Consider the following 144,179-nt stretch of genomic DNA (forward strand, 5'->3'; position numbering starts at 1 on the left):
TTCAGTATTACCATAAAGGGGGTGGGATAAATCAAAATTCGCATGTAAAATTTATGGAAAAACTACATTCTCAAAACAAAAGAACGTGGGCCAAATTCCCCTGTTGCTACGTCGCTGTAATGATTATTTGTTTATAAAATCGCCTTACATTTATCGATAACTGACGCACGTGTTCTGTGATATAGTCTTATTTAAAAATACATGATAGCTAGTCATTGGTTACTATTTTCATCATTAAATCGTGGAACTGGTGTTGAAATATTAGAACGCGATTTTCACACATAAGGAGAACTTTCTTTTCCTGCATTTACACTCTAACAATCCCACTCACCGTCGGTCACTTAGCATTTAGTGGCATGTGCACAAAACACCGCTTAATGACTATATCCGAATCATGCGCGGATCTAGAGCGGAGGTCCGGACACCCCCTCTCCTCTGGAATTAAAGTTGCATGTAATTTGTGCACAAAGGAATGAGGACTAAAGCAGAGCACAATATTATCATTTGTATAAAACTGGAACGATTGTTTGATATCCTTTTCCCAATATACACTGTACATAATTACCGGTGATTAATGTAAACATTCTAACCAAGCAGTATTCTTGGCTTTTTTCAATTTGAATTTCACTAGAAATCTTTGTGGAAATAATGTAAGTTCTCAACAAAGCACAGGAATTTGAATACAGCGCGGTAATAATATATTAATTTTAGCAAAGCATGATATTTTGTAGCATTAAAGTTTGAACACTCGATATTTTCTTTGTTTAAACTTCAAATAATTCAAATAGCCGACCTTATAGAAATAAAGTAAAAGTATTGAACAATTGTTCAATGTGTTGTAATCGTACACTACCATTATTTGGAGACGGTAGTGAAATAAAGAATTCAAACATAACTCCGAAATTTCGCTGCATTTAGATAGATGAAGTACGTCAGTCGCGTGTCATTTACTACAGAAGAAAATCACATATTCCCAGATCCATGGAAATCGTGCAGCATGCAGAAAGTACCCTGAATATGTGTCTGACAAAATCAAGTGACGAAGTCCTTGTACACAACGATGGCTTCGAAAAACATGTGCCGGTCATGGTCACGGTCTGATGATATCGTGGCACTTTTGCACGATGATGAATATCTAATATGAATCTAAGATCAAATAAAACTTAATTGGCGGTTTTATAATAATTTAATTATTTACATATTGTTAAGTATAATATTTTCTATAATTTTACGTTCTGTAGTAATTTTCTTGAGATCGATTAGGTGAACAAGCATACGATATGTCTCCGAGTAAATTAACCGCCGAGTTTATCTGGGAAAAAAACCTATTTGGTAAACAATGCGCACCCCTTTTTAACACCAAAAATCTTTGAAAAAAGTGCATATCATATTCGACAAAATACGGTTCTATGTTACACATCGACGTATTCTTCATGATATTCAAGCATAAATATGATGGTTTGATGAGAGACTCAGGAAAAAGAGGCTAGATTTGGTCATAAAATGTTCATTTATTTGTCTCAAATGAACAATTTGCATCTAGATTTCCCCCCCCCCCCCCGGACTCCCACCCTCTTTAAGAGGGGACAAACCCCTCTCAAACTCTTCCCCTCGTCGCATCGCGACTCGGTCGTCTACTTTCAGCAGCCGGACTAGTCACAAATCAGCAGGACTAATAAATTATAGATTCTAGTAGTCCTTTTCACTAGTATAGTGAACAAACTTAGTGTCAAAAACTGATTAGATCTTACACCTTTCATTATTTTGACAACTGCTGGAAAATATAAATACTTTTGACTGACGGCATTATATATGCTGATGCACTGTCATAGTGATTGACTTTGGTACTGTTAATAGACAGTCTCTGCTTCATTCACCATTAGAAACTGGCCGAAAAGGAATTGTTGAATGATTTATTAGATAGGGAAACCAAAGTTGTTTTCATATCTCCGACTAAATCGGCATGTATCAAAAGGTAGAAGGGGAGGGGGGTCAAAAATATACGATCCTCTCCCATGCGGACTTCGGACGTGGTTTGAGACAATGATATGATTTATGATTCAAACTTTTTTCCTTTGCGTAAATACTAATGCATTGAAAGATTTGTTATATAAAGATAATTGTCAGGAGCCTGTATATATTTTTGTTCAAATAAAGAGTGTAATTAATAGATGCAAGTGTATATGCTAAACCATTGAATATAATACCGACAAGATTATTATTTGTTAGGTTTTTCATGGTGTCAGTGTCAACTCCTGTGTAGAACTTATTACATTGTTTGTAAATCTTATCACATCCTATAAGGTTCACATTCGGTCGCATTGTCATGTGTTGAATTTAAAAAAAAGTTCGTTTTATAATATTTCTTTTCACATATATTCTGAATGAATTTCATGTTCTTTTTACTACATATACAATCCAATGTAGCATTGGTTAGTGCGTGTTCCTTCGCTGAAAACATTTAGTGCGCTCGGAAAAAAAGAAGAACAAAGTGTACATATACACACAAGAATAACTTAACATAACCACGTGCTACGTACATATATGATATTCATTTAATTTAGAATAAAACAATGCAAATTGGATCCAAATGTAAATACAATGTTAAAATTGAATGAATATATATGGGTTGCTCTACAATTCTTAGATACAATTACACTAATCGTCCTTCAAATCACAGCATCCGCGGCATCGAATCATCTACAATTGATTAAAACTTTCGGAAAAAATCAATTAAACTTTTCAAATAAAATCCTAGTGCACATTTGTTTAATAAAACTTTGAGCATATGGCGACATAAATTGGATTATTTTCATATTGAGTTCATGACATATAGCTTTCTTGTTCAAGAAGTCGCATAAAGTAACGTCAAAATGGCACAACGTTATCGTAAACTATACTGCATTTACATATGTATTATACATAAGTAAAGCTTTTTACGAAGACATCATAACCATTTTATGGAAGTATACATCATATGAAAGAATTTTGGGGAATATCATTTAATTTGGACGCGGGGCCAAATTTGGCCCCAAACGTACCTTGTCCTTTAGGAAAATATAATTTATTGATAAGCACAATGGTTAGCCCGAGTACCTAGTTAAGTAATACCCTTACCGCATTAGGAATTCCTCGTTTCTCTTGTCCTGTGGGGATCCAGATTAGAATAGGTCCTCGGTACCCCTTGCTTGTCGTAAAAGGCGACTAAATGGGGCGGTCTTCCGGATGAGCTGGGGAAAACCAAGATCCCGTATCACAACAGGTGTGGCACGATGAAGATCCCTTCCTACTCAAAGGCCGTAAGCGCCGAGCATAAGTCTAAATTTTGCAGCCCTTCACCGGCAATGTTGACATCTCCATGTGAACGAAATATTCTTGAGAGGGACGTTAAACAATATACAATCAATCAATCGTTTCTTTTAGGGTATCAGGGTGCGTTGAAAATTGCAACGGTTCTACGGATTTTGAAAAAAAAAAATATTCTATGGAATAAAGTAACAGATTATAGGGATATAACCTTTATACAAAACATTTACATGTATTCAAATCAAATAATAACGGGTATGAAATTCCTCCACTGAAAACAAGTTATATGAAACATTGTCTCTTACTGTTCTTCATAATGACGTACTATCACATACAGTGTACAGACCATCACACTGTCCATTGAATCTTTAAAAAAGAATATGATCTTTTTAGCTATACCTCTATATGGAGTTCTCACTCACATGGACAAAGTTGGTGGGAGACAAATAGTCTTTGACAAATGTAAACAATTATCCAAGTGTCATCTAGGGCTAACCAATGAAAGATTTCTGGAATGTACAAATTAATGTGATGACCTTTATTCAAATGAATCTGGTCAATGCCATCCAAGTTCATTAGACATCGACATTCCTGTTATCGAATTTATGACTGAGGTAAGCAGACTTTTTAGGCCACCTGAGAAAACTCGGAAGGCCTTTTGCAATTGGTCCTCGTCCGTCGTGCGTTTACAATTAAACATTTTTTAACTTCGTCTTGATAACTACCACTGCAATTATTTTCAAATTTAGTATGAAGCATATTTAGGACAAGGGGGATATAAATTGTAAATTTCAGGACTCCTGCACCCTTGGAACTTTAAGGGCGGGACAAACATTGACCGATTTTCAAAAATCCTTTTCTCTAGAACCCCACATGTAGATGAAAAACTAAATACATACTGATGTAGAACAGGAGGGTCTCTACCAAAATAGTTAATTTCATGATCCCGGGTAGAGGTTCTGACTCTAGGGCGGGGTCAAACGTAGTATAAAGTTTTTATGCGTCAAACACTTAAATGACATATTCTTTAGCGTTATTGATACTAAATTGATATTAAATGGATATTAAGAAAGAATAGATAGTCCTTTACCGCAATTGTAAATTTGATGACCCCAGGGTTAGGGGTTTTGGAGTCAAGGTGGGGCCTTAATGGTCAGTTATTAAATATGTGAAAAATACAACTCTTTTAACTTCTTGATGACGTCTATTCCAATTCCTTTAAAATTTGTATGAATCATCTTTGGAACAACCCCACATGTTCAAGAAAAACTAAACACATACTGATGTAGAGCAGAAAGGCCTTTACCAAAAGTTTTAATTTCATGATCCACGGGGTAGAGGTTTTGTCTCCAGGACGAGACCAAACTTGGTATATAGTATTTATGTGTAAAACATCTAAGACATCACGCTATTGATAATAAATAGATATTTAGAAAGAATAGATAGTTCTTTGCCGCAATTGTAAATTTGATGATCCCAGGGTTAGGGGTTTTGGTAATAGGGTAGGGCAAAAATGGCCAGTGATTAAATGCGTTAACAATTGAGCATTTTTTATTTCTTCATGATAACTACCATTTCATTTCCTTTGAAAATAGGTATGAAGCATCTTTGGGGCAAGGATGTCATAATTTGTATATTTCAGGATTCCTGTACCTCAGGGGCTTTAGTGGCGGGGCAAAAACTGCTAAACATTTACGAATTTTTAAAAAAAATCTTCTCTAGAACCCCTCATGTGTAAGAAAAACTGAATGCAAGTGATGTAGAACAAGATTACCTCTACCAAAATTGTAAATTTCATGATCCCCGGGGTAGAGGTTTTAGAACGACTCCAGGGCGGAGCCAAAGTAGGTATACATAGTGTATATGTTAAATAATATCGTCTGTAATGCTATTTATACTGAATTGAAACTAAATGGATAGTTAGAAGGAGTAGGTAGTCCTTACAAAAATCGTAAATTTCACGACTCTAGGGTTACCCCAAAATTATTATAGTGATTATTGTCTTAATCATTTGAAAGACCTCTTGAGGTTTGCTGATATAAAAACTAAATGCATATTTAGGAAAATCAGAAAAGGGTGTACCAAAATTGTGAATTTTACAACTCCAGTTTTGTTTTACTCTCGAATAGGTCAAAACTAGTCATTTCGCGTTAATGTTATGTAAAGGATAAAAGGCAAAAACTGTCCATTCTGTGAGAAAAAGAACTGATCGAGGCCCGTAGGACCGAGATCAGTTCTTTCTCTGACAGAATGGACAATTTGAGGCTTTTATCCTACTTAAAACATTACATCTTTTGTTCTAAGAATGGACTGTTTCTGGTAAACCAATTAGCAATGATAATTGTGAATAAAGCTATTTTTGAATAATCTGACAATATAACCAGTCTTGCGTAGAAGTCTGTTTCTTTTGTTGACTTATTGGACAGTGTCAGGTAAATAGTTTTGTACTGTAGGTTTTATATTCACTCACTCTGTAGTACTGAGCCATTTCAACATGTCTTCCTCTAATGGGGAGAGCGTTTTCATTGCACAATCAAAATTTAAGGATTTTAATGAAAGTACTGCAAATATTATCTTCACAAGTGTTATATTCTGGATATGGAAGGTGAGAAAGTTTTGGAACCAAATTTTGATTTGAAAAGCATTATGTTTTCCAATATTTGGATGAGGAAATAATTATCGCCAGCCAAAAGAACTCAATACGCCCATCTCGCGAAATTAAATGAAATTATACATGAAAGCGAAAATAATAATTCAGAATTAGGATATGCTAATAAAGAAAACATAAAAAGTGTTTTGAAGAAGTTTCGGGATGTGTCTCTGAATCCAGCGAAATTCAAATACAGAATGGAAATATGTCTTTCAAATTTAAGTTTTGATGCGATATAATAATGACCAATGGAATTAAAAAAAAATTGTGAATCTTAAAGTTGAAGCAGAAATTTCTACTAAGAGGCAATATAGATTTAAGTGTTTCAGTGATTTTTTTCGATGTCTGTGATGATTCTTACATGTAGGAAATTTAGAATTAAATTTGTATCTCTTTGACAAATATATTGTCTTTCTCTTATTTTCAGCCTACCTGTAAATGTCTAATAAGTTATTGGGTTTGCCTGGCACTGTCCAATAAGTTTACAATTACTGTCCATTATTTTTAAGAACGGACAGCATCTGTCCATTCTTACATTCTTAAAAATAATGGACAGCAATTGTAAACTTATTGGACACCTACAGGTAAGCTTTTCACTACAAGTGGACTTTCTCCTATATAAAAGCTTAAAAAGACAAAGGATTGTGGAACAAAAATGTTATATATATATATATATATATATATATATATATATATAAGCTTTAAGAACGCATCCTGTTTTGTATATGTAGGTTTGCTGAATATGAGAATTTAGCTTAAATATTCAGAACAGGATAGTTTTAGTAGCCCTTGGGACTAGTGATACTTTTAACTGATACTTAGGTGACCGATAAGGCTTGTGGGCCTCTTGTTTCCTTGTGCTTTTTGTAAGACATTCTTTTGTAGTTTAACTTCAAATAACCAGTGCTACATATTCCCAGAGTAATCACTGATTTTTATTGATTTAAGTTTCTTTTTCTTTCTCTAATCCTTTTAAGGTTTGTAATCCTGTTACAAAAGCCATTCATCACGAGGAGACGCAGAGGTGCAACCCATGTCTTAAAGCTGGAATTGTCATGTTCTCCGTGTTTTGTCTCGTTTTTGTAGCCATCATTTTGGAAAGACCTAGCGATTTCAATTTCAAACTGTTATACAGTTTTTGGACCTGAGTAAAGTGATTACTTCATACTATCATTACTTTTTTTTTTAAGATCTCCTGAGTCAATCAGCTGTCCTAATACCGTTGGTCTTCGTCCGTCGTCATGCGTCGTCCGTTAATAATTTTACATATTTAACTTCTTAAAAACTTCAAGACCAATTTTTACCATTTTTAGTGTGAAACATCTCTAAGATAAGAGGAATATAGATTGTGAAATTTATGGCCTTACTACTCCCTGGGCCTCACGGGCGGGGTCAAATATGCTACAAAAGGGCCACATTTTCAAAACTCTTTTCTACTTCCACTACTCCCACAGATATGGGAGGACAAATAAATGCATGGTTATGATGTTTATGAAGCCCTCTATCACAGTTGTGAAATTCGTGGTCCCTTGGTAGGGATTCAGGCCCTAAGGCAAGGCCAATATGACCAAATAGTGAACATTTGTAAAATCTTAGAAAATCTTCTCTACTCCCATTTATATTTTAGAAAAACTAAATGCATTATTATGATGTCCATGAAACTCTTTACCTAAATTGTGAATTTTATGTCTCCTGGGTCAGAGGTTGAGGTCCTTGGGCAGGACCTATATGGCCACATATGAAAGTGTATAAAAACCATTTTTCTTATCTATATTCACAGAACTTTATGGGAGATAAATTAAATGCATGGTTCTGATGTGCGTGCTGTCCTCTTCTCAAATTGTAAAATTCAAGGCCCATGGGTCGGGTTTAGACTTTCGGGGTGGGATCAAAATGATTTAAATATGCTTCAAACTTCCATTTCTCCTTCTTATGTAATTGAATAGGAATTATATGCATATTTTGAAAGATAATAAACATGTGCACAAAAGACTCCATATTGAGGCTTACACATGGCTATATTTAGCTCCAAAACTTCATAGTTATTTCGGATTTCAAACATTTCAGTTGAACATCACTGAAGAGACATGTCGAAATGCGCATCTGGTGCATCGAAATTGGTACCATATAAGTTTTACATATACTCTCCCTCGTACTTGCACAGAAGCCAGAATAGTTATATTTAGGTCTTTTGCAATTGGTTTGCTTCCGTCGTCGTCATTCGTCCGTCGTGCGTTAACAATTAAATATTCAAACTTCTTTTTGATAATTACCATTGAAATTCTTTTCAAATTTGGTATGAAGCATCTTTGGGACAAGGAGGATATACATTGTAAATTTCAGGACTCCTGCACTCTTAGGCCTTAGTGGCGTGGCAAAAAACTGCCAAAATTGACCAATTCTCAAAACTCTTCTCTACAAGCACACATGTGTAAGAAAAACTAAATACATAGTGATGTAGAGCAGAAAGATCTTTACTAAAATTGTTAATTTCATCATTCCCAGGGCGAACCAAACTTGGTATATATTGATTATGTGTAGAACTCTTAAATACAATCTTCTTTAGTGCTATTGATACTAAATGGATATTTAGAAAGAAAAATTAGTCCTTTACCTCATTTGTAAAATGTGATGATTCCAGGAGTAGGGTATTTGGTATCAGGGTGGGGCCAAAGTGGTCATTTATCAAATGTGTAAACAATAGAACATTTTTAATTTCTTGATAACTTCCATTTCAATTCTTTTCAAATTTGGTATGAAGGATCTTTGGGACAAGGGGGATATAAAGTGTAAATTTCAGGACTCCTGCCCCTTGGGCTTTAGGGGTGGGGCAAAAATTGACCAATTCTCAAAAATCTTCTTCTCTACAAACACTCATATGTAGAAAAAACTAAATACATTGTGATGTAGAGCAGGAAGGCCTCTACCAAATTTTAAAGTACATGATCCCCGAGGTATAGGTTATGACTCTAGGGTGGGGCCAAACTTGGTATATAGTGTTTATGTGTAAAACACTTAAATAACATCTTTTTTTTAGTGTTATTGATACTAAATGGATATTTAGAAAAAATAGTCCCTTACCAAAATTGTAAATTTAATGATCTCAGGGGTAGGGGTTTTGGTGTCAAGGTTGGGTCTAAATGGTCAATTATTAAATGTGTGAAAAATAGAACTGTTTTAACTTCTAGATTATTCCATTCCAATTCCTTACAAATTTGTATGAAGCATCTTTGGGACAAGGATGGCATAAATTGGATATTTCATGACTCCTGCACCCCTTGGGTCTTAGGAGTGGGACAAAAACTGCCAAATCGATCAATGTTTGAAAATCTTCTCTATAACTGCATATCTTTAAGAATAACTAAATGGATAGTGGTATGGAGCGGGGAGACTTTTTACCAAAATTGTAAATTTCACGATCCCTGGGGTGGAGTTTCGGACTCCAGGGCGGAACCAAAATTAGTATATATAGTTTTTATGTGCAGAACATGTAAATGCTATCTGCTTTAATGTTAATGATACTAAATTGAAACTAAATAGATATTTAGAAGGAGTAGGCATTCCTTTACCAAAATTGTAAATTTCATGATCGTAGGGGCAAGGGTGTGGTTTCAGGATGGAGGTAGAATTATTATAATGTTTATAATCTTCATTATTTGAAGGACTTCTTTAAGTATAAAAACTAAATGCTTATGTAGGAAAAGTTGAAAAGGCTGCACAAAAAAGGGAGAATTCGTAACCCCAGGATTTCTACTTTAGGGTAGGTCAAAATTAATGATATCGTTTAATGATAATACATATATCATAATATACAAAGCCTTTCACCAGTATATTCACTTTCAAGGCATTGAAGTTTTAAGAACACATCTTGTTTTATAATGTTGCTGAATATTAGAATTTAGCTTAGATATTCAGAACAGGATTTTTTTTTCTAGATTTTAGCCCTTCAACCTTGGGACTTCCGATACTTTTGACTGGTACTCGGGTGACCTATAAGGCTATATACTAAGTATATATTATCGCTACCGTTAGCCAGTGCCTTCTGCATGTACATATATAAAGATAGTAGCACTTAGTATATACTTAGTAAATTAACACAGAACTTAATAAAGAAAAAAATATCATTGGGTGGATAATAAATCATGTTTGAAATGGAATTGTGGAAGGAAGATTTTTGTTTTTAAAAAGTCCTTACCATGGCCACATTTCTTAATTTTTTCATTAAACACTTATATATTAATTATATGAAATACTCACATTCATGTAAAAGGCCAGGTTGCATTAAATTACCACTATATTTTCAAAATTACCACCACATCTTCATTACCACGTCTACTAAGTATATATTATCGCTACCGTTAGCCAGTGCCTTATGCATGTACATATATAAAGTGCAACATCTGAAATCGAGATGAAAAATGTGATTTCTGCAATGTAGCGGTAATATATTCCTCCCATAGGCCAAAGGTTATATTCTCGCCTGAGCATCTTATGCTAAATTTGATCATGAATACCTATATTCTAGTAAATTATACAGGAGGCCCACAGGCCTTATAGGTCACCCGAGTACCAGTCAAAAGTATCGGAAGTCCCAAGGTTGAAGGGCTAAAATCTAGAAAAAAAAATCCTTTTCTGAATATCTAAGCTAAATTCTAATATACAGCAACATTATAAAACAAGATGTGTTCTTAAAACTTCAATGCCTTGAAAGTGCATATACTGATCAAAGGCTTTGTATATTATGATATATGTATTATCATTAAACGATATCATTAATTTTTACCTACCCTAAAGTAGAAATCCTGGGGTTACGAATTCTCCCTTTTTTGTGCATCCTTTTCAACTTTTCCTACATAAGCATTTAGTTTTTATACTTAAAGAAGTCCTTCAAATGATGAAGATTATAAACATTATAATAATTCTACCTCCATCCTGAAACCACACCCTTGCCCCAACGATCATGAAATTTACAATTTTGGTAAAGGAATGCCTACTCCTTCTAAATATCTATTTAGTTTCAATTTAGTATCATTAACATTAAAGCAGATAGCATTTACATGTTCTGCACATAAACACTATATATACTAATTTTGGCTCCGCCCTGGAGTCCGAAACTCCACCCCAGGGATCGTGAAATTTACAATTTTGGTAAAAAGTCTCCCCGCTCCATATCACTATCCATTTAGTTATTCTTAAAGATATGCAGTTATAGAGAAGATTTTCAAACATTGATCGATTTGGCAGTTTTTGTCCCACTCCTAAGACCCAAGGGGTGCAGGAGGCATGACATATCCAATTTATGCCATCCTTGTCCCAAAGATGCTTCATACAAATTTGTAAGGAATTGGAATGGAATAATCTAGAAGTTAAAACAGTTCTATTTTTCACACATTTAATAATTGACCATTTAGACCCAACCTTGACACCAAAACCCCTACCCCTGAGATCATTAAATTTACAATTTTGGTAAGGGACTATTTTTTCTAAATATCCATTTAGTATCAATAACACTAAAAAAAGATGTTATTTAAGTGTTTTACACATAAACACTATATACCAAGTTTGGCCCCACCCTAGAGTCATAACCTATACCTCGGGGATCATGTAATTTAAAATTTGGTAGAGGCCTTCCTGCTCTACATCACAATGTATTTAGTTTTTTCTACATATGAGTGTTTGTAGAGAAGAAGATTTTTGAGAATTGGTCAATTTTTGCCCCACCCCTAAAGCCCAAGGGGCAGGAGTCCTAAAATTTACACTTTATATCCCCCTTGTCCCAAAGATCCTTCATACCAGATTTGAAAAGAATTGAAATGGAAGTTATCAAGAAATTAAAAATGTTCTATTGTTTACACATTTGATAAATGACCACTTTGGCCCCACCCTGATACCAAATACCCTACTCCTGGAATCATCAAATTTGACAAATGAGGTAAAGGACTAATTTTTCTTTCTAAATATCCATTTAGTATCAATAGCACTAAAGAAGATTGTATTTAAGAGTTCTACACATAATCAATATATACCAAGTTTGGTTCGCCCTGGGAATGATGAAATTAACAATTTTAGTAGAGGTCTTTCTGCTCTACATCACTATGTATTTAGTTTTTCTTACACATGTGTGCTTGTAGAGAAGAGTTTTGAGAATTGGTCAATTTTGGCAGTTTTTTGCCACGCCACTAAGGCCCAAGAGTGCAGGAGTCCTGAAATTTACAATGTATATCCTCCTTGTCCCAAAGATGCTTCATACCAAATTTGAAAAGAATTTGAATGGTAATTATCAAAAAGAAGTTTAAATATTTAATTGTTAACGCACGACGGACGAATGACGACGACGGAAGCAAACCAATTGCAAAAGACCTAAATATAACTATTCTGGCTTCTGTGCAAGTACGAGGGAGAGTATATGTAAAACTTATATGGTACCAATTTCGATGCACCAGATGCGCATTTCGACATGTCTCTTCGGTGATGCTCAACTGAAATGTTTGAAATCCGAAATAACTATGAAGTTTTGGAGCTAAATATAGCCATGTGTAAGCCTCAATATGGAGTCTTTTGTGCACATGTTTATTATCTTTCAAAATATGCATATAATTCCTATTCAATTACATAAGAAGGAGAAATGGAAGTTTGAAGCATATTTAAATCATTTTGATCCCCCCCCCCGAAAGTCTAAACCCGACCCATGGGCCTTGAATTTCACAATTTGAGAAGAGGACATCACGCACATCAGAACCATGCATTTAATTTATCTCCCATAAAGTTTTGTGAATATAGATAAGAAAAATGGTTTTTATACACTTTCATATGTGGCCATATAGGTCCTGCCCAAGGTCCTCAACCTCTGGCCCAGGAGACATAAAATTCACAATTTCGGTAAAGAGTTTCATGAACATCATAATAATGCATTTAGTTTTTCTAAAATATAAATGGGAGTAGAGAAGATTTTCTAAGATTTTACACATGTTCACTATTTGGTCATATTGGCCTTGCATTAGGGCCTGAATCCCTGACCAAGGGACCACGAATTTTACAACTGTGATAGAGGGCTTCATAAACATCATAACCATGCATTTATTTGTCCTCCCATATCTGTGGGAGTAGTGGAAGTAGAAAAGAGTTTTGAAAATGTGGCCCTTTTGTAGCATATTTGACCCCGCCCGTGAGGCCCAGGGAGTAGTAAGGCCATAAATTTCACAATCTATATTCCTCTTATCTTAGAGATATTTCACACTAAAAATGGTAAAAATTGGTCTTGAAGTTTTTAAGAAGTTAAATATGTAAAATTATTAACGGACGACGCACGACGACGGACGAAGACCAACGGTATTAGGACAGCTGATTGACTCAGGAGATCTTAAAAATAAAGTAATGATAGTATGAAGTAATCACTTTACTCAGGTCCAAAAACTGTATAACAGTTTGAAATTGAAATCGCTAGGTCTTTCCAAAATGATGGCTACAAAAACGAGACAAAACACGGAGAACATGACAATTCCAGCTTTAAGACATGGGTTGCACCTCTGCGTCTCCTCGTGATGAATGGCTTTTGTAACAGGATTACAAACCTTAAAAGGATTAGAGAAAGAAAAAAAAACTTAAATCAATAAAAATCAGTGATTACTCTGGGAATATGTAGCACTGGTTATTTGAAGTTAAACTACAAAAGAATGTCTTACAAAAAGCACAAGGAAACAAGAGGCCCACAAGCCTTATCGGTCACCTAAGTATCAGTTAAAAGTATCACTAGTCCCAAGGGCTACTAAAACTATCCTGTTCTGAATATTTAAGCTAAATTCTCATATTCAGCAAAACTACATATATAAAACAAGATGCGTTCTTAAAGCTTATATATATATATATATATATATATATATATATATATATATATATATAAAACATTTTTGTTCCACAATCCTTTGTCTTTTTAAGGTAGCGACGGATAGCAACCACGTGATCAGTAAAAATTGTGTATTTTCACGTGAATTCATTTTCCGGAATTCCTTACTCCGTCATAGAATAGTCGAAAAACAAAAAGGGGTTCCGAAAGTGTTTTGTTGCTGTGACTGACTCGCCTAGAGAAAATATGCACATACCACATAATTATACGTCAATATCTGTAATAATAGTTGATCAAATATTTCATCTGTGTGAAACTTTTTGCTAATCGAAATGTTAAACCAACCACCAATCCATGTACAAAGAAGCGCTACGTAAACAAAGTTGTTGGTTGATACATCGTAATGTCCGAGTGCAGCATGCTGCGAGATTAAATACTGTTTATACAGTCATTGAGAGGCTAAAGAAAGTTTCTTGCAAGAAGAGGAAGTTGGTGGATGCATTCAACTTGGACAACGAAATCATAGTTTCCTTTGGTGAGTGAAAAAAATGCCATAATTAAATTTGTATTCAAAAGTTCAACTCACATTTCCTCTGCTATTTCACGACGCAATTAATAATAACATCTGTAAGTTTAAACACACGACATACAGTAGATGTATTATTTTGTATGTATATATGTATTCCATGTGTGCTTAAAATATAACTCCCACCTGTGCATGTGATTGTAAACGAACGGATGTCATGTAAATGTATACCACATTTGTAAACATGGGCTCTCACAACTCTTTTATTAAGAAAATATCGTTATGAAAATAACCGTTACGAAAATAACATACCTTGAACTACATGTATAAAAGTAATGAAAAAAAAATATCTGTATAGACCTACTATCTAGGGGTATGAGGGAACCGGATAGAAAGTGGAGGGGGGAGGGGGGGGGGGGGCATGTGTTGAATTATAATTCCCTAGACTATAGTATACATATACTATTACTTTGAAATTTCAGTGACCTAAGAAATATATCAAACCTGAGGTTTCGTGTTTCACACAAACATGTAGGTTGGCAAAACCTTTTTAAATATAAATGTAAATTAATCACAAATCTGCATATGCCCTCTCATAGGCAAATGTATGCACTGTATGTATAAGTAAGATATGTATACTACATGTATGCCCTTCTCTTGACCCACATTTTGTAAATGAAACAGATTTGATAAGTCTATGGCAGTTTATGAAAACATATATACATGTCATCTCATATTGCAATTTATAATTTTGAAACATCAGTATTTAAATTTTCATTGAATATGTGTTGAGACACAATTTTAAAATTCACATTGTCTGACACAGTCTAATTACTCAATGGTATAATATAGACCTAACTGCAAATATCAATTATGATGATCTTTTTTCTAGGCATCAGCCTGAAGACCAAGGGAGGTTAGATAGGACCAGTGCAGGTTGAAGTGAATTTCGAGTCAACAAGTATAACAGCAAGAGAGGTACTATATTTTCTTTTGATAAACATTTGTAAAGACAATTCTGAGTATATCAGATATTCATCTTTTTTGCTATATTTAAAAATATTTATCTATATTTTGAACAGGTACTCCATTTACAGTGATGATGACATATCCCCTGGACCCCCACAACTCCACAAATTTAAAAATGTTTGATCAAGTTCCGAAGATTAAAGAACTACTGCAAAATTTGGGACTTGGATGAAAAACATTAATTCACTTATATGAGCTCAGAGCAGTGGATGTTGTACAACATACTTTAAACTAAATTGTGAATTTAAGGGAAAACAAGTACATGTACTCATGTATTACATGTACGTGCCTTTTGAAAGACAATAATATTGCATAGATGTAAAGGAAATTTCAATGTTGATTATTCTTTCGTAGATATATTAGTAAAAAATGTGCACATGATAGAATATCAATTTTTTAACTTCAATCAATGTTTGAATTTTCCTTGTAATTCAATATTTAGTTGAAACATACATCATTAATACATTAATGTATATCAAATTTTTAGAAAAGTTTCATAATGGAACTAATTCACCCCCCCCCCCCTTATACATACAGTGAACATAGACCTTCACCTGGGGAAAACTACAGTTATTTAATGCAATATACATGTACATGCATTCTCAGTTATCCAATAGTGAGTTTTTGGTTCATTGTGAAACTACAACTAGAAATCTTAAACTTATGAAAGACACACCTATCTGTGAGGGCAAGATAACTCAGATGGACTTGCATGTAGTGATCCATGGGCCGTCCATGGGTCTCTTTCCATTGATATTAATTATCTATTGAAATATGAAATGGTTATTTAAACATATTTCGTGTATTTTACTGTATAGTGATATAAATTTCTATCAAAAAATATGTATAGGTTTGGTCCAGTTATTACAAGAAATTGTATGAAAAATAACTAAATATTTAGGCAATCATTGTGAGTGCGAAAAGGTCAACTGCAATAGCACACACTATATATCATTCTTAAATGGCTCATAGAAACTTCTAGTATTGTGCGTTTGAATGCTCAATGTGGTAATTTGGTAATGCTTAATCATTTAAGGTCAATAGTTTATCTCTGCTGACTGTATCTTTTAAAATTCATTTCTGAAAGGGAGGGGGTAGGGTTACAAAATCTGACATAGTTTCAGATTAAACCTCATTTGATATATTTTTTTCTATTCAATATTTTAGATACTACTTGACTTATTGTAAAAATGAAATAAAATCAGAAATTTTATGAGCAGAATTTTTTTGTTGTCAGAAAATGTATGCCTGATAGTATTTGAGAAACGCCATATTTAGGGTAAATTTGGCCAATTGCCAAGTCGAATCATCCCAATGTTTTCCTTAGATGCATTTTGAATTTCTAATCAATGTTGATTTTTTTATCTGTTTGTGTTTAATTTACATAACTATATATGACAAACAATATTTCTGGTGTCAATAAAATTTTTATTGGCTTCTGTGTTAATTTGCTCAATTTTGGCATTTTTTGCTTTTTGGGGCTGCAAAAGAGGGGATTTCAATCTAGCTTTCCTCGAAAATTAACCTGATTACTTTTGTTAATTTTTTGATATGTTTTAGGATAAAGTCAAAATGTTGTAATAAATAAAATTGAAAAAAATTCAATGAACGGTTTTTTGGGGGCTAGCTATCAATAGCTACCTTAAGCTTTTATATAGGAGAAAGTCCACTTGTAGTGAAAAGCTTACCTGTAGGTGTCCAATAAGTTTACAATTGCTGTCCATTATTTTTAAGAATGTAAGAATGGACAGATGCTGTCCGTTCTTAAAAATAATGGACAGTAATTGTAAACTTATTGGACAGTGCCAGGCAAACCCAATAACTTATTAGACATTTACAGGTAGGCTGAAAATAAGAGAAAGACAATATATTTGTCAAAGAGATACAAATTTAATTCTAAATTTCCTACATGTAAGAATCATCACCGACATCGAAAAAAATCACTGAAACACTTAAATCTATATTGCCTCTTAGTAGAAATTTCTGCTTCAACTTTAAGATTCACAATTTTTTGTTAATTCCATTGGTCATTATTATATCGCATCAAAACTTAAATTTGAAAGACATATTTCCATTCTGTATTTGAATTTCGCTGGATTCAGAGACACATCCCGAAACTTCTTCAAAACACTTTTTATGTTTTCTTTATTAGCATATCCTAATTCTGAATTATTATTTTCGCTTTCATGTATAATTTCATTTAATTTCGCGAGATGGGCGTATTGAGTTCTTTTGGCTGGCGATAATTATTTCCTCATCCAAATATTGGAAAACATAATGCTTTTCAAATCAAAATTTGGTTCCAAAACTTTCTCACCTTCCATATCCAGAATATAACACTCGTTAAGATAATATTTGCAGTACTTTCATTAAAATCCTTAAATTTTGATTGTGCAATGAAAACGCTCTCCCCATCAGGGGAAGACATGTTGGTATGGCTCAGTACTACAGAGTGAGTGAATATAAAACCTACAGTACAAGACTATTTACCTGACACTGTCCAATAAGTCAAAAAAAGAAACAGACTTCTACGCAAGACTGGTTATATTGTCAGATTATTCAAAAATAGCTTTATTCACAATTATCATTGCTAATTGGTTTACCAGAAACAGTCCATTCTTAGAACAAAAGATGTAATGTTTTAAGTAGGATAAAAGCCTCAAATTGTCCATTCTGTCAGAGAAAGAACTGATCTCGGTCCTACGGGCCTCGATCAGTTCTTTTTCTCACAGAATGGACAGTTTTTGCCTTTTATCCTTTACATAACATTAACGCGAAATGACTAGTTTTGACCTATTCGAGAGTAAAACAAAACTGGAGTTGTAAAATTCACAATTTTGGTACACCCTTTTCTGATTTTCCTAAATATACATTTAGTTTTTATATCAGCAAACCTCAAGAGGTCTTTCAAATGATTAAGACAATAATCACTATAATAATTTTGGGGTAACCCTAGAGTCGTGAAATTTACGATTTTTGTAAGGACTACCTACTCCTTCTAACTATCCATTTAGTTTCAATTCAGTATAAATAGCATCACAGACGATATTATTTAACATATACACTATATATACCTACTTTGGCTCTGCCTTGGAGTCGTTCTAAAACCTCTACCCCGGGGATCATAAAATTTACAATTTTGGTAGTGGTAATCTTGTTCTACATCACTTGCATTCAGTTTTTCTTACACATGAGGGGTTCTAGAGAAGATTTTTTTAAAAATTCGTGAATTTTAAGCAATTTTTGCCCCGCCACTAAAGCCCCTGAGGTACAGGAATCCTGAAATATACAAATTATGACATCCCTGCCCCAAAGATGCTTCATACCTATTTTCAAAGGAAATGAAATGGTAGTTATCATGAAGAAATAAAAAATGCTCAATTGTTAACGCATTTAATCACTGGCCATTTTTGCCCTACCCTAATACCAAAACCCCTAACCCTGGGATCATCAAATTTATAATTGCGGCAAAGAACTATCTATTCTTTCTAAATATCTATTTATTATCAATAGCGTGATGTCTTAGATGTTTTACACATAAATACTATATACCAAGTTTGGTCTCGTCCTGGAGACAAAACCTCTACCCCGTGGATCATGAAATTAAAACTTTTGGTAAAGGCCTTTCTGCTCTACATCAGTATGTGTTTAGTTTTTCTTGAACATGTGGGGTTGTCCCAAAGATGATTCATACAAATTTTAAAGGAATTGGAATAGACGTCATCAAGAAGTTAAAAGAGTTGTATTTTTCACATATTTAATAACTGACCATTAAGGCCCCACCTTGACTCCAAAACCCCTAACCCTGGGGTCATCAAATTTACAATTGCGGTAAAGGACTATCTATTCTTTCTTAATATCCATTTAATATCAATTTAGTATCAATAACGCTAAAGAATATGTCATTTAAGTGTTTTACACATAAACACTTTATACTACGTTTGGCCCCGCCCTAGAGTCAGAACCTCTACCCGGGATCATGAAATTAACTATTTTGGTAGAGACCCTCCTGTTCTACATCAGTATGTATTTAGTTTTTCATCTACATGTGGGGGTTCTAGAGAAAAAGATTTTTGAAAATCGGTCAATGTTTGTCCCGCCCTTAAGGTTCCAAGGGTGCAGGAGTCCTGAAATTTACAATTTATATCCCCCTTGTCCTAAATATGCTTCATACTAAATTTGAAAATAATTGCAGTGGTAGTTATCAAGACGAAGTTAAAAAATGTTCAATTGTAAACGCACGACGGACGAGGACCAATTGCAAAAGGCCTTCCGAGTTTTCTCAGGTGGCCTAAAAAGTCTGCTTACCTCAGTCATAAATTCGATAACAGGAATATCGATGTCTAATGAACTTGGATGGGTTTGACCAGATTCATTTGAATAAAGGTCATCACAGTAATTTGTACATTCCAGAAATCATTATTAAGAGGGCAGCAGTGGCTGCCAGATCCAGGACAGGGGGACCAAACCTTAAAGTTACAAACACGACCATTTGGTGGCAAGGTTACGGGGGTATGGATTTATATGAGTTGGTGCCGAAATTTAAAATATTAAAGCAGGTGCAAGATATTCCTGATTTTATCATTGTTCATTGTGGGACAAACAACATAGGCCGTACCAACCTGTAGTCACTGGTCAGACTTCTTCAGTCAACTGTACTAGAAATAACCAAACTTTTTCCTAGTGTGAGATTAGTGTGGTCCTCACTTCTACCTAAATTTAGTTGGCGTTATTCTACTCAGGTACAAGCAATGGAAAGCGAAAGAGCAAGAATTAACAGGGAAGGTATTAGGTTAATAGCCTCAAAGGGTGGGGCGTTCATCAAACACACGCAATTTGAATCTAAGCCCGTTCACCTGTATCATTCTGATGGTGTGCATCTGTCGCAGCTCGGGAATGACTTATTTCTGAATACTCTACAAGGTGCCCTAGAAACCTTCATTGATGGCAGGGTTAGTACATTTCCTTAGACCTATTTCGATTTGCTGCAATCTGGTTAGCGGTGACCATTTGAGTTGGCGTACTGCTGCCGTCATCACGGTTCTGGGCACTCCCTTGGTGGCGGTTGCAGTCCCACAAGAGCTCCTGTTTCACGGGCGTGTGTGGCACGTGCAAGTGGCGTTTCGGCGCACCCGAACTCAAATGGAGGAGTGCACCCAATATTCTGCAGCTTCATGCCATGAACTTGAAAATTTGCAGTATTGATTGATGATTGAATTGCTGATTGAATGATTGAATTGTTGTTGACATTGAATTGTCGGACTATTAATTAATTGATTATCTTAATCCTTGTATTATTGATTGATTTATTTATTCATTGTATTTGCATTTGGTACTTGCGTTTACCCAGTGCACAATTCGCCCATTTGGGGCCGTCACATTTGATTGATTGAATGATTGTTGAGGGGGCGGCTCAGTGGTAGCCCCCAACCATCACCGCGGCCAAGAGCGCCAAAACAAATAAATACCGTTCATTATTATAGCACTTGTACAGTGTTATTTTTGGAGAGGAATCGGTGATAATATCGCATATCCAAGCTTGTCTTGAATATGCGCATTTATCTCCGTAACTGTATCCTTGTCAGTTTTTACTAAAAGGGATTGGGTGGGGGGGGGGGCTTGTTCTTATTTATTCCGGGAAATTTAATTCTGCAATAGTCTAATATAATATATTGACACATACACATCACTTCCTTTCTGGAACATTCTTCGAAATGGCGTGACCATTGAAATTGGTGCAGCGTAAATTGTTATACATTTCACTTTAAAATCCCACCACTCCCACCCCCTTTTCCTGTGCACCATACTGCTGCTTGTTTTTGGTTCTTTTTCAGGTTGATCTACCGTTCCAAGTCCTATATTCGTCGCGGTACTTTTTTGGTATGCGTTTCGGCGCACCCGAACTCAAATGGAGGAGTGCACCCAATATTCTGCAGCTTCATGCCATGAACTTGAAAATTTGCAGTATTGATTGATGATTGAATTGCTGATTGAATGATTGAATTGTTGTTGACATTGAATTGTCGGACTATTGATTGATTGGTTATCTTAATCCTTCTATTTATCGATTGATTTATTGTATTTGCATTTGGTGACGTTGTGTACTTGCGTTTACCCAGTGCACAATTCGCCCATCTGGGGCCGTCACATTTGATTGATTGTTGAGGGGGCGGCTCTGTGGTAGCCCCCAACCATCACCGCGGCCAAGAGCCCCAAAACAAATAAATACCTTTTATTATTATAATAGCGGTTGTATAGTGTTATTTTTGGACAGGAATCGGTGATAATTATAAATAAAAATGGGTATTGTTAATAGATAAAATGCCGTCGATATATGTAAATGCCCAGTTGAAAGCCACAGCAAGAGATCTTTCCTTCTCATCTGTCTCATAAGAATATGGAAAAACAGGGTAGCTAATAATGGAGCACAATTTGTGCCTATGAGAATTCCAACAGACTGTTGGAAGACTTGATCTCCAAAGACTACGTAAATACTTGTCAATGAAAAACTCCAACAGTATCAACTTTAGAGTACTTGTTCGTGGAATGCTGTTTAATAAGTAATTTTTTATGAATGAGCGCAAGCTGTGAATATTTGCGTGTTCCTTTTATCTTTCTCGCGACATTGTATGAATTTTTATTTTTGTCCATCAGGAAGCGTTCTCAACAAAAAGTGAGATAACTTTTAATCTAGCATATAGATGTAGGCAATACAAACTTTATTCAATCATTAAATTCACGTACATTTCTTTCTTAACCGATTATGGAGTAAGTACAATGCGAAACGGCCGGGATATTCTAAATGAAAGGTAAAGGTAACGAACAGTGATAAATCTTATAAGCAATACAAAATAGATAGTTGGGCAAACACAGACTCCTGGACACACCAGAGGTGGGATCAAGTGTCTAGAAGGTGTAAGCATCCCCTGTCGATCGGGCACACCCACCGTGAGTCCAACATCTTGATCAGGTAAACAGAGCCATCCGTAGTCAAAATCAGTGTACCACGAACGGCCTAACAATCGATATGAAACACGTCAGACAGCATTTGACCCAATGATAGGTTGTATTGGCAAACTAGATCGTTATAATGACCATATAATTTGCAAAATGCTAACTTTAAACGAGACTGTTGAAATCCCTGTACCATCAACATGTTTGTCAGTAGCTTGCCTCGATTTAAAAAACTGATCATATGTAGAACAAGCTCTTGTGTATCGAATCAATTGAAAGATATAAACACCATATGCAGGTGATCATGGAATATAGCTGCATAAATATTGGAAGATGACGATGGAGAAGCTGAAATCATCCCGTTTGTCATAAAGTTGAGTTGTTAGTTTGCCATTAATATCTACTTTCAATAAAATATCTAAGTATGAAGGAGAAGTGAACGACTCTTTTATCCTTTTATTCGAGCTCGCAGGGTTAACTTTGCTTATCCTGCTTTCATCGGGCGTTTACTGATAGGTCATCGTTGACTTTGCGCTTGCGTTGTGCCCCGTTCACTAACAGTTCACCAAGTTGCATTCAGCATTCACACACCACATCGCACATTGTTCAAACAGCATTTGCTCAAATTCAAAAGTATAACGTTTCGGGGATCTTTTAAAAAATGAATGGGAAATTGAATTTTGCAAACAGGTCGTATTATTCTTATCTGCAATAGCATGTTAAAAATATTAGCCTTACCAGTTACATGCAGAAATAAAAAGAAAAGAAAAAAATAGAAGAAGAAAAAAATGAATGAAAAGGTTTACATGCAAAATAGAACATTTCTGTTCATTATTGTATTCTAGAAATGATTTTATTGGTTGCTATGAACAAAATCAAAGTGTCATTTTATTACTTGCATCCCCCCTTTTTATCGTTTTCTCTCTTTTACAAACATTGAAAACCTTGTAGGTGTTTAGTCGTGTGTAATTAGTCGTGTGTAATATAAAAAATCACCAGGTCAGTATCCCTCTAGCTTTGAACAGCCTATCAAGCCATGAAATGAAGAAAAAAGGATTTTCACAAAATCGATTTTTTTTACCAATGATATGCATTTACCCCCCCCCCCTTTTTTTCGCTTTCTCTCTTTTACAAACATTGAAAACTTTGTAGGTGTTTAGTCGTGTGTAATTAGTCGTGTGTAATATAAAAGATCACCAGGTCAGTATCCCTCTAGCGTTGAACAGCCTTTCAAGCCATGAAATGAAGAAAAAAAGATTTTCACAACGATTTTTTACCAATCAGGAAGGAGAGGAAGTGTGTAGTTCGAAGACTGTAAAACACCGCTATGATGTTTCATTAAAACTTGGAGAGGATGAAAATACGCTTAAAAGATCGCAAATTACATATATTAGAGGGAAAAGGCAATGACTCAAAATGAACAGATTACTACCTCCCCCCCCCCCAAATCCCCAAACAAACACCAAAAAGACCCCCCCTACCCCCCCCCCCCCCCAAAAAAAACCCGACAACGTTAGGTCGCTAATTTGTGGGGTGTTATTGTTAATTTTGCCGGAATTTTGTCGTCCTTTTCTTCAATTGACCCGTCATCTTTTAGTTATTTCAGAAAACAAACACCAGGATCATCGTCGTCGCTCTGTAATATTTGCATTCTGGCATCTTTTCACCCTGACTTTAAGCACGGTAAGATGACAAAGACACAAACGAGCCACCATATTTTCTTACATCTTTCAATACCCAACATGTATATGTCTGCAGAATGACATTACACGATATAAGGTAAATATCGTTTAATAAATCATCATCTAATTTTGTGAGTTTATCATGATTTTCAGGCGTAACTAGGTACGCCATGATATTGTTTTTTTAATTATTTTATCTTTAACAGTTAATACGCACTGGAATGAATAATTCTGATAAAAAATATTTGAACAGTATAGACGTAACAGGGGATCTCTGCGGGGCCTCATGTAAGTCTGTTGACATTTGATGAACTTTGATATTAAACTTTTAATTTTATTTTACTAATTGATCACGCTACTTGATTTTTACCTTGTTGTTAGATCACATTTACGACATATATTTATTTGATAATTTAAAAAGAAAATTAATATTACCTCAATACATTTACCACATTCATATACAGTATAATTACAGTGTCAATTCAATACCCGTACATACATTTCGAGGCTTTACATTATTCAGCAGAATTCTTAATGCGTTTCAAAAGGTTCAATAGTTTAGATTTTTTTCCTTTCAAAGTTAGAAATTTGATTCCAATAATAATTTTATGAAAAAGGAAATCAACTGGATGTTATATACAAAATATAAACATTTCTGCGGGCATCTTGCTTTGAAACTTGAAACTAACGTTAAAACGATATTTGACAAACTGTAACCTGTGCTTTTCTTTCCATGTATTTTCCCAACAATCAGTTTATGTTCCAAACAATGTAATCGTTGAAAATAGATATTTTGAACCAGTAACGATTCATCCACATGTAATGTTGTCATCTACTGAAATTAAAATGCGCTAATAGATTTGTGTTCGTTTACAAGTAAAAATATTCTGATTACAACATATTTTCACATCGACATTTCATGTTCATGGAATATTATAATGATAATGTGGTCGCTGAATATTGTGATAATTTATCTGAAATGTGAAATCAATATTTTTTTAAAACTTGAATTCTTGTGTAACAAAGTCATGATAACATTTACAACCAGTTTCGAGCAAAAACTCCAAATGTAATACTTGTTTTAGATTTCAAAAACACCAGGCGCATTGGATTTATTATTATACCACTGGGTATCTTTGAGATATATATCAATAGTAACAAGATATTGCATGTCCCTTAAAGCGCTTTACTTTAATGGAAAGGTACAGAAATGTTAGGCGGATGTCGATACCCATGTATAGTGAATTTCTTTGTTATCTCTCTCTATTCTTCAATCTGTCTGTCTGTAATTGATACTGTATCATATTGATTAAGCCTTATCTTTAAACCTGCTAACCTGGGAAGTGAATTATTAACATGGTCTAGACGTTTGATAACGCCCAAGTTTTGTTCAAAATATTTCGTTTCCTGATAAGCAAACTAGATTCTTGCCTCACCATAGTGATGTTTACCTTGTCACCTGTCAGTATCCAGAGATAACCCAATACCCAATTATCTATACATTACAAATTGATTAATCACTCAGTGTAAGAAGGCGCACCTGTAACACGTGTGGGGGTTTTCCAGTAATTCGCAGTATGGAATTGATCTGAAGGTCTTACAAACATTTAGCAACGAAACCGAAGCATCCCCTTGGTAATCTATAAATATTGTGCAATACATTAAAAATTTAGTCAGTAGATATTTTTGTTCCATTTTTTCATGTAAGGTGATCGGCAGGAATACCAAGCACAATGATATGACCAATAGTATGACCAATTTTCAACATAATTGTGGTGTAGCATCTCTTTGGGTAAGGGGTGGGGAAAAGTGAATTCCATTTATTGGGTTTAACCATCTTAACATTTATCACATTGCAATTCTTAATCATTTTTACTTTACTGTTGGGTAATCAAACAAAGTTCACCCTGGTCAATTTAACATGACAACTGGGTGTATAGTTAGTCATGAAGGATTCAGCACTACGACTGTGTAATTCATGGTCCCTGGGTTAGAGGATCAGCCTCTAATATGGGGTTATATGGGTCACATAGTTAAAATAAATGTTAAAAAGATTCTATACCCCTAAGTCTTTAGAAAACAAATGGTTACAACGAAGGTTTGTTTAAAACAAATAATACCCAAATACAATTAGACATGTTAAGTTTAAAACATATAACACCCAAATACAATTAGACATGCTAAGTTTAATACAGATACCACCCAAATACAATTAAACATGCTAAGTTTAAGAGCTTGTCTACGAGAAAACCATGCAAAATGTGATGGAAGCAAGGTTGTCGGACCAACAACATATTTTGAGTGTAATAAAGTACATCAATATCAAATACTTTGGCATATTTTTTCGGGGGTGTAGTCATTGGATAGGGATTTGCAGCCATGTTACTAAAAATAGCACTTTTGTTCTGACAAAAGGGTAAAATTATGTATATTTTACCTTTCTATTTAAAAATTCTAACAGGTTATTGAAAATGGATTTTTAAAAATTGACACAGTTTATAAAAGAACTGGATATGCATATTCATATTGTTTAGTGGGAATCTAAATTTTTACTTCCGTTTAAGTGCACAAAGGTCACAAATTTGGCACGATTCCAGATTTTGATAAATTGCAGAAAATGATAACTTTTTGAATCAACTAGTAGTCAAAAAGTAACGCTTTGATTTATTCAAAATTACTTTCATCTTATAGAGAAGAAATATATTTACGATATATCAAAAATCTGTCTTTGGACTCTCGATTATAGTAAATATATTAACACTTCAAGTTGGGCATTTTTTCCTGCTTGTAGAGCTTTTATTCTGGTAGCCACCTAAACCTGTTTGCCATGCATGGTCCTTGTTATCTTATTAAGTCTTATATAATTTAATTATTTCACATCAGATGACCAGAAGTATGTATCAACCATTTTTTGTTGCTATGGGTCCTGGTTGCCATGATGACAAATTGCAAAATTTGAAAAAATAACGTTTCTAAAAAAATAATATGCATCGTATGAATAGTTGTAATTTAACAAAATTGATATTTGTGTACTTTTAAAATGCAATTTCATGCCAATTTATATGCTATATATAATAAATTCTTTATTTAGACAGGATAGCACGATTAGTACAAATGACTAGTTTACATTGTGGTCCTACAGAGACTTAAATATACCACAAGCAATTGGATCATATTTCTTCATAGATTTGCTTTTCCCATGGATACAATAAGGATAAATCTATTTTTAAAAATCTGACTGGTTATTGAAAACATACTGAAATAATCAAACTCAATCGCAAATACTAAGCCAGACAGCAATGTAACTTTTGAAAAGTTGTATGAGAGTCACAATATTGATATTCTAAAACAAATAAAATTGTTGCCATAGTAACATTTAGACCAATTCAAAGACTGACGTGCTTTAAGTTCAAAGGTAAAATTTGTGTGAAGACAGAACTTAATAAATATCCACAGTATAATACCCCAAATCTTTATCTTTTCCTCGGGACAGTTAACACGTCATGTGAAGTTGTCAGGTACAATATATTAGATAAAAAGTACTTTGTGGTTAGGAATTTTTAGATGTCATCAAACTTTAACAAATGAAGTACCCAGAAAAAAATTGAGCAGCAACCCTTAAACAATAAAAATAACATTCTTAATATGTACATAAAAAGAAGAGTTGTCAGATGACTGTACCTAACCGTTTGTTCAAAAGGTTAAAAGTTTTTGAAAAATAGGTCAAAGTCCAAGGTCGACGTTGACAGTTCTGGTAACAAAAGAATTAATGACATCTATGTTTGAAACATCAAAGATCTATCACTCTTGGTTCAAAAGATATAACCAAGATAAAGTTTTTGAACAGTACGTCAAAGTTCAAGGCAGAGGTCGTTAGGTCAAACCAAAACAAAGGTCTCTTCATGAGGCATCTATATATGTAAAATATCAAAGCCTCATCCCTATTGGTTCAAAAGACATAGCCCAGGTTGAAGTTTTAAAAAAAAATAGGTCTAGGTCACAAGGTCGAAAGTCTTGGTACCACATCAAAGGTCTCTTCATGGGGAATCAATAAGGGATCTATCAAAACCCTACCCCCTTGGTTTAGAAGATATAACCCAGGTTAAAATGTTTCCTTAAAGTGGCGCCGACGCCAACACTGGGGTCATTACAATACATGTAGCTCTCCGGATAGTCGTCCCGGTGAGCTAAAAGGAATGTGTATGTTCTTTTCTTGTCTTTCTTTTGTTTTTTATTCTTACATGTAGCGTATTATTCTACATTCTAAATCCATGCGAAAGGGTTCGAAGCAGCCATTATAAACATTATATTGAGAGGAGAGGGGTGGTAATGGTAAAATGCTCTTAGATAGTGAATGATCTTGTTAAAATCATAAAATAATCAATAATGTTGAATATATCTAAACACAGAAATATTCTTTGCATTCGCACTCCACTCCAAACACCATTACACGTACAAATGAAATATAGCTTAAATACCAACTGACAGTAATCACATAAATTGCACCGAAGATGAAAGTCAGATAATAATAACGTCCGAATTCGCACAATAGTAAAGAAGTTCGCTTGTAATAATTGGAAATATAATTTGTAATGAAATGTATTGTTTATACCTGACCCGACCGGGTATAGTCTGTCCTGTCTAAACACATACAGTGTAGGTGGAGAGGCCCCGTAGTTGGCACTCATCACCAGGGCGGAGGGTGTGGGTGGGTGGCAATTTTTTTATAGAACCTCCCAACCTCCCTAAATATTACTTTTATCACAACCCAAAGCTCAAAATCCTTGATAATGATAATAAGGTGGGGGAGGGTTCCAAGGATTTAATTAATCAGTTCAAGCTTCCATTTCAATTGTTTATTGATTGCCATAAAAAAAGTAGAGGGGGGGGGGCTGATTTAGCTAAAGAGACCTGATCGAAATAATCTTCGGTTTCCCTGTCAGTTAAATGATTTTTCCAAATTTTTCCCGATCAATTTCTCATGATGAACAAAGTATAGTGACGATCCAAACTCTAACTACATCAATGACTTTAAGAAGCTAAATTAGCATATACATATACGTAATACCATCAGTTTACAATATCTATATATTTGTTGTTGGTAAAATAGAGAAAGGTGTAAATTTTCGTATGTTGAATCGTAACCTATGATTAAGCATCAAGTATGTCATATTGTTACATTGAGCACTGAAGAAGAAAGATACCGAGCAAACTGTTACAGTATACATTCTTTGAGTTCACTTTATGCATTTTTATTTCACACTTTTCTTATTTTGTCCTGTCCTCATTACTTAGTGCATACATGTAAACTAATAACAAATTTTTGTCATCAATCATGATGGTAAATACATTTTGCAAATTCGGGGGGGGGGGGGGGGCTGCACTAGATCCTCACATGCTCCATCTGGACTGACTATAGATGCATATTTTCTTGATTTCCTCCATATAACATCTAAGCATTCTCGGTTAATGCATGAATTATCAAGGAAAGAACGCTTTCAATTCTTCAATGACAAAATACCTGACCACTGGTACTAGTTTGCAGTATAACAGGACGAAGTACCGGATAATAATAATAATAATGATTGGTTTTATATAGCACCTTTTCCAGCGTATGCTGCTCAAAGCGCTTTACAATACGGATACTTTTTAAACCCTGCCAATATTTAGAAATTTCTGGATTACATTCACAGATACTGTTATGTCTTTCACTGATATCACATAAACATGATGTACAAATTCTCAAATCCCATTTCAAGTCGAAATCATAACATTCCATAATATTGCTATCATTTTGTACCTTCTACGTATGAAGAGTGCATCAAAGGGGAGGTAATTCCAGCAACAGGTCTATTTCATTAAAAGACCCCATTTTTCATATAAAATAGTAGATTACTGGGATTTATTTATTAGATAATGTTAAATCCATCAATAAAATTAAATTTCCAAACAATGTATGCATCTAATATCATAAATTTTAAATCTTTAATCTTTTAAAAGATAATTTTAAATGCTTAAAAATATTCATTTTTGTCAGTTTTTAAATTTTAATTGCAAATGAACGGCCAAAAGTCCAAAGTACAATTTTTTAATATTTTACAGACAAGGATTTATATCAAAGTATTATACACTTTTAAAGAAATTTAAGCGTTACTTTTGCAGCAACACCTATTTCAAAATTGACCATATAACACAAAATGAAAAAAGTTTGGCACAATGCCAAATTACAGGCTCCATGTAATCTCTATATGGACACTTATGATGTCAAACATGATTTCTCCATAAGTGGTTTACATGGAAATATCATTAAAAAAATCCATTCTTTTCATAAGCCTTCAGAATTGATTTGCATTTTTGAAAAAATAAAACCCTAATAATTAAGGATTTCTCTTGTGTTCAAAGACTAGTCCACGTGTAAATACAGAATGCGCTGTTACTAAAAATAGAAACGACCTATCAATAAATTGACCTCAAATTATAATTATTACAACCATATACTCCAATGATATAAATGATTAGAAATGATATTGATGACCACCATTTCCTTCATTTTTATATATTTGCATAATTTTCTCGTAGACAAGCTCTTAAAACATATAACACCCAAATACAATTAGACATGTTAACTTTAAAACAGATAACACCCAAATACAATTAGACGTGTTAAGTTTAAAACATATAACACTCAAATACAATTAGACATGTTAAGTTTAAAACATATAACACCCAAATACAATTAGACATGTTAAGTTTAAAACAGATAATACCCAAATACAATTAGACATGTTAAGTTTAAAACAGATAACACCCAAATACAATTAGACATGTTAAGTTTAAAAGATATACATTTTTTGTAACACCCAAATACAATTAGACATGTTAAGTTTAAAAGTTGATAAGAGGAAAACCAGAAAGCAATATAGTTTAAAACTCTTCTTTATATTTCTAGGACCACTGAAGTGAGAAAACAAGAAAACTTATGTATAAGCTTCTACACGTTTTGTGTGTGTGTAATATGTGCTTTGTTGTGCAAATCGGTATGAAGATGTGATTTTATCGGTTTAGATCATTCATATCACGACAATATTCGTGATGTAAGGGTAACTGAATCATTCTAACCCTTCCTTAAAAAATCCAAACTAACCTTAAAATCAGATTCCCATTCAATATTTACGTATGCGTAGACAAGCAGCATTGGGTTTGTTAGCTTACCTGAGATCACATGAGTTATTCTGATAAAAATTTGTCCGCCCGTCCGCTTGCCTGTCTGTAGATTTATGTACTTCTTTAACTTTCCACATTTTATGATTTCTTCTTCTGAACCACTGGGATAATTTCTATAAAACTTGCTATAAAGTATCCTTAATGAAGGGAAATTAAAATTATTCAAAGGAGTGAATATGTCCGATTCCAATGGGGAATAATTAAAGAATAGTGAACATAGGATTAAAAGTTTAAGAATCTTCTTCTCAACAACCAATATTACCAGAAGCAAAACATTGCAAAAAGAAAATCTTTCCAATTTCAGCATGCAAACATCGTCATGTAGTGTATATAAGATTTTCCACCATATGTATGTCGGTCTTACTCTGTCTTTGCTTGACTAAATTTGTTTTGAAAAAACATTGTCATATGTACTTCTTCTCCAGAACCACCCCCACCCTCACCCCCCCCCCCCCCAAATCAAACCAAAACAACAACAAAACAGAATTACCATCACCCCCAGTTCCGTTCCAAAAATTTTCACGTCTTCATATGAGTGAAAAATTCTCGAGCGTTAAACAATACACAACCAACCAACCCCGAAAATTGACACGAACCATTCTTTAATAAAAATGATGCAAATTTCGATTGAATAAAAGGGAAAATATCCGGGGAAAGGTGACTTGTAAGGCGGTATTTTTGAAAATCTCAGGAACTTTTAATAATGAAAACACCAAACTTGCATGAAATTTTTACATATAGTGCAACTTCATTGTTTTAATTGTTGGCCACCTTGTCAGGTCGGCTTGGGGTTACACTTGGGATTCAAAGTTTTACTTAAGAATATGAGGATGATATTGAAAAAAAACCCACAAAACCACCTCACATAGTGTATATTCAATTTCGTTTAAATGGTTGCTACCAGGGTCAACATGGGAACACAATGTTAACGTATAAAGTAGTAATATATAGGGATAAATTATGCTATATTGAATTCAAAGTATCCTCATGTAGTATATATCCCAATTTGTTCAAATGAAAAGACTTGGGATCAGAACAGGCCTACTATAGGGGTTTAAAGAGCAAGAATATTAATATTTTTTTTACAGTATGGCAAATTAATTAAAAGCATATTGTATTTGGAATAGATGACGATTTGTAGTCACCTCATGGGTCTATAGCAGTTACACAATGCTCACAAAAACCATGAACGTAAAAAATGCATAAAATAATCCTCAGAATTGAAAGCTTCCAGGAGGAATAAAATGATTATAGTCTGTTTAAATAATACAGGTATTTAAATTATCGAGTCTTATACTTCTGTATGAGCACACTGACTCAAGTGAGTGTTTCAACCAATATATTTCTTGTTTCTCATTTCTACAGAACGATGAATGCCACAAAGACCAAGATCACGAAATTGACAGTAACGTTTATTACGGGTATTGCAATCATATATTTAGCAAGTACATGGATAAAACGTGAAGGTGGTAGTTCTGTGAATTCTGGAAATAAAGATTCTGAAGAAAGCCATAACAAGTTCGGTAGTATTATTGAAAGGAGGTATATTGATCAAGGAAGTGGAGTAGTGACAACTCAGAAAAAGAAAGTAATGACAAAATGCGGAGACACCGAGGATGATTTTATGATGTCAAGTTTGGATTTGGTGAAGCCATTGTTATCAAGTGTACAAGAAAACCACAACGCAGCAAGAAATAGAACAGTTCTATGTCGTAATGCGGTCAAACCTCTATCTGAAAATGATCTCACACAAGACGAAGATAATAGAAAGGAAAAGTGCATAAAGAGTTTTAAATCCGACTATTCAAAATCAAACGAACAATTCTGGAAAGGTGATATTCAATATGTACGTCACAAACATCATAAATATTTGAATACTGAGAGTGTTGTTTTGGATATAGGAGGAAACAAGGGTAAAGATGCCGAGGCTTTACTTAAATCGTACAATCCTGGAAGCTACATCATATTAGAGCCAATCAAGACATTATTCAATGCATTGGTAAACATGTTTGAAAAAAACAAAAATGTTATTCTATATGACTTTGGCCTAGGACGGAAAACTGACAAGTTTTTTGTCAACGTTGTAGGATATGGTGGAGATGCCACTTCCATTTTCATTGAAAATAACCAAAAAGAGTCTTGTTTACTTCGAGTATTCAATACAACTGAATTTATGATTCGTCTGGGAGTTCCATGTGTCGAGGTTGATCTGATAACAATCAATTGTGAGGGGTGTGAATTTGATATTTTGGAAACTCTACTATCCACTAATATTATCAACATGTTTAGACATATACAATTTGCAACGCACCCTACTTTAAAACATCTAAATCAACCTGTTGCAAGATATTGTCAAATTCAGGAAAAACTATCGAGAACTCATGTTATATCTTACCAGTACAAGTTCTGCTGGGAGACATGGAAAAGAAAGGATCTCACATAAAAGACTCCTAATAACCGGTTATCCTGAGTTTTAAAATTTATCTATATGTACATACTGTCCTTTAAATTACTCCAATATGTGCATAATTTGATCTCATACAAAGATCGAACTTTACTTTTTATCAGGGATACCGATTTTTCTAAATGTTATATATAACCATATAATGTTTGGAACCTATTCTACATATACATCTTCTAGGGAATGTAAAGAGATGCGGGAAATGAATTTAATTTAGGGACAAAACTGCTGTAATGTAAAATGGGTTTACTATGTTCAATGTAAAAATCCATCTGTAGTTGTTTATAAAGAAGTTTTGACGAGTAGGAGTGACTTAGTCTGATCTGCATTAGGTTTAGTGCTGCGTGATTTCATCAATTCTATATCCATTTCCATTTCATTTAATATTTGGCTCATCTGAACTGAAAAGCTCAAAGGTGGTTTTCTGATCGTTCTCGCGTCGTCAGTCTGTCAGCTCTCAGATGTTGGAATATTTTTGTTAGCAGCTGACGGTTTCGTATTACTATATTCTATAGACTGTTGATTGTCTGATACATTACCGAGAAGGGTGGGTCAAACTAATACGAGAGTGACAGTTCTTGCTGAACGGGAAACCATTGAAAAGGATACATGTATACAAAAATGTTCAGTATCATAATACCTATAAAGAATACTGAACTGAGAATAAGGCAAACACGGACGCCTAGAAACACCGGAAGTAGGATCAAGAGCCTTTTGGGAGTAAGCATTCCCTGTTGACCGCTCATATCCACCGTGGATCTTAAATCTTGATAAGTATAAATGGAGTGATAATGAAATATGTATTCAAAGTCAATGCGTCTGACAATATTAGAATGAAATACGCCAGACACCATTCGACCTAATGACAAGTTGTATTTGCAAATAAAATCATTATAACGACCACATAAATAGCGAAATACTGACTTTTAAATTCGACGGTTGAGTCCCTAAACATAAACTAAAAATGACATGGTGTTTATATCTCTCAACTGATTCGATACACAAGAGCTTGTTCTGCGTATGATTAGTTTTTAATTCGAGGCAGGTTACTGACATTAATAGGGCTCACGGAGGGTGTGACCGGTCAACAGGGGATGCTTACTCCTCCTAGGCACCTGACCCCATCCCACCTCTGGTGTGTCCAGGGGTCCGTTTTTGCACCACTATCTATTTTGTATTGCTTATAGGAGTTATGAGATTGATCACTGTTCGTTATCTTCACCTTGTATTACAAGGGTTTCAACAGTTCCGTTTAAAGTTATCATTCGCAAATTCTATGGGCCTTATCACGATCTAGATTGCCAATACAATCTATTTTTGGGTCAAATGCTGTCTGACGTGTTGTTAGACCGTTCTTGGCACACTGATTTTGACCACGGATTACTCTGTTTTCCTGATCAAGATGTAGGACTCGCGGCAGATGTGACCTACGACATGGGATGCTTACTCCTCCTAGGCACCTGATCCCACCTCTAATATATTCTGGGGTCCGTGTTTGCCCAACTCTTTATTTTGTATTCCTTAAGGGAGTTATGGAATTGATCACTGTTCGTTCTCTGCACCTTTCATTGTTTTCATTTCTATGTCAAAATTCATCAATATTATCATTTGAGAGTCTTTGAAAACCTCTCCTTTCTTAATTTTTTTCTCTCTTGTATGGTATGTAAAGATAAACTCTAAAGAATAAATATTGACAGATGTTTATTCCGTAATTTTATTCCGGAGAATTTGTAGTTGCAACGAGGCTTTGTTTTTACTGTTATAAACTTCTATTTCCTTTTGAATATTTTCGGGTAGAAGCGAAGGTTTGAAATTCTGGACAAATAATTTTCCCTCCCTCCTACTTCTACTTATTTGAAAAATTTGCTTCGCCGCTAAGATTTATCATTTCAGAGATTGTGGATGCTTAACATAGCAGGGAATGACATTTAACATGGCCCTCATAGTGTGTTTAATTTGGAGTAGATGTAACGCTGAATCAATTGATCAACTCGCACGTGAAGGAGTCTAAAATGTTTTGGTGAACTTTGTTGGTCTGCTGTACTTCTTGTGTTTCCCCTGGAGGAATGTGCGTCCAGTTCCTGTTTACTGGTATTTTGTAATGACCAGTTGACAAGGAAAGTGAATTTTAATTTCAAGTCTGATTTTGGGTTGCCGCTAACCGGGATCAAAGTTACCAACATTTTTGTAATTGATATATTTTTAAATGCATATCCATATGATTGATTTATTTACAAGTGTTGTGGTTGAATTTTGATATTGCAATGAGTTAATACAGTTACTGCATTTTAAGGGGAATTGGACTTGTACGCAAATTGAATCATTGCCGTAGATCGGAATGTTTAAATTTGCTTGAATTTCTAATTTTATGGATTTTTCAATTCAGTAAGGTAATGATGTGTTTTGGCCTATACCTATTTTGGTTTCAATGCACATGTCATTTCCATTGTAAATTAGTTATAATATTGAGTCTACAACAGTTATACACATTGCTTAATTGCCAAGACCAAGAATCGCCACAAGGGGGTTGGGGGTAAGCACATCATTTATCTGTATACATAAGGCAAATAAAATGTGAAACTTGTTACGGTGTCTTTATTTAAGAAAGAGAGAAGTAAAGTATCTGGTAAGGGTAAAGGTCATAAGGTTTGTTTGAATTTATGAAGGTCTTTAAATAATCAAATCTCTTTTACATGAAAATCCATTTGCTCTGCACATCACGCAGACGCCATATTTTTTGTGTATGTAAGTTCTTAACCGAACGGAAATCTGGAATGTGTAAGAGATACATCGAATCGCATGACACTGCACAGCTCTAGTGATACATGTACCTTACCCCATTTTTATTGAGGAAAAAACCAACATCTTTTTCTTTCTTCATTTGATCTGATACCCTTATTTTGATATGTCATTATGCACCTAATTACACTAGTGTTATATGATAAAACTTTCTAAAATCTAGTTCTGACAGAAATAAAGATCAATATGCAAAAATCTGTAAATATCAGATGAAACTCGGTCTACCTTGTATTTAATTGTTTTCAAAACAGACAGACATATGTTCATACATAGTGGCTGCAAATCACAACAAAATTTGTAATGAATCACAAACATGTACAATTTGTTTGTTCTGATAGAATACATGCAGCAAAGGAATATGACCTCGAAATAACCTTGACACAAAAGCAAGAGCCGTGGCAACCACTTGTACTTTCTACATGTTGTATACCAAAAATCACATCTCAGCACATCCGATGAATATGAGAATAGATCCTTAAGCGAAGAATTATTGAAATGAACGTGGACATTTCCTCTTGTATTTGCTTGATTTTGCTCTCTCTCTCTCTCTCTCTCTCTCTCTCTCTCATCTACATGTTGGGTATTCTCGTTATATGTTCTGTCTTGTTAGTGTGTGCTGACATTGGTGTTGATCTTTCATGACAGAGCTTTAATTTGGTCTCGCAATTACCAGACTATCTGCTCAATTTAAGATCATATATCATTATGTATGCATTGAACTATGCAAATTGGTTTTCACTGTGTAACCCCAACCCCCCACCCCCTCAGGATCGTGTACGTGATAGAAAGGAAATCCCTATTTGCTGCTACATATTTAGAAAGCCGACTTGATCAATTGTTCAATATCTAAGACATAAGACCAAAAGATGATACATATGATGAGGTACAGTATGCATGATTGTAATATTTTACAGTCTTCGGACTACACACTTCCTCTCCTTTGTGATTGTAATGAAGTAAAAAGCTTAATTCAACCCAAAGCTCAAACTCCACAATCTTTAGTGCATGAATTCAATTCATAGACTCAATTTCCACTACCTGTCATAAAGGGCATAAGTCGATTGATTTAGTCCAAAAGACTTGAGTGAAATATTCATCGGTTTCGCCTCCTGATGAATGATTGTACATTTTCTTTTCAGACAATTTCGACTGGTGAACAAAGTAGGGACAGTCCAAACTGTATCAAAGTCAATGACTTTATGACAATACAGTAGCATAGAATACAATGACATATCGTCCATGAAGACAAAGGGTAATTACTTAAGCATGAATTTGGTTCATGTAACTAAAGTAACTTTTACAAATCACTGTAAAGTTATTATTGGGTAAGTATTTTGATGTTAAACAATTTCACAATTGTAATAACTTTTTTAAAAACACATACTCTTTTAATTGTAATAGTTATATTTCTAGTTATACATTTACATGTATGTTTTCTAAAATTCTAAATCTAGAAATATGTCAGTCAAACAATGAGTGATTTTTTCCGCCTGGAAGCAGTGAAAGTCCATCTACACAGAACGTTGGAATCAGCGCACTACCCTTTGAAAATAATCATTCAATACAAATATTCGGGAACTTTGCTGCCTTTATCCATGGCCAATACAGGGAAAAGTAGGGTTTTCACGACAAAATGGAAACCTTTCCTTGTTCCTCTACATAGAATGAATGTATGTGAACATTGACTTTACGTTAACATTGAAGATAACGAACAATGATTAAGCTCATATAATCTATATAGATATAACAAAACTGAGAGGATGGGCAAACACAGACTCCTGGAAACACCAGAGGTGCGATCCAGTGCCTAAGAAGAGTATTGAAAAAGACATCAGATACTTAGAACTTGCTTTTAGTATAGAATTTTATTAAATTGAGCTGCCAATAATGCCGGTTTCCCGAATATTTCAACTTAAAATAATCATATCTAATTTGTTAAAACTAGCATTTGTTTGCTCTCAGATGTAATTTTTCATCTCGTTAACAATATTCTTGGGAGTGCATCCTAACCCCCAGTGGGAAGGGGTTGTTCAGTAGCTAAATATTAACCATGACGGCATTTCACTCCTCATTCAAGCTTTTTGTTTTCAGTTCTTGCCTACATATACATTATGTACAAATGATGCATGCTAGGTCGCTGCAATACTGCCAATCAAAGATTTACATTGTCTAGAAGTTTATTGGAAAATTATGAAAGGTCGAATACTAACCTATGGTTAAACAAAATAGTCATATTTACCGCCAGTAATTTGGTAAACTGTACATGAATGAAAAATAGCAAACAAATTATTCCTGTGTAATTCCTTCAAGAACATTTTGTACATTATTTTGAGATTTAGGTCTGTCATCATATCTTAGTGCACAGATGTAATATAACTCTTTTTCCTTCATAAATCATGATAAACACTTTTGCAAATTCCAGGTGTGTTTGTATTAAAGACGCTGTGTAAAATTTCAATACTATAGGTCAAATGATGTTGGAGAATTCACCCAAATGCGATGTGCTCTAGACAGATAATCCCAAATTCCTAAGCATGAACAAAATGAACTTGATCAAATTGGTACATATTGCTATTTTCACACATTTTCTCATTATCGTGGTTTAAATTAATAGTGCCTTATTATTTGGTGGATTTTCATTTCATGTGATTATTGTTTATGTATATGAATGAACATTTCGATGCTTTTATTTTTCATGAATTTTGTCAAACAAATCAACAATTCCAGCTATATAAAACCCCACTGCACAAACAAATGCTACAAGTTTTTAACCAGCAGTAAACCTAACGTAAGATCTGTTGCATTTAAAGTACATGACATCAAGATTTCAGAATGGCACCGCATGATTATGAGTTAACATACAATCGAAACCATTGTCTTAGATGGGGAAATTTGTCGAAGCACATTTATCTAAGTACATCAACTACTATTTTAGTATACAAAGGCATTTCAGAGAAATCAACTCTTTTATAATAGAAATCTACTGAGTTTATTCCGTCCACTTCCATCCTTCCTAAGCCTTCTCTCAGGAGTTCATATCTGTAATATATTGCCAAGAAGATGGAATAAAAATCATTGTTCGGTGTAGAAATGCTGATCTGAAGTAGTTTGCATTACATTCTCGTAAAATTTGTTTTATAAAGGTGTTGCAAAGTATCATTGAAATAACAAACAGCGATTTTTCTCACCTTTTTAGATTTTCAACATTTTTCATATGCTTCATCATTTTGTACCTGGAGATATTCAAAGGAAACCTTTTCAGCCGAAACTTTCTCCTTGTCATTCTGAAAAAAAAGAAGATTACAATGTAACTTAGCACGAGGAAAATTATAAATAAATTTCACACCAGCTTACAAGTTTCACCATAGAAAATGTCCACTTGAATTAGATAACACAAGTTACTGGCGCTGGGTTTTATGGCTGCCGAAATAAATACTAACGATGTAAAATGTGTGTTTCATCCAACAAATCGCTTCTAGAGTAAAACAAAAATGTCTTTATATTCCTTAGTTAATGTGACTTGACAAGCAGCCTTTGCTTGTTACTTGATAAAGGCAGTGAAAACAGGACAGTAATGGGATTTGGAAAAATGTCATTTATTTTGAAAATCAAAGTTATATAACAGAATGATATCAAATCAAATTTTGTGTACACAAAATAAATAGAGCAGTCTTTACACTCCAAGCAAACAAAGAGGGATGGCCAAAGCGTCCTAACGGCGCGCTGTGATTGGTTAACCATGGAATATGCTAAGTACGGGGCCCAAAAACATTACATTACATCATCTAAGTTTGCCTGATCGGGAATTTACACCCAAGACAGCGATGATAAGAAAACATATCAATATGAGGCATCTCCAAAGGGGGTGAGGGGGGTGGGGGGTGGAGCTCAAACAGAAAAATTTCTATACCCAACATCCGACAAACGTGAGAGAAACGTACCTAGCTCTTTCACATGTTATTCAAAAATATTACTTACCATAATTTACTTATCCAAAATAATACACAATAGAACATAAACAATTAACACGTTTTAAATAAGTCATTATCTACCATAGCTACATGTACAGTGTATCATATATTTTTTTTTACAGTAAATAAGCTTATCAAAGTTTTGACCATAGTAAATCAAAAATTGTTTTTCACCGGGTTTCTAACCTGTAAAATATGTCATCATCTTCTCCATCCCATCCGTAATACAAGTTTGAAAAGCCATTAACTGCTTCAAAATGCGTTCGAAGCATTACAGAAACGCCTCCAAAGAGCTTTATATCTGGTAATCTGAAAAACACCAGCATGCATGTTTACGCAACTTTCCTAAGAATCGTCCTACGAATATTCCCAAGAAACATCTTTGTAAAATTTTAAGATGATCCTAAGAGAAAGTTAGGCATGTAAATTAAAGCTTAAGGTCTTCATCAGTTAAAACAGCCGCAAAACTGTTTTTCCCAGGCTTCGACTTTTTAGGTCACCTGAATCATTCAGGTGACCTATTGCTATCTGTTTTTGTCCGTCGTCGTTCGTCGTGCGTTAACATTTGAACATTTTCAGCTTCTTCTCTGAAACCCCCGAACCAATTTCAATCAATTTTGGCATATAGCATCTGTGGGTGGAGGGGAACAAAAATTGTGAAATTCGTGGTCCCTGCCCCCCTGGGACCTGAGGGGTGGGGCAAAAACTATCAAAATGAGTGTAATTTTAAAAAATCTTCTTCTTTACTCCTGGACATCAAGAAGCCAAACTGTGGGCATAATTATAATGAGCGTTGAGCCCTCTACCAAAATTGTGAAATTCATGGCCCCTGGGGCAGGGGTTCTTATGTTAGGGTGGGGCTCTATTGGTCATATAGTGAAAATGTAGAAATTCTTTGAAAATCTTCTTCTCTGTCTCTGGGTATTAAGTAGACAAACTAATAGCATGGTAATAATGAGCAAGGATGCCTCTTTAAAAATTGTGAAATTCATGGCCCCTGGATCAGGGGTTCTGGTGTGTTAGGGTGGGGCTCTATTGGTCATATAGTGAAAATGTAGAAATTCTTTGAAAATCTTCTTATATTGGTTTTTATCTAAGGAGTAAATAACCCTTTTCTTTATGATGTCTCAGACCTAGGTTTTTTAAAAAGGATTATTGACTGAACATAAAAATGACACATGTACTTCATGACCACATAGCTATTCAATGTTTCTTCCATCCAAAAGTAAAATTCTAATATTTAAACACAAACCTAATTCAAACATTGGAAGGTTGTTACATGATACTCAGGTGACCTATAAGGCCCCTGAGCCTCTTGTTAAATCGGAGGAGGGGCTACAACAAAGGGGCTTAGATCCTTCTCATTCAATACTGCCCAGGACAGTCACCCAAGATATATATATTATATATATATATATATATATATATATATATATATATATATATATATATTGAAAATATGGAAAAAAAAACCCACAGAAATCCTCCGTAAAGCTTTAGTGCTTTCATTACATCTTCAGAAGCTTTACAAAAATGTATACATAGCAGTGTCATAGTAACAGTGATTATGACGTCAAAGTAAGCGGAAAGTTAAATGTCTATACTCAAGGTGAAGATAACGAACAGTGATCAATCTCATAACTCCTACAAGCAATACAAAATAGATAATTGGGCAAACACGGACCCCTGGACACACCAGAGGTGGGATCAGGTGCTTAGGAGGAGTAACCATCCCCTGTTGACCGGTCACACCCGCCGTGAGCCCCATATCCTAATCAGGTAAACGGAGTTATCCGCAGTCAAAATCAGTGTGCCAAGAACGGCTTAACAATCGGTATGAAACACGTCAGACAGCATTTGACCCAATATATGTGACGTCAATCGGTATGAAACACGTCAGACAGCATTTGACCCAATATATTGTGACGTCATGGATAATGTACGGGAAAATCATAGGCAATTATAAAAGACTATTAAATTTTGGCTTTAGAATACCAATGAAATGTTTTTCTTTTTCCTGTCTCTGAATAGCACTGGCACATCTGAATTTATAAAATGGGAAAATGTTAAATCGTTTTTTACTGATGTGCTGCTTATGTACACGTACACCTGAATACAGACAAATCCAGTGCACACCTGTAAAAAACGATATCTATACATATTTTATATTAGGCCAGATTTATCCGAAAATGTGTTATTCACAATGCTAAATGTTAATTTAGAAGAACGTTTAACATTTTGTATTGCAAACTTATCAATTCATTTGCAGAGTAAAGCTATTAGGGTGTAGGCTAAGCTCATTCAGTTTGTTTATTCACGTACCTGTAATTAGATATATCAATTGCTGCAGACAGATGGATTGGACTGTCTATACATCCATACAAGATTTTATCGTTTTCAGGTACAAGATCGACATCGTGAAATACAAAACACGAGTAGTTATCAACTTTTAATGCCTCCACGTATCCTATGTTGAAGAGCAACCCCCGATTAAACAATGAACCATTGGTCTGCAAAAAATATTTATCACTAAATATTTTTAGATTAAAATGTGTCAATATGCTCCAAATATTTCTGTTGATATTATATCATATACCTGTTCAACTATAAAAATGCCATAGTCCAAGAGTTTTACCTTTGCTTTAAAAGCTGGTTCAGTAAAATCTTTAGAACAAAGGAATTGCTTTACGTAGAAATAAGACTATACTACACCTGTTCAATGACAAAAATGCCATAGTCCAAGAGTTGGCGTTGCAGCATCGGGTGTAAAACATACAACAAGATATTAAGATGCTCCTGTCTATTTCTATAGGGAATCAGCACCGCTACTTTGTGTCTGGACAGACATTCTTCTGGTTTATGTCTTCCTCCTGGTTGTAACCACTTAAACATCATAGCCATTTGCTTCAATGTCGGAACATCAGAAAATCTTATATCCAAATTACCAGCTGTCATTAAGATATAAAATTGAAATATTAATATTATTCTTTATATTTTCACAATAATCGGAAACAACACAAGTATATCAACATGCAGACAGGTAAACTAAATTATCCACAAACTTTAATTCTTTATATACTTTTTAAATCGAGGCAAGCTACAGAGAAACAAATTGAAGGTGCAGGGGTTTCAACAGTCTCGATTGAAGTCAGCATTTCGCAAATTCTAAGGTCGTTATAACGATCTAGTTCGTCAATACAACCTATCATTGGGTCAAATGCTGTCTGACGTGTTTCACACCGATTGTTAGGCCGTTCTTGGTACACTGATTTTGACTACGGATAACTCCGTCTACCTGATCAGAATATAGGGCTCACGGCGGGTGTGACCGGTCGACAGGGGATGCCTACTCCTCCTTGGCACCTGATCCCACCTCTGGTGTGTCCAGGGCTCCGTGTTTGCCCAATTATCTATTTTGTATTGCTTAGACGAGTTATGAGATTGATCACTGTTCGTTATCTTCACCTTTCATACTCCCTTCAATAAAGATCAGATTGAAACCATATCATTGAATATCACCTAGTATACATATATATAAAGGTTAACATGTTTAAATCGGTCAAAATGCATGGTTACAATATATAATTGACATGTTGAGATCAATATTATGCTTTAGCTCCTAAAAAAGAACAATATTTACCAAGGCTGGAGGACGAGGTGAATATTGAAATTCTAGGATAGTTAAAGCATCGTTTTGGCGACAAAATGTTAATAATCGTTTTATTTTGTTTGATGATCGATTGATTCAAAACATCGAATCTGCCTACTGGAGTCTACGAAAATATAAATGATCTGCCTTATTTGTATACAGCTACCCGGCAACACATAGCTGAAATTAGAAACTTGAGATTTTCTTTAAAATATGATTAAATAATTCAAAACATCGAAACCGGCTACCAAAACATAGAACGTAGCAAGCGATAACTGTTCAGTCGTGCTCAATATTACTGTAATTAAACAATTGTTTCTCGAGTTCGTTGTAGAAGTCACCCTTATTTTACACAAGATAGTTGAAAATAAGTAGTGACATGGGTTTGCATTGAATAACCACTAAATAATTGGCTATAGCAGTGAGTTATTGTTTCTGATGTAGCGGCGTTATGTGTTCCGGTCCAGGTCACGCTTACGCATCGTTGTACTACGTAAGCAATCGCGAAAGAATAGCGTTACTGTCTTTACATGTCACTTAAATGAGATCACAAAACAATGGAAATAAATTCAATACAAATCAAATATCATATTTTTAAAACATACATTACACACACCAATACGTTCCAATATTTGATTCGCAGGAGTGCTCACAATCCTTCTGTTTTCAAAGGATTCATTAAAGTGAAAGCCTTCATCTTTAAGAAACACAAATGCAGATGCGTATCTGTTTTTATGACACCCCCCATATCTGCAAGAGGTCTTGGGGCCGCCTTATGCCCACAGCGGGTCCAGGTCGGTTCCATGTTTATGTGTCGTGGTGGGGTTCAGGGGCACAAAGTTCATGGCGTCCAACGGATGTTAGGATTATTGAATACAAAAATCATCTAATAGTATTTTCTGCACAGAGTATTGTTAATTCCACCGGTAGTGTTATTAAAGATTTTATTTCACCTGATATGAAGCGCAATTATTAGCATTAAACATTTTAAAATCAGGAAAGATAAAAATTTAACTGTAAAGATGAAGTTAAGGAACAATGATCAATGTCATAACTCTTATAAAGAATACAAAATTCAGAGTGGGCAAACACGGACCCATGGACATACCAGCGGTGGGATCAGATGCTTAAGAAAAGTAATCATATCTTGTCGACACGTCACACCCACCGAAGTCCAAATCAGTGCGCAAAGAACGGCCTCAATTGGTATGATACATGTCAGACAGCATGTTACCCAATGACAGTTTTTATTAACAAAATAGATCGTTATAAAGACCATAAAATTTGTAAAATGCTGATTTTAAACGATACTGTGTTCAGTGTTCTGTCTCGATTTAAAAACTGACCAAAACGCAGAACAAGCTTTTAAAAAGCGTATCGAATCACATGCATGCAAGACATAAACACGGTAGTCGAATGCAGGTGATAATGGAATATTGCTACATTGATATGGGAATTTGACGATGGAGAAGCTGAAGTAATCTCGTTTGTCATAAAGTGGAGTTGTTTGTTTGCTGTAAACAACTATGTTCAGTAAAATATTTGAGAATGAAACAGATGTGGAAGAATCTGGGGGTGTTTTTATTTCGAGTTCACTGAGGTATATCGAATCGACATATGAATGAAAATTATTATTGTTGATAGATAAAACGTCATCGATATATCTAAATGTCGAGTTTCGGGTTAGAATAGGTCCTATTAAATGGGTCGGTCCTTCGGATGAGACCGCAAAAACCGAGCGTACGATAAAGATCCCTCCCTGCCCAAAGGCCGTAAGCGCCGAGCATAGGCCTAACTTTTGCAGCCTTTCAACGGCAATGTTGACGTCTCCATATGAGTGAAAAATTCTCGAGGAGGTCGTTAAATAATATACAATCAATCAATGCAATCGAGTTGAAGGCTACAGCAAGATGTTTTTTTTTTCTCTCTTGTAGAAGCTTTAAAATACATTCTGCATCGTAAGAATATAAAAACAGGTCAGCTAAGAAAGGAGCAAAATTTCTTCCCCTTGGAATTGCAACAGACTGTTGGAAGACTTGATCACCAAAGACCACAAAAAGAAATTGTCAACGAGGAACTCAACCATCCATTAAATATGAACTCAAGAGTATTTGTGCGTAGAATTAGAGGGATGTTTAACAAAGAATTTTTATGTTAATTTTTTTTGCTGTGAATCCAAGGCAGTATTACTGTTTGTTTCTATGTAGATCAAAACAGAAAAACATGTTAGGTGTATGGAAAGCCGCAACGTACTAGGTGTAAAAGATGTCATTTACTTAAAATGACGAATAAATAGAAATGCAATATATAAAAATAATACACAACAGCTTTCTCCCAACCACAATATTGTTACAAAAAAAAAAAAAAACAAATGCGATAATGTAATATGAATTTTTACTGGAAACAAAAGTGGTGCATAAAACAGGCCATGGAAACCTAGAGTTGAAAAGGACAAAAAAACCTAGGTATGAATTTTAATGACCAATATGAATATGTCCTTTTTCCATTTGTATTGAAGAAATAATTCTTTAACAGGTTGGGAACACTTCCCCTACAGCGAGATATTCTCACGAAAACGCGATTATCCCTCTCTAGCGAGAGTAAATATATCCCGTTCAACCGAGAATAACACCCGTGGAGTACATCTCTTTATGTTTCACGTGAAAAGAAGATTAAGCGCTAAAATGTCTGATACTTCTGCGAATATATAAATCAAAGCAAAAACGCGATGTGCATTGGATTTCAGACTGCTTCCCTCTTACGCAGCAACTTCGATAGACAATTTCTAGACTGTGTTGTCAATTTTGTAGAGACAATTCGCGTCATGTTGAGTATGTGTCGCATTTATTCAGCATTGCATGGAATTTGCCATTATTTTTAATAAAGACGCCAAAACACCTGTTTATGTAGCTGCAGAACTGTAGCTCTCTGAAAAATATTGCGACGGAGCAGAGAGCTACAAATCCACCCCTTATAAAAACCTTCGATTTACGGCGCACAAAAAGCTGCCCACGATTGAGGCCTGGTATCGTTGTATTTTTGTGTTGCTGTCTCATAAATTTAATATAAAAAAATTCTTAACGTATTTTCCCACTATACTGGTGTCCAAACATACCTTCAAATATTCATTAAAATCACATACAACCCGAAACCTCACAGCTTTTAAAGCGAAAACACTTTATATGAAATGAATTATTTTCAGGAAAGTTCTCTAGTTTGACAGATAAATAATTTATTAATACACTTTCATGTGCTTAGGCTTGGTGTGTGTAGCATGAAAGGTGAAGATAACGAACAGTGATCAATCTCATAACTCTTATAAGTAATACAAAATAGAGTTGGGCAAACACGGACCCCTGGATATACCAGAGGTGGGATCAGGTGCCTAGTAGGAATAAGCATTCCTTGTCGACCGGTCACAAATTTTGTAAGCCCTTTATCTTATCAGGTAAACGGAGTTATCCGTATTCAAAATTAGTATGCCAAGAACGGCCTAACAATAGGTATGAAACAAGTCAGACAGCATTTGACCCAATGATATGTTGTAATGGCAAATTAGATTGTTATAACGACCATAGAATTTGCGAAATGCTTATTTAAACGAGATTGTTGATTTACCTTTGCACCATTAACTTCTTTGTCAATAGCCTGCCTCGATTTATGTAAAAAAAATAAGTGAAACATTTTTGTAAATATCAAATATTCTATACTTTTTAAAACAAAAGTTTTTTTGTCCTGAAGATTTTGGTGCACAAGAACTCCAATGTATTGCAAAAATGTTTTAGGACAAAACTGGAAAATGAAGGCAGAGACCTAACATGTTTATTAGGAATTAATTGCAAATGTTAATTCATCTTACTTACACTAAAGAGACATTTGTCGAAATGAGCATCTGGTGCATCAAAATTGGTACCGTATAAGTTTTACATTACAAAAGGTAAATCATCTAACAAGTAACATGAACACTAATGTTCAAAAGAGAAAAGAACTGCTTATATAACATCCTTTATGAACACTAATGTTTAAAAGAGAAAATAACTGCTTATATAACATCGTTTATGAACACTAATGTTTAAAAGAGAAAATAACTGCTTATATAACATCGTTTATGAACACTAATGTTTAAAAGAGAAAATAACTGCTTATATTACATCCTTTCTTTAGATTTGGTGAGAAGCTGAGCAGTACATCTTTGGAAGACATTCATTCCAATTTTTCAGAGACTGAGATACCAAATATTCTGAGTTTGTTGGACTTAGTTCAAAGCAATAAGTGTTGTGAACGAAACAGCTTTCAATCAAATGAAGCTCCTCAAAACATGAAGACTCCACAAACTCAGTGAGAAGCATCTTAACGACTGCATGATAATGAGGCTACAATCACCATTAGTATTGGATGTTAATCCAATTTAGGCTGTTGACAAGTGGATGATAATTACATACTGCATTAGTGTAAATAAGCGAAACCATTTTTACTAATAAAGTAACTAACTGTTAACATTGAATCTATGTTAACTTAATATTTCTGTTTCTTTTCAGATAACACCTAAAGGACAGAGGGGGGGGGGGGGGGGAGTAAACAGATAAGATTGGAACAATAATATTGAGACTTGTATGCAAGGGTTAGAGAGTGTGAGTGAGATATTGGATGAGGATTCAAGTGAATGAGGATTCAAGTGAGTGAAAATGAACATTCTTACAATGAGAACGGAAAGCTGATCAGAAGTTTTGAGCGTGAGATGGAATGATGTTAAAAACAATAAAATTCATTTTGGTGCTGTTATTCATTTTTCTTTCTCTTCAATACAAGGAACATATATCTGGTCTCACAAAACTGTTCGGTCTGACAGAACCTCTAACTCGATTTGTCAAATCAAATGTCTGACAGTTAAATAAAAATTTCGAAAACTCTATATACGGTATAATTAAATAAGTGACAACTTCTACATGTAACAACTAACATGTGATTTGATAGAATTATGAATAGAAACTGAAATAAGTCAAACAAATAAAGTACAAAATCAGGTCCAGGATTTTTCTGGAGACTGTTACAGCAATTTATATTTAGTTTTTAGACATTTTAAGGTCACCTGAGTTTGCAATTGGTTGTCGTCCACCGCCGTGCGTCATGCTTTAACAATTGGACATTTTAAACTTCTTCATAACTACATCTGCACCATTCCGATTGTTTTCGAATTTGGTATGAAGCATCTATGGGAGAAGGCCTAGGGGACATACATTGTAAATGTCAGGACTCCTGCACCTCTTGGGTCCTAAGGGCGGGGCAAAAACTGCCCAAAATTGAAAAAGATTCAAAAGATTCTCTAGAACCGTACAAGTGAAAGAAAATCTAAATGCATAGTGATGTAGAGCAGGAAGACCTCATGTACCAAAATTGTAAATTTCATGATGCCCAAGGTAGAGGTTCTGATTCCAGGGTCGGGTCAAACTCATTGTATGGTGTTTATGTGTAAAACACTTAAATAACGGGACAAATCACAAAAAAATAAAAACAATCATATAAAATAATTGAGAGCATGTATCACTCTTTCGATGGCGAAATCATACTTCATAAGAGGTGTTTTAACGAGAAATAAAATAAGATTTTAGTGTAATGAGCTACCTTAAATAACATCTTCTTTAGTGCTATTGATAATAAATTGAAACTAATGGATATTTAGAAAGAGTAGGTAGTTCTTTACCAAAATTACAAATCTGATGATCCCAGGGGTAGGGTTTTGGTATCAGGTGGGTCCAAAATGGTCAGTTATCAAGTGTGTGAACAATAGAAAGTTTTAACTTCTTAATAACTATCATTCTAAGTGTTTCAAATTTGATACTGAAGGATCTTTGGAACGGGTGGGGGTGGGGTGGGGTGGGGTGGGGTTGGGATTGTAAATTTAAGGATTCCTGCACCCGTGGGGCCTTAGGGGCGGGGCAAACACTGCCCAAAATTGACCATTTTTCAAAAATCTTCTGTAGAATCGCAAATGTATAAAAAAAAAAAAAAAAATAAAAAAAATAAACAACATAAAACTAAGTGCGTGATGATGTAGAGCAGGAAGGCTTCTATCGAAGTTGTAAATTCCATTGTCCCGGGGGTAGGGGTTTTTACCACCAGGGCGGAGCCAATCTTAGTATATAGTGTGTATGTGTAAATCACTTAAATAGCATCTTCTTTAGTGTTATTGAAACTAAATTGATATTTAGAAAAAGCAGGTCTTTACTACAATTGTAAATATGATAATCCCAGGGGTAGGGGTTTTGGTATCAGGGTGGGGCCAAAATGGTCAGTTATTAAATGTGTAAACAATAGAGATTTTTAACTTCTTCTTTATAACTATCATTCCAAGTCTTTTCAAATTTGGTATGAAGCATCTTTGGAACAAGGGGGACATAAATTGTAAATTTCAGGTTTCCTACACCCTTGGGGTTCCTAGGATCGGGGCAAAAACTGCCCAAAATTGACAAACTTTCAAAACTCTTCTTCTGTAGAACTGCACATATGTAATAATAATAATAATAATAATAATAAACAAAACACCAAACAACTAAATGCATAATGATGTAGAGCAGAAAGTCCACTAGCAAAATTGTCATTTTTATGATCTCCGGGGTAGAGGTTCTGACCCCCAGGATGGGGCCAAACTTAGTATAGAGTGTTTATATGTATGTTTGCTGATACTGTATAAACTCTAAATGTATACTTGGGAATAGCAGAAAAGGATGTACCAAAATGGTGAATTTCACAACTGAGGGTTTTCACTCTGGGATGGGTCCAGATTAGTCAAATGTTTTAATGTTAATACACCTATCACACTGTATATTATGCAAAGCCTTTCATCGGTGTTTGTACTTTTGAGGGCTTTGAAGTTTTAAGAATACTGTTGCTGAATATTAGAATTTAGCTTAGATATTCAGATCAGGAAATATTTTCTAGATTTCACAGTCTTTGGGATACCTTTTCACTATTACTCAGGTGACCGATAAGGTATGTGGGCCTCTTGGTTAACGTTTAAGAAAATAATAAAAGAACTGATTGAAGGGAGGGGGTGTACATTATTAATACTATTGTAGTTTTGTGTTCTATCAGAAAATTTATTTAGAAGTCATATTGGAAGATAATTCTAAAATCAATTTTGGAATAAATGTCAATGAATACTTGTGTATAAGTGAGATATTTATGACAATTAAATTAGAAAGAAGTAAGATTTTATTAATGATTCTGTTATTTACTTTGTATCATGTTTATTGCACTCCAGGGGTCAGTGTTTGCTCAACTCTCTGTTTTATATTGCTTATAGGAGTTATGTATAGCGTGTAAAACGTTGCACTATTATACTAATCCTGTTATTCATATTCGAAAACTTGTAATTTATATTCTAAAACATATCATTCATATTCGAAAAGTTGTTATTCATATTTAATAATTTTATCATTCATATTCAAAAACGTGATATTCTTATTCTAAAACATGTTATTCATATTCAAAAACATGTCATTCTTATTCAATAAGTTGTAATTCATATTCTAAACTTTTCATTCGTATTCAAAAACATGTGATTCGTATTCGATAATCTAATCATTCATATTCAAAAACATGTGATTCATATTCGATAATCTTATCATTCATATTCAAAAAGATGTGATTCATATTCGATAATTATGTTATTCATATTCAAAAGCATGTAATTCATATTCGATAAGCATGTCATTCTTATTCGATAGTCATGTCATTCTTATTCGATAAATTTTTAATTCTTATTCAATATAATTTGCATTGTGGGTAATATTATATGTTTGTAAAGTCTCTGCTCATTGGGTACATGTATGTGAAAACGAAAGTAGATTATGGTGTTACCATATCTGGACCATGTGTATGCAGCACATTCATAGGTAATGAATGTCTAATGATTGATAAACTTGAGAACTGCAAACTTCCAACAATGCATACAAGATAAACTACATCAGTGCATGTAATGATGCCTGATATGCAGCAACTCCCGGCATTACTTACTTTCACTTTTCAAACCAATGAAAATTCAGTTTACAACCGTCTCAGATTGCGTCATATTACCCAGGAGGCAAATTATATTCAATAAGAATAAAAAGATTATTGAATAAGAATGACATAATTATCAAATATGAATTACATGCTTTTGAATATGAGTAGCAAGATTATCAAATATGAATGACGTGATTGTCGAATATAAACAACATAATTATCGAATATGAATGATATGATTATCGAATATAAATCACATGTTTTTGAATATGAATGATAAGATTATCGAATATGAATCACATGTTTTTGAATATGAATGAAAATTTTAGAATATGAATAACAATTTATTGAATAAGAATGACATGTTTTTTAATATGAATAACACGTTTTAGAATAAGAATAACATGTTTTTGAATATGAATGATAAAATTATCGAATACGAATAACAACTTTTCGAATATGAATGATATGCTTTAGAGTTTTCGAATATGAATAACAAGATTAGTATAATAGTGCAACGTTTTACACGCGATAGTTATGCGATTGTTATCTTCACCTTTCACTTAATGATAAATACAGGTTTAAATAATGTGAAAGGCTTCGAATCACTTTGAAACTTTGCTGAGATTTCGATAAATAAAATTTTGTTTATGTAAGACAACAAATACACATTATAGATGTTGCTTATACACATACGTAGGATTGTATGAATATATCTGCAGACAAAAGACACAAATTACAACTTTAAGAGTTTATGAAATATTTGTTTTAATCAAAGTCCTGTCTATAGTCGAAAGCCCTACAGTGATCAATATGTGTGTGCATCCGTACATTAACAGTTTTCCTGACCTTTTGGCAATATGTCTGCAACTATTGATTTGAAAATTTACAAATGCATTTATATCAAAGGGTTACAGGGCAGGTAGAGGGCGCTTCGGCGGAGCGGACGTCTTTAAGGAGGTATGCTACACCAGAGAAATTTGATGTAGATGAAAAGTGAAGGATATGTACAACAATATTTTGAAGTTGAAAAATTTCGAATTTACTTTATTTTGTCAAAAAATACAGTTTTAGTAGAAGGTAATCTGAAAAAAATTTAAAACCCCTGCTGGACTCGAACCTGCGACCTACAGTTCAGCAGTCGGTATTCTAACCTACTGAGCTACTCGGCTAGGTATTTAAATAGAAAAGGAAAAGTCAAATATTGCTGATATCGATTTTTTTCATCCATGTTTTTAAAGGAAGTCAGCCATTATGACGATGTAGAGTACTACCTTAAATCAGCTCCGGTAGAAAATGTAGTTTTTCTAAAAAATTTCTATCTTGAAAAGTGTTGGGGACGACGGAGATGATTTGTATTACCAAGGAAAAAAATTGGATTGGAGAGCAACATATATAACAGCATAAACGTGAGTTTGTAATAATTCATTTATTAACAAAGGTACACTTTTATACAAGAAATTATATGTATCAAAACACTTGCTCTTCTTCCATGATTACAGATAAACTATAGATAAATTTCTTACTTTACTAGTTCAAGAAGCACATGATTTTTCTTTTAATTTTAAAATCAAATTTATATTAATCAAAATAAAAAATCTTATCATTATTATTTTTTAAAATCAATATTATTTATTTAAAAAAAATTACATCCAAATATATTTTGATCTAAATTCAAAATCAAACATCCAACTCTCTAAACCATACAAAATATATTTATCATGTGCATGTACAATCTTATTTCATATCAAATATGTATTATTACAAGTTCCATCACTCTCAAGTAACCACACGCCATGTACAAACTTCTCTCATCTCATGTTTATTTATTAACATTTTTCACTTGCCTGGTAGGTACACAAACACATTTTACCTACTGTGTACCAATTTGCCCTCCCTTGGTTTTGTACTATTGCCACAAATCCATTTTTTATTCATTGTTTTTCTGCAAAACCTTTTGTATTTGTAAACATTTATGGCAATATGTAATTGCCAAACCACTTACAACTTTTGTTATTACTCACTTTATTTTTGCTATAATGCACCTTTTCATTAATTATTTTTGCTGTTTTGTATTCAAAATCCATACTTTAATAAGTTTTTTGTATTTTTGTCAATGGCTTTTGAACCATTGAAACGCAATTGTCCCTTATTGTTCTTATGTACACTTTCTGAACACTTAGCACTGCTTGTCTATTACGTACATGTACTATCACCTCCCAAATATCCACCCGATTGCGGAAATTATTCACACGTCTATATGACATGTTTCATTTTTGATAATGGGTAACTCAGTAGAACAATACAGAGCCGCAATCGGAAGCTTTTATTTTGCTAGTGGTGGTGTATATAAACGTGCCTTTTTTCATGTTTCTATATTTGAATACTTGTATATTTTGTCAATATCAATATGTAAAGCATTTGTATATTGCTTACTGCTTATCAGCAATCATTCACTTTACTCTAAGTTTTATTACCAATTTTTCACTTATATCCTTCTGTTGTGTGGAGATGTTGAGGTCAACCCCGGTCCTGAAGTTACTAATGTCCTTGATATTATTCATTTAAATATAAGAAGCATTAGGAACAAAATAGCCCATTTAAATACTTTTGTGCATGACTTTGATATCCTATGTTTTACCGAAACTCATCTAGACAATGCAATCCCTAATGAGGCTTTAATCTTAGACGGTTTTAGTTGTATTTTACGCAAAGATAGAAACTCTTTCGGAGGCGGGGTCATGATTTATTTGTCCAATATGCTACGGGCTAATCGCCGTTACGAATTTGAACCCCCTAACACCGAATGTATCTGGATTGAAATAGATAACCTTACCTGTAATTACTTTTTATGTTGTATATACCGTCCTCCTAATTCTGATGGTAGATTCTGGACCAATTTGGCGTGGTCCATTGAAAAAGTCCAAGAAAAAACCCAGAAAAATCATAATTGTAAGAGATCTCAACGTAGACTTTTTAGATATCCCACACAATCATCCAATCCGAGATATACTGTCCAGCAATAACCTTGTAAACAAAATATGCGAACCCACGAGACTCTCGAACACCACGCGTACACTCATTGACCCCATTTTAACTTCTTTTGAATTAAACGTCGTGGAATCGGGCACTCTCGGGGTAGAGTCTTCACTCAGTGATCACAAAGCCACATATATCTCAGTCTCGTTAAAATATAATCTAAAACGCGCTTATAAACGCAAAGTTTGGGTATACAAAAATGCTGATATAGATAAGCTAAATACATTAGTAAAAGAACATGATTGGAAACTAATTATTAATTATTCTAACTCAATAGAACTTGCGACGAAAAAATTTTCTGATCAATTTTTATTCTTTGTGCGAGAATGTATACCTGAAAAAACAGTTACAATTTGTCCTAAGGATAAACCTTGGGTTGACTCTGTTATAAGGAAAACAATTCGGACTAGAAACCGATTACGTCAAAAAGCTTTAAAATCAAAAAAGGAAGAGCATTGGACAGATTATAAGAAAGTTCGAAATATGGTAAACAACATGAAAAAGCACGCTATTCTAAACTACTACAATAACATTGAAACGTATTTAAACGACTACTCAAAAAATAATAACAAATTATATTGGAAACTAGTTACAGAGGTCTTCCAAGTTAAAGCAGATAATGAAATTCCACCCATACAATTTACTTCTGATAATGGTTTCAATATGGTAGCTTTTTCGGATAAAGAAAAAGCAGAAGTTTTAAACAAATATTTTTCTTCAACTTCAAATATCGATTACTCAAGCCACAATCTGCCAAATGCACACTCTTTAAGCAATGACAGTCTAAATGATATCCTTATTGAAGAGCAAGAAATCATAGATATAATTTCCACCCTCCCTGTAAACAAAGCTATTGGGCCAGACTCTATAAGTCATAGGATGCTAAAATCAACATCACATACCATTTCTAAACCACTCTGTATACTTTTCAACAAATCTTTGCGCGAAAAATCCTTTCCAAATTGCTGGAAGGAGGCACATATTCTTCCTCTTTTAAAAAAAGACGACCCTTCTTTGTCTAGTAATTATAGACCTGTAGCTCTTTTAAGCTGTGTAAGCAAAGTTATGGAAAGAATAATTTTTAAACATGTATACAATTTTTTTCACAAGAACAACCTATTTTACAAATATCAAGCAGGTTTTTTACCCGGTCATTCTACAGTTTTTCAATTATTGGAGACTTATCATACTATTGTAAAAAGTATTGACGATGGAAATTTTTGTTGTATGGTCTTCTGTGATCTATCTAAAGCATTTGATAGAATTTGGCATAAAGGTCTCTTATTTAAACTACAGACATACGGGATCAGAGGCAATATTTTCCAATGGTTTACTAATTATCTGTCTTGTCGTAGCCAAAAAGTTATGTACAAAGACCAGTTATCTTCAAGTGCAAGTTTAAATGCAGGGGTACCCCAAGGCTCTGTTCTTGGACCTCTATTATTTTTAATCTATGTTAATGATGTTGCGGAAAATATGATGTCTTTCTGCAGATTATTTGCTGATGATAACTCAATTCAACATTCATCTAAGAATTTAAGAGAAATAGAATTTACGATAAATCATGAACCTCGTGTTCTAGATGAATGGTCAAAAAAATGGTTGTTACAATTTAATCCCTCTAAAACTAAAGCTGTATTTTTTTCATTGAATAAGAACACTGATCCTCCTAAATTATTATTTCAACATTGTCAGTTGGAGTATGTGCCAGTGCACAGACATCTTGGATTGTTTGTTTCAAGCGATATGGGTTGGTCTCATTATATAAATACAATAACAAGTACGGCTTACAAAAAACTAGGACTTCTTAAAAAACTAAAATTTACATTAGGAAGAGACATTCTTTTAAAAATGTATACATGTACTACTTTCATAAGACCAGTTTTAGAATATGCGTCTGTTGTTTGGGATGGATGTACTTCATCCGATAGTGATATGCTAGAAAAAGTCCAATTATGTGCAGCGCGAATTATTACTGGCCTTCCTATACTAGCGTCTAGAGATTCTTTGTATTTGGAAACTGGTTTAGAACCTCTGTCTTTTAGAAGAGCAACCGCTAAACTAGTTACTATGTACAAAATTCATAATAATGAGATTCCGCAGTATCTAAAAGAAACAATACCTAATAAAACAAACAAAAAGTCCACGTACAACCTCCGTAATGGAGACAACTATACAGTACCAAAACGTAGACTTGAACTTTATAAAAAATCATTCGTTCCAGATGCTGTATCAATGTGGAATTCTCTTAGTATTGAATCAAGACAGGCTTCTTCAATTAAACAATTCCGTAAAAGTATTAGCTCTAATAATATCAATAATTCTAAACCACCTATATACTTTTCATATGGTTCTCGTTTCCTGAATATAATTCATACCAAACTAAGACATGCATGTGTTCTGAATTATGATCTGTATAGACGCAATATTGTTGATTCCCCGTTGTGTTCATGTGGCATGCGTGAAGATGCATACCACTTTTTCTTTACTTGTAATAAGTATTCAAATGCTAGATATAATTAATGGATAGATTGCTAAGGTTAAATGATTTGACCCAAATTTTCAAACTTTAACCTTGCTCAGAACTTGATAGGCTGTCATTTTTCATATCAACAATCTTTCTTTTGGTACCAAAGTTTTTTTCGACCTTGTTTATTGTCGATTGTTTATTGTGTTACTTTCAGTTGTATGCTTTTAGACAACTCACCCCTTGTTAAATTTCAAATGATTTTCTAATTTTTTCCATATTAATTGTACGTTTCTACACTCAAAGATTAAATGTTTTGTTTCTTCGAGTGTTTGGCAAGACGGGCATTGATTAGATATGTTCTTATTCCATATGTGAACAGATTTATTATTATTACATTGTAAGTAGATTTTGTAAGAGTTTGTAATTAAATTCTGCTACTTGCTTGTTTTTGATTTTAGTGATAGACAACTTGACTCATGAAATGTTGTTTTATGAGAACACAGGAAAAAGAAGAAAAAAAGTCTATAAATCAATACGGAATATCGAAACCATTATTTCGTCTCCGATTCCGTCCAATCCCGTGGGGACCCGGGCTAGAACAGGTCCTCAGCACCCTTTGCTTGTCGAAAAAGGCGACTAAATGGGGGCGGTCTATCGGATGAGACAGCAAAAACAGAGGCCCCGTGTCACAGCAAGTGTGGCACGATAAAGATCCCTCCCTGCTCAAAGGTCATAAGGGCCGAGCATAGGCCTAAATTTTGCAGCCCTTCACCGGCAATGGTCAGTGACGTCTCCATGTGAGTGAAATATTCTCGAGAGGGACGCTAAACAATATAGAACCAATCGATTAATATTTAGTATGTTCAACGAGTTCACATTTTCTGCGTTAACTTGGGCAACTTTTCAGTAAACAAGCACATGCTACTTATTTACTATCAGATATAGTGAGTTCAGGCACATTTTAGCGTCGCTTCCCAGTTTACTTTCGGAAGGTCGGTGGTCTCTTCCCAGGTACATTATATCTGGGTTCTCTCTTCCACCAATAAAAACTGGGCGCCACCAGATAACTGAAAAATTGTTGAGTGTGGCGGAAAACATCAAACAATCAATCAACAATAAACCTGTATCAAAAGACAAAAAACTTATGGCCCGGACAAACTTTGTATGAGAAGCGGAAGAAAAAAAGAATTCAATCTAAAACAATATATAAAATAATAATGTGAAAAAGAACAAATCCAGAGGTTCAAACTTCATTAGTATATAAGTCTGGTTGTCTTTCAAATTCCGAAAATATATGGTTGCATTTTATTATGCAAGAGCAAAAGATCTGGTTAAACGACAACGACATGGGCATTCGTCATAGTTTGGTAAAGAAACCAGGCAAAATATCCGGTTAAACAATATGGGCATTCGTCCTACTCGGTTAAAGAAACATAACGTCGTTTTTGAAAGTTGAGGGGTAGGAAACAAACGAAGAAAAAAAGTGCCGTTATATTTATATAAAAAATCTTAGTTAGCAAGAAATGCAGTTCTGCCCAAACCCCTAAATCGTAAAGCGGGGGGGGGGGGGGGGGGGTATTTTCAGTTCATGAGTTGATGTCATCGATTTAACCTTGTATTTCCATTACCATTCACCGCTACTTTATCAAGTGACCAGCTAATGAATCGATCTTTGCATGTACTACTATCAAAATTTAATGTTGCATGTGATTATTTAATGTAATCTCAGGAAAACGGGGGTGAAGGGGAGGGGGGGGGGGCAAAATTGCGTGTGTGAGGGGGCTACATGTTGCTTTATGTACGTTTCTGGAGATCGATTCATCAAAATTATTGTGATTAATTATATCATTTCATAGCGGTCGGTTGTTTTAATGACTCGAGAAAATCTCATGAAGTAAATATTCACATACGGTGTTGGAATTTGACTTTTTCTTTTGTTTTATCTCTTCTACCAAACATCAGAGATTTAATCCAATAACTTCTTTTTGGTACTAGGGCATTCACTTGCAACATTCTGAATAATAATCTTTAAACCAGGCAGATATTTTTGTATCAGAAATGAGTCGTCTTTAGCCATCACTAATTTGTATACAAGAGTTGCCTATGTGAAGCATAATTTTCGTAATTTTTTTTTTCTGAAGAGTTCCAAAATTTTCTAGTTCCGATATCCCGTATCAATTATCAAATTAATTCTAATCACTAAGAGTATATCAGTGCATACTCAAATCATTCATTCGATTTGAGATAGAAAATTATCACAATGAATAGGCCAAATGCAAATCTTTATCCCATTCTCTACATTTAAATCTAATGAATAAAAGTGATGCATATTATTGTGCTATAAAAAGGTGAACAATTGCAAGGATGATTTTAATACCAAAATGTGAGTTGACGTAATTGTAATTTATAGTTAAAATTAGCCATAAAACCTCTAAAAATTACATTAACTTTTCCAGTTATTTAAAGTTACTGTTGTTTGATACTAATATTGTGTCTGGGGTTTCTCTTTGACAAAGGTGGGGGAACTGTTATGACATGATACGTTTTGGGGGGTATATTGCAGATTTTTTTTAAGTAAGACAACCAGACCCAAAGCCGACTACTATCCAACTGGTTCAGTTCAAACAATCAGTTTCCTTTATTGACATGGTGAAAATGGGGAGGGTCTAGAAAATGACTAAAACCTCCAGAATGTCATCAGTGATATCGTTGCAATTGAACGTAGCCCATTATTATCCAATAATGTCTATGACTTAACTCATAAATAGTTAAGGAAAAATGCTTCAATTTTTCCATTCCGGTTATAATCCTTCAGGTTGAAATAAATACCTACTGCTTGGTGGTTATCATATATATCTTTTAGGCTTTTCTGGATGTCAGATTTAATAAACATCACACTTGTGCATTCATTTTCAATAAATGTACAGAAACACAGAATGTTCTTCTTTCTTCTTTTTTTTTTTGGAATTTTTGTTCCACATTCATACATAAATGCCAATAGTTGAAAGTTAAAAAACATTGCAATATTTGAATATGTTTGTTTATGTAATGAATGTGTCATTCATAATCTTGCAGGAATTTTTGGTATTACGTGACTTAAGTGGAATACACTACCAATCTTTTACGGCTTATGGCTTACAATAAAACTACATATGCAGCGTGAATTAAATGTATGAGATATATATCAAGTGCCTGCTGAATTTGATGGAAAGCAAAAATGCTTTGAATATACTATTCTTGTATATGACAACAATAAATGTAGTTTAATGTTGGAAGGTACAGTAATGGTGGAAGATTTCTTTAATATAACTCCCTCCCTCCAATATTGGATCAAAGTACAACAAACAATATTTTTCACCATTCGCGCATTATATATGCAATAATGGTACTTTATCTGATGATTTTAACTCTACACAGCCGACATTAGTACCCCCTTTTTCCTGCACCCACTCATCCTTCAAATTTACCACTAAATTTCATTTGCAACCAAATTACCTTTCATATGTAACGAAGAAGATAACGAACAGTGATCAATCTCATAACTCCTATAAGTAATACAAAATATTTAATAGATACATGTAGTTGTGCAAACACGGACCCCTGGACACATCAGAGTTGAGATCAGGTGCCAAGGAGGAGTAAAAATCCCATGCATGTACCAAATATGGTATCAATTGAAGCGTTTCTTGGGCAACTAAATTTATTTTGGTGCAAATAGGTGAAAGTTGGTAAAATTTCAGCATTTTCCTTATTTTAAGACTTTGATATTTTAATGGACTGTGTATTAAAATCTGATTGTTTATGTGTTATTAATTCTTATTTGTTTCCACAATATTATGAATTAAGTATCATTAAATTGCAATAGATGGATTTTGCAAGAAACAAAAAAGAATAGTACATTGTCTGATTTTTTTCAATAGATCTAAAAATAGAAACTGGGAAAACCAAGTGTCGCTCATTTCCATAGTTACCCATCGGTTGGAATAAAAATAATTATCATGTTCAAGTAAGGTTATCTACCCTACATGTATATATACATGTACCAAGTTTCATAAAATTCCGATATATATGTATGTCCATCAATATCCATTTGCACGGTTCTGTCGTAGACATCCTCTTAATAAAGCAATTATATTGTTGGTGATGCCTGTTGTTACATCACAGTTTGAATTTTTTTTTGCAAAGTGCGTTAAATTTGGGACCAAGTCAACGTACTTTGAAAAAAATATTATTTTTCAAAGTGCATTGATATCAACCATCTTAATACACTTTGCAAAACTAATATTTGCACAGCTCGGTCAATTCAAAAAATGATAGATAATCATTTGAATCTTAATATTTGATGATGACGTCACTTCCAGATCTGAGATTTAGACGTTTTGTGGATTTTGGGTAATTATAAGGGCCTGGCTCAGCGAGAGCCCTCCAATGATTAGACTGTCCATTCCTCCGGCTGTCCGTCAGATTTCATTTGTCATGAACAATATTCCTTTCCCTTGACCAATCTTTATCCATAGATTGCCTATGGATAAAGGGTGTGCAATGACTTTGATCCAATATCCTAGATCAAAGGTCACTGTAGATATACCTATTTGTGTAAGATCTTGGTTTGGTGCATATTTTCTCTACCCTTGGCCCAGTCGGTCTCAAACTTCACCCATAGAGTGCCCATGGGTGCAGGATATGCAGTGGCCATGAGCCAATTTTCTGATCAACGATCAGGATCAACGGCGAACTAACTTCTCCGTGTAAAATCCTTGTGTGGAACATATTTCTCAACCCTTCGCTTTAACAGGCTCAAATTTCAACCATAAACCTTTGCTAAGTACCGAATGGTCCTATCTGAAAACAATATTTTAGAGCTATCTGTTCATGCTGTTTGCTAAAAGCGGGATCCTTTGAGATGTGCACCATTTCAACGACGTCCAGGTTTATTACTAGGTTATCTTAGTCACTCGTAAGACCTATTGCTAACGGTTCCCATGCTGCGTCCATCGTTCGTCACCCGCCGTTCGCTGTGCATTATCAAATGAACATATTCAACTTCTTCTCAAGTACAAGCCAATCTTGACCAAATTTTGTATATAGCATCTTTAGGGGAAGGGGAGCATAAGTTATAAATTTCATGACTCCTAACACACAGGGGCCTTAAATTTTGGGTAAAAGTTAAGAAACAAGATGTACCGTGAGCAATGCCCACACTAAGAATACCCATCGCCTACTCCAATCTCCCAAAGGGTGTTGTTAATAGGTATAAATTACCTCTTTCCTGCGTGTAAAAATATGGTATGCCTTTGTAGAAGAAAATGGAAGATATAGTCCGAACACAAATCCATGGTATAAACCTATAATTTTGAACTTGAGATCAAAGGTCAAGGTCATAAAGAGGTAATGAATGTACATGACACATAGTTTCATGGTGATACACCCATGTCTTATGGTATGACTATGTCAAAACCCTATTATCAATTTTGCCCTTGAGGTCAAAGTTCAAGGTCATATAGAGATCATGAAGGTACCCGACACATCGTCTCATGGTGATACACTCATGTGTCAAATATTGTATGCCTATGTCAAAGAACAAACAAGTTATGGCCCTGACACGAATCCAATGTAAAAACCTTTAATTTTGACCTTGGGGTCAAGGTCATATGGAGGTCATGAAGGTGGTGATCCACCTGTGTGCCAAATATAGTATGCCTATGTCAAAGAACAAAGAAGTTATGGCGCGGACACGAATCCATTGTAAAAAAAAAACCTTTAATTTTGACCTTGAGGTCAAGGATCAAGGTCATATAGAGGCCATGAAGGTACTCGACACATCGTCTCATGGTGTTCCACCTGTGTGCCAAATATGGTATGCCTATGTCAAAGAACAAAGAAGTTATGGCCCGGACACGAATCTGCACAGACAGACAGACGGACGGACAGACAGACAGACGGACGGACAGACAGAGTGATTCCTACATGTATATACCCCCCTGAACTTCGTTCGGGGGGTATGATTAATGCAATATTTCAAAATCGTCTTCTGTACTTCCGGGCATGGAACAGACAAACTGAGTACACGGTAATAATGAGCAAGGAAGCCTCTAACAAAAGTTTAAATGTCATGACCTCCAGGATAGGGGTTCTTGTGCTAGGGCGTGGCCATATTGGTCATGTACTCTGTACCAAAGTTATAAATTTCGCATATATCTTTGGTTTTCCCTCCCCCGTTTCCGACAACGGTAGATGAATTCCTCTTATATTGAGAAAGAAATACAACACTTAATTATTCCCTCTATTACGAATTAAGATCAAAGTTCCAGAATTTAGTTATTATATATATATTTCAAAGTGCGTTAAGTATCCCATAAAAAAATGCCGATGTACACTCGCTTTTTCAAAGTGGTAATTTGTTCAAAATGCGTTGCCACACCTGTCATCAACTGTATGATGATTCACTGGTTGAACTTTATATCCATACCTAATTTAAATTTTTCGTATTGCTACTAAGATTCTTTGTATAACCATGGTAAACAAGTCACCCTTTTCATTTTTCATGCCTCGTTTTATCCTTTCGCCGCTTTTATCCGGTCTCTTGTTTTAGTTATGAACGTCCCTTCAGCCAATCAAATCGCCGCGCATGGGATCATTCCCAAATAAACAAAGGAAATGATCCCTTGCACGGCAATTTGCCACGGGAAAAGCAACCTCCACCTCCACTCCATCCACCACATTTGTAAATACATGCATCCAGTAAAAATTCATATTGTATTTTATCGCATTTGTGTTTTGTAACAATCACGCCTGCTAATCGATCAATTGCATAACAAGAGGTTATGTTTAGAACTCAAAAGAGATCGATTTCCGGTTATGCAATCGATACCCAAATTTCACATGCATAGATGGTAAATTGTCTCGATGCAAGCAATTGTCGAGATTTTAATTAAAATGTAAGAATGTGATTCGATGAGTAATTCTATTTTCTATTGTTTTACACTCTTATAAAATGCAAGGGTCATCGATTAGCAACGATTTTTGTTCTGAAGCGAGGGTCGGTGGAGCGAAAACGCTGTCAGAAAATCGTATTTACCGACAGGAATTTGTGTTTATTTCATTTTAAACATAATTGTCAATTTTCACCATTAGTTCACAACATTTGCGACCTTTCCAGCAAAATTTGGACTTTGATTTGTGTATTATTTAGCAAATGTACGATTAAAATGACGTCGCCTATGCAAGCGATCCAAAAGCTATGAGGGAGAATTTAGGTTATGCATGAGAGTAAGAAAAAAAGTTTCAAAAGTCATAATTTAAGTTATTCAAAAGTAACTGTTAATGTTTTTTTTTTAACTAACCTTTCAACAGAGATTTTTTTAATCAAAGTACAAGAAATTGATATGCGAGTTGAATGTGTGAAAAATTGAAAGAAAAGGAAGATTCATCAATTATTGAAGTAATACCGCTTTTATTGTTTGTACTTTTTCAGTCCATGAAAGCAACATACATGTACTTTATTCATTTACTTTTTACTTCATAAACTGTATTTTTGGTAAAGAACCCTATGACATTTAATGTGTATACTGTAGACTCGGGCATGGTGTGCAGTTAGTCTTAGCCTTTAATCTCTCTAATCATCATTAACGGCCCAGGTAGTATTAGCATGTCAAAGAAAAAACGATCGCGATCACGATGCACATAAAAGGTGGAAAAAACGTCGATTAAATGATCATGGTTTTTTTTAATTTTTTTAATTTTTTTTTTTTATTTTTATACCTTTGGTGTTAAGATGTGAATCTACTAGTGTGTAAGCAATACAAAAGCCTTTTGCGTTTCTACACGTTGGAGTGGGCAGATCAACTCTAAACAATTGTACTGTTAAATTTTGTTACATGAAGTTTAGAATTAAAGAAATCTAGACTTTCTATGATAATATAGATTGTTATAAAGTTTAAAATTCTTAAATTTAGCAGTATAATTTAGCACCCCCCTCTTAGTACTAGTGTTACAGCTACAAAAGAAACCTGCTTTTTAGGAAATTTAATATAGTAACACATAAATACTCGTACCGAAAAAATGAAATTAATTTTCATTGTTATGCCCCTCTTCAAAGAAGAGGGGCATATTGGTTTGCACCTGTCGGTCGGTCGGTAGACCACATGTTGTCCGCTCAATATCTTGAGAACCATTCACTTGATCGTAATGATATTTCATATGTAGGTTGGTTATGAGAAGACGACCCCTAGTATTTTTCAGGTCAAAGGATCAATATACTCTGGACATAGGAATACACCGTCTGCTCAATATCTTAACCTTTTGCTTGACATACATCAAACTTGGTACACTGTTACATCTTCAGGGGTAGATGACACCTATTGATTTTTAGGTCAAATGATCACTCCACTCTTGACATAGGAAAATATTGTCTGCTCAGTAGTTTGAATTGATGATACTACTACCAATTAAATGATGTGTGTGTATAACCTTTTCAATTTTGCACCATGGGGGTGGGGGTGGGGGGCATATGTGTTTTACAAACATCTCTTCACTGGTATTAAACTGATGATAGTAACGATCGTTACTACCATACCATCCTAAGATGACGGAAGGAAATTCCGGAAATACCACATTTACTTATTATATATATTTGAATTGTTTATTTGCGAATGATATGTAGGGAAGAAATATCTCCAACTCCAAGTAACCATTCATCTGGAACAAAGCCACTGTCAAAAATCATATTAAAAAGTTTCTTATACACAGGTAAAAATATTGACAAAGTTGATGAGATATATTCATTTAATACATTATCATAACCAGGTGCTTTATCGTGCTTAAGTTTTCTAGCAGCCTTTTCTATTTCGTCGTCAGTAATAACAGTGTTAAGGAACTCATCAGAGGTATCTCCATCGTTTGGAACAAAATCAAAATTATCAAAATTCCCCGTTAAATCGTCATTAGAATCACCTAAATTAAGATTCCTCATAAACTGGAACATTTCGTTAATATCGACGGCACATTTCTTATTTTTATTTGATGAATTTAAGATCTTCCAATATTCTTTAGAGTTTGTAGAGCGGAGTCGAGGCTAGCTTGAGTTACATGTAGCCTTGTCAAAGAGATACTAGAAAAAAGGGATTGCCAAGAGTTAGATAGTCTCAGAAATGATTTATGTATATGGCATAAAACTTTTTCTTCTTACTTTCATGCATAACCTAAATTCTCCCTCATAACTTTTGGATCGCTTGCATAGGCGACGTCATTTACCTCGCATATTTGCTAAATAATACACAAATCAAAGTCCAAATTTTGCTGCAAAGGTCGCAAATGTTGTGAACTAATGGTGAAAGGACAAGGGACGTTATTGGCCAAAATTGGCCGCGTTTCAAAAACCGATCACATTTTGCAGGTAGACAGGTGATAATTTTCTCGTTTCATTCATATATAACATGTACCATTTACTTGTTGCTGATATTGAGAAAATAATGTTACAATATTGCATTGTTAACTCTGACGCTATCTTCCGACGGTTGCTTTTTCGGAACGACGTCATCGACATTATAGGATTTACAGTCCCCTGATTCTTCTAGAATATTTTTCTAAAAGTTACAATTTTAACTTTTTATATCAAAATACTCATTGATATCAAAGACTATTGAAAACTGGCATGCTATGGAAAATACATTATTCATTTACATGTAACTTAATCGTGGTCATGGACATTTTGCGGAAGAATCTTGTGTTAATTAGAGTGAGGAAAATAATGCGTGTAAATATATTTGTTAAATGTTGTTGAGTAGAATGCAATCATATTTTCGAAGGTGCTGTTCGATATCCTCCTATTCAAATGAAATATGGACAATAAATTGGCTCTTGAATTTTCTTTTTCCTTTTTTAAACGTTGATTGAGTCGGATAAAATTACTTGTTATGCTATGTACACCAAGGACTATATAACAGGTCTGCTTACATGTGTATGCAACATACATGTTACAGTACATGATACGAATAAAATATGTCTGCCTGCTGTGGGTATTTACAAAATATATTGAATAAAATGTGGTAAATGTACATGTACTAAACGATACAAATTTATGTTGCATGAATGGGATATCATTTTCTTGGGTACAGCAAAACACGTCAAGTAATATATACATTAACTTCAGATGGTATATTTCATATAGCAAATGTATTTAAAATCCCTCACAAAAATGCGCCATGTTTATATCTTTACATTCCCCTAAATGGTCAACAAAGAGTAGTTCCAACTCTCTCTCTCTCTCTCTCTCTCTCTCTCTCTCTCTCTCTCTCTCTCTCTCCCATATAGTGTTCATCTTTGATAAATGAAAATTACATCAGTCAGTGGGCATGTCATTGTATGCACCGACATTCAGTCTAAATCTAGAACAGACTCTGAGAAGTTGTTTGAGTACATGTATAGACAATGTAGCATATTTAAATGCTTTTCCCAGGCACTTATTTTCATATGCGAATAAGAAAATATTGAGTGAAATGCCCCCCCCCCCCCCCCCCATTCTTGATAGTAGTATTGAATGAGAAAAAAATAGGCTTAAAATTATGAATTGAACCCATGTAGCAAAGAATATCCCCCCTCCCGGCGATTTAAGAATTCGAAGATCAGGCAGAAAGGTTTTTTTTTCATTTCCTAGTTAACTACCAACTTATATCTTTTATCTTTCGACTCCACCCCCAATAAATGATGCCACGTGTCTGTTTCCAAGAGACAGTATATGTAACTACAACAGACCTTTTTCAAAAACGAATTTAATAAACATCATGCATCATTTTTCAATGTGCGGACCAGGCCTATCCAGAACACCTTGACGTGAGAGAGAGAGAGAAGCGTCTACATATGTACATAACCTTACGGTTATACCTCCAGTTTTCCTAATCATGGAGGGACATACATCAATACTATTAATATAAACTTTTAATAAAAATCACCACAACACATATATTATATATTTTATAAGATTGATAAAAGTTAAAGTGTCATTAGACTGGTCAAGTTGTTCCCATAGCAAGGAAATGGTCGACATCACCCCCCCCCCCCCTCCCCAAAAGTGGAGGGGCAACCCCTCTTCGATACTACGGTGTTTGAATATTTATATCTATACATGTATATATACACATGTACATCCTGCCCAATTACCTTTGTTATATAAGTGCACCTGTAAATGTGCATCATATATATATATATATATATATATATATATATATATATATATATATATATATATATGACCCCGTGGGGATCCAGGTTTGAGTAGGTCCTCAGTACTCCTTGCTTGTCGTAAGAGGCGACTAAATGGGGTGGTCTTCGGATGAGACCGCAAAAAAAACTGAGGTCCCGTGTCACAGCAGGTGTGGCACGATAAAGATCCCTCCCTGCTCAATGACCATAAGCGCCGAGCATGGGCCTAAATTGCGCAGCCCTTCACCGGCAGTAGTGAGGTTTCCATGAGTGAAATATTCTCAAGAGGGGCGTTAAGCAATATTCAATCAATCAATATGCGATATAGAGAAAAATCTGCCACAACAATGGTCGAAGTTTCAAATCGATCACAGGTTTTCGACGTTTTAAAGAAACCACATCTCGCTGGAAGATATAAATAATGATTTGCTGTTAATTTATTTTTAATTTAAACCGTTTTAAGAACCTTTGGAATCAATATCTAATTACTAATGTAGTAACATCTAATTTCAACATGCATCATATATATACAATACATGCATGCATGTACGTTAAAATTGATGTAAGAAAACTGCTTTAAAGAAAAACCCGCACAAACACGTCAATATTATTAGCAACAAGTTTTATGCATTATATTTGATATATTTGTATCAAAGATAGTTTAAAAAGCGAAAAAAGTAACAGACATCCCAACTATCTAGCTCTTGAGATGTAACGTATTTTTTGCCACAAATGAACGAATTTTGGTCCGATTTTTGTAAAAAGAAAATAAATTCGAGTTATTACAGGTCTATGCGTGTCTTTGATTATATTTTTTTTAAAATTCAATTTATTCTTAAATAATCTTATTTTGAAAAGACATGTTCCCGTGACCTTTGAAAACGAAAGTAGAATAATTTCCATTCATCATGCGGTGGATTTTTGATCCGCCTCCGTGACTCGAAAGGCAGACATCTGTATTTATTAGGTGCAGATATTTATGGCAAACTAGGTAAAGCATTAATTGTTTGACAGGACATACATGTATTTATTAAATCGCAGAGTAAGTAAAAGTTTATGAGGTTAAATGATGGAACAGTTTGCTTCAGTTCTATAACATGCAAAATATTGACTTTGCGTAACGAAAACGGCCGATTTACGTATTCATTCTTTTTTAAAATTCATATTGTTTGCAGCCAACAACCGACACCATATTGATAATGAAAGAAGAATATTAATGGATAATTAAACATGCAAAATATAAATCTGGTTGTTGCATGCAAAAGTTTTGTTTTTTCTTTAGTTCTATAACATGCAAAATATTGACTTTGCGTATCAAAAACAGCCGATTTCGCATTCATTCTTTTTTAAAAATTCATATTGTTTGCAGTCAACAACCGACACCATATTGATAATGAAAGAAGAATATTAATGGATAATCAAACATGCAAAATATAAATCTGGTTGTTGCATGCAAAAGTATTATTATTTTTCAGTTCTATAACATGCAAAATATTGACTTCGCGTATCGAAAATAGCCGATTTCGCATTCATTCTTTTTTAAAATTCATATTGTTTGCAGCCAACAATCGACACCATATTGATAATGAAAGAAGAATATGAATGGATAATTAAACATGCAAAATATAAATCTGGTTGTTGCATGCAAAAGTATTTGTTTTTGCTAAAGTTTATTCATAATTTATTTCAAATCAACAGATTCCGCTAAACAGCTCAACTTTAGCGTATATTCATGACGTCATAATAAAATATTACGTCATTTTCATGCAAGTGGGATTAGAAGAACATCCTAGTTGTGTAAATAAAAAGAATAATTAAGCATAGTATGAAAGTTGAAAAAATGAAAAAAATCTCGGCGGTATATAGCCAATAACGTCCCTTGTCCATTGACAATTATGTTTAAAATGAAATAAACACAAATTCCTGTCGGTAAATACGATTTTCTGACAGCGTTTTCGCTCCACCGACCCTCGCTTCAGAACAAAAATCGTTGCTAATCGATGACCCTTGCATTTTATAAGAGTGTAAAACAATAGAAAATAGAATTACTCATCGAATCACATTCTTACATTTTAATTAAAATCTCGACAATTGCTTGCATCGAGACAATTTACCATCTATGCATGTGAAATTTGGGTATCGATTGCATAACCGGAAATCGATCTCTTTTGAGTTCTAAACATAACCTCTTGTTATGCAATTGATCGATTAGCAGGCGTGACAATATTGTGGCTGGGAGAACGCTGTTGTGTAATACTTTAATATCTTGCATTTCTAGTCAAGATGCGGTTATGTCCCCTAGTCAATTTCGTTCTGTATTAATTTTTAGGACTCACATTTTTCATCATTTTAAGACTTCAAATTACTTACAAATGTTTTGCAATTGTATAGATGTCCTGTTCGATCATTAGGGAGAGGACTCATAAAAGCTAAGGTTGCTGTTTAATCCTTGAGTAAATATACTTTAAATTTTAAACTTTATATCAAGGGAACAAACAAATCATTTTAAGTACCAAATGATATAGCTTAAGATTGCTATCAACCTCGTGCCGTAAAATGATTGAAGTTTATCTTTACTCTCTGGACCTTCGCTTAGTTTGCTCTTTGTCAGATATTGACAATATTCAAACAATACTCGCTCTATATTTCGTTTGATATGCAGCTGTAGACACATAGCCAAATTACCAATATAAAGTAAAAAAGCTTTAATTTGAGATACGATATTTAATTAAGGGCTAGTCTAAGGAGCATGAAACGGAGTTACTTTTAAAGATTAAATAAAGACACGACGAGCTGCCTCCAAAGATCAATTGATTGGATTTTTATCAGCTGAAAAATTAGGGGGATTTCCCATAGTGATTTGGAAAAATTTCATTGCCACTACATTTTTCACTACGCTGTGCGCGTTATTCCTCCCTGATCACAGAAGGCGCGCGTCACATTGCGGTCCTCATTATAAGGAATAGATAAAAATTAAATTTAAATTCTGATTGCAATCAATTGCCAGTTAAATAATTGTTATAACAATTAAGTGTAATTACTTAAAAATAGCATAACTGAACAAAATATTTTAGTCACTGGTTACATTTATTGGAATTTAACTCGTCGAAGTTAAATCGGTTTATCTAAGCTAAATATCAATATCAATCATTAATCTACATCACCGGGGTAATTCCCCGCTGCCAGCTATTCTCTTTTCGGGTATTAGTGAGGTAATAAATTACGTCATGACCACCGTGCAAGATTCCCCAGCATTTCGCACATGTGTGGAAATTCAGGAGGAAAAATAAAATGCCAAGAAGAAAGGGAGGAGAGCAACTTCCGACTAGGGGAAGAAAAAGGCGGATCCCCGCTGTAAGGGAGCCCGAGTGTTTTGATGATCAGGATCAGTTCACGGGTGTTAACGACACCCCTTTGCTACATTTTACTGATAAACAGATGCATCAGATCACGGATGCTATCGCTGCGGGCATGGCCAGTGTAACCAAGACTCCCATCCCATTCCGGGCAACGGACGCAAGTTTAAATTGCGAGGCTACCCCTTCTGGTAATTGAGACTTGGCCTTTATTTTTAATGAAAATGGGGGTAATAGTTACTCGTTTCAGCAAGCGCCTAGTTATTGTCTTAAGCTGGGTTACAATGTGCCCAATAATATCAAAGTTCAAATTGCTAATGGCCAATATGTCAATCTAGCCAAATTGGTACATAACTATTCAGACCCCAATGATCAAACAAAATACATATCACTTCAATATGGTAACCTAGCAGTGGCTAAAAAATCTAAGCTAAAATCTATCACAGATATCCAGGTCTGGACTGATTTATTCCTTGTTTACTCATCTATCTTTGCCACCGTGCATTCAGAATGCACCTCTTCTTTATTTAAGTATATGCACAGAATTCGCTTGGGGGCTAGCAGGTCACCTGGTTTGGGCTGGCGTGATTATGATATTCAGTTTCGTTTAAGAAAGAGCAAAACCCCAGTATGTCATTTGCTAGAGTCGATCAGGAACTGTGGTTGTTGTATATGCAAGCCCCTTCAGTAACCCCCATTCCCAGTGACTGAAGATGGGATGGCAGGTGGAAGTCGAAATCCATGGAATATTCATTCTAAGGTTAGGGTGGGGGCTTACATACGATATCCAGAGCTAAAAATTCAAAGCCCTGATCTTTTCAAGGATGAAGTTAACTAAGTATTTGGGCAATTGTTTTCCCCAGTAAACACAACAATCATTTTCCTGTCGGATCCCATAGTATCCGTAACCCACAATGTTGGTGACCATGGCTGCTCTAGCGTTTTTGGATTGATGAGAGAAATATTGATGATGGTGTTTATTATGGTGCAAGTTTAATTGGTCCTTAGTGGGCAACAGTTTGTTCTGGCCAATATTTAATCATTTCATGAATAGACAACAATATCAGCGCTCATTCAACGGGGGAAATACTTCAATTTTATATTTTTGGTGACTGGCTCTTGTGTGGATTTTAGTATGGTGTTCATTGATTGACGGCGTTCATTGATTGATGATTAATTGCTCAAATGTGTCTAGGAATGCCCATTTAAGCAAAATTATTGCCGACTCCCTTTTTGTGCATGTATATAGATCTAACACATCAAATTGTTATTTAAGTGTTCACTGATTGATGACGTGATCACATTTTGTTAAGAGATGCCCATTTCTGGCCCCCTTTTTGTATAAATATTGAATTGCTATTTCAGTGTTCACTGATTGACGATGTGATCACATTTTGTTAAGGGATGCCCATTTAAGCAAAATTGTTGCTGGCTTCCTTTTTGTATTCAATTGCTCTTATAAAATTCAGAAATTCATTTCAAAATTAAGGATTATCTCCCTCATGCATAGCTCTTATCCTTAGACGAATTTGACTCCACTTTTTTTTTTGGCATGCTGTTTTTGGCTATAATAGCTCTAAAACTTTATTGTTATGTTCCCCAAACAAAGTTTGGGAACATATTGTTTTTACTCTGTTTCTTATTATTATGTTCCCAAACAAAGTTTGGGAACATATTGTTTTTACTCTGTTTCTTATTATTAAGGTCTTTCGTCTCCTGCGGAAGACCTTACTATTATTGTTCGCGTTCTTCTTCTTCATTATTAAGGTCTTCCGTCTCCTGCGGAAGACCTTACTATTATTGTTCGCGTTCTTCTTCTTCATTATTATTATTATTTTCCTTGGTAGTACACGCGTTTTTCTCAGCCATTTCTCGATCGATTTTCACGAAATTTTCAGGAAAGATGTCGTTTGGTGACGAGACTTTGCTTGCAAAATTTCGTGCTTGACGTCACTTCTGGTCAGGAGTTATCTCTCTTTTAGTGACTTTTTGAAGGGCCTTGTTGTCCACACATCTCCTCCGTTAGTTTTGAAGCTAGAGTCTTGAAATTTCTACACAAGATAGAGTAAACATTTTAGAAGATTTGTGGGGGATTCGATTTTACTGAAAGCGATTTGCCTAAAAGCTCGCGTGGACCTGAAAAAATGGATGCCAAAATTTTTCGCCGATTTCGGCGATTTTTGACCTTTGATCTCCAATATCTTTTTTCTTGCAAATATTTTGTTAAGACATGTAGAACAAAAGTTGTGCACATTTACGACATCTTTTCGAAAATATCAAGATTTAGGGGCTAGCCCCTTAAATTAGGGATCTACAAGGGCTCAAAGTCTAGATCAAATATCTCAAAAATCGTTAATATTTTGGTATAAGTCAAAGAACAAAAAATGTTCATCTCAACAATCCAAATCTATTCATATAAAAATTTAGATCATATGTTACGTAATAAGGGATTTTAAGGGCCAAAACCATAAATTTTTTACCCCTTGTATCTCGAAAACGACAAATATTTTGAAAAGCAATAAAGAACAAAAGTTGTTCAGAATGATGATCTGAACAATATGCATATTTCGTTTTTACCCTATGTGGCCCCGTTAGGGAGCTACAGTTTGGCCCCTAAAAATTACTTCTAAAAATAACTCGAGAACGGTAAAGAATTTCTAAATACTTGTTGAACAAAAAATGTTTGAAATGTCATGACCTTTCTTACGATATCAAGCAAAAGGGGCTGACCCTTTAAATTAGGGGCCCAGAAGGGTCCAAAGGTTTATGAGAATATCTCAGAAACTATTAATATTTTGTAATAAGTCATTGAAGCGGAAATGTTCATCTAAACGAGCTTGTTCTTATCAAATCAAAAAGTAGGTCATATGTTACGTAATAAGGGATTTTAAGGGCCAAAATCATAAATAATTGACGCCTCATATCTTGAAAACGACAAATATTTTGAAAAGCATTATTGAACAAAAGTTGTTCAGAATGATAATCTAAACAATATGTACATTTCGTTTTTTCGTTATGTGGCCCCGTTAGGGAGCTACAGTTTGGCCCCTAAATATTTCTTGTAGAGATAACTCGAGAACGGTAAAGAATTTCTAAATACTTGTTGAGCAAAAAATGTTTAAAATGACAAGGCCTTTCTTACGATATCAAGCAAAACGGGCTGGCCCTTTAAATTAGGGGTTCAGAAGGGTCCAAATGTTTTTGAGAATATCTCAGAAACTATTAATATTTTATAATAAGTTGTAGAAGCGGAAATGTTCATCTCAACGAGCTTGATCTTATCAAATCAAAAAGTAGGTCATATGTTACGTAATTAGAGATTTTAAGGGCCAAAATCGTACATATTTGACGTCTCATATCTTTAAAACGACATATTTTTTGAAAAGCATTATTGAACAAAAGTTGTTCAATGTGTCATAACCTATCGATCAATATCAAAAAATGGGTCTGTGGGCCTCATGGCTCGCCTGTAGAGTCGATTTCGCGTTCTTCATTATTATTATTATTATTTTCCTTGGTAGTACACGCGTTTTTCTCAGCCATTTCTCGATCGATTTTCACGAAATTTTCAGGAAAGATGTCGTTTGGTGACGAGACTTTGCTTGCAAAATTTCGTGCTTGACGTCACTTCTGGTCAGGCGTTATCTCTCTTTTAGTGACTTTTTGAAGGGCCTTGTTGTCCACACATCTCCTCCGTTAGTTTTGAAGCTAGAGTCTTGAAATTTCTACACAAGATAGAGTAAACATTTTAGAAGATTTGTGGGGGATTCGATTTTACCGGAGGCGATTTGCCTAAACGCTCGCCTGGACCTGAAAAAATGGATGCCAAAATTTTTCGCCGATTTCGGCGATTTTTGACCTTTGATCTCCAATATCTTTTTTCTTGCAAATATTTTGTTAAGACATGTAGAACAAATGTTTTGCACATTTACGACATCTTTTCGAAAATATCAAGATTTAGGGGCTAGCCCCTTAAATTAGGGATCTACAAGGGCTCAAAGTCTAGATCAAATATCTCAAAAATCGTTAATATTTTGGTATAAGTCAAACAACAAAAAATGTTCATCTTAACAATCCAAATCTATTCATATAAAAATTTAGGTCATATGTTACGTAATAAGGGATTTTAAGGGCCAAAACCATAAATTTTTTACCTCTTGTATCTCGAAAACGACAAATATTTTGAAAAGCAATAAAGAACAAAAGTTGTTCAAAATGATGATCTGAACAATATGCATATTTCGTTTTTACTCTATGTGGCCCCGTTAGGGAGCTACAGTTTGGCCCCTAAAAATTACTTCTAGAAATAACTCGAGAACGGTAAAGAATTTCTAAATACTTGTTGAACAAAAAATGTTTGAAATGTCATGACCTTTCTTACGATATCAAGCAAAAGGGGCTGACCCTTTAAATTAGGGGCCCAGAAGGGTCCAAAGGTTTATGAGAATATCTCAGAAACTATTAATATTTTGTAATAAGTCATTGAAGCGGAAATGTTCATCTAAACGAGCTTGTTCTTATCAAATCAAAAAGTAGGTCATATGTTACGTAATAAGGGATTTTAAGGGCCAAAATCATAAATAATTGACGCCTCATATCTTGAAAACGACAAATATTTTGAAAAGCATTATTGAACAAAAGTTGTTCAGAATGATAATCTAAACAATATGTACATTTCGTTTTTTCGTTATGTGGCCCCGTTAGGGAGCTACAGTTTGGCCCCTAAATATTTCTTGTAGAGATAACTCGAGAACGGTAAAGAATTTCTAAATACTTGTTGAGCAAAAAATGTTTAAAATGACAAGGCCTTTCTTACGATATCAAGCAAAACGGGCTGGCCCTTTAAATTAGGGGTTCAGAAGGGTCCAAATGTTTTTGAGAATATCTTAGAAACTATTAATATTTTATAATAAGTTGTAGAAGCGGAAATGTTCATCTCAACGAGCTTGATCTTATCAAATCAAAAAGTAGGTCATATGTTACGTAATTAGAGATTTTAAGGGCCAAAATCGTAAATATTTGATGCCTCCTATCTTTAAAACGACATATTTTTTGAAAAGCATTATTGAACAAAAGTTGTTCAATGTGTCATAACCTATCGATCAATATCAAAAAATGGGTCTGTGGGCCTCATGGCTCGCCTGTAGAGTCGATTTTTGTCGATATCAGTCGATTTCAAAAACTTGTAACTGGTAAATATTTTGTAAGGACATATTGAACAAAAGTTGTTCAGTTTATCGAGATCTATCGATTGATATCAAGAAATAGGCCTATGGTCCTAATGGCTCGCCTGTAGAGTCGATTTTTTGTCGATATCGGTCGATCTCAATAACTTTTTACAGGTAAATATTTTGTAAAGACATATAGAACTAAAGTTGTTGAGTCTATAGAGGGCTAAGAAATAGGCCCACGGGCCTTATGGCTCGCCTGGAGAGTCGAATTTCAAACGAATTTCACTGCAACTTTGCTTCAGAAGCTTATGATATGAAAAATTGATTATATCTAAAGTGTCTTAAAGTCGGAAACTAAATTGGGACTCATTTATCTTTTTTTTTTTTTTTTTTTAACTCCGAGTGCATCAACAAATCGGACGGAAGACCTACTCGTTGCTCGCAACGAGATCGTGTCTAGTTATTATGTTCCCCAAACAAAGTTTGGGAACATATTGGTTTTACTCTGTTTCTTATTATGTTCCCCAAACAAAGCTTGGGAACATATTGGTTTTACTCTGTTTCTTCTTATTATTAAGGTCTTCCGTTTCCAACGGAAGACCTTCTAGTGATTCTACTGTTTTTTCTTATTATTATGTTCCCCAAACAAAGTTTGGGAACATATTGGTTTTACTCTGTTTCTTCTTCTTCTTCTTATTATTATTCTTTCTTTCTTCTTGGGACTTTTTTGTCCACGAGTGTTCTCAGAAACTACTCAAGGGATCAATATGAAACCTTTTTAGGATGATAGTATAGCGTATGTAGATGTGCGGAACGAATGTCATTTTGTCTGAAAATGCATGCATGTGCATGCACGTGCATTGGATTTTTTGTTTACAAATTTGGGAATGCATCTAACTTTTTTTATTTTTGAATGAAATCGATTCCTATTTATATGGTAGGTATAACTTGGGACCCTTAACTGTTTGGCATCGTCAAACTTTCAATTCTGCACGCGCATGCACGTGTGCTTCAATTTGATTGGATAATACAAAACCGTTTATAACATTCATGCCAATCAAGGAAATTTAATGATATTTACAGGATAGGTAGACATGTGAAATATCTACAGATAGATGTAATAAAAATTGCAAACGCGCATGCGCAAGCACGTGTATTGTCTTTTGAAGGTTCAATTCTTTCCATGACCATAACTTTTTTGTTTTTTGTCCAAATCTTTTCAAACTTGTATTGTATATGTATCTTGATATTCTTAACAAAAGTGTACAGTCATAATTACTATCCGGCACGTGCATGCACGTGTGCTAAATTGTGATTGGACGATTTTCAAATCGCCATAACTTTCTTACAAATGATGGAAACAATATGAAATTTATACTGTAAGTATATCTATCAAATGTCTATTGAATGACATCAACATTGATGCCGAGTCATACTCACGTGCCCGTGTATGCACGTGCATAGCTTTTCTTTCATTTTTCAGGTACAAAAATGGTTATAACTATTGAATTAAAAACTGAAATGAATTCAAATTTACCCTGAGGATCTATGATATGAATGTCTATGAAATGGTGTCAACAAATTTTCCATTATGAAAATCGCGTGCGCGTGAATGCGCGTGCAATGTAATTTTTGACGTCTAAATTTAAGTATTGGTCTATAACATTTTGAGATTGCAATGAATAGGTTTGAAAATTAGGTTGCACATATGTTTTGGGCCTGTCAATTTATTAATAGTCTCAAAATCACTTCCCTGCATGCGCATGCACGTGCGCTTAATTCTGATTGGACGATTTTGAAATCCCAATAACTTTCTTATGAGTGAAGCAATCGATACCAAATTCATATAGTAAGTATATTGTTCAAATGTCTATTGATTAGCATCAACAAAATTCCTGTGTCGTACTCACGCGCACGTGTATGCACGTGCATTGATTTCGGTCTTTGTAGTTTTGAGTTGCCGTTAATTTGTCGTTTTTCATTGAACAGTTGTGAAACTTCTGTTGTACTCATATGGTAAGACTTGTAATGTATCGAGATGGTCGAATTATTTATATGCACGTGCAAGCACGTACGTGCACGTGCAGAAAACTCTCAGATCTTTATAACTGATTTGAACTAGTATGGAATGGACTGAACGTTATAAGGTAGTAATATATTCACATGCTACACAGTTTGCAATGGTCAAACCAACTTGTACTGATATAAATGTCACCACTTACTAAATGGGGGAATGTTTGGGGAACATCTGTAACGGTCCCCGTTACAATAAGTACTAGTTAAGGTCTTCCGTCTCCTGCGGAAGACCTTACTATTATTGTTCGCGTTCTTCTTCTTCTTCATTATTATTATGTTCCCCAAACAAAGTTTGGGAACATATTGTTTTTACTCTGTTTCTTATTATTATTATTATTATTATTATTATTATTATTCTTTTTCTCCGGTACTTTTTTGTCCGGTAGTGTTCTCAGAAACTACAAAAGGGATCGATATGAAACTTTCCAGGATGATAGTATAGCGTTTGTAGATGTGCATAGTGATAGTCATTTTGTCTGCACGTGCATGCACGCGCGCGCACGTGCATTGCAATTTTGGTACAAAAAATGCAAAATCAGAATATTGAAGGAAGCGATATAAAACCTAAATAGGATGATAGTATATCATTTGTACATATGAAAAATAATATTTATTTTGTCAGCACGTGCACGTATGCGCGTGCACGCGCATTACAAAATTTGTACGCTAACTTTGGAATCAGTCTAACTTTTTTGTTGTTCATTGAAATGGCTTGAAATTCATATCATAGATAGATATTGAGACCCTTAACTGATTTGCATGGTCAAAATTACCAATTTGCACGCGCATGCACGTGAACTTCATTTTGATTGGATAATACTAAAACGTTTGTAACTATCTTATTTATGAAGCGAATGAGATGATATTCACAGCATACGTAGACAATATGTGTATCTATATATTGGTGTAACAAAAAAATGCCAACGCACACGCGCATGCGCGTGCAACGTTTTTTAAATGTTCAATTTTTAAAGGTCGATAACGTTTTTGTTTTTCATCAAATTCTATTCATATTAATGGTTTAGATGTGTCTTGGTACTCCTTACAAATTGCTGTGGTTAGAATTGCTGCTCAGCACGTGCATGCACGTGTGCTGAATTCTGATTGGACGATTTTAAAATCGCTATAACTTCCTTATATTTGGTGGAAACGTTATGAAATTCACACTGTGGGTATATGATACACATGCTTGTTGAACGACATCAACAAAAATTCTGAATCATACACGTGTGCGCGTGTATGCGCGTGCAACGCTTTCTTTCATTTTTTTGGTACTGAAATGACCATACTGAACGTACTACATGTAATTAAAGGCTAAAATAAAATGATTTTTTGCTATAGATTCACAAGGACATCGCTTTTTAATTGGGGGAGGTTTGGGGAACATATGTAACGGTCCCCGTTACAATTAGAACTAGTTATTATTATTATTATTATTTTCCTTGGTAGTACACGCGTTTTTCTCAGCCATTTCTCGATCGATTTTCACGAAATTTTCAGGAAAGATGTCTTTTGGTGACGAAACTTTTCTTGCAAAATTTCCTGCTTGACGTCACTTCCGGTCAGGAGTTATCTCTCTTTTAGTGACTTTTTGAAGGGCCTTGTTGTCCACACATCTCCTCCGTTAGTTTTGAAGCTAGAGTCTTGAAATTTCTACACAAGATAGAGTAAACATTTTAGAAGATTTGTGGGGGATTCGATTTTACCGGAGGCGATTTGCCTAAACGCTCGCCTGGACCTGAAAAAATGGATGCCAAAATTTTTCGCCGATTTCGGCGATTTTTGACCTTTGATCTCCAATATCTTTTTTCTTGCAAATATTTTGTTAAGACATGTAGAACAAAAGTTGTGCACATTTACGACATCTTTTCGAAAATATCAAGATTTAGGGGCTAGCCCCTTTAATTAGGGATCTAGAAGGGCTCAAAGTCTAAATCAAATATCTCAAAAATCGTTAATATTTTGGTATAAGTCAAAGAACAAAAAATGTTCACCTCAACAATCCAAATCTATTCATATAAAAATTTAGGTCATATGTTACGTAATAAGGGATTTTAAGGGCCAAAACCATAAATTTTTTACCCCTTGTATCTCGAAAACGACAAATATTTTGAAAAGCAATAAAGAACAAAAGTTGTTCAGAATGATGATCTGAACAATATGCATATTTCGTTTTTACCCTATGTGGCCCCGTTAGGGAGCTACAGTTTGGCCCCTAAAAATTACTTCTAGAAATAACTCGAGAACGGTAAAGAATTTCTAAATACTTGTTGAACAAAAAATGTTTGAAATGTCATGACCTTTCTTACGATATCAAGCAAAAGGGGCTGACCCTTTAAATTAGGGGCCCAGAAGGGTCCAAAGGTTTATGAGAATATCTCAGAAACTATTAATATTTTGTAATAAGTCATTGAAGCGGAAATGTTCATCTAAACGAGCTTGTTCTTATCAAATCAAAAAGTAGGTCATATGTTACGTAATAAGGGATTTTAAGGGCCAAAATCATAAATAATTGACGCCTCATATCTTGAAAACGACAAATATTTTGAAAAGCATTATTGAACAAAAGTTGTTCAGAATGATAATCTAAACAATATGTACATTTCGTTTTTTCGTTATGTGGCCCCGTTAGGGAGCTACAGTTTGGCCCCTAAATATTTCTTGTAGAGATAACTCGAGAACGGTAAAGAATTTCTAAATACTTGTTGAGCAAAAAATGTTTAAAATGACAAGGCCTTTCTTACGATATCAAGCAAAACGGGCTGGCCCTTTAAATTAGGGGTTCAGAAGTGTCCAAATGTTTTTGAGAATATCTCAGAAACTATTAATATTTTATAATAAGTTGTAGAAGCGGAAATGTTCATCTCAACGAGCTTGATCTTATCAAATCAAAAAGTAGGTCATATGTTACGTAATTAGAGATTTTAAGGGCCAAAATCGTAAATATTTGATGCCTCCTATCTTTAAAACGACATATTTTTTGAAAAGCATTATTGAACAAAAGTTGTTCAATGTGTCATAACCTATCGATCAATATCAAAAAATGGGTCTGTGGGCCTCATGGCTCGCCTGTAGAGTCGATTTTTGTCGATATCAGTCGATTTCAAAAACTTGTAACTGGTAAATATTTTGTAAGGACATATTGAACAAAAGTTGTTCAGTTTATCGAGATCTATCGATTGATATCAAGAAATAGGCCTATGGTCCTAATGGCTCGCCTGTAGAGTCGATTTTTTGTCGATATCGGTCGATCTCAATAACTTTTTACAGGTAAATATTTTGTAAAGACATATCGAACTAAAGTTGTTGAGTCTATAGAGGGCTAACAAATGACATCAAGAAATAGGCCCGCGGGCCTTATGGCTCGCCTGGAGAGTCGAATTTCAAACGAATTTCACCACAACTTTGCTTCAGAAGCTTATGATATGAAAAATTGATTATATCTAAAGTGTCTTAAAGTCGGAAACTAAATTGGGACTCATTTGTCTTTTTTTTTTTTTTTTTTTAACTCCGAGTGCATCAACAAATCGGACGGAAGACCTACTCGTTGCTCGCAACGAGATCGTGTCTAGTTATTATTATTATTATTTTTTTTTTTCCCCTTTCGTCTCCGAGACCGTTGGATGGATTTTCCTGAAACTTTCACAGGTTATAGGGAACGATGGTACCTCGAGGCATTTTTTTCATTTTTTCAAAATTCACTTCCGTTCGTCTGATACGTCCGATTTTCCGGTTTTTGAAAGAAACTTTGTCCGGGGGTAAACTTGAAAACCACTAAAGATAATCGAATGAAACTTTCAGGGATGATAGATCTATATTCTCTATGGTGCATGCACGTAATATTTTTTGTCGCCGTCACTTCCGGTCGTCACCGGAAGTGATCAAATAAATCACGAATTTCAAACTTTTTTCTTTCAAATTGAAACCTACTTTGGTTTACTATATCTCGTTCTAATTCTCAAAAAATGTTGACCCCACCGGAAGTTGAATCTCCAACTTCCGGTTATATCAAAGAAAGACTATTCATTCTCTCATTTTTCAGTGCCATAAATCTCGGTCATTAAACTAGTTAATGAGTTGAGTTTTACATATATTATAGTCACTAAAAATGTCTATAGTAACGTCAAATATTTTTGTAAAATTCACTTCCGGTCGGCAAATACGGCTTATGAGCTGTTTTCGTTGTCAATCGTTTTTCTCAGAAACAGTAAAAGATAGAGTCACCAAAATTTCAGAGTTAATAGATCTCACTTTGTAGGGGTGCAGTAGGGGGGGGTAAGAATGTCGGCCGTCACTTCCGGTCGTCACCGGAAGTGATTAATAAATCATAAATTTCAAACTTTTTTCTTTCAAATTGAAACCTATATCGGTTTATTAGGTCTCGTTCTAATTCTCAAAAACTATTGACCCCACCGGAAGTTGAATCTCCAACTTCCGGTTATATGAAAGAAAAACTATTCATTCTCTCATTTTTCAGTGCCATAAATCTCGGTCATAAAACAAGTTAATGATTTGAATTTTACATATGTTATAGACATTATAAATGTCTAGTGTAAATTGAAATATTTTTGTAAAATTCACTTCCGGTCGTGAGATATGGGGTGGACATATTCAAATCTTGTTTTTTCAGTTTCTCAATAATGAATATAGATAGACGCTTGAAACTTGTAGAGTTGATCAACTAACATTAGTCCATTGTACACATACATTCAATTTTTTCGTCCGTCACTTCCGGTCTATACCGGAAGTATTTGAAAAATGTCGATTTTCCGATTTCTTCGAGTGATTTCTCAGAGATGGTGGATAGATTTTCTTGAAATTTTCAGGAATAATGTCTTATGAAAGGACCTTCCAATAACTATTTTTGTTTTTACAAAATTCACTTCCGGTCGGAAAATATGGCCGATTTTCTGTTTCTCAAAAGGAATTTTGTCCAGCATTTTTCTTGGAAAAGGTAAAATATAGGTTCATCAGTTATTCAGGAATTATAAATCTCCGTTTGCAGTCGTGCAGTAGAGGGTTGAACATGTCGACCGTCACTTCCTGTCGTCACCGGAAGTGATTGAAAGAATCGCAAATTTCAAACTTTTTCTTGTAAATTGAAACCTATACTAGTTTATTAAGTCTCTTTGAAAGTGTCAAAAGAATATTGACTCCGTTGGTAGTCAAAACAACTACTTCCGGTTTCTTGATAAAATACATTTTTACTTTTCATCTCTTTGTCACCATAAATCTCGCGTATATTTGAAGTCTTTCATATGATTTTCACATGTCGTAATAAAAGTATCAACTTCTAGAGTTTGGATCATTTTGTTTTTCAAAATTCACTTCCGGTCGATAGTAACCTACTACTTTTTCTTTCTTTAGTCTACTTCTTTTTGTTGAGAACTCTTTCAGATAGAGACGTGAAATTTTCAGGGAATATAGACAGTAAAGAGTCGCTGTCATTTATAGGAAAACACATCATAAAAGTACTTCCGGTCATCACCGGAAGTTACGAGAAATGAGTAAAAAATTCGATAATACATTTCTCATTCATTGTTAAGGCACATTTTCTGATATATTTAAATGGTTTTCGTAGGAACAGAAAGCTCTTTACCGGAAGTGATCTAACGGAAGACCTACTCATTACTAGTAATGAGTTTCTAGTTATTATTATTTTTCCTTCTTTCTTCTGAGGACGTTTTTGTCCACGAGTGTTCTCAGAAACTACTCAAGGGATCAATATGAAACCTTTTTAGGATGATAGTATAGCATATGTAGATGTGCGGAACGAATGTCATTTTGTCTGAAAATGCATGCATGTGCATTGGATTTTTTGTTTACAAACTTTGGAATAAGTCTAACTTTTTTATTTTTCAATGAAATCGTTTGCTATTTATATCGTAGGTATAACTTGGGACCCTTAACTGTTTGGCATCGTCAAAATTTCAATTCTGCACGCGCATGCACGTGTGCTTCAATTTGATTGGATAATACAAAACCGTTTATAACATTCATGCCAATCAAGGAAATTTAATGATATTTACAGAATAGGTAGACATGTCAATTATCTACAGATCGATGTAATAAAAATTGCAAACGCGCATGCGAACGCACGTGCATTGTCTTTTGAAGGTTCAATTCTTTCAATGACCATAACTTTTTTGTTTTTTGTCTAAATCTTTTCAAACTTGTATTGTATATGTATCTTGATATTCTTAACAAAAGTGTACAGTCATAATTACTATCCGGCACGTGCATGCACGTGTGCTAAATTGTGATTGGACGATTTTCAAATCGCCATAACTTTCTTACAAATGATGGAAACAATATGAAATTTATACTGTAAGTATATCTATCAAATGTCTATTGAATGACATCAACATTGATGCTGAGTCATACTCACGTGCCCGTGTATGCACGTGCATACCTTTTCTTTCATTTTTCGGGTACTAAAATAGTCATAACTATTGAATTAAAAACTGAAATGAATTCAAATTTACCCTGAGGATCTGTGATATGAATGTCTGTGAAATGGTGTCAACAAATTTTCCATTATCAAAATCGCGTGCGCGTGAATGCGCGTGCATTGTAATTTTTGACGTCTAAATTTGAGTATTGGTCTAAAACATTTTGAGATTGCAATGAATAGGTTTGAAAATTAGGTTGCAGGTATGTTTTAGGCCTGTCAATTTATTAATAGTCTCAAAATCACTTCCCTGCACGCGCATGCACGTGCGCTTCATTCTGATTGGACGATTTTGAAATCCCAATAACTTTCTTAAGAGTGAAGCGATCGATACCAAATTCATATAGTAAGTATATTGTTCAAATGTCTATTGAATAGCATCAATAAAATTGCTGTGTCGTACTCCCGCGCACGTGTATGCACGTGCATTGATTTCAGTCTTTGTAGTTTTGAGTTGCCGTTAATTTGTGGTTTTTCATTGAACAGTTGTGAAACTTCTCTTGTACTCATATAGTAAGACTTGTAATGTATCGAGATGGTCGAATTCTTTATATGCACGTGCATGCACGTATGTGCACGTGCACAAAACTCTCAGATCTTTATAACTGGTTTGAACTAGTATGAAATGGACTGAACGTTATAAGATAGTTATATATTCACATGCTAGACAATTTGCAATGGTCAAAACCACTTGTACTGAAATAAATGGCACCGCTTGCTAAATGGGGGAATGTTTGGGGAACATGTGTAACGGTCCCCGTTACAATAAGTACTAGTTATTATTATTATTATGTTCCCCAAACAAAGTTTGGGAACATATTGGTTTTACTTTGTTTCTTATTATTAAGGTCTTCCGTCTCCTGCGGAAGACCTTACTATTATTGTTCGCGTTCTTCTTCTTCATTATTATTATTATTATTATTATTATTTTCCTTGGTAGTACACGCGTTTTTCTCAGCCATTTCTCGATCGATTTTCACGAAATTTTCAGGAAAGATGTATTTTGGTGACAAGACTCTGCTTGCAAAATTTCCTGCTTGACGTCACTTCCGGTCAGGAGTTATCTCTCTTTTAGTGACTTTTTGAAGGGCCTTGTTGTCCACACATCTCCTCCGTTAGTTTTGAAGCTAGAGTCTTGAAATTTCTACACAAGATAGAGTAAACATTTTAGAAGATTTGTGGGGGATTCGATTTTACCGGAGGCGATTTGCCTAAACGCTCGCCTGGACCTGAAAAAATGGATGCCAATATTTTCCGACCATTTCGGCGATTTTTGACCTTTGATCTCCAATATCTCTTTTCTTGCAAATATTTTGTAAAGACATGTAGAACAAAACATGTGCACATTCACGAGATCTTTTCGAAAATATCAAGATTTAGGGGCTAGCCCCTTAAATTAGGGATCTACAAGGGCTCAAAGTCTAGATCGAATATCTCAAAAATCGTTAATATTTTGGTATAAGTCAAAGAACAAAAAATGTTCATCTCAACAATCCAAATCTATTCATATAAAAATTTAGGTCATATATTACGTAATAAGGGATTTTAAGGGCCAAAACCATAAATTTTTTACCCCTTGTATCTCGAAAACGACAAATATTTTGAAAAGCAATAAAGAACAAAAGTTGTTCAGAATGATGATCTGAACAATATGCATATTTCGTTTTTACCCTATGTGGCCCCGTTAGGGAGCTACAGTTTGGCCCCTAAAAATTACTTCTAGAAATAACTCGAGAACGGTAAAGAATTTCTAAATACTTGTTGAACAAAAAATGTTTGAAATGTCATGACCTTTCTTACGATATCAAGCAAAAGGGGCTGACCCTTTAAATTAGGGGCCCAGAAGGGTCCAAAGGTTTTTGAGAATATCTCAGAAACTATTAATATTTTGTAATAAGTCATTGAAGCGGAAATGTTCATCTAAACGAGCTTGTTCTTATCAAATCAAAAAGTAGGTCATATGTTACGTAATAAGGGATTTTAAGGGCCAAAATCATAAATAATTGACGCCTCATATCTTGAAAACGACAAATATTTTGAAAAGCATTATTGAACAAAAGTTGTTCAGAATGATAATCTAAATAATATGTACATTTCGTTTTTTCGTTATGTGGCCCCGTTAGGGAGCTACAGTTTGGCCCCTAAATATTTCTTGTAGAGATAACTCGAGAACGGTAAAGAATTTCTAAATACTTGTTGAGCAAAAAATGTTTAAAATGACAAGGCCTTTCTTACGATATCAAGCAAAACGGGCTGGCCCTTTAAATTAGGGGTTCAGATGGGTCCAAATGTTTTTGAGAATATCTCAGAAACTATTAATATTTTATAATAAGTTGTAGAAGCGGAAATGTTCATCTCAACGAGCTTGATCTTATCAAATCAAAAAGTAGGTGATATGTTACGTAATTAGAAATTTTAAGGGCCAAAATCGTAAATATTTGACGCCTCATATCTTTAAAACGACATATTATTTGAAAAGCATTATTGAACAAAAGTTGTTCAATGTGTCATAACCTATCGATCAATATCAAAAAATGGGTCTGTGGGCCTCATGGCTCGCCTGTAGAGTCGATATCAGTCGATTTCAAAAACTTGTAACTGGTAAATATTTTGTAAGGACATATTGAACAAAAGTTGTTCAATTTATCGAGATCTATCGATTGATATCAAGAAATAGGCCTATGGTCCTAATGGCTCGCCTGTAGAGTCGATTTTTTGTCGATATCGGTCGATCTCAATAACTTTTTACAGGTAAATATTTTGTAAAGACATATAGAACTAAAGTTGTTGAGTCTATAGAGGGCTAACAAATGACATCAAGAAATAGGCCCGCAGGCCTGGAGAGTCGAATTTCAAACGAATTTCACCGCAACTTTGCTTCAGAAGCTTATGATATGAAAAATTGATTATATCTAAAGTGTCTTAAAGTCGGAAACTAAATTGGGACTCATTTGTCTTTTTTTTTTTTTTTTTTTTAACTCCGAGTGCATCAACAAATCGGACGGAAGACCTACTCGTTGCTCGCAACGAGATCGTGTCTAGTTATTATTATTTTTCTTTCTTTCTTCTTGGGACTTTTTTGTCCACGAGTGTTCTCAGAAACTACTAAAGGAATCAAGATGAAACCTTTTTAGGATGATAGTATAGTATATGTAGATGTGCGGAACGAATGTCATTTTGTCTGAAAACGCATGCATGTGCATGCACGTGCATTGAATTTTTTGTTGACAAAATTTGGAATTAGTCTAACTTTTTTATTTTTGAATGAAATCGATTGATATTTTTATCGTAGGTATAACTTGAGACTCTTAACTGTTTGGCATTGTCAAAATTTCAATTTTGCACGTGCATGCACGTGTGCTTCAATTTGATTGGATAATACAAAACCGTCTATAACTTTCATGTTAATAAAGAAAATCTAATGATATTTACAGCATAGGTAGACATGACAACTACCTACAGATCGATGTGATAAAATTTGCAAACACGCATGCGCACGCACGTGCATTGTCTTTTGAAAGTTTAATTCTTTCAATGACCATAACTTTTTTGTTTTTTGTCAAAATCATTTCAAGTTTGGGTTGTATATGTATCTTGATATTCTTAACAAACAGGTATACTCATAATTACTATCTGGCACGTGCATGCACGTGTGCTAAATTGTGATTGGACGATTTTCAACACACCATAACTTTCTTGTAAATAATGGAAACAATATGAAATTTATACTGTAAGTATATCTATCAAATGCCTATTGAACGACATCAACATTGATGCTCAGTCATACTCACGTGCCCGTGTATGCACGTGCATAGCTTTTCTTTCATTTTTCGGGTACTAAAATGGTCATAACTATTGAATTAAAAACTGAAATGAATTCAAATTTACCCTGAGGATCTATGATATGAATGCCTATGAAATGGTGTTAACAAATTTTCCATTATCAAAATCGCATGCGCGTGAATGCGCATGCATTGTAATTTTTGATGTCTAAATTCAAGTCTTGGTCTATAACATTTTTAGATTGGAATGAATAGGTTTGAAATTTAGTTTACAGGTATGTTTTCGGCCTTTCAATTTATTAATAGTGTCAAAATCACTTCCCTGCACGCGCATGCACGTGTGCTTAATTCTGATTGGACGATTTTGAAATCCCAATAACTTTCTGATGAGTGAAGCAATCGATATCAAATTCATATAGTAAGTATATTGTTCAAATGTCTATTGAATAGCATCAACAAAATTGCTGTGTCGTACTCACGCGCACGTGTATGCACGTGCATTGATTTCAGTCTTTGTAGTTTTGAGTTGCCGTTAATTTATCGTTTTTCATTGAACAGTTGTGAAACTTCTCTTCTACTCATATAGTAAGACTTCTAATGTATCGAGATGGTCGAATTCTTTATATGCACGTGCATGCACGTACGTGCACGTGCACAAAACTCTCAGATCTTTATAACTGATTTGAACTAGTATGAAATGGACTGAACGTTACAAGATAGTTATATATTCACATGCTACACAGTTTGCAATGGTCAAAACCACTTGTACTGAAATAAATGTCACCACTTACTAAATGGGGGAATGTTTGGGGAACATCTGTAACGGTCCCCGTTACAATAAGTACTAGTTATTATTCTTTCTTTCTTCTTGGGACTTTTTTGTCCACGAGTGTTCTCAGAAACTACTCAAGGGATCAATATAAAACCTTTTTAGGATGATAGTATAGCATATGTAGATGTGCGGAACGAATGTCATTTTGTCTGAAAATGCATGCATGTGCATGCACGTGCATTGGATTTTTTGTTTACAAACTTTGGAATCAGTCTAACTTTTTTATTTTTCAATGAAATTGTTTTCTATTTATATCGTAGGTATAACATGGGACCCTTAACTGTTTGGTATCGTTAAAATTTCAATTCTGCACGCGCATGCACGTGTGCTGCAATTTGATTATATAATACAAAACCGTTTATAACATTCATGCCAATAAAGGAAATTTATTGATATTCACAGGATAGGTAGATATGCTAAATATCTACAGATCGATGTAAAAAAAATTGCAAACGCGCATGCGCACGTACGTGCATTGTCTTTTGAATGTTCAATTCTTTCAATGACCATAACTTTTTTGTTTTTTGTCCAAATCTTTTCAAACTTGTATTGTATATGTATCTTGATATTCTTAACAAATGAGTACAGTCATAATTACCATCCGGCACGTGCATGCACGTGTGCTAAATTGTGATTGGACGATTTTCAAATCGCCATAACTTTCTTATAAATGATGGAAACAATATGAAATTTATACTGTAAGTATATCTATCAAATGTCTATTGAATGACATCAACATTGATGTTGAGTCATACTCACGTGCGCGTGTATGCACGTGCATAGCTTTTCTTTCATTTTTCGGGTACTAAAATGGTCATAACTATTGAATTAAATACTGAAATGAATTCAAATTTACCCTGAGGATCTACGATATGAATATCTATGAAATGATGTCAACAAATTTTCCATTATCAAAATCGCGTGTGCGTGAATGCGCGTGCATTGTAATTTTTGATGTCTAAATTTAAGTATTGGTCTATAACATTTTGGGATTGCAATGAATAGGTTTGAAAATTAGGTTGTAGGTATGTTTTGGGCCTCTCAATTTACTAATAGTCTCAAAATCACTTCCCTGCACGTGCATGCACGTGCGCTTAATTCTGATTGGACGATTTTGAAATCCCAATAACTCTCTTATGAGTGAAGCAATCGATACCAAATTCATATAGTAAGTATATTGTTCAAATGTCTATTGAATAGTATCAACAAAATTGCTGTGTGGTACTCACACGCACGTGTATGCACGTGCATTGATTTCGGTTTTTGTAGTTTTGAGTTGCCGTTATTTTCTCGTTTTTCATTGAACAGTTGTAAAACTTCTCTTGGACTCATATAGTAAGACTTCTAATGTATCGAGATGGTCGAATTATGTATATGCACGTGCATGCACGTGCGTGCATGTGCACAAAACTCTCAGATCTTTATAACTGATTTGAACTAGTATGAAATGGACTGAACGTTATAAGATAGTTATATATTCACATGTTTCACAGTTTGCAATGGTCAAAACCACTTGTACTGAAATAAATGACACCACTTGCTAAATGGGGGAATGTTTGGGGAACATCTGTAACGGTCCCCGTTACAATAACTACTAGTTATTATTATTTTTTTTTTTTCCCTTTCGTCTCCGAGACCGTTGGATGGATTTTCCTGAAACTTTCACAGGTTATAGACAACGATAGTACCTCGAGGCATTTTTTTCATTTTTTCAAAATTCACTTCCGTTCGTCAGATACGTCCGATTTTCCGGTTTTTGAAAGAAACTTTGTCCGGGGGTAAACTTGAAAACCACTAAAGATAGTCGAATGAAACTTTCAGGGATGATAGATTTATATTCTCTATGGTGCATGCACGTAATATTTTTTGTCGCCGTCACTTCCGGTCGTCACCGGAAGTGATTAAAGGAATCATAAATTTCAAACTTTTTTTTTTCAAATTGAAACCTATTTCGGTTTACTATATCTCGTACTAATTCTCAAAAAATGTTGACCCCACCGGAAGTTGAATCTCCAACTTCCGGTTATATCAAAGAAAGACCTATTTATTCTCTCATTTTTCAGTGCCATAAATTTCGGTAATGAAACTAGTTAATGAGTAGAGTTTTACATATATTATAGTCACTATAAATGTCTAGAGTAACGTCAAATATTTTTGTAAAATTCACTTCCGGTCGGCAAATACGGCTTATTAGCTGTTTTCCTTGTCTAGCGTTTTTCTCAGAAACAGTAAAAGATAGAGTCACCAAATTTTCAGAGTGAATAGATCTCACGTTGTAGGCGTGAAGTAGGGGGTTAAGAATGTCGGCCGTCACTTCCGGTCGTCACCGGAAGTGATTAAAGAATCATAAATTTCAAACTTTTTTCTTTAAAATTGAAACCTATATCGGTTTACTAGTTGTCGTTCTAATTCTCAAAAAATGTTAACCCCACCGGAAGTTGAATCTCCAACTTCCGGTTATATCAAAGAAAGACTATTCATTCTCTCATTTTTCAGTGCCATAAATCTCGGTCATAAAACAAGTTAATGATTTGAATATTACATATGTTATAGACACTATAAATGTCTAGAGTAAATTTAAATATTTTTGTAAAATTCACTTCCGGTCGTGAGATATGGGGTGGACATATTCAAACCTTGTTTTTTCAGTTTCTCAATAATGAATATAGATAGACGCTTGAAACGTGTAGAATTGATCAACTAACATTAGTCCATTGTACACATACATTCAATTTTTTCGTCTGTCACTTCCGTTCTATACCGGAAGTATTTGAAAAAATGTTGATTTTCCGATTTCTTCGAGTGATTTCTCAGAGATGGTGGATATATTTTCTTGAAATTTTCAGGAATAATGTCTTATGAAATGACCTTGCTATAATTATTTTTGTTTTTACAAAATTCACTTCCAGTCGGAAAATATGGCCGATTTTCTGTTTCTCAAAAGGAATTTTGTCCAGCATTTTTCTTGGAAAAGGTAAAATATAGGTACATCAAATATTTTGGGATGATCAATCTCCGTTTGTAAGCGATGGAAAGAATCGCAAATTTTAAATTGAAACCTATACTAGTTTATTAACTCTCTTTCAAAGTGTCAAAAGAATATTGAGTCTGTCGGTAGTCAAAACAACTACTTCCGGTTTCTTGATAAAATACCTTTTCACTTTTCGTCTCTTTGTCCCCATAAATCTCGCTTATATTTGAAGTCTTTCATATGATTTTCACATGTCTTAATAAAAAGTATCAACTTCTAGAGTTTTGATAATTTTGGTTTTCAAAATTGACTTCCGGTCGGTAGTAACCTACTACTTTTTCTTTCTTTAGTCTACTTCTTTTTGTTGAGAACTCTTTCAGATAGAGACGTGAAATTTTCAGGGAATATAGACAGTAAAGAGTCGCTGTCATTTATAGGAAAACGCATCTGAATAGTACTTCCGGTCGTCACCGGAAGTTACGAGAAAGGACTAAAAAATTCGATAATGCATTTCTCATTCATTGTTAAGGCACATTTTCTGATACATTTAAATGGTTTTCGTAGGTATAGAAAGCTCTTTACCGGAAGTGGTCTAACGGAAGATCTACTCATTACTAGTAATGAGTGTCTAGTTATTATTAAGGTCTTCCGTTCCAGACGGAAGACCTTATAGTGATTCTACTGTTTATTAAGGTCTTCCGTTTCAGACGGAAGACCTTATAGTGATTGTACTGTTTATTATTATTATGTCTCCGAACACAAAGTGTCGGAGACATATTGTTTTTGCTCCGTTTCTTATTATTCTTTTCTTCTTATTTTTCCTCTTCTTTAGTGAGAAATTTGTCCGACCGATTTTGATTGAAGTCTGTCCTCACACGTTAGGTGCTAATATTTCGGGATATTTTTGTACTGTTATGGATCTAGATACTAATGCCAATATTTTTTGCTTCGCCCTCAAACACGGTCACGTGGTAATACATATTATCAAAATTGAATCTGTGGCGAAAATATAAGTAACACATTATACAGGGATTCGGTTCTGGCCTTTTAATCTCATTCACAGGCGCGCTTCTGGCGAAGAAATGCATCAATTTGATGCAATTCTAGCGCCGATCCACGTCCGAGTCTTCTTACCGGTTACGGAAAAGGACGAGCGCGTGATCCGATTGTAAATGGGACGGTCCTTCGGATGAGACCGCGAAAACAGAGGCCCCCTGTCACAGCAGGTGTGGCGCGATAAAGATCCCTCCCTGCACAAAGGCCGTAAGCGCCGAGCACAGGCCCAAATTTTCCAGCCCTTCACCGGCAATGGTGATGTCTCCATATGAGTGGAAGATTTCTTATGAACAATATACAATCAATCAACCCTCTTCCAATCTCCAAATCATTTTAGATCAGAATCAAATAGTGTTCTGTTTAAAGATCTAACCTTCAAGTATACATTTTGTCAACACCATTATGCTCCAAATCATATAATTAAAAATCTACAATGCTAAGATGTTTCCAATAATTTTTCCGGACATTGGAATTTTTTTCTTTTTCTTCCAAATCTAAATGACCATCTTAATTTGTTTGACACTCAGGACCCCCCCCCCCCACCTATTTTCCAAACTACATACTAAGCTAGCATCTGTTTACTATCATCTATATTCTCTTATCTTTTCGTGCAGGAAATGGTATTCAGAAACCTCGTCTCGGGTTTTTACTTCTAAAAATAGTGGACCGCGACAGAAGTACATAACACCACAAACTTCCGTTCGTTGTAGGTGGTAATGGGTTGGTTGAATATTGTTTAACGTCCCTCTAAAGAATATTTCACTAATATGGAGACGTCACCATTGCTGGTGAAGGGCTGCAAACTTTAGGCCTATCCTCGGCGCTTATGAACATTGAACAGGGAAGGATCTTTATCGTGCCACACCTGCTGTGATACGGGACCTCGGTTTTTACGATCTCATCCGTAGGTAGTGAGGTTAAAAGCAATTGAACGGAGTGAAGAAAATATTGCACACCAATTAGCGATACATTTAATCCAAAAATCATTAGCACTTTTAGAATGACCGTTCTATTCAGTTGGTAGTTGCTCTTTCGATAGGATTTCTTAGCAAAGTGCAGATTTTTTTCAAATTGTGGCCGTTTGAATTGCACACCTCATTCATATCTTATGATCGGTGATAGGATATTTAAACAAGATGCCTAGAATCGCTCTTCTGATAAATTGTACAACCCCACCATTTCTATTCTTAGCCTCTTAATATTCTAAATCTTTAGTTAAATCCTAAGAATTAAAAAAAAAAGCAGGTCAATGTGACCTACTTTTTGGTTTACACATTTTGAGAACCCAAGAAATATCAACTGACAAAGTTTGATGATTTTAAGCCAATTAGTATCTGAATATTGAAATATAGCTGTCAAATTCCAATCGTAGGTCATGGTGACCTACTTTTTGGTCAGCAAACTCCGAACATGCAAGACCCATCAACTGACAAAGTTTGATGACTGCAGGTCAAATAGTATCTGAAATATATAAATATAGCCGTCAAATTCCAAAAGTAGGTCAAGGTGACCTACTTTTCCCGTCAACACCCTTCAAACATGCAAGACCCAACAACTGACAAAGTTTGATGACTGTAGGTCAAATAGTATCTGAATTATATAAATATAGCCGTCCAATTCCAAAAGAGGTCAAGGTGACCTACTTTTTGGTCGACACCCTTTGAACATGCAAGACGCATCAACTGACAAAGTTTGATGACTGTAGGTCAAATAGTATCTGAAACATATAAATATAGCCGTCCAATTCCAAAAGAGGTCAAGGTGACCTACGTTTTGGTCGAAACCCTTCGAACATGCAAGACGCATCAACTGACAAAGTTTGATGACTGTAGGTCAAATAGTATCTGAAACATATAAATATAGCCGTCCAATTCCAAAAGTAGGTCAAGGTGACCTACGTTTTGGTCGAAACCCTTCGAACATGCAAGACGCATCAACTGACAAAGTTTGATGACTGTAGGTCAAATAGTATCTGAAACATATAAATATAGCCGTCCAATTCCAAAAGTAGGTCAAGGTGACCTACGTTTTGGTCGAAACCCTTCGAACATGCAAGACCCATCAACTGACAAAGTTTGAGGACTGTAGGTCAAATAGTATCTGAAATATATAAATATAGCCGTCAAATTCCAAAAGTAGGTCAAGGTGACCTACTTTTTGGTCGACACACTCCGTAGACTCAAGATGCATCAACTGTCATAGTTTGATGATTGTAGGTCAATTTGTGACTGAAATATATAAATATAACTGTCAAATGCCAAAAGTAGGTCACAGTGACCTACCTTTTGGTCGATACACTCCGAAGACTCAAGATGCATCAACTGACAAAGTTTGATGATTGTAGGTCAAATAGTGTCTGAAATATAGTAATTTAGCTGTCAAATACCAAAAGTAGGTCACGGTGACCTATTTTTGGTCGACACAAACCGAAGACTGAAGACGCATCAACTGACAAAGTTTGATGATCCTAGGTTTTACAGTGCCCAAAATATGCATCTAAAATTGAGAATGTGAAATTTGAATATCTGCAAAATTCAAAAAGTAGGTCACTGTGACCTACTTTTTTATAAATATGTTTCAAGGCCTCAAGATGCATCAACTTACAAGATTTGATGATTCTAAACCTCTCGGTATTTGAAATAACAACTTAAAATATATCTATAAATGATAAGCCATAAAATTCAGAAAGTAGGTCACGGTGACCTATTTTTCAGTTGACGCATTTCAAGGTCCCATGATCCACCAACTGACAAGTTTTGATGATCATAGGCTTCAAAGTGTCCAAGATATGCATCTAAATTAATTTTAAAATAAATACCTGCAAAATTCAAAAAGTAGGTCACCGTGACCTACTTTTGAGACAATTTGACACAAGGTCCTAAGATGCATCAACTGTCAAAATTTGATGATCCTAGTCCTTATAATGACTAAAATATCAAAGATTTAAGGAAATATAAATTTAGGTCAACTTTGAAGTGACCTTGAGACCACGCCCTTTGCCCCATGGTAATGCCTTGAACAATTTTTAATCTACAACATATCCTCATCCTTATGTGTAAGTTTGGTGATAATCTGCCCAGTGGTTCTTGAGAAGAAGATTTTTAAGCAACCACTACTTTTGTTTGTATTTTCCTGATTATCTCCCCTTGTTAAAGGGTCACATCCCTCTATTTAGTATGTATGAAAGCCCTTGGGCCAATGATACTCTGTAACAAATTTGAAAAAAATTGGCCAAGGGGTTCTTGAGTTATAGCCCTTTTTCTAAAAAGTTTACGCACACCGCACAAATGGCCATAGCATTAGCTCTTTGAGCCTTCGGCTCAGAAGAGCTAAAAATCGGTTTATATGCGGGATTTGTGTATTTCATTTCAATAGTGTTTAATGTTTTATCAAAAATACAAGGAGGGGAATAGGATCTGGAGTCCTGTTCACAAGCACCTATGCGTTTAATTGATTAAAATATAAGGCTCTCGGCGGATGTGACCGGTCGACAGGGGATGCTTATTTTTCAGCGGATCCAACCTCTGATATGTTGCAGTACAGTGCAGGACTCCGTGTTTGCCAAACTCTTAAATTGGTATTCCTTTTAGAAGTTATGAAGTTGATCACTGTTCCCTATCTTCATTTTTTTCATGTGCAAAATTAAGACCACATAGCTATTGCTGTAGATTGAATAAATTATAGCTATCTTACTGTCATTTGTGGATGCTTTCAATATTATGTATGTCATTTTCCTTGATGATTTGGATATTAGCTTTGGAAATCGAATTTCTTTCGAATGAGACCGCAAAAACCGAGGTCCCGTGTCACAGTAGGTGTGGCACGATAAAGACCCCTCCCTGCTCAAAGGCCATAAGCGCCGAGCATATGCATAAATTTTGCAGCCCTTCACCGGCAAAGGAACGTTAAGCAATATTCAATCAATCAATAAATCAATCAAAGTTTTAGTAAGAACGTACACAATTTTAAAGATAAAGAATATGTAAATGTATGAGGTTTAAGTACATGTTCTTGTATTTTAAACAAGGAGGAATTTTTAGTTGTGCAAGTCATGTCAGCGGTAGAAAAAATATTCAAAACTTGGCATAAACCCAAGAGTGATTAAATATGTGTGTAGTTCTTCAAACATGCTCTTGTGCTAGAATATTAGTGCAGTGACATATCTTGACAAAAATGAGCCATTTGCAGAGAATATGATATGGAGGAATAGCAAAATGCAATCCAAACAAGGTGTTAACTTACCAGTGTCTATATGTACGTAGTTATTTGTTGATTGTTATAGAGACACAACCTACGTTTATGCGTAAGTTTATGACTTTTTAGTTTACTTCTCTATTTTATCATTTGGAATAATTCTCAATCCAAGATGCATCATGTGCAAATCTACATAAAATCAACTCCCATCAGTACTTTGATTAAGCTTAATACCTACTTTGTGTAACTAACTCCTCGTACAGCTTTTACTTGACATTTTTCAGACCTGACACGTTATAGATGTGCTAAAAGCATTAAAAATATAGATGTGGCATTTTAAACTTCTTCTGTTTTTTGAAAAATTCTACGTTTCATGTCATTTTTTCCAGTACGTTTTGTAAAAATATTACCTACATAATCTGACTTTATTATAAATGCATACGAAAATACGAGGTATCTCTAGGATATATATAGACTTCTTAAAAGCAGTACATAATTGATTCTCTACCACAGATACCCCAGTTTATTTCTATGCTATCTTGATCTATGTCCCTACGATACAGGAACATGTAGATAACATAATATTTTAAACAACCTAGCCATTTCTGTTCTTAAATCGAATTTTAATGATAAATTATTGTTAAATGATCGCCAAATCGGCATAAAATAACTATTCTACAAATTAGTCTACACTGAATCCAAATCATGCTTTAAAAATTAATATACACGATTTGAACTGAAAATTTTCAAATTTTATTTCCCCATTTTTAATGCTCACAATGCTTAACTATGGTACATGTATCTCTAATGATCATCAAAAATTTGAATGTCCGATGTCGAGTTACAAATGAGATACCGCACTCGCAATTCTTCGTTATGTAAACAAGGATCATGCCATGTACGCGTTTTTGTTCAAATCGTGTCCATGACCCTTTCAAATTTTTCCCGTCAAGAAATGTCTATACCATTTCAGCGTACTTGTTTTGAATGTGAGTAACTACATGTATGTAAAATGTAGGCTTGCTTGACAAAACCTGATAGAATTCCTAGTTCAGTCAATATAGATGAAGGTATATAAAAGATATAATAAACTCACCAAGAATCGGTGAATTCTGCGGACATCTACATCTCCCATGATGATCTATAGTTATACCAGTTTCTGGAGGCAAATCAATTATCTCATAGTCTTTAATTAGCAGCAAATATAGTCTTGATAACAGTAAGTACACTATACATATTACTAGAGAGAAGGCAACACATTTCGGACTTTTCATCCACACTGCCATGTTTCGATTGATTTGTTCTGAATAATGTTTTCAAGATAACGATAGTAAATTTTCTACTCTGGGTTTACCGGCTTTCAGATTTTGGAACGCAGTTCGCAGTTCACTATTCGCAATTCAATAGTGAACTGCATTCCAGAACGCAGTTCGCAATTCAAATTTCTATATGCATAAAACAACACCACACTGGAACTATAAGGATGGGGTGCCAGTTACCAACCCCAAATACTGTGGAGAAATGTTGATGGTAATCTCTCTAATTACGGAGATCCGCCCCTCCAAGTTTTATGCATAACGCATTACACTTAGTGAATAAACATCGGGTTCGGAATCATCGAAGACCCCTACCCAGGGGATTGAAATTTTTATGGTAGGGTGTTAGTGGTCCTCTCCCACCACTATGAAGAAATGGTGATGTTACTCTCTTTAGTTATGGAGATTCGCTCCTCCGACATTTTTAAATAACCCATTACACTTAGTGAATAAACATCGGGTTCGGAATTATCGAAGACCCCGACCCCGGGGACTAAAATTTTGGTGGTAGAGTATTAGTGGTCCTCTCCCACCACTGTGAAGAAATGGTGATTTTACCCTCTCTAGCTACGGAGATCCGCCCCTCCAAGTTTTATGCATAACGCATTACACTTAGTGAATAAACATCGGGTTCGGAATCATTGAAAACCCCTACCCCAGGGACTGACATTTTTGTGGTAGGGTATTAGTGGTCCTCTCCCACCACTGTGAAGAAATGGTGATGTTACTCTCACTAGTTACGGAGATCCGTCCCTCCAATTTTTATGCATAATGCATTACACTTAGCGAATATACACCGGGTTCGGAATCATCGAAGATCCCTACCCAGGAGACTGAAATTGTAGTGGTAGGGTATTAGTCGTTCTCTCCAACAACTGTAAAGAAATGGTGATGTTACTCTCTCTAGTTACGGAGATTCGCCCCTTCAAGTTTTATGCATAACGCATTACACTTAGTGAATAAACATCGGGTTCGCAATCATCGAAGATCCCTACCCAGGGAACTGAAATTTCGGTGGTAGGGTATTAGTGTTCCTCTCCCACCACTGTGAAGAAATGATAATGTTACTCTCTCTAGTTACGGAGATCAGCCCCTCCAAGGTTTATGCATAACGCATTATATTTAGTGAATAAACATCGGGTTCGGAATCATCGAAGACCCCTACGCCGGGGACTGAAATTCTGGTGGTAGGGTATTAGTGGTCCTCTCCCACCACTGTGAAGAAATGGTGATGTTACACTCTCTAGTTACGGAGATCCGCTCCTCCACGTTTTATGCATAATTCATAACACTTAGTGAATAAACATCGGGTTTGGAATCATCGAAGACCCCTACCCCGGGGACTGAAATTTTTGTAGTAGGGTATTCGTAGTCCTCTCCCACCACTGTGAAGAAATGGTGATGTTACTCTCTCTAGTTACGGAGATCCGCCCCTCCAAGTTTTATGCATAACGCATTACACCTAATGAATAAATATCGGGTTCAAAAGCATCGAAGACCCCTACCGTTGGAATTGAAATTTTGGTGATAGGGTATTAGTGGTCTTCTCCCACCACTGTGAAGAAATGGTGATGTTACTCTCTGTAGTTACGGAGATACGCCCCTCCAAGTTTTATGCATAACGCATTACACCTAGTGAATAAATATCGGGTTCGAAAGCATCGAAGACCCCTACCCTTGGGACTGAAATTTTTGTGATAGGGTATTAGTGGTCCTCTCCCACCACTGTGAAGAAATGGTGTTGTTACTTTCTCTAGTTAAGGAGACCCGTCCATCCAATTTTTATGCATAACGCATTACACTTAGTGAATAAACATCGGGTTCGGAATTATCGAAGACCCCGACCCCGGGGACTGAAATTCTGGTGGTAGGGTATTAGTGGTCCTCTCCCACCACTGTGAATAAATGGCGATGTTACTCTCTCTAGTTACGGAGATCCGCCCCTCCAAGTTTTATGCATAATTCATAACACTTAGTGTATAAAGATCGGGTTCGGAATCATCGAAGACCCCTACCCTTGGGACTGAATTTTTTGTAGTAGGGTATTAGTGGTCATCTCCCACCACTGTGAAGAAATGGTGATGTTACTCTCTCTAGTTACGGAGATCCGCCCCTCCAAGGTTTATGCATAACGCATTACACTTAGTGAATAAACATCGGGTTCGGAATCATCGAAGACCCCTACCCCGGGAACTGAAATTTTTGTGGTAGGGTATTTGTGGTCCTCTCCAACCACTGTACCACTGTGAAGAAATGATGATGTTACTATCTTTATTTATTGAGATCCGCTCCTCCAACTTTCTTTTATAACGTATTACACTTAGCGAATAAACATTTGGTTCGGAATCATCGAAGATCCCCTACCCCACGGACTAAAATTTAAGTACGGTGTTTATTTTTTAACTAGTAGATATATTGAACAGCGTAAAAACAAATATACAATTCTAGAAAACCATGATGTCTTATAGTAGTACTGTGGACATTGTAACATCAATTCTTTGTTATATTGCATTTCTGTTTCCATTTGACCCCGTATTAAGGTTGATCGATCCTCTTGTGATGTCATAGGTTTTTGCAAAATCTTTATCTATTTAAATTTTGTACATGATTGAAATACATCTTTCAGAGGAACTTTATTCACTGAATAAAATAAAAAAGAATTGGTAAACTTTTGATACTGAAAAAGTTTTAAATTTCCATAGATAATCAATTATCTATAATTTTAAAAATGTTGTCAAGGGCAATAACTCCTATGCTGGAATTTCCTCTACTGCATGTCTATGACACAATGCTTTCCCTAATATCCACAATTAATTTTTATTAGAGGGCGAAGCCCTCTCACGGCCCGAAGGGCCGTGAGAGCGAAGCTCTCCTTATAGGTAACACGTATAGACATGTTTAAAAGGAAAATATGTGAAAATAATGCCAAATTAAACCATACGTATGGAACTTGAAAATTTTGGTAGAAATGGCGTCGATTCGAATATTAGTACGTGAACATGTATTCCTCCATTTCGAATCTCGTCTACCCTGGTTCAAACGCTATGTTTGTAAATTTGCTAAATAACGACGCTGAATATGACGTCACAATGTACTGTTTACATCAATTGCGTTATATTTCCAGCGTTCAATATATAGGCGGATGAAATGTCCAAAATTAGGATGCTTTGATGAAGCTCTGTCCTCGTGCTAACTTTGGGTTGATTTTTGTCTTGTTTAGGATATAGATACTAATGCCAATACTTTTTGCTTCGCCCTCAAGCACGATCACGCCGTAAGACATATTATATTTATGAATTATCAGATTTCTTAAACTGTTGACATTTAAAATCTGTCAATGCCGATATTTCAAAATTCTTTTATTTAATTCCCAAAAGTTTGATTTTAATCATAATGAAGTATTTTCTTCCGATTTTTTGGTGTTATCTTGGCTACATTAATCATTCAGTTTCGTTTTCCGTTCCGTTCCGTCTTCCGTTCCATTTTCCTTTCCCCCTTTTAGCAACCCACAAAATGTTTCAATTGGTCAATATACCCCCTAATTCGAGATGTAAAAATGATGTATAAATCATTCAATTCTTGTAATTGGTGTTTAATGATAGATTGGTGTTTCGGTACGTATCCGTATGCAGAATTCGCTGCAGATGTTCACATCTTTCATTTATGAAACGCCTCAATTCTCGACATCCAGTGTACAAACATATGGAGCGCCAAATTAACATAAACTCAAATAATTGAAGCTATCTTCAATTATTTGAAGATATCATCAATTCATTTGATGCGCGCAACAATTGAATTAAAGATGTCTTCAAATAATTAATGATATCTTCAATTTTGAATTATTGAGCGCATTAATTGAATTGATGATAGCATTAATTCTTCAGCTGAATTGATGCGCGCTTTAATTCAATTAATGATCTCTTCAAATGAATTAATGATCTCAACAATTGAATTGATGCGCGCTACAATTCAATTGAAGAGAGCTATAATTGATATAATGCGCGCATTAAATCAATTGATGAGAGCAATAATTGAATTGATGCGCGCATTAATTCATTTGATGAGAGCAATAATTGATTTAATGCGCGCATTAATTCAATTATTGCTCTCTTCAATTGAATTAATGATATCTTTAATTCATTTGAAGAGAGCAATAATTCTTTTAGAGAGAGCAACTATATAATTAAAGATATCTTCAATTCAACATATCCACAATTGAAGTAATGGTCTCTTTAATGGAATTGCTGCTCTCTTTAAAAGAATAGATGCGCGCATTAATTCCTTATACAAAAGCATTGTAAATGATTTAAAGATATCTTCAATTGAATTAAAGAGATCATCAAATTATTTATACCGAGCTCTAAATTAATTATTTCTAGCAATATTTCTACTAAATGGATGCTCTCATCAAATGAATTGAAGAGAGCAATAATTGAATTAATGCGCGCATCAATTCTATTATTGCTCTCATTAATTGAATTAATGCGCACATCAATTGAATTGAAGAGAGCAAAAATTGAATTAATGCGCGCATTAAATCAATTATTGCTCTCATTAATTCAATTGATGCGCGCATTAATTCAATTGATGAGAGCGCATTAATTCAATTGATGAGAGCAATAATTGAATTGAAGCGCGCATTAGTTCATTTGATGAGAGCAATAATTGATTTAATGCGCGCATTAATTCAATTAAAGAGAGCAATAATTGAATTGATGATATCTTCAAAGAATTGAAGATATCTTCAATTATTTAAGTTTATGTTGAGTTGGCGCTCCATACAAACACCTCTATTATTCTCGGGTGTTGCTAAACGCGGAACGGAAGACGGAACGGAATCGAATTTAAGAAATTAGAATGATTAATGTATGTACAATGTAGATCAGATAACGCCAAAAATTCGTGGGGAAATGATTCATTTTGATGAAAATCAACAATTTGGATATTGTTTACAAGCGAAAAAACAACTCTTAAAATTTTGCATCATAAATTGATTAAGCGAGATAAGTTAAACGTTTGTATAAGAATTTACAAAGATTTTTACAGGAATTTTGAAATTTCGTCATTGACAGAGGTTTTAGCGGGCAGTTCTCTACCCATAGGTGTCACAGCTCGCTAACACCTCTGTCAATGGCGAAATGGAAAAGAACACACGTGTTTTATAACACCCCTCCCCCTACCGTGGCTGAACGTCATTAACGCACATGTACATGAATTTACACATAAACCGTGTATGTGTCTATACAGGGAGTGTGATATGTATAAAACAACGAGTAAATTCATGATCTTATTAAGTCAACAAGTTAAACATCTTGTGTTTGATTTATTATTTTGTAACTAACAGAGAATTAATTACCACAGCACTCCAATCTGAAATAGGCAGTTCATTTCTAAACTAAATACTTGTATAGCTTAACATTTAGATCAAAATGAAATGACTTTGAATTCCATTCAAGCATACATTCTGTGTTAGTCTTTTAGCTATTTAAAGAGACACTACAGCTCATTTTCCACATGTTAATAAAGTGTTTTTGAAAACATGTATTGATAAAATGATAAATATCATATCGATACTGACAATTTTGAACAATTGGGATGCAACAATTTACTCTCAAATGCGCTTTGAAGATCGTGCGGAATTCAAAGGTTTCTTCATGCTGACTCGGACTTTTGAATGCTTATTTACATCACGTGGTTTTGAATGACAGCAAAAGTGTTGTGTAGGAAATTATTTGTGAATTCCCCTTCAAAGGGGTCCACACCTTTTAAGTATAAGATTATTCCCTGCTCCTTATAATAAATAATTATATAAATCATTGTTTCAAGAGAAACCCTTCCATGTTCCAATTGACCGATGTATTTACAACTAACACGTGTCGTGTTCAGATAAAAATAGCACTTACTTTTAAAACAGTGTCTTCGCGGCTTGTCCCAATGGCAGAGTTAGGGGGGGGGGGGGGCAGGATCCCCCTCCCTCTCGCCACAAATTGTGAGTGAAAATCCAAATTTTGCACCCAGAAAGCCGATTACTTTGGCTAGTATTTGATTTTCACACACCCCTTTCAGAAATCCTAGATCCACCACTGAGTTACAATCGTTTCTCCTAGCCCTTTGTTTTCCAACAGTCATACTGATCGCAAGGTCAATTTTATTTCATATATGAGTTTTATCTCATTTTATTTTAACCTCTTTTCTCACAGAATCTGTCAAGATTCTGGATCTATCCACTACACTTTCTCTCATGGACGACATGCTGCACTGTTTACTGTCTATGCGCATGCGTCTGAAGACCAAAAGGAGGAGACTCGATATTTTTTTGTATAGGCCATCAAAAAGTATTAAATTTTACGTTAAAATGAGAATTTTTTATTTCAAATAAGTGTTATTTTCGCAAAGTTCATACATTCAACAATGCAACAAAAATTGAAAAAGCGCTGGGAAAATTGTGATTTCATGATTTTTACGCAAAATGAGCTGTAGTGTCTCTTTAATATATTATGAAATAAATATGTTAATTACTCATACTACATAGTATGGATCGTAAATTTCACCTTAGTTTTCATTGGTTCTGTTTAAATCTTTCTTTCCCGCTGTATCTCTTCAGTTTCAACACTAATCCGCAGGATATCGGTAAATGTACGAACTTCACATAGATTCATCCCAAATGAAATGTTATAAAGTTGACAACGATTGAAATAAAATTGCAGACGTTTTCTGGTTTAATCAGTGACTCATAATATTGTCCGTCTTCTGAAACAAACGTACTAATTTGTGGCCAGTTCAGGGAACTTCCGGTAATGGCCCAGAGTGCGGTACACGTTTAGGTGCTCCGTAGTTCAGGCAAGTGTCTACGTGTCTTTGATTAATGTTAGGCGACAATTGATGTGATATAGACTATAAGTATATATTGTTGCCAGTGTTAGACATGTATTTGGACACGTGCTGGTATGTATATGCAATATTTAGTAGTTCGTAAAACTGGTGGACATTGAGTGAGTAGTATTCAAATATTTCTCCTATTGCATTCGTCGGATGATTAGCAGTCTTTCTGTAGCCACCGTACATATGAACTATGGCTTCTCAAAATACCAGATCAAATAAGTCTGCAAATACCAGCAGAACGAAATCGGTGAATACAAGTATAAATGAACAAGAAAAACAATCCGGCAATAGCGATGTCTTACAGAATATACCGGCGGATCTAAAATCCCTCAAAGAAAATGTTGGTAAGACAGTAAACATTGATGATATTAAAAACATTGTTGGGTCAATTGTCAGAGAAGTTATGTCTGACCATAAGAAAGAGATGGAAATACTTATCGAGGAAAAGCATAAAGTTCTTATGGACATTATAGATTCACAAAGGTCCGAGATCGAGGGTTTAAATGACCAAATACATGTGATGTCTGTGGAAAATGATGAACTAAAGAAGTTAGCTAGATCAGCGATGAGTAAGGCCAACTGGAATGAACAATATTCTAGGAAAAATAATGTGAAAATTCACGGAGTGAAAGAATTACCCGGGGAAAACGTCAAAGAATTGGTACAAAACATCATTCAAGAAAATGCAGGTGTGGAAATACCAGACGAGGATATTATAGCAATTCACAGAATTCCTGGCAGAAAAGGTTATCAACGACCGATTCTTATGAAACTTACTAAGAATTCTTTAAAATCGAGAATCACGAAACATCGATCAACAGTGAAAAAACCCACCCAGAATGGAATTCGTCTCTGTGACGATGTGACTCAACTTAATGGGCAGCTGATTAATACGTTGTTGGAAAACGAAAATGTCAAGTCAGCTTGGTATTTCAACGGCCGTGTGTATGGACAAATTGGAGAAAAGCGAGTGTTGTTCGACATCTTTGACGAAATCGAGGAAAAAATAGCAAACGTGAAACGATGAGCTTCCTTTCCGGGAATACTATTTCCGATCATATATACGAGGCTGTTCTGGAACTTATGCCCCTTCTATGATCTTCCGGTTTATATTGGACAAAACAAATAACCAAGTAGGACACTTGCCTGTATTTAAAAAAAAAAGAAGAGTAACAAGAACTAGTTGTCATTACATATATATTTTTTAATGCTTTATTTCTTTCATATGCTTTCGTTTCTCTCTTTCTTAGCCTTCTTTACTATCGTCTCCCTCTTTTTCAGTCTGTATACATGCGTGCAGGGAATCGTTTATTTCATTTCGGTTCAGCTTCCAGCAGGTCTCGACACCTTGTTTTCAATAATTGATGGGAATTAAAATATTATCTGTAAATTGTCAAGGTCTAGGCGATATCGCAAAGCGAAGAGATATTTTTAACTATTTAAGAAGTCTAAACTATAATATATATTGTCTTCAAGACACCCATTTTTACAATGAAATAGAGAATGATGTGAGAAATATGTGAGGATACCAATGCTACTTTAGTTCCTTTACTTCGAATTCAAGAGGGGTAGCAATGCTTTTTAATAACAATTTTGATTTTAAAGTATGTTTGGAAAAGGGTGATAAAGATGGAAATTATCACATACTGAAAGTATGTATAGAGGGTCATGTGGTTGTTTTATGTACAGTATATGGTCCAAATACTGATTCACCAAATTTTTATGAAAATATTCAACAGTCCATTGAAGAAATGAACTGTAGCAATATCATATGGTGTGGAGATTTCAATTTAGTATTAAATCCACAACTAGATTGCTATAATTACAAATCTATTAATAACCGAAAGGCTAGAGAAAAAGTACTAGAAATTATGGAAGGATATAACTATATGGATCCTTTTAGACAACTCCATGAATCGCTTCGCAGGTACACATGGAGAAAGAAAAACCCATTTAAACAAAGTAGATTAGACTTTTTTATCATGTCCGAGTCATTGCTACCTTGTCTTAATACATGTACAGTTGAACCAAGTTACAGGTCTGATCATTCTATGATAACACTGAATTTAACTTTCAATGATTTTAAAAAGGGAAGAGGCTTATGGAAATTCAACAATTCTTTACTTGGTGATAAGGAATATCTAGATTGTATCAGAGAGGTTATTTTGAATTTGAAAAAACAATATGCAGTTCCTGTTTATGATTTTAATAATCTTGATACAGTGTCAGATGAAGATGTATGTTTCACAAATAACGATCAGTTATTCCTAGAAACTTTACTTATGGAAATAAGAGGAAAAAGCATTTCTTACTCTGCATATATAAAAAATAAACAAGTGAAAGAAGAAAAAAAATTAATAGAAGAAATTAAGGTTTTAGAACAAAATAGTTCTGAACACAATATAGAGGAACTAAATGAAAAACAACAAAACCTGGAAAAACTCAGAAACCATAGACTTCAAGGAATATATGTAAGAAGCAGAGCAAAATGGACAGAAGAAGGAGAAAAACCAACACATTATTTTTGTAGTTTAGAATCAAGAAATTTTACTAGTAAGATAATTCCCAAACTTATAAAAGATAGTGGGGAGATAATTCAAGACCAGTTTGAAATATTGGATGAAACAAAGCAATTTTATGACAATTTATATTCAATACCTAACCAGGAAATAAACATAGTTGACTTAAATTCGGAATTAAAGTATGAGGATATTCCCAAGTTATCCAGAGAGGAATCTATGCTTTTAGAAGGTAAAATTACATTGAAGGAGGCTTCTACAACACTAAGTAAAATGAAAGCAAATAAATCACCAGGCTCTGATGGGTTCTCAGCTGAGTTTTTTAAGGTTTTTTGGAAATACCTTGGTACATTTGTTGTAAGGTCTATCAACTATGCATATGAAAATGGCACTCTGTCAATAACACAGAGACATGGAATTATTACACTTTTACCTAAAGGAGACAAACCAAGACACTATCTTAAAAACTGGCGTCCAATTACACTTCTGAACACTATATATAAAATAGCTTCTGGTACCATTGCAAATAGATTAAAGATTTACTTGGATAAACTTATCAATCCTGATCAAACTGGCTTCATTTCTAATAGGTATATAGGAGAAAATACTCGACTAATTTATGATATTATGCAGTATACTGAAGAAGAAGAAATCCCAGGTCTTTTACTACTTATTGACTTTGAGAAAGCCTTTGATACCCTCTCATGGAATTTTATACAAAAGACCTTAACTTATTTTAAGTTTGGACCTGATATTCATGAATGGGTGAAATAATTCTATCATAACATCATATCTACTATTAACCAAGGTGGCAATCTCTCGGCATCTTTCAACATTCAAAGAGGATGTAGACAAGGTGATCCTTTATCACCTTATATTTTTCTTCTTTGCGCAGAAACTTTAGCTATACAAATAAGAGAAAATAAAAGTATTAAAGGTATAACTATAAATAACAATGAAAAGAAAATTTCACAACTAGCCGATGATACATCAATTATACTTGATGGTAGCAAGGAATCTCTTCTAGAAACAATAAAAGTATTGCGACACTTCTCTGAAATGTCAGGACTAAAAGTTAATTTTTCAAAAACCAATACAGTATGGATTGGATCAAAAAAATATAGTCAGGATACCCTTTCTAAAGACTTTCATCTGAATTGGGGGACTTGTAAGTTTACTCTACTTGGAATTAATTTTGATGTAGAATTACAGAACATGTCAAAACTAAATTATCAGCCAAAGCTAAGCAGAATAAAATCAATCTTAAATCAATGGGAGAAAAGACATTTGACACCAATAGGAAAAATTACTGTTATCAAAACTCTAGTCTTGCCTCTATTAAATCATATTTTTATGGCAATTCCAAATCCTGATGACAGGTATTGTAAAGAATTAGATAAACTATTCTTTTCTTTCTTGTGGAGCCATTCTCAACATAGAATTAAAAAAGAGGTAATCGTAAAGCAATATGAGGATGGTGGGTTAAAAATGATCAATGTAAAGGCTTTTATAGCCTCTTTAAAATTGTTTTGGATGAGACAACTCCTTTTTTCAGATAGGGGTTTACATAATTTTATACCAAATTTAGATCTTAATAAAGTTACTACATGTGGAATAGAATACATAAAAAACATTAAGACATCGCTGAAAAACAAATTTTGGGTTGATGTATTTGATTCTTGGATTGAGCTACAGCTTAAACAAAATCCATTTACAGTAACAGTAGATACTCCAATATTTTACAATTCTAACTTTCTTGTGGGTGGGAAAGCATTTCTTAATAAATCCATGTTTCTCAATAATATTAAATACCTTAATGACCTTATTGATGAAGAGGGTTTGTTCCTGACTTATGAATCTTTCTGTAACATTTATCCAAAAGTAAAAATCAATTTTTTAGAATATATGAGTGTCATAAATGCTATTAAAGCATGGATGAAAAAAGTCAAGTTTGATAAAAAATTAATTAAATTAACAAGCCCTCTGATTATGTCGAGTATATACACTCTTCTACGATGCAAAAAATCAAGACAATTTTATACTCTTCTCAATCAAAACTGCACAGAACCTACTGGTAAAAGAAAGTGGAATGAAATATTTGAATTAAATGACACAGAATGGAAAATGATCTTCAGACTGCCCTTTAAAGTTACAAGTAATTGTAAACTGCAGTGGTTTCAATACAGAATTCTGAACAAAATTTTAGCTTCAAACTCATACTTATTCAAAATCAAAATTAGAGATGATAAGAATTGTACATTCTGTCAGATAGAAGAAGAAACAATTGAACATTTGTTTTGGGAATGTGATAGTGTTCAGCATTTCTTAAGAGAATTTGAAGTTTGTTTTGAACATAAGACCAATCTTCAAATATCAATAACAAAAAATAATTTTATTTTTGGATTTTTGGATGAAAAGAAAACTATACAAAATAATCTTGTTCTTTGGCTGAAATATTATATCTATACTATGAGGTGTAAAGGGAAGACACTGAATGTAAATGTTGCGATATCGCTAATGAACACATTTTATGAAACTCAAAGACATATTGCATATAAAAATGGTGAAAAAGATTTGTTTGACACCTGCTGGAACCGCTGGAATCAATTATTTCATTGAGTGTTTGTTTGCTGTTGTTGTTTATTTTTTTTATTTTTTTGAAAATTATCTTTTTTTATAAATTTCAATATATATGTACCCTTTTAAAATATATTAAATAATGACTGAACTCATCTCTCTCTCTCTCTCTCTCTCTCTCTCTCTCTCTCTCTCTCTCTCAGAAAATAATATATACATATACCTTTGATAGTTCTTCTAAACATTTTGTACAAGTTTCTTTGCAGAATGTATGTATATATATACTGTGTGTATGTTTAAAAAAAAAAATAAATAAAAAAAAAAAAAAAAAAAAAAAAAAAAACAAAAAAAAAAAATTGTGGCCAGTTACAACATCCAACACCGGTAATAAACTTCATCTTTACTAGCCATGGGTTTTGGGTCAACTGTGCCTTTATGGACGGATATTCTTGGCTAGCGAACAGAATAATTATAGAGTAAATCAAATGAAGTTATAGTATAGCTTTTGAACTTATTATACCCCCCGAACGAAGTTCAGGGGGGTATATAGGAATCACTCTGTCTGTCTGTCCGTCAGTCCGTCTGTCTGTGCAGATTTGTGTCCGGGCCGTAACTTTTTTGTTCTTTGACTTAGGCATACCATATTTGGCACACAGGTGGATCACCATGAGACGATGTGTCGAGTACCTTCATGACCTCTATATGACCTTGACCTCAAGGTCAAAATTAAAGGTTTTTACAACGGATTCGTGTCCGGGCCATAACTTCTTTGTTCTTTGATATTGGCATATCATATTTGACACATGAGTGTATCACCATGAGACGATATGTCGGGTACCTTCATGACCTCTACATGACCTTGAACTTTGACCTCAAAGTCAAAAGTGATTATAGGGTTTTGACATAGTCATACCATAAGACATGGGTGTATCACCATGAGACTATGTGTCATGTACATTCTTAACCTCTTTATGACCTTGACCTTTGATCTCAAGGTCAAAATTATAGGTTTATGCCATGGATTTGTGTTCGGACTATATCTTCCTTTTTCTTCTACAAAGGCATACCATATTTTTACACTCAGGAAAGAGGTAATGTATACCTATTCACAACACCCTTTGGGAGATTGGGGTAAGCGGGGGGTATTCTTAATGACCATTGCTCACAGTACCTCTTGTTTTATTTTTCATTGAGAGGGAGATCGATAGCTACATGTACATGTAGGCTAGATACGTAACATCGTTTTAGAAGGGGGTGGGGGCAGTCCTAACCTTGATCAGACGAAAATTCAACATGTAAATAAAGAAAAATGGGGAAATAAAATATATCAAAATGAAAGGGAATGGGTAAATAATCAGAAAGAAATACAAATAACAACAATACCATGGTATTGTTAATAAATCAGTCTACAAGATCAGGAATATAAATAGAAGTAAGTAAAATGCAAATCGTCAAATCATTTTTGTCGATAGCAGATCTCCGTAACTAGAGAGAGTAACATCACCATTTCTTCACAGAGGTGGGAGAGGATTACCAATACCTTACCACAAAAATTTCAGTCCCCGTAGTATGGGTCTTCGATGATTCCGAACCCGATGTTTATTCAATAAGTGTTATGCATTATGCATAAATATTGGAGGGGCGGATCTCCGTAACTAGAAAGAGTAACATTACCATTTCTTCACAGTTGTGGGAGACGACCACTAATACCCTACCACCAAAATTTCAGTCCCCGGGGTAAGGGTCTTCGATGATTCCGAACCCGATGTTTATTCACTAAGTGTAATGCGTTATTTAAAAATGTCTGAGGAGCGGATCTCCATTACTAAAGAGAGTAACATCACCATTTCTTCACAGTGGTGGGAGAGGACCACTAACACCCTACCATAAAAATTTCAGTCCCCTGGGTAGGGGTCTTCGATGATTCCGAACCCGATGTTTATTCAATAAGTGTAATGCGTTATGCATAAAAATTGGAGGGGCGGATCTCCGTAACTAAAGAGATTACCATCACCATTTCTTTACAGTGTTTGGGGTTGGTAACTGGCACCCTATCCTTATAATTCTAGTGTGGTGTTGTTTTATGCATATAGAAATTTGAATTGCGAACTGCGTTCTGGAATGCAATTCACTATTGAATAGTGAACTGTGAACTGCGTTCCAAAATCTGAAAGCCAAGAAACCATGCATATTATTACCAAGTACAAGGTGAAATGGCCATTAGTCAAAAAAAAAAATGGTGTCACTTTATTGTTTGGACCAATAAAGGCCTTGAATATGAGACAATTTTATATGATGAACTTTGGGGAAATGTAATGTTACCTAAACTTAATTCATTTTTTTTTTGTTCTACAGTGTTACCTGAGCTTTTTTTCTGAAAGACTGAAAAGAGACCTGAAATTACAATTTTGTTGAGTGTTGACAAATTTCATGTATGTGTGACATGTTTATTGTTATCAACTATCCTTTATGCTATAATAAATTTGTAAACTTTACAAGTCTTTTCATTTCAAATTTAGGAATCACAACTAAACCTGGCTGAGTATAACATGGAAACAGTGTGTTTCATAGTTTGTGTAGTATAATGAATCCTTCTGATTCCAAGTACTATTGACAGCGAGTTCTTTTATTAAGACAAAAGAACTTGTACTTTGGGAGAAGCTAGACTTATTTCAGTCCCAGCATACACACAGGTTTCCTGCTACTGTTTTGGTACATGTCATCCCATGTGGATCAGTATTTTAATACGTTACATTTTGGTGCAGTATACACGCTGCTTTCCTGTTACACATGTTAATGATGATCTCCAAATACAATGATGAAATTAAGACATTGACAGGCTATATAGAAATGCATGTACCATATGTATTCATTCAGCATTGAATTTACAATATTCTGTTTGATAATAAATGTCATACAATGTAAAGTAAGTCAATTATTTCTTTATTAAATATGAGTAATATGCAACAATGCATCATATTTTAAAGCCATACCAATACTGATACATATTGATATAGATGTTTATGAAAATGATTTATGGGCTTTCAAGTTTCCCTATTAAACATGTAGTACAGTGTAGGATTTTGCTCCTTTTTAAAAAATTTAAAATTGCCCATTGAGTGTGTGGGACAAAAATAAACTTAGATGAAATCAAATTACCTTGAATACAGTGACTCTCTCTCTCCACACACGCAGACATATCATTACCATTATGATTGAATGAGTGGAGGCATGAGGTTACAGAGAACACAAACAACAAACACTATTTTGGACACTTTGTCATGAAGTGAAATGGGAACTACACCTTGAATAATTTTGAAGTTTTTTATTCGTTCCATTGCTCGTTTCACATGAATTCTTAAATTTGCCATTCTTCTTGTTGATTCTACTTCACATTTTGAAAGCCGACCATTTTTCTTAAATGGGGGTATGATTAGATGAATTCCATTTGGAGTTCAGAGATCAGCGATAAGGAAGCCTTTGTCACCCATTATTGGATCTCCAGGTTAACATTTTTCAATAACTTTTGAAAACTTTGTAATCTGCTTGTCGGATATACTTCCAGTCCATAAATCTGACACATGTGTGATTACTCCATTAGGACTAATTCCAATGAGGACTTTCCAAGTCATATGCGATTTATCATCCGAGTATATTCTTCCTTTGTTTGAGAGTGATTGAGGTGTTTCTGTGTAGATCTCTGTGCAGTCAATTATAACGCGACAATTTGGGTACCTTCGTTTAAAGCTGTCGGGCATATTTTCTTTGATAGCATTCCGTTCTGGCCAGCTACTAAAAAATCTAATTTGTCATACATCAAATATAACCATTCATTAATTATTTTACTGCAAGTAGACATTGATATATCAAACCTTCTTGCTAAATCTTGAAGCAATAGTCCTAGTCTTAAACGCATTAGTACCATAAGAAATTCATCCACGTCTCGCATCTTCTTCGGTCTTCCTCCTGTATCAGAATCTGCACACTTTTGATACGATGTTAGATGTTGAAACAGTAAGTACGGCCAGCGCGGATCCCGTATTAGACCGCACTCCCCCCGCGGTATGTTAATCCTTCCCGCCGAGGGATTGCATCGCGGGACAGAGTTACACCGCCGTGGTGTGAAGTACCGTTGTTTACCTGTTAGGGCTATCTACCTGTACAATAGTTATTTTATTCGTCGGCAAAAAATGATGAGGGCTTGATTATCGTCAGTTTTCTGGCATTACATACCGGCATATTAAATAAATCTTTTAACAAAAAATAAAAAATAAAATTGGGAAACGTTGATTTGTCCTTACTAAAACCAGATACACATGTACTTAGGATTTACGTGTATCATATTTAATACCCCTCAACTTTTTTATTCTAAAAAAAAATCCGTTATTTAATTTTGTTTTTTTTAGTATTTTATGCTCCATATAATGATAATGTACCTTGGATAAGAAGCTATGTGCTAATAATATTTACAGTGAAAAAAAAGAAAGATTTACAAAAGACCGTATATATGTGCAAGATTAATATGTTCTGTCTGTTTTAATGGCGTTTACATATGTATATAGGCTTTGAGAATTGATTAAAAATTTGTTTATAACAAAATATTTTGTCTTTTTTAGGAATAAAGAAATGTCAATTTTATATTTTGCTAAAAGATTTTGTCTACCCATTTCAATCGAACTTCATTTTATATGTACACCTATTGGCTCCGTGCTGCACGTGTTCTATTCTTTTCAGAGAAGTCGAGAGGAAGGCTATACCTCTCGACTTCTCTAAAGAGAATACACGCGTTCTCAAAAAAACAACACACGGGGGAGAAGGGGGCATGATAAAAATCTGGTGTGTATATGTTCAACACGTCGCATAAAGGACGTGAAAATTGTAATGTCTCAACCCAAGGATATGCAATCTGCTTTCTTAATTCTTTTGATTACGGTACGAATGTGAGCAACATTAAAACATACTCTCTAATAGCATACATGTATGTTTAATCAAAATCCAACATATTTTGTAGACTAATCGCACATGCATAAGGCGGGTGGCGTTTACCCCCAAAAGTGCGTTTTACTTGTTATTAACTTTGTGTTATGTAATAGTTACCCCATATGATATTGTTGGTTATGTGTAGATACCCGATGGGTGTGGTCATTATGGCCACGCCCATCGGGTATCTGCACATAATTAACAATATTATATGGGGTAAGTGACTTGTACCATAGTTTACTATTACTCATTATATTTTGTTATAGCTTTAGGAAGCGCGGTCACCTGTTTACAATATGATGCCAATTGTTATGTCTTTACATTACACTTTGAATACCATATATTTCTATCATAATGACTTTCTATCACCGAAAAATGTATGTTCATTATTTGTTTTTAAAAGGCCGTTTTTAGAGTGCATATAAATGTTTGGACTGTTGGTTTTGATATTTTTATTTAACATTTACGCATTCTCCGACTCTTAGTACCGGTATTGGCTTTAAAGAATTGAAATTTAAAAATTCAAATAAAATTCTAAGAACCCATATTCGTGCATTTGTTTTGTTTAAAAATTTAGCAATATATTCAACTGATGATGGTGGCTACTCTTTTGAAAATCCTATTTGATATCCTTCTTTCTAATACATATTTTGACTAAATTGGCTGGAAAAACATTTACATGTATATACAATAGATTAAAAACAATTGTGAAACATAAGAGAGAGAAAAAATTAAGAACTGTAAGATGCGAAACCATAAAAGAAACACAAGTCTGATTCACTCTGTCCGCTAAACAAGTCTATCTCTCAAACGCGTTCTTATCACGTGACTGGGTCTTTTATAAAACTCTTTATAAATGATACCCGTATTTCTACTTACACGTGTTTCTCGACTTGAGGAGAATATGGAAATAGAAAGTCTTTGGGACGAGAACATTGACGATATTATCTTGTATCAAGGTTTAAGTGAGATTCAGTGCAAATATCAATAATGTATTTGGAGAACTTAGTCTGAGTCAGTTATCCGTGTTTGATATGTGCAATTTTGATTTTTAGGAACTCCATACAGTGGACAGTGATGTTGTTTGGGTTTTTTTCGAGAATGTGGGCGGGGTTTGAAGAAAAGTGTTGGTTATGTACAGATAACCCACACTTTTAACAAAAGAAAGCACGCCAAACTTTGGTACAATATATTATATGATATAATTGCCTTCTTATATTCCAATCTCTCACTCTCTCTCAGATTAAAGCCTCAACAATGTAAATTAAATTGAACAATTTGACAAGCGTGTCAGCAGACAGTAAGCGTTATGTAACAGGTATACACATACCTCGTACCTAGATATACACGTACTTGAAGCCTGTTCAGCAGAGCGGGCGCACACAAATATTAGGAATGTTCGCAGGCGCCCGCTCTGCTGAACAGGCTTGTTTTCATAGATATACACAGTATGCATGTGCTAATATTTTGAAATTTTACCATTTGTTATTCTAAGAGGAAAATCAGATTTATAAATACAGCTGGAGTTTTTTTCTTTTCTGTTGAAAATTATTCACAGAAATCATCAATGTTACAAAAAAATGAGGAAGTATTGAAAAAAAAAATTAATAACAAAATATTATTTTGTATGTTTTAAGAATAACAAAATGTAAATTTTATATTATGCTACATGTAAAAGAAAGATTTTTGTTTTCCCATTTCAACCGAACATCGTTTATATGTACATGTACACCTGTTGGGTCCCTGCTGCACGTGTTCTTAAAACAACACACGGGGGAGAAGACCCTGTGTGTATTAGTTTCTGTGGAAACGAGGGGGTTATTTATATTCGGTCTTTCTATCCCCCTCGTTTCTGTCCAAGCCCTCATAAAGTATGTGGGAAATCAGTCGCGCTTCGGTTTGAATTTATTTCAGCTTACATTTGATGTGAATCGTTGGAAAACTTACATAAATCAATTCATGAATAATTTTGCCGCAAGGGGATACAATTGAAACCATTTAATTCCACACGAAAGCAACGATAATCGTCGTCATTTCAAACACAACAGCCTTTCGCTGTCAAATTCGCCTCCATGATAAACAATGACTTCAGCGCATGCGTCACTTCATTTTGTAAAACAGCTAGAGGCCCAAGAGGGGTGAAATGAGTTACTATTAGTAAATCACACACAAATCTAACTTTTTCAGTTTATTTCTCATCACACGCAATGTATTTCATATCTGTGAATGGACTTATTCTTCTGAATATCAAAATAATGAATTACTGGAAACAAAATAAGTAAAAAAAAAAAATGTAATTGGGAAGAAAAAATATTTTAAAAAGACCACTCAAAGGTGCAAAATGGGCAGTGTGTACTGCATACCTGAAATGGGATTAGATATCATTAAAGGAACCGCATCTCATGGATCTATTTCCCCCTTTTATATTCATTCATTTTTATTTTCATATTTTGTTATTATTATATATCTATTCATTATACCTTCCTTTTCGAGGGGGGGGGGGGGGGGGGGGGGTCTTCTTATAGGGAATTTCATACCATGAATTGAAAAACAACAAATCTATGACAGAACAACAAACCTGTGACAGAAGAACTTTATCTGTTTATACAGACTGTTAAACTGCAAGTCAATGAAGGTGATTAATTTCAGTCTACTTAACATTTATTGGCGGATCTCGACGGGGTGGGGGGTGGGGGGGGGGTGCACGGTCTGCAATCCTTTTGATTTTGGAGTGGAAGAAAGAGAGTTTATTTATGCGGGGAAGTGACTTTTAATCGCCCACGTCTCTCCAACACGAGGCCAGCGCTTGGAAACAGAAGTGGTCAGTCGTAGATTTAGTTGATGCCAAGTGAAATGCTTGTCGGAATTCAATAAAGATATTTTCCAACCTGCAGAAATTATAATTCTTCATCGGCTGCACCTTACTCGTTACCAACTGCAAAGCAGAAAGGTCCTTTTCATTTCAACACTTACTTGTAAAGATGTACTTTACGTTCCACAATGGGCAAGGAGAGACTTTCTGGAGTGTCATTAATAATAAAGAACTTTAGAACCCGAACCACCAGTGTGTTTTGATTTAAATACATGACGGTTACAATGGCGCCCACGTTGAATTTTATTACAGTCCTGAGTTCTGATCTTGGAAATGTCAGGAGACATTTTCTCTAAGAGGGGGAGAATGTCACAGGATGAAATAATTCATATTTAACATACTAATATACTTTCATTACGTTACATTTCATTCATATCCATGGGGATGAACGCTGATTGGTAGAGAGAGAAGTGTGAAAGGTCAGTATGGTTTGTGTGTGATTGTGAGTATCTTGTGAGTTGTTTTACTGGTTTGGTGCTATATAAGCAAGATTTGCGCCAATTCCAGAAACTAACCCAGCAACACTCCATACCCGGACTGAGTGACTTATTATTCACATATTGTCACATCAAAGAAACTAAGTTTTACTACAGTTTCTGTTCTTCCGAGTTTACGGTAAGAGTTTGAATTTACTCTATTGGTAAATATTTATCTATTACATTAATTTATAAATATTTTGTAATCACTATTTTAATATAACTAAAAGTGTGAATGATAGAGTGAGAGAGAACTTAATTACATGTATTTTACATATTTTTAGATCATCCTCCAGAATTAGGATATCACAATAAAGAACTTTAGAACCCGAACCACCAGTGTGTTTTGATTTAAATACATGACGGTTACAGAACGATGATTACCCCCAATATCAAACTGGACATTAATTATCTAACAAAGAGATTCATTCACATGCGTCCGAAAGAATCAATTGAACTCTTAGGGGAAATGTCAAATCATCAATGCTGGATCAAAACTTAATTTTAAATATTTATGGGGGAGGGGTTCGAAACTCCTGCAAGTTTATGCAATCCGACATCGATATTCATGTACACTGATTATTATTTTCAACATCATCAAATTTTGTTTTAAGGGGGGAGGTGGTGTTGATGAAGACTAAGTGAATTAAGTTTTTTGTCAGATATTGAACATTTATCAATGAGCATTGTAAATATAACGTTTGTCATATTTAATTCTTTTTTAAAGGATGTTTTAATCGGTAACTAAGTTATAATACTGCAAGCATACGATAAAAAATAAGTACACTGTACAAAACACATATCATGGTATCAACAACAGTCAACAGATCCTCTGGTTCATCCTCTTTGAAAACCTATATCCGCGCCTGATATTATGGTCGAGATCAATCAAACAATATTTAATCCCATACATTTCAACACTTCTCTTTATCTTTTTTCTTTCTTTTTATTATTATTCATTTCTTTCTTTCTTTTTTGTTTTGTTTTGTTACAACAATGATATTTTTTAAAACAAACAGCACAGCAAAAACAAGATGCGCATTTATTTCAGACAATATCGAACTTGCGATTACATTTAAATATATTACGTATATTTTCTTCTATTTTTCATTTCAACAAACACTTAGAATAATTTATGCAACAACTTCCTTTTTATCTATACTGTTTTCTGTATTTTCAAATTCAGAAAAATATGTCCATTCACAAAAATACTATGTGTGTAATGAAAAAGTAAACTGAAAAAGTTAGATTTGTGTGCGATTTACTAAAGTAAGAAATTTCATCCCTCTTGGGCCTCTAGCTGTTTTACAAAATGAGGTGACGCATGCGCTGAAGTCATTATTTATCATGGAGGCGAATTTGACAGCGAAAGGCTGTTGTGTTTGAAATGACGACGATTATCGTTGCTTTCGTGTGGAATTAAATGGTTTCAATTGTATCCCCTTGCGGCAAAATTATTCATGAATTGATTTATGTAAGTTTTCCAACGATTCACATCAAATGTAAGCTGAAATAAATTCAAACCGAAGCGCGACTGATTTCCCACATACTTTATGAGGGCTTGGACAGAAACGAGGGGGATAGAAAGACCGAATATAAATAACACCCTCGTTTCCACAGAAACTATGTGTGTATATGTTCAACGCCTCGAATACAGGATGTCAAAATTGTAATGTCTCTACTCCAGGGCATGCAATCTGCTTATCAGCTTACAATTACATATACCCCAACAAATTTTACCAGTAATTAAACTAGGGTGATTTTTTTTTTAATTCCCTCATCAAGTGCTGGTTTCCTCGCTTACAACTTACTAATTCCTTTTATTACGGTACATATGATTGTCAGCATCATCAAAATTACCCTCTAATTGCATGTTAAATCAAAATTTATCATACTTTGTAGAGTAAGGCCACACATGCACGACAAGGATGGCATATACCCCAAAACTGCGTTTTACTTGTTATCTAGTTTTTGGTATTATATTAAGTAGACAATAATCTAGAGTGAAAGGAAGCCAACCATAATTCTGCCATCAGATTTTGTTTTGACAATCAATAATATGTAGTATATTAAAATACTTAAATATTTTATTTCAATTAGATTGATGCTTTATTTGTATTGATTACCAAGCGGTGTTGCTAGTCTAATGTTGTCTTAGCAGTTTCATGGGTAGAGCGTGCGCTGATCGAGGTCTGGGGCGTTGAAGCAGACAGGAAGTGTTATGTAACAGATAACCGTTATCTAGACAATGAAACCAGTGTTAAGTTAGGACGTCTTCGCAATGTCTAGAAGATATTGTACCATAGTTTGGTGGGCTTTCTTTTGTTAAAAGTGTGGGTTATCTGTACATAACCAACACTTTTCTTCAAACCCCGCCCACATTCTCGAGAGAAAAAAAACAACAACATCACTGTCCACGGTATGAAGTTCCTCCAGATCAAAATTGCACATATCAAACACAGAAACTGACTCAGACTCCAAATACATTATAGATATTCGCACTGAATCTCACTTAAACCTTGATACAAGATAATATCGTCATTGGTCTCGTCCCAAAGACTTTCTATTTCCATATTCTCCTCAAGTCGAGAAACACGTGTACGTAGAAATATAAGATCCAGTCACGTGATAAGAACGCGTTTGAGAGATAAATTTGTTTAGCGGACAGAGTGAATCAGACTTGTGTTTCTTTTATGGTTTCGCATCTTACAATTCTTTTTTTTTTCTTTCTCTCTTATGTTTCACCATTTTTTTTAATCTATTGTATATACATGTAAATGGTTTTCCAGCCAATTTAGTCAAAATATGTATTAGAATGAAGGATATCAATAGGATTTTCAAAAGAGTAACTACCATCATCAGTTGAGTATATTGATAAATTTTTAAACAGAAAAATGCACGAATATGGGTTCTTAGAATTTTATTTGAAATTTTAAATTTCAATTCTTTAAAGCCAATACCGGTACTAAAGGTCGAAAAATGCGTGTAAATGTTAAATAAAAATATGGTGTACAAAGTTTAATGTAAAGGCATACAATTGACATCATATTCTAAGCAGGCGACCGCGCTTCCGAAAGCTATAATAAAATATAATGAATAATTGTAAACTATGGTACAAGTCACTTACCCCATATAATATTGTTAATTATGTGCAGATACCCGATGGGCGTGGTCATCATGACACTCGGGAGCTACGCTCCCTCGTGTCATAATGACCACACCCATCGGGTATCTGCACATAACCAACAATATTATATGGGGTAACTACTACATACACGCATGCTATTGTAAAGGCAAAAATGTACTGTGTTAGGTATAGCTACAGGGACTCGTAATTAAAGTTTCAAAGCGGGCGAGATTAATTATCGTTTGAACTGTGTGTCAATCGCGCGTGTCTTCAATTAATCAATCGGGAGGGATGAGGAAAAGTGTGAGAAGGTTTGGTATAATGTGATTTTACAAGTGATATTAAATAATTAAATACTTGGTTTTATATAGAAAAAACTTCTTATACAAATATTTCAATTACAAGGAATATGATATAAAACACCGGGTATTTTGGTAGCTTAGGGGGTGTTTCGGTGTTTTATGAGGGTATTTCGGTAAATCACGGGTATTTCGGGCAATTCTAGTTACCCAATAAATAACCAACATTTAGATGTACTACTACTGTCAGAGTTCACATTTCTGCACTGCACACATCTATAATTAAGGTCTTCCGTAACAACGGAAGACCTACTGATTGTGCTGGTTAAGATTATTAAGGTCTTCTGTAACAACGGAAGACCTTCTACTGATTGTGTTGGTTTAGATTATTCTTATTATTCTTTTTTTCTCCTTTTTCCTAGACGCTAACTTTGAAGTTTCGTATCTCGCTCATTTCTGCATGGATTTTGCTCAAATTTTCAGGGTTTATAAACTTTACAAAACACTTTTAGAATCATGTACTACATTTCAGAAATACCCTTCTGTTCACGAGTTATTCCCCTTTGAATGAAATTTTAGGGGCTTTGGTTTCCAGACAAAGGCTCCGAGACTGTAAAAGCTTGAGCAGAAAATGCATTGAAAATGAAAAGTAGGAGTATTGTAGTTGTGCACATCGTTTTTTGATTACAGTGTTCGAAATGATGGCTGACAGAGTTAAAATATAAGGACGCCTAAAGGAGCAAAAATTACACATATTTTCCTTTGTATCTTTTAAACTAAAAACATTTTGTTAAGATATGTAGAACAAAAGTTGCGCAAAATGTTAAGAGCTTTCTTTTGATATCCCTAAAAAGGGGCTGGCCCCTTCAATTAGGGATCTGGTGATCTTCAAAGTTTTCGCTTTATAACTCAAAAACGGTAAATATTTCGATATGGCTTTCGCTGGAAAAGTTGTTTTTTAACATCTTATTGATCTCATAAACATAATATTTTGCTCGAGTATTGTGTTATATATGAGTAAAAAGCTTGACCTGCAAACAGGTAACCGTATCATTAAGTAGGTGAAGGGGGGAAAATATGCGTATAACTTAAATAAACTTGCTTTAATTGATAAATCTGACTTCATGAAATGCTAATATTCTTTTAAAATAAGGTTTTAACGTGATCTATAGTTCCTTTAAAAATCATCTATCGACAACTTTCTTTTGTTATTATTTAGTAAGTTTAATATAAACAATCGTTCCAAAGAAAAAAGAGGAAAAGGTTATCTCTTCTACGTTTGTTATTAAAACAACGATATATTTGATTGAAGAAACAAACCTTCAAGCATAGAATAACTCAGTCATTAACTACACGCATCTTACATACACCGTGGGGTTTGTTTTTGTTTACAATTGCCTAATCGCCTCGAGGAACCAACGCGTGTGAACCAGGGCATGTACACAAAGTAAACATTGTCATCCTAAATATAACACAGAATGTTATGTTTTTGATTATATTGGATTTTTAGAATAATTCAGTCTTTCCGGTGATGTATACGCTTGTTTATACGTCCCTGGTCTTACGTTTGATTTGTTTTAAATTCAAAACTCTAGAGCATTGAGTCAGGCATCAATTTTAAAATCTGCAATTTAATATACAGTTCGTTTCTCAATCATGTCTAATTGAATGTGTGTTTAATATCGGAGATTCATCGCTGCTGGACTAGCGATCTGTGATTTCACACTACTCTAACTGAACACACAAGCTTTACTCAAATTCTTCGTTGTGAAAAAGAAAATGGATACATTTTACAAACATAACGAATTATTTCTGAGCATGTTTTGAAATCAATAGTTTATAATCATGATTAAACCAAATCTAAACACGCGCATAGAATATTCAGAAACCCATAGCCGACCAGTCTCATTTCAAATGATTTGTTGTTTTATTGTTTAAAAACAATGACTTTGATTAAACATTGATTCAGAACTCCTGGTCCAAATTATGTAACTTCAGCACGTGTCCCTAGCGTGAAATTCATACGCGACTTCTGTGCGCACTGTGTACATAATATACCTACATGTATTTACGCAGATAGATATTAAAGTTTTAAAAAGTATTCAAGATTTGAGAGCAATTTATTTGATTTGTATGTATAAATAATTCAAACTCGATGAATTATTCTCTTCAGTTTTTCATGTTAACTGAGGCTGCATTAGGACCTGACCCAAGGACATTGGTAAAATTCAAGGTTTTTATGTCACACAGCTCCGACGGAAGACCTCTCGTTGCTTTGCAACGAGCTTTGCTCTAGTTATATATGAAATACTGATTTTAGAGAAAACTCATATTAACATAATGAAATAATGATATAATATATGCACATGTATATGACCCCCCCCTCTCTCTCTCTCTCTCTCTCTCTCTCTCTCTCTCTCTCAGATTTCCAAGGCCCAAATATCGTTATTATAATTGGACAATTTGATATTTGGATCCGATTAAATATTCGATTTTGATTAGATTGATGCTGTATCTGTATTGAAAGCCAAGCGGCTGTGGATCATTAGTGTTTGTGTCTAGGCTAATGTTGTCTTAGCAGTTTCATGGGTAAAGCGTGCGCTGATCGACGTCTGGGGCGTTGAAACAGACAGCAGATATACACATACCTATAACCGTTTTTCACAGTCCGTAATGTTAAATAGTATTCTCTCCCTATCTCCCTCTACGATGAAACCTGTTAAGGGAGGACGTCCTCACATTGTCTAGAAGAGAATACACGCATATGTTATTGTACAAATATAGGCCTATGTATAGAATTAGATTTCTGAAAACTAATTTATGAAACCAATATGTGATTGATACTGACAGGGATAGGGGAGGGGGGGCCTAATCAGTTTTTGTGAAGTTTCACGGGTAGAACGTTTATATACATGTATGCACATGCATACCTACCCTTCAATAAAGCTAACATAAACAGTTTTTGTAAAATGTGTTTATACAAGTGATGTATGCACATGGATGTGGTACTTCATATGTTTATAGTATTGATTAACAGCGATCTGTTTACTGAATATGAGAAATACTGGCAGAATATATGTGATTTGCTTTAATTATGTACAGTTAACAAATAACAATTGCTTTATATGAAATGATTGAGACTGATCAGTAGACCAAGCAAAATTCTTCCCCTTACTCCCTTTCTCTCTCTCTCTCTCTCTCTCTCTCTCTCTCTCTCTCTCTCTCTCCTTCTCTCTCCCCATCTTTTCGAAATTAAATACCTTTCACATTATACTTGTACATATGCACTCCTAAATATACACATATATGTTTGTACTTGCTTGAAATATGTATATACAAAATTATCTTGTATTGTTAATATGTAAATGTTTATTTATTGTGAAAGCAAAAAAATAAATGAATTACAAAAAACAAAACAAAAAAACAGCGATCTGTTTTCAGTTTTTGATCAGTATACATGTATCTATCTATCTATTTTTTTTTTTACGTTAACGGGAGATAACTCGCGTTTGTTGATGGTATTAAATATTTACAGGTGAGACCGCGGCGAGGACAGCGGGACCGCGGGGGAAGCGCGGGATTTGCAGGGTTACCTGAGATATACCGCGGTAGCTTAATCCCGCGGGGGGAGCGCGGAAAATACGGGATCCGCGCTGGCCGTACTGCTACATGTATACACTTTAGTAAAGCTACATCGCTATTGCCTAAATAGGCCTATATTGGACCTGTTTATTTACTTTCACGCTTTGGACGACAATTTTGACAGATCCTGGGCCTAAGAGCTCCATAGAAACAAACTGCACACAAACGATTACACGTACGTTAGTGGTCTTAAAAATCTTGTGGTCAAATATGGATGGTAATGGGTGATCTGTCGTTGGACCACAGCGCGAGATGAAATGCTCGGAACATAGCTTCGAACAGCTTGTTGGCTTCTAATTCTTTCGACTGACCCGGTTTCTCCATATCGCTTTACTTCTTTTACGAACTGGAAACCTGTGTAAAGTCACCTTTTTGTCATTCACAGTCTTCCCACTGTAATTGTGGCAGTTCGTTGCACAACAGTACAATTTCCCATCACTGTGATCACAAAATACGCCGAGCTGTACCTACCGGAAATGCTCAGAGGACAATCTCCAATATCAAAAGAGCTCCGATTTTCAAGAAAGATAACCTAGTTTTAGGAAGCTGCTATAGTGTTTGGCCTTTTTTGTGCGCCACCTTTTTGACATCATTAGTGTTTTAGTAGTATATTGGCTGGGATCAATCAGTGAAATGTATACTTATTATATATTTATTTGCGCAGTTGCAAATCTAGTTCTATTTTGTATATTAAGTGGTCCCAACCGAACTATGATGTATTTTTTTCTCTGTCGTCATTTGTTTCAATAAATGATATAATCACTCAACAATATTGTTATTTCATTATGATAATAGTCAGCTGTGACAAAAACGAGCTTCGGATTGTCAGAGGTCCTTCCAATATCATACATCGCTTATCTTCAAAATTGTTGAATATAAATGCCATTACGTAATAAATAAGGCAACTGAAATTACACGAACGTGACCTACTTCAAATAGGGCATGGTCAATATAACATCAATCGACCCCGACATATCATGTCTATTTTTATTTACATTTTACTAATTCAATAATCGAAAGGAAGGTTAAATGTTTTCATTAAATGACGATAACTTTATGAAAATTTTTCTTGAACTGTCAACAACTTAGAGCGGGATCAGCGTTTCTTCCCAGAATGCTCTTCGAGTTAGAAACACAAACACGCGTGTAGTTACTAGCTATCGGGTGAATACCTGCATTGCATATATAATGTAACAGATCTTCATCTTTGTTTAGAATAACTCATAATACAACGCTTATAAACAGGGTTTTCCATTCGTTAGAAAACATCATTTTCCGGAAGAAATTATTACAGTTCATTTTAACTCTATTTTCAGAACTCATGCATAGGAGTAAACAAATCAGAAATCGGTAATTTTCTACCTTATTTTGAAAATTAACATGGACAAATCCTATATCACATCTCAGTATGATGAAGATGTCTATCATCATCCATTTGGAAATGAGTTGGAAGAGTTGTAATATTCAAGAAAATTGGTAAAATGAAAATCGTAGTAAATCGGCTGGTCAGCCATTTTAATTAGGCGATGACTAGACGAGGCTGACAACGTCACCTCGTGATTATTATCGAGAGATGTTCTTTCCAGCATAAACGTTAAAACTACTATATGTTGGTGTCCCTCAAAGGGTTTGCTATTTTTAATATATGTCAACGATATTACATAATTCTGTGGATTATTTATTTGCAGGTGCAATTCTTTACAACACACTTGTAATAATTCACAAACTCTAAAAAACAATTTAAATCATAACTTAAAGGAATTAGAAATTTAGTCCCAAAAATAGTTTCTGCGATTTAATCCACAAAATACTTAAGAAAACACCCCCTCCCCAATACAAACACTCCGAATCAGTCCCTTAGAATTCGTTACGCATTAAAAATATGTTAAATTTTCCATTTTTATAAGAATACAAAATACTGTTTGAAGAAATCGTTTTTCTGTCACATAGCCCTGCTATTTTCCTTTAGAGCGATTAACAGAATACATATTGTTGGTTGAAAATTGTTCTTTATTAATGACGATTGTAGAAGTCGAAAACTTATTTTCAACCCCTAAGATAGGGAGAACCTCGAGTATGAAAAGTTGAAAACTACAACTCATACAACCTAAACAAGAATGACATTGGGATCTCTGCATTATTTAAATAAATCTTGTGAAATACAAACATCGTAAAATAGAGAAATAAGGTTGCAACTTAAGGTAGCTATTGATAGCTAGCCCCCCCCAAAAAAAACGCTCATTGAATTTTTTTCAATTTTATTTATTATAACATTTTGACTTTATCCTAAAACATATCAAAAAATCAACAAAAGTAATCAGGTTAATTTTCGAGGAAAGCGAGATTGAAATCCCCTCTTTTGCAGCCCCAAAAGGCAAAAAATGCCAAAATTGAGCAAATTAACACAAAAGCCAATAAAAAATTTATTGACGCCAGAAATATTGTTTGTCATATATAGTTATGTAAATCAAACACAAACAGATAAAAAATCAACATGGATTAGAAATTCAAAATGCATCTAAGGAAAACATTGGCATGATTCGACTTGGCAATTGGCCAAATTTACCCTAAATATCGCGTTTCTCAGATACTATCAGGCATACATTTTCTGACAACAACAAAATTCTGCTCATAAAATTTCTGATTTTATTTCATTTTTACAATAAGTCAAGTAGTATCTAAAATATTGAATAGAAAAAAATATACCAAATGAGGTTTAATCTGAAACTATGTCAGATTTTGTAACCCTACCCCCTCCCTTCAAGAAATGAATTTTAAGAGATACAGTCAGCAGAGATAAACTATTGACCTTAAATGATTAAGCATTCCCAAATTACCATATTGAGCATTCAAACTCACAATACTAGAAGTTTCTATGAACCATTTAAGAATGATATATAGTGTGTGCTATTGCAGTTGACCTTTTCGCACTCACAATGATTGCCTAAATATTTAGTTATTTTTCATACAATTTCTTGTAATAACTGGACCAAATCTATTACCTATACATATTTTTTGATAGAAATTTATATCACTATACAGTATAATACAACAAATATGTTTAAATAACCATTTCATATTTCAATAAATAATTAATATCAATGGAAATAGACCCATGGACTGCCCATGGATCACTACATGTAAGTCCATCTGAGTCATCTTGCCCTCACAGATAGGTGTGTCTTTCATAAGTTTAAGATTTCTAATTGTAGTTTCACATGGAACCAAAAACTCACTATTGGATAACTGAGAATGCATGTACATGTATATTGCATTAACTAACTGAAGTTTTCCCCCAGGTGAAGGTCTATGTTCACTGTATGTATAAGGGGGGGGGGGGTGAATTAGTTCCATTATGAAACTTTTCTAAAAATTTGATTATACATTAATGTATCTATGATGTATGTTTCAACTAAATTTTGAATTACAAGGAAAATCCAAACACAATGATTGAAGTTATAAAATTTATATTCTATCATGTGCACATTTTTTACTAATATATCTAAGAAAGAATAATCAACATTGAAATTTCCTTTACATCTATGCAATATTATTGTCTTTCAAAAGGCATGTACTTGTAATATACGAGTACATGTACTTGTTTTCCCTTAAATTCACAATTTAGTTTAAAGTATGTTGTATAACATCCACTGCTCTGAGCTCATATAAGTGTTTAATGTTTTTCATCCAGTCCCAAATTTTGCAGTAGTTCTTTAATCTTCGGAACTTGATCAAACATTTTTTGTGGAGTTGTGGGGGTCCAGGGGATATGTCATCATCACTGTAAATGGAGTACCTGTTCAAAATATAGATAAATATATTTAAATATAGCAAAAAAGATGAATATCTGATATACTCAGAATTGTCTTTACAAATGTTTATCAAAAAAAAATATAGTACCTCTCTTGCTGTTATACTTGTTGACTCGAAATCCACTTCAACCTGCACTGGTCCTATCTAACCTCCCTCGGTCTTCAGGCTGATGCCTAGAAAAAAGATCATCATAATTGATATTTGCACAGTTAGGTCTATATTATACCATTGAGTAATTAGATTACATCAGACAATGTGAATTTTAAAACTGTGTCTCAACACATATTCAGTTAAAATTTAAATACTGATGTTTCAAAATTATAAATTGCAATGAGATGACATGTATATATGTTTTCATAAACTGCCATAGACTTATCATATCTGTTTTATTTACAAAATGTGGGTCAAAAGAAGGGCATACGTGTAGTATACATATCTTACTTATACATACATGTACAGTGCATACATTTGCCTATGAGAGGGCATATGCAGACTTGTGATTAATTTACATTATTTAAAAAGGTTTTGCCAACCTACATGTTTGTGTGAAACACGAAACTTCAGGTTTGATATATTTCTTAGGTCACTGAAATTTCAAAGTAATAGTATATGTATACTATAGTCTAGGGAATTATAATTCAACACATGCCCCCCCCCCCCCTACCACTTTTTATCCGGTTCCCTCATACCCCTAGATAGTAGGTCTATACAGATATTTGTTTTTCATTACTTTTATACATGTAGTTCAAGGTATGTTATTTTCGTAACGGTTATTTTCATAACGATATTATTATTTTCTTGTGAGAGCCCATGTTTACAAATGTGGTATACATTTACATGACATCCGTTCGTTTACAATCACATGCACAGGTGGGAGTTATATTTTATGCACATATGGAATACATATATACATACAAAATAATACATCTACTGTATGTCGTGTGTTTAAACTTACAGATGTTATTATAAATCGCGTTGTGAAATAGCAGAGGAAATGTGAGTTGAACTTTTGAATACAAATTTATGGCATTTTTTTCACTCACCAAACGAAACTATGATTTCGTTGTCCAAGTTGAATGCATCCACCAACTTCCTCTTTTTGCAAGAAACTTTGTTTAGCCTCTCAATGACTGTATAAACAGTATTTAATCTCTCAGCATGCAGCACTCGGACATCACGATGCATCAATCAACAACTTTGTTTACGTAGCGCATCTATGTACATGGATTGGTGGTTGGTTTAACATTTCGATTAGCAAAAAGTTTCACACAGATGAAACATTTGATCTACCATTATTACAGACATTGATGTATACTTATGTGGTATGTGCATATTTTCTGTAGGCGAGTCAGTCACAGCAACAAAACACTTTCGGAACCCCTTTTTGTTTTTCGTCTATTCTATGACGGAGTAAGGAATTCCGGAAAATGAATTCACGTGAAAATACACAATTTTTACTGATCACGTGGTTGCTATCCGTCGCTACCTTAAAAAAATCCAATGACAAGCATCATAAACATTTAAGGTTGTTTTTCTCTCAAGATCTAAATTGGTCCTATTATATTGATACTGGACTTTTGCGAGAAAGACTGACTTTCACAGTCAACGGCTGACTTGGACATTTAAATCTGCGTATAGTATGGAAGCATGATATCGTTAAATATATGTAATATCGAATTGTTGGCATATATTGTATAACGGACAGTATACAGGGAAGTTCTACTGCCTCGCTATTGAGCTAGCTTATTTGGTGATTTCTCTTGATCACGTTACAAAATCATGACAACGTATTTAGCCCTTCTCGCAAACGTCAATGCCAAAAATGGGGTTAAGGTGGAATAACGCACTTGGTGATTTTTTATGCATCAATTCCCCATACATTTATAGGTTGTTTGATTGATTGTATCTTGTTTAACGTCCCCCTCAAGAATATTTCCCTCATGAACATAAAGACGGCACCATTGCCGGTGAAGGGCTGCAAAATTGAGACCTATGCTCTGTACTTACGGCCTTTGAGCAGGGGGGATCTTTATCGTGCTACACCTGCTTACAACAAGCAAGGGCTACTGATGACCTATTCTAACCTGGATCCCCAGGGGAAGGCTGACTTAATTTTTTTTTTACGTCTCATCGAGACTTTTCTCTCATATTGAGACGTCAACAGCTGTAGGTGAAGTACCATAAATTTAGAACTGTCCACTGCGCTCAGGGCCGTCGCAGTGAGGGTTCTTTAAAATGCCACCGCACAGGACGAGTTTAAATGTATGGTACATGTATTTCACCTCCAGGTAGCACTACTATTGTATCCTGTTTAACGTCCCTCTCGAGAATTTTTCACTCATATGGAGACATCACCAATATCGGTGAAGGGCTTCAAATTTAGGCATATGCTCGGCGCTTACGCGCCATTGAGCAGTGCGGGTTCCTTGGCGTGCCACAGCTACTGTGACACGGGACATCCGTTTTTAGGGTTATCTCCGAGGACCCGTGCCATTCACACGGATGCCTCTAGACCACCGCGGCGATTACTAGTGACGTCTCAATATGAACGAAAAATTTGATGTCACTAGTCAATTAAAATTTCCCCCGAGAGATATGGATAAGCTTCATTTGCAGCACAGTTAAGGTAGCATTTAACTCTGAGACATGTAGAAAATGGATCTCATGAAAGTCAAACAATTATTTCTATGATCATGGTAAATATGTCAGTTATGACGAAGGTATACCGTGATACAGGCACTAATGTTTACAATGTTTTTTGATGATCACGTGAGCGGATACAGTAAGGTGAGGTCAACTTTGAGCCAAAGATCAAGGGCAAGACAGCAAATTTGAATCAAGATATAGAGTTCACTGACAAAGTCTACCTCATGCAAAAAATAATGCTTTAACAATCAGAAATTCCGTAAACGCATCTTATATGAACAGAAATGTGGAGAATATGCAGAATTCAGTACATCTTTCTTATTAATAACCGAATATTAACTATCACTCTCAACAAAAGAGCATCTTTTTTCAAAATCTGCGCAGTGAAAGGAAGAAAATGACATATTACTTGATACACGGCATACTTCTGAACTTTCTGACTGCTGTTTCCAAACGCATAGGTCATTCTAAATAGGGGAGATAATTCTACAGTACTTGGTGATTTAATGGTGTTGCTCCTCAGAGACGGTTGTGATGTCCTGTTTCACCTAAAACTAATTAATGTTACTATACTTGTTCAATATATATTTGAAAATTCACCAGATATAAAGAAGTATACATTTATTTTATTTTATTGTTTTCTCGTACATAATTAGGACTACATGCATATCATACATGTACACGTGTATTGGCCATTTGTGCTGTCGCGAGTCAATGCTTTGTTGAGCATTGTAATAGAACAAACTAAACTAAATCATCAACTAGAACTTTATGAATTGCAGTTCATCAATTTATCTTGGGAGTAAGCCCCTGCTTCGTTTATTTTTTTTTGGTGGGAGGGGGGATTTTGCTGATTTTTTTTTTATCACATCTTGGGGATTTCATTAGGTATACCGATAGGTCAGCACTTTTTGAAAAAATACCCAGATTACAGAGTTGTTTTCTATTTTGAATTGACCTTAGCTTTTTCAGTGTTTAGAAGCATGGGATCCATGATACTTTTTAATATATGCAAATCTGATGATCTTGTTTACAATGGACATATTAAAATAAAATGATATTCGTCCTCTATCTCGTTCAAATCACAAAATTCACACAATCGATCTTGTCTTGCCATTATATCTACATGTTTTATTATAAACTGGTGAACAGACAATCTGAATATTCATAAAAGGGTAATATAATTTTCCGAATTGATTTTCTTAGATAAAACGGAATGCATATCAATAAGGTGTTTACACAAAATGCACTTAGATGATTTATCAAAACATTCATCACCTGACTGCATGAAGTTGTCAGTTAATCGCTGTTTAAGTGTACATAAAGCTGAATAGTTTATAATAGTATTACAATTTTTGTTTGTTTGAAAAAAAAAAATCATTTTGATGTTAAGCATTAAAAATAAAACTCATTTAAAATTGGCCACCAAATTGTTTACTAGTGAAATTTTACTTTAAAGAATTAAAGCATCCTAATTTTACACAGACTCAAATTTCACTTTTAAATGGCATATTTTACCTAGAGAATACTTGAAATGTGATATATGTCATAAACTTAGATCAATATCAATATACATCCAATACTAGTACTTGGTAAACAATAACCTATATTTTTTGTACCCCAACCTTTGTTTACATAACAAATAACAAATTCTTCAAAATGTATACGCTTCAAACATTTAAAAAAAAATACAAAGAAAAAATAGAAAAAAAAAAAAAAAAAAAAAAAAAAAAAAAAAAAACCACAAAAAAAACACCCTTAAACTTCCGTTGCTATTTGAACTGTAGTTTGTTATTATACGTATGTCCTTTCTATGTATTTCATTATTCCGAAGAGTTGTTTTAAATTGTCTTATATGTTATTAGGGTAATTATATCATTACATTAGGCGCTATATATTAATAATAATTATGCATTTTAATTCGGACACTATGAATATTTTATTCACATGTATGTGCATATCGATTTTATATTATCTTTTCCCTCACATTTGTAAAGCGCTTTAGAGAACTAATGTTGATAGGGCGCAAAATAAATCTTTTAATTCTGGTATATCCAGGGATCCTTGTTTGCCTAAGTCTTTATTTTGTATTCCTTATAGATTAAGAGATTAATCACTGTTCGTTATCTCCGCATTTGATTTTGATCATTAAAGGAAAAACAAAATCTTTGAGAAAAACGTGAATCGGTCCCTTTAAAATGGGGAATTATAAATTGTACACTTTTGTGAGATAGACGTAAATGTATACGAGATAACAATGCATTTTTTCAATATTCTTTTATGTATTTCCTTAATATTTTAAATATTCAAAAAAGTCTTTGATTTAGGGTGTATAATGTTTTTTTTTTTTTTTGTTTTTTTTTTTTTTTGATCAGTTATGAGTAAATGTTTGCTTATTTTCTTGCACACATATACATGTACTAGTATTTTTTACAAAATGAGTGCAACATTTAAGCAATGAAATGTATTACATAAGCACATTTCTCCGTCGTCTCATTTTTCAACAGCATTGACAAATTGAATGTTATAAAAATGTGGAAATCAATAGTCAATGCGGATTAAATATAATTCTAAGGCCAAAATTTGATTGGTTTGCTATAAACTTGGGGAATTCCCTTCTGTTCCAAACAAATATGTCCAAGTTGCCCAAGATTTTAATCAATAATGTTATAGTGTTTTAAGCCATTCGTGTTGCTAATGTCACTTCTCTTCGATTTGGACAAACAAAATTGTTTTAAAGAACTAAACGGGAAGGAACATGCACATCTACACAGATCACTGTATCATCACTCTGTATATGTGTATTTGTAGGTATTGTTGAGAGGAAAAGTCCAACTCTCGAGAAATGAAGGAATCTCGATACCCATTAAAATGGTTAAATCATGTATAACAAAGCATTGATACATGTATCTTGTAGGAATTCAAGGTCATTTACCGACATTTAGGTTGATTGATTATATATTGTTTAACGTCCCACTCGAAAATTTTTCACTCATATGGAGACGTCACCACTGCCGGTGAAGGGCTGCAAAATGTAGGCCTATGCTCGGCGCTTACGGCCTTTGAGCAGGGAGGGATTTTTATCGTGCCACACCTGCTGTGACACAATACCTCGGTTTTTGCTGTCTCATCCGAAGTACCGCCCCATTTAGTCGCCTCTTACGACAAGCAAGGGTGTACTGAGGACCTATTCTAAACCGGATCCCCACAGGAACATTTAGGTTGACATTGCAGACAAACAGACATGCCAAAAATAATAAAAAGTCAAACAATTTTTGATTTACTATGCTTATAATTACTGACATAATTAAGGTAACTCATTCCACTAAATTTGTATTTAATGGCTAGTTAAAATATGAAGTATGATTTCACCATCGAAAAAGTTATAGAAGCTCTCAAGTATTTTATATGATTTTTTTGTGTGATTTATCCCGGAATGATAAAAACGGCACTTTATTTGCAAATAAGATACTATATAGTTCAAACTTTGCTGTGATTTGATGCAGAATATGAATATATAAGAAAACATGCCTAAACGACTCAGATAGACGTTCAAATATTTTAGATAAAAAAATATTTATGAAAATTGAAAACGTTATTTGCTACATGTAATATTTTTTTTAAATCTATGGATAAAATTTTCAAAAAACATTTCAATTTGTAATAAGATATATATATTTTAAAAAGAAATTGAAATGAAATGGTCAAAATTCAGAAATATTACGATTTTTCTAATTTGAACCAAGCCCAATCGGAATTGTAAAAAAGTAGTCAAAGAGAACATTATAATCAGAAAACTACATCCCCTTGATGTATAAGTTTTTGCAAATTAAACGACTTTATAAGGAAAACTAATTTCTTGATGAACAGTGCATACAATTAGTAGTAGTATGATTATTTTAGTAATTTCGATCGGGATCGGTACTTTTTTCTTCAGTTTGGAAATAGTGATTATATATAAAATTTGGACATTTCGTTTCAATTTCTTTTTAAAATATATTTCTTCGATATCTTTCTGTTCCGACTAACATGTTTTTGAAGATTTTATCCGTAATTTATGAAATGGCTAATAGATGTTTTCAAACCCTAGGGCGCATATGACGTCACAAATAATGGCGCGTAAAATAGCAAAAGTAAATATACATGTGAACGAGTGGATTGGTTCATAAAGTTTATTCACACAAAAAAAGGTGGCAGTGTACATGGAAACCTGTAACATAAAGAAGAACAAGTTGTACATATGACTGCACTAAAGCACAAATAAACATGTATAGAATAAATGAGTAAACAAGAGAATATGTCATGCGAGCTATCATTGAGAAACATTAATAGGGGCACTACCACAAATGGCTCGTGTACTAGGGTGCATATGATCTATACTCAGTTTTGTGTGTAAACAGACTTGACTTACATATCCTTAAGATAATGTAGGTAAGACTACATAAATACATATACTACTTCAAGCGTACTATTATGTTACCTAAAGTATAGTACAACCCTATGTGTCTTGATTTCTAACAAAATAGTATTAATGTGTAATAATACAAACACAGTACATCACCTATGTAACTATGACTATCAAGACCTTTGACTAGAAATGCACATTTACAAACATTCCTCACTCATAACTTACAATGACTATTGTGAGAGTAGTCCCAGTTGATACCAAATATTGTGCCTGGATTTACTAGATATAAAAAACATGGTCTGACTAAATAAACAATATAACTAACCATTTCTGAATGTACATGACATGTAATAATGGCTAAATAATACAGCCAAGTCACTCTCACAATTTGGCATCTAGAAATATTCATGAGTATTATTCAAAACCTCAATACCTATTTGGGACTAGTTTCATATATGTGATGTAACAAACAAATAAAAGAATACATTTTGGCGGGAATACACATACAGTAAACAGTGGCTATCTGTGTAACGTATTTCTAAGTTGTAAACTAAGACAACTAATATACAAAAGATATGCATAACTGCCATCATCTAAGACATACTAAGCTATCAAATTATCAAGTAAAACTTACCCAACATGCGGCTAAAGAAAGCAGTAGTTCACATTCATGGAACTCATGCCATGTGATGGGAACTCTATATACAGTGCCTAAAAACAAAACCCAGAATACGGAAAAATATGTTCCGGCGCACTCTACTACATACATATCGCAAGATTTGAATTTCATCGCTTTCAAACTCGAAAACTACGCAAAATATTTCATTAAAAACACATTTAAAGTAGTTTTAGGCATGGAAAAAATTAATTTTGCTGAAAAAATGAAAAAGTTTAGAAACATGCGTTGTGTCCTTTAATAAAGGCACTGTTAACAACATTTCATAACCCAATTATGTAAACGTCCCATAATGTCATTATCATAATCCTCCAAAGACACGGGTATTCGGATGGTAATTCACAGAATTTAATCTGATGTTGCGAATGACCACCATTTCCATTCACAAAAGTTTTTCAACAACGCCTCATTCATGCCACTAAAGTGTTTAAAAATGCTTTGGGTGGTATTCCAAATATTGGTTAAACCAATGTCACTGGCGGATTTGGTAAAAGACGAAACGTCTCTCCATTTCATCGCAGACATGCGCGATAGGTGACAAATCGGGAAACAGCTGGTCAAGACAAGGCATCAATGTTCTATTAGTCACTTCTTACACGTGCGATATACGCTCTTGTGTTGTCTTGCTGCAACGTGGTGTGATTTCCTTGTCTGCGCATGAACGGGATGGTCACATGGCGATGAGTAATTTCATCTCCATAGCGTACACCTGCAAGTCTATAGAGGGGTGTGACGGTCGACAGTATGTATCGTGAGGGTATATGAATATCGTCGCCGCCGACAATGTGTGCCTAACGACAAGTACAAGTGTAAAATTGTGTTAGCGTGAACGCGTTGCTTGTCGGCGCGAAAGCGTGTTGCTTGTTGGCGCGAATGCGCGTTGCTTGTTGGCATGACGGCGTATTGTGACTAACGCACAGTCACGCTTTTGCAAATGGCCCTATCCGAACACCATAATAAACGCATACTTTAGTTGCTTCTCATTTCATGTGATTGTTTTCATTTCGAGGTCAGCCTATTTGCCAATGCATCGTCTGAAAAATGTTCTTGACCTTAAGAAATGAGATCTAAATACAAACACGTTCAACGTGATAACAAAATTGAAATTTTAATCTTATATTACAACAACAAATGAAACAGGAATAATAATGATATACTTGAATAACGTTTGTAGTAAAACTAGAAATTTGACAGTTTTGTATCTATGTCAGTCAATCTAATTAAAATCAAATCCTAAAATATGCTCACAATCGCTACAATAGGATCTGACATAACTCCATAGAAGGTCACGTCTTCATGACCTTTGGCTTGGAATATTTATGAAAACTATCAGCCAGTCAGATTGTGCAATACAGACAATGATGGCTATTTAGGCGGTTCCCGGCAATTCGTAAACAAGTTGCCGTAATCTCTCTCCCACGAAGTTTATTCCACATTATAAAATTGCATATTCTCACACAAGGAATTTTAAACTTTCCCAATAATGTCTAGTCTATTCCGTTCAAACAAACAACAAAATGTACGATATAAATTACATGGGTACATGTACGATTTGAATAGTTTTCAAGATGGTTTACTTAATTAACGCGAGGAATATAACGCCAGTCGACGTAAACGGTGTACTGTGAAATCACCAAACCAAACAATCGCAGAGTATACGGCACGGATCTAAGAAGTCTGATTTTAATCAGATTGCTTTGTCAGTACGCGCAATTTTGTTTTTCACGCTGTTGTTGTTGTTTGACGTCGCTTGCTTCATCATGGTTTGGGGAATTAAAGAGCTAGGTACGTTTGATATCATAACTAGGCCCTGTAAAATACTTCAAAAATGAAGAACAATTATCAATACAAATCATTGATATATATGAAGTTGATGATCCCTAGTATTTATAATTACAAACATATAGGCGGATCTAGGTCTCTTGTACAAGCTCCGGTCAGCTCAGTATATTCCGTTACGCTACAACGCTAATATCATTACTCGTAGGGGAAAGTAGTCCCGGAGAATTTGACGCTGTACGGAGTTTGTCTCTTGTACAAACTCCGTGCAGTGTCAATTCCCCGGGACTACTTTCCTCTACGAATAATGATATTGGAGTTGTAGCGTAACGGAATATACTGAGCTGACCGTAGCTTGAATGTTGAGTACTATTCAAACCTATCCGGAATCCGGAAAATAAACGATTTTCTTCACTTTTTCTACCTTTTAGGAGAAAATTCCATGTGGTCATCTGCATCGGCCACAAAAAGCAGTAAACTAGAGATAGATTATCTTCAAAAGAAGTAATTGTGCATGTTTCGTTCTGACCGTTGGCTGTGGCCAATTTCTTTTTTTTTTTTTATTATTATTTTGATATCTAATCAGGTGTTTGATTTTGACGTTTGTGCACAGGCGGATCACCGTGTAGCGCATAGCAACGCATTGTACATACAGTGATATAAGAAAATTAATCACAACTTAATGTACTTGGTATTGTTTTAGCGACCATAATGATATAATGTATTAATAATTACAAACTAAAAAAAAAATATCAGTTTATGAACAAATCCAGTTCGGGTCATTGAAATGCAAACAGCAACTGGACCGAATAAAATGCAATACTAGACCGGGTATGATGCACAGTTGTAAACCAAATCTTGTCTTAATTTCTATAAATGTGTAAAAATGAAATGTTCCTGTCGCTTATAAAATCATAAATATGCAATAATAATGCCAATATAAAGGTAAATTGGCTAATCCAACAGTTTAATACACATCATCTAAAAATAGTATTGAACATACAGTACGGACCAAAAATCTTTGTATAAATAGATTTCAAATGAGCTGTTCCAAGCAAAACAGTTTTAAAACGTCATAGTGAGAAATGTGACGTCATTTTTGCATACTTTTAAGTGCTTGTCTCAGAGAAAAACAGGCAAAATCAGAAAAATATTCGAGAAGGGGGGTCAAAACTTTCCAACAATGATGATATTTTTTTGATGTATGGTCTAAAGTGAGTCAATCGTGAGACCAAAATATAGGTCAAGTTCATTCTATTTATAGTAACACGAGCAAACTGCATTTCGGTCAATCCCTAGCTTCCCTAGATAGAAAATGGTTTAAAATTACCAATTTTTGCGATAAATTGAATTAGTTAATATCAGTTTTATGAATCAAAACTTATTGATATGGTGAAATAAACAGTCTAATGTATTATTTGCGACTGTTGGATGATTTTTCATGTTTGACGCATTAAAAGGGGGGTGCGACAAACATGGCTTACTATTTGAGATGTTCATTGTTAGTCAACTTTGAGCACCTGTATCGTGTAAGGTAGACAACTATTTTAATTGGTAGTATTTCCATATTGTTTAGATACTTAAGATATACAATGTATTAATAATTATATTATGGAGCTTGGCAAATAATGAGAAGTAGCTGAAAATTGCCATAAATAGTAGCTATATTCCGACTTATTTGAAGAAAATTAATTTGGTTGTAAAACCGTTTCTTTTAATGATTTCTAAACAATTTTTTTATAATACTCATTCAAAAACATTTATATTATCATTTCTAAGCTCGGAAATAGTAAAAAAAAAAAAAAAAGGTCGAAAAAACATGATAAATATACTTCTGTATAAATCGAAATGGGGATTCCCCGTGTAACTCTTCAAAAAAGGAGTCTCAAAAGGTATACGAGAAATGCTGGCATCGTCTGACTTGTAATTTTTGCAAATGGTTTGGAGATAATAGCTTTATTTGTGGAAATTTTGGTCATTTCGAAGATTCTGACACTTCATAGTTGATTGATTGTAAGAAAGATACTTCTGCACACCTATGTTCATCAAACGGTTCGAAATATCCTTATTCTGTACCGGACCAGAGTTTTATGCGTTACCGGACAGTTAAATATGTCAAAAACAACAAGACCATTACGGAATATATTGGAAAAGAACACGGACAAATGCAGTGTTCTAGACAATTGCTCTTCCAGAAAGGTGAAGGCAAATTGAGGTGCATCACCAATGTTTTGGTATCGGTCAAGGGAGGCAATTCAGGTTGAAGCTGGTAAGGGAACTTTACATAAATTTGTGTTTACAATGTCCCACTCCCGGCTCCGGCTCCCCGAAAAATATTAGCTGGGTTTTTTGATGTTTTTTATAAAGTGTGATGCCAAATCTGTGGGTTTTGTAGCAGTAATTAGGTGGTGGAAAATGTCTACACTGAGGAAATGTTCATGTAGTGTTATACAGTATTACAGAGACCTTCCATAGGAACTATCAAATCTTCAGAGCCAGGGACGTTTTTTGTCTAACACTCAGACAGTAAGAAAAGGAGATTAAAGATCTGTAATTTATTCCAAATTTTAAAAGCCAGTCACATTCCATTATTTCAATAGTGATTGGGGGTAGGGTGGTTGAGAAAGAATAGAGGGGAAAATTCCAACTCCCACAGAAGGTGGAAAAAAATCTGAACAGGAAATATGAGTAATTTGCTTTCGGTCATTGAATACTACATTCATTCAAGGAAAAGTATAGCGTAAACCTTTTTTTAATGCACTGCTTTTGTTTTTGCTTTTGTTTGAACAATTAACCCGCCATGAAACATGATGCGGAAAATAGGTAAATTCCCTAACTGAAAATATGTCAGGATCAAGGAACAGTACCAGTATATCATCTGATCTGAACACCTGATATCAAATTCATATTGCTCCTGCACACTACTGTCTGAGGTATAAAATCATTCAAATGTATGTAGTCAAATCTAAAGGCATAAATTATAATAACATAAAACTACAAACATATATAACTATGTCATATACCAAATTTGCTACAACCTACCATTTATCACAGTACTGTATCCCTTTTTGTAAGAAAATTCTTAATGGAATTTTTTACTTTATTGCAGGGTATAAAGCAATGCAGCATTATGCTCAAGCAAATTGAGGTATTCTTTGGCATGTTTGAATGTACCTACCAGTATTGAGGATGATATACAAGTAGGTAAAATAAATGCATATCCTGTACTAATTCTACATTTATAAAATTGATTTTCAATCTGATGCCCAACTGATCAAATAAACCTGAACTAGCATATACATGTATGGTCTGAAAATGATAACTTATTTTGTCTTTGTTTGTTGCTTATTAATGAACCGGTTTTCAAATACTTCTCGTGTCTAAATATATTTTTACATTCAGAATGTCGTAAAAGTGAATTACATGTGAATTCTAATTATTAATCATAATTATCCAAGAATTTGTTTTTAAC

The 144,179-nt window shown here is 34.5% G+C and overlaps 2 protein-coding genes across 3 annotated transcripts; one reads left to right on the top strand and one right to left on the bottom strand.

Annotated features, from left to right (window-relative positions):
• Window positions 1–24,034: 24,034 nt before the first annotated feature.
• Window positions 24,035–36,260, top strand: LOC125647514 (uncharacterized). 2 transcript variants are annotated; one of them, XM_048874208.2, is made up of 2 exons: window positions 24,035–24,087; window positions 32,580–36,260. In XM_048874208.2, the coding sequence occupies exons 1-2, from the start codon at window positions 24,068–24,070 to the stop codon at window positions 33,655–33,657; spliced, it is 1,098 nt and encodes a 365-aa protein (XP_048730165.2). In that variant the 5' UTR covers window positions 24,035–24,067; the 3' UTR covers window positions 33,658–36,260. The 2 variants fall into 2 exon arrangements, with proteins under 2 accessions (XP_048730165.2, XP_048730175.2); XM_048874218.2 differs by lacking the exon at window positions 24,035–24,087 and adding an exon at window positions 24,214–24,278.
• Window positions 36,261–38,323: 2,063 nt separating this feature from the next.
• On the bottom strand, window positions 38,324–99,998 carry LOC130052288 (beta-1,4-galactosyltransferase 1-like). The gene is made up of 6 exons (XM_056156766.1): window positions 99,792–99,998; window positions 43,158–43,393; window positions 42,768–42,955; window positions 40,632–40,754; window positions 39,663–39,758; window positions 38,324–39,513 (listed from the first exon to the last, which is right to left on the bottom strand). The coding sequence occupies exons 1-6, from the start codon at window positions 99,979–99,981 to the stop codon at window positions 39,381–39,383; spliced, it is 966 nt and encodes a 321-aa protein (XP_056012741.1). The 5' UTR covers window positions 99,982–99,998; the 3' UTR covers window positions 38,324–39,380.
• Window positions 99,999–144,179: the final 44,181 nt, after the last annotated feature.

The sequence above is a fragment of the Ostrea edulis genome, chromosome 1 (assembly GCF_947568905.1).
Source record: "Ostrea edulis chromosome 1, xbOstEdul1.1, whole genome shotgun sequence".
NCBI classification, from domain to species: Eukaryota; Metazoa; Mollusca; class Bivalvia; order Ostreida; family Ostreidae; genus Ostrea; species Ostrea edulis.

Bases quoted from the DNA above. Each gene is read 5' to 3' on its own strand.
- LOC125647514 (XM_048874208.2), top strand. From the start codon at position 24,068: ATGACATTACACGATATAAG. The intron at 24,088-32,579 runs GTAAATATCGTT...TCATTTCTACAG, and splicing joins ATGACATTACACGATATAAG to AACGATGAATGCCACAAAGA.
- LOC130052288 (XM_056156766.1), bottom strand. From the start codon at position 99,981: ATGGCAGTGTGGATGAAAAGTCCGAAATGTGTTGCCTTCTCTCTAGTA. The intron at 39,759-40,631 runs GTTAGAAACCCG...CTTTTTTTTCAG, and splicing joins GATGATGACATATTTTACAG to AATGACAAGGAGAAAGTTTC. The intron at 39,514-39,662 runs GTGAGAAAAATC...AATATATTACAG, and splicing joins AATGTTGAAAATCTAAAAAG to ATATGAACTCCTGAGAGAAG.